The 144,179-nt window shown below is 41.8% G+C and overlaps 1 protein-coding gene across 1 annotated transcript; it reads right to left on the reverse strand.

Moving 5' to 3' along the window:
- Nucleotides 1–33,776: 33,776 nt before the first annotated feature.
- DMRT3 (doublesex and mab-3 related transcription factor 3) lies at nucleotides 33,777–96,941 on the reverse strand. Its single transcript, XM_086963065.1, has 2 exons — nucleotides 96,414–96,941; nucleotides 33,777–35,416 (listed from the first exon to the last, which is right to left on the reverse strand). Exons 1-2 carry the CDS (start codon nucleotides 96,754–96,756, stop codon nucleotides 34,455–34,457), a joined length of 1,305 nt encoding a protein of 434 aa, XP_086819191.1. The 5' UTR covers nucleotides 96,757–96,941; the 3' UTR covers nucleotides 33,777–34,454.
- Between the last annotated feature and the right edge of the window lie 47,238 nt (nucleotides 96,942–144,179).

Genomic DNA, 144,179 nt, shown 5'->3' on the forward strand with positions numbered 1-144,179 from the left:
CTCATTTGAACGCCATACTCAGAGAATACATCAGGTTTGGGGGGCATTCGGGTCTAGCCATAAATTGGTCCAAATCATCTATAATTCCCCTCACGGACACCACTTCTGAGTTTGTGGTGGACTTTCCACTGGGTTGGCAACAGGACCCGATACGGTACCTAGGGGTCATGTACCACAGGGACCCGGATGAGGTGCTCAGAGCAAATTACGGAGTGGTACTGGCGAAACTGGAGGACAGTGTAAAACGTTGGATACACCTGCCCCTTTCATTAGCGGACAGGATAGCGATTGTCAAAATGAACATACTGCCAAAGCTGCTATACCTGTTTAACAACATACCGATCACTCCACCACAGGCTATCTTCCGACATATAAACTCATTGGTGCGGACCCTGATTTGGGCGGGTAAGCAGGCACGTGTGGATCTACAGACTCTGCACCTCCCGCTTGCAAGGGGTGGCTTTGGGGTACCGGACTTTCTCCTGTATTACTTATGCGCACAGGCACAATATGCGGCGTATTGGTATCACGCAGTTCCATACCTCACCCACACCGCTATAGAGGAGAGCGACGCACACCCTATTCCACTCACGGCTATCATCTCACACACCCGCCCCCCATTACATGCTAGGGATATCAACACGGTAGATGCCACGGTCAAAGCCTGGCATAAATTAGGGCAACTGGCACACAAGACCCCGCTATATGCACCAGCCATGATGCTACACCACCACCAGGAGCTCTCGGTAACTGGGGAGAGCGTCGGAATGTCTCTACTGGCCAAAGCCGGTATCGATAGGATGGGAGACGTGTTCCAAGATGGGGAATTCGTGGGCTTAGACAATCTAAGTCATGTTAGTAACCAAACATCTATGTTCCGTTTTACATATTACAGACTCACTAGAGCCCTGAGAGAGCACTACCCCACGTTCCCTTCAGAGCCGCAATGCCTTGCGCCACTGCAGCTGTTAATCACGACTAATGATTTATCACACCTGGTGTCCAGGCTGTATTCGGCCGCACAATTGGAACTGGACGGACAAGTGCTGAAAGCGAAAGAGCGGTGGGATGCACTACTGGACACACCATTATCTGCTGAGGAGTGGGCTAGCACATGCGCTCTGACACAAATACTCACACCGAATGGCAATCTGAGGCTGATTCACTTTAAATTCCTCCATCAAGTATATTACACACCAGAGAAACTGTTTAAATTTGGGCTTCAAGAGGAGGACAGATGTAAAAGGTGTAACAAGGAGGGTGCGGGTTTTGCACATTTGGCATGGGACTGCGCCAAGGTGGAAGAATACTGGGGACAGGTGACTAATGCTTTATCTATCATGTTGGAGGGAGAGGTACACTGCACACCCAAAGTCTGTTTACTGGGGATAGTGCCGCAGTTTAGAGCCTTGAAGAAGAAGTTCTGTGCGATAGCACTCTTGTTGGCTAAGAGACAGGTGGCGCAATGCTGGCATAGTCGCAAAGTGCCGAAATTAAAAACGTGGTTGCACGACATGTCCACTTGTCGTGACAAGTTACAAACTTACGAAGAATTGCTGCCAGCTAAGTCACGTCCAAAAAACATGTGGATTTATCTGGAGGATTATCTGACATCACTGCAGGATGCTGAGGAACTTCCACACATGGACTGAATGGGTTGCATGGCTGCATGAGTACTGATGGGACAGGTGTGAGGTGACGGCGGGAGGAGAGGGACTTTAGGTGTATCTACACGACTGCTGGGTAGTACATTAGGATTACACGATACGGCCGAATTGGGGTATGTTGTTTAATGTTCTTGTTATAAAATGTGAAAAAAGTGAGACTCAGTTCGAATGTCAGCTATTAACCATAAGTGAGATACCCTGCAATATTCTGGAACTTGTGTAACATTGGATCACAATGATGGTTAATGGAATAAACGTAGCGGGCCGGCCTCCGGGTTGTAGGCTCATGCTGTGTCAAATGCTTGATTTTCAATAAAGGTCTTGCGCAAAAAAAAAAAAAAAAAAAAAAAAAAATGAGTGGAGAGAGCAAGTAAAGACACGCATGTTGACGTTTGAATATTTTGAAATCTTAAGCACTATGCACAAAATGAGAGGCGCCCTAAGTGAGTAACACAGACGCCAATCAAGGCATGCAGAGGCATGTATCATGCGTAGATATGAGAATGCGCCAGGATAAGTGCAACACGGAGCGAATTGAACACATCACCCATACGTGAATATGTGAGGCACGAGCTTGAACGAAAAGGCACCCTATATACAGGCACAAGGAAGTTGGTGGCAGTTTTTGGCTTATTTGGTGGAGAACCTCCTAAACAAAGGAATTTGGGCCAGATGTAGGAGGCCAAATACCGGTCTGTAACGGACGATTGCGGCCGTTACCGACCGGTATTTGGTTCTTGAGATGTAGGGGGCCCTAATTTTAACGATTCTGTAAATTTACCGATTCTGTAAATTTACTGATTCAGTAAAATACAGAATCGGTAAATTTACCGAATCAGTAAATCTGGATGTAGGTGGCACTGAAAACAGTGCCACAGGCCCTTTAGAATTTGTTATTTACCATCAAATATTATTTGATGGTAAATAACGAATTCCTGTGTACATGCGCATCTGTGCATGTACACCTGTGCCATGTGGCACACATACATGCCCTAAGGGCATGTATGTGTGTCACATGCCACACAAGCCTGAATCAGGGGTGCAACAGGGTATCAAAGTGACACCCTGTCCTTCTTGTCAATTCAGTAATTTTACCGAATCGGTATTTACCGATTCGGTAATTGCCATTGGTTCCTATGGGCCTTAAGGCCCATAGGAATCAATGGCAATTACCGAATCGGTAAATACCGATTCGGTAATTACCGAATATTACCGATTCATTAAATTATTCGGTAAAAATACCTACATAGCATTTACCGATTTGTAAATACCGAATCGGTCAAATTCGGTATTTACGAATCGGTAAATGCCATTTACCTACATCTGGCCCTTAATTTTTAGCTTTTGTATAATATCCCTGATAAAGGCAACAATGCTGAAATGCATTGGGAGGGCATAAAGTGTACCAAGGAATGCAGAAGTGATGCATGTTGGGAAATGAAGTTCCATTGGAAACATTGGTGAAATAAAAGTATAAATTCAAGAAACAAAAAGGAGTAACAGAAGAATTTATTTTCAAAAAAACTTTAGCTGCAAACACAGCATTTAACCTGTGCCCTAGGAGACACCCCATGAAGGTGGGGTAGCAACCACAGAGACACAATAAAATGTGTTAACTTCTCACTTTGTCTCCTAGTCTCCATGAAGAGCTGTGCCAGTAATAAATCCATTCCCTTCAGTCAGTGTTGTCGGTAGGCAGGCCACTGATTGGGCTGGATTTGGTCATGTGGGGCTGCCTCGTGCGTAACCTTTTTAAATTTTTGCCGCCATCCGCCGTATGATCAGGACACACACATGCCATGACGCAGAGGCAGTTCAGCATTTTTATTTGAAGCTGCGTGTCATGCAGCAGCTGGTAACCAGTAAGTTGATTTTCTTGAGCGTGGTGGTTTGCATGAACATTACAGTTGCAGGATGCGAAATTAGGGCTGAAACAGTTAGTTACGCGCCCATTAGCCATAGCCTCCTCTTCGCATCTCGGAGGCAGTGACTTGATCTTTCTGACATTGTCCCACACAGGCGCGGTTTCTCCTTGAGGGCGTCGGTGCTCCGCCCCCGTTACTTTAGCTGGCACTGGTCAAAAAAAGTGTTGTGTTTCACTGTTTTGTGTTACAGACACAGTGAACACAAACAACCTAAACATGCATCATTCGTTTCTTCTTTTTTTTTTTCATGGTCGGGGGTACGCACACACTGCCTGCGATGATTCATTCTGCAGCAAGGCTGGCGCTGAGTGACAAAGTCTACAGCTTTTGCCGGCCTGACGATTTCACTGCCCTGGGGCTTGTGATGTCATCAGCTCGACAAAAGCATGGACTTGCGGACCAGTCTCCACCCCCTGATGCCGTGGGAATGAAATCAGCCCTGGGCGTTTTGCAGTGAAACCCTGTATCGCCAGGGCTTCACGTCAATCAGGGAGTTGAAAATTGGTCACCCCGCCCTTTCCCAACTCGTCACTGTGACGAGTTGGGAAAGGGTGGGGTTGAGGCTGTAAACAGAATGGAAGCTGAGAAATCGAGTCTGCGCAGACTCGAGATGGCTGCTTCCAGTGTGTCACACGTGGGTTGGTTTCAGAGCAGCCAGAAACCAACTCGTGGTCGGACCAAAGCCTCGTCTCATAGGCTGTAATGAGCAGGTGATTTTTGTTCTTTCAGGTATTTGTTTTATTATTGTTTAAAAAAAAAAGTTTCGTTCATTGTGGCCTCACATGACATCTCTTTTCACACTCTCTTCTTCCTCCCACATTCCTGAGACTGTTCAAAAATTACGAGTCCCCTCCCTCCCACCCCCCTCCCCTTGTTGTTCACTCGCACCTTTCTGCTCACACTGGCCAACCTGCACACATTGCCTGCCAGCTCCGTGATAATGTGCGGTATTTTCTGTAATGGCCCGGTTTTAGCACTCAGTAATTACATATTGCTGTGGGTGCCAGAGGGTGTCCTAGTTAACACACCTATATCATGGGCCATGGAACACTCGTTTAAAATCACAGCAGCTCACTGATGGACTACTGACTGTTCGTGAACTCCCTGACATAGTTTCTTAATCTTTGACAAGCAGTAGGTGTAACAATTCAATCCCTTTGTTGTTTGGTTGTTTCTACATTCAATTGGATGCAATATTAATACTTCCCCAGTGATTTCCTTGGTTTTCTCGCCAATGATGAAATTAGCATTTGAATTTTCTAATTTCTATTCCCCTTATTTATTTAATTTAGTTCATTAACATGGTTTCCACTGTGCACCACAGCGTGCAAACAACACTTCATCCTCTGTGTTTATGTATGCATGTACTTTGCATTTCAATAGGCAAAAGCCAATACCCTGACTGTTTTCATTACTATTAGAGCTTTCTTTCAATTTAAATGTGAACTTAAACGAATACTAAACACACAGTACTCAACTCCCAAGGAGGGAGAGAGGGGGGGTCCTAGGGAGAATGTTTAAAGACCCAACAGTTTCTAAGCCATACTGAACTCGATTCCATAACTCCGGTCAATTTCATCATGACCTTAGCTTACATTGCCATGAAAGAAAACTTTTTTCAATTTGAGGAGACCTATTATCTACAGGTGTCAGGTACAAGCATGGGCAGTGTTTACGCGCCGAGCCTGGCAAATTTGTATGTGCACAGGTTTGAAGAAATGCATGTCCTGACCACCACCAATCCCTTTCATGAGTCGATCCGACTCTGGAAGAGATACATTGATGATATTTTACTGATCTGGCGAGGTGACGAAGAGTCAGTTCGAACCTTTCATACTTGGCTCAATACACAAAACAGCTACCTAAGATTCACTTTAGAACTGAGCAAACATAGAATTTCATTTTTAGACCTCTCCATTTATGTCACTCCGACTGGTCTATCAAGTGAACTCTATCGGAAACCAATGGCTTGTAATTCTCTACTGAGATTTGACAGCCAGCACCCCAAATCACTAAGGGAGAATCTCCCTTTTGGCCAGTTCTTACGTCTGAAGCTGAACTGTTCCACATCGGAATCTTACAAACATCATGCTAACAATTTATCCAAACAACTACAGGATAAGATGTATCCCAGACGCTTGGTAAAAATGGCCTGTAAGAGAGCCTCTAATAACCATAGAGAAGCCCTTTTGGAGCCTAAAGCTGTGAAACCCCCATTGGAACGCATGACTTTTGTTAATACCTTCAGCACTCTGAGTAATTCTTTACAAAAATGTATTCGAAAGAACTGGCGTTTTTTGAACACACGCAATGAACGGATTCCCATGCCCCTCTTTGCGTTTAAAAGAGGGCGCAATTTACGAGATGCTTTGGTACACACAAGGCCATTGATGAAACCTAGCACGAGTAACACCTTATGGGACCTACCTCCGGTCAAAGGTCATTTCCCTTGTGGCAATTGCTCCATGTGCCCTCAGACAAAACAGACCAAAACCGTTGACATTGGAACACAAAGACCTTGGATCCAGACACAGTTCTCAAACTGTAACAGTGACCATCTAATTTATTTAATTGAATGTCCTTGTAAGATACGCTATGTGGGTATGACCACAAAGAAAGTAAGACAACGGATGCTTGAGCATAAGAGTACTTTTCGTTGTGGCAAATCGAATACCAAACTCACGAGACACTTTTTAGAGCTTAAACACAAACCAGAAGATTTCTTCTGGACAGTCCTGGAGAAACCAACTATACCCCCCCATGTAAGTGATAAGACTAGATATCTATTTCAGAAGGAACAGAGATGGGTGTTCAGGCTTAACAGTGACAAACAAGGTCTTAATGACGATATTCCGTGGACACTTCTATGAACATCTTTTAACAGATGAGATCTGAAAACATGTGGGTCATGTGTCATACATCTAGTTATAGGACACGAACACTTACATATATGAGGGCACAATTTATTTCAAAAATGTTTTACCACCTCATGCTATATATAAAACTCTGACTATTAGAGCAGATTAACAAGATATACCCATTTTTGGCGTTTTTTGATTACCAAAACCTTTCCTAATATTGCAAGGGACACTACGATCTTAATATCCGTTGGGAGAATGTATCTTTTGTCTCCAAAATACTATTCACTCCGAACCTTCCATTCGCTTTGTGAATGCTTCGTTCTTTTTGGGAATTACTATATTCTGAAATTAGCTCTTTTTCAATCCTAGATTGCTTGGACATAGCAGGTCTTCATTGATCTCTATTGTCTAATTTTTAATGCATTTTGGTAGAACTGCAGAGCGGACTACTTTTAACATCCCGCTGACGTCACTTTGTAGTACTAGTTCCCCATTGGCTGAAGGCGCATTGACGTCATGTATCATGTGTTTCTTCACGAATCTCATTTAATGGCGTCCGCTCGGAGTAACGCTACCTCCCCCTGCCTCAGGACATACCCGGGGTACCGACGGTGAGGTAAGCGTGATAACATACAACAGAATTGTAGCCCTTTTATAAATGCAATGTCTCGTGGCGCTCCGCTTTTCTAACTTTACTCGAGTGTTTCTAACCTTACTCGGTGCGGTCCGTTTGAATAATGGCACCTTGGTTTATACAGCACGCTGGGGCACTAACATGATTCGCGCTGCTGCCGATCTAGTCTGTGTCCCTTTTGTATGTATATATGTGCTCTTACTAATGCGATCTCTGGATAGAGACAAGTGCTTTTGGGACCCTGAATAATGTCTTGACTATCCCGAACATTAGAGGGTCTGACATAGCAGCCTTACGTAGTACTTCATTTTGGGGTAGATGGAACCTGATATGTGTATTTTATACTTAATACACTTCTGACTCTGAGGACATATGGAATTCTTTTCTTTTCTTTTGTATTTTATTTTTAGAAACTAGCCTTATTAGTATAGTTTGTCCTTACATATAATTGATGGTATGTGAGGCTTATTGCTATGTCCTGCATTTGTTATTTCCATTTTTGCAGGGCGGTGCCTCCTTCTCGACCTGAGTCAGAGCCAGGTGAGGTGAGGCTTTCTATCTCATACAGGATAGGTGAGTGTATTATTGTATTTTTTGTAACGTTATGTGACAACCTAGAACAGTCCAGTAGGCAACAAATGAGACAGCACTCACATTGTGATTTTGCTTTTGATGCTTGCTTTATTCTTACAGGTATGAAGTTTCAACCATCCTGTATGGAGGTATTGTGATTGGTCACATACATTTAACACTGTGATATTTGTTCGTTTTTTTATTATCACCATACTTAATGCAGTAGCAAAATTGATTAGGTCCTGAAGAAAGCCGGGGTTCTTAGATCCATAGCGGCTGAAACTAGTAGACCACTTTCGGTAGATTTGTTCAAAACCGACACTGTATTTTTTAATAAGTCCACCAGTGGTCATCAATAAAGGGTTTTGGGCCACTGTTGCGACTTTTTTAATTCACTCACATTTATATTCTTTGCACTGCACTTGTCTCCTTGGTTACTATACGCCTAGTCTACCAACATTTGGCTCATTGCCAGAAGAGCTGAGGTGACATAGGGCGCCTTTGGTTTTCCAAATGATGACACTGGCCACCAAGGGCAGTTGATGGAAATCCTTTTTCTTCTGCCCTCCTAAGGGTTTCTCCTGACATGAAGTCGTAAAGACTCTATTAACCTTTCATTTTCACTCACAGCTAGTTTGATGAAACATTCAATGTGGGTTGTTTGGCTTACTTCTGTTCTGTGTCTATGGTTACATATACCTTCTGTTGTTTTGCACTTAGACCATCAGTTTTCTTGTGTTTTGTAACTTAAACGAATAACCAGTGATATGGCTGCTGTGGAAGGCCTTCAGTGGTGTAGTTGTCGGCGAGGACTTTTTGGAGAACTCTTGGAAGCCCTTGTGTCACGTGTGATATTTTAAGGAGGAGGGGACCAAGCTTTACTTGCAAGGTAAAGTTTCAGAGGAATAACGTAACCACTAGAGTACAATTTTGTCTGTGGCAAAAGTGGTCACTGGCACATTAGAATATTTGTTTTAATCTACTGTATCGAATACATTAAGCATGTCTACGAGGATCCTTACTTTGGTCTTAGTGGAAAGCAGTTGTTATTTGATGCTTAGTAATGTATTTTCGGTACTGCTACACAGTCTGAACCTTGACTGAAAGTCACTGCAGAGGTTATTTCTTTCCAAATAATTTGATTATTGTGAGATAACAGCAGTTCTGAGGATTTTAGTGCTAGGTGGTAAAGGGACATCGGTCTGTGGTTGGGTAAAGTTTGATTCATGGTTAGTCAGTTTCTGAAGAAGTTGAGTAAATATGACATCAAAGCGTTTGAGGGACAATCCCCAGTAACGTGTGTAGATCAGTTTGATAACAGACTAGAACAGTTTGAGGTTTTTTCGGCACAGGGATCTGTAGTTGAGGCAACAGTTTGAGATTATTCAAGGTCTTGTTGAGTGCATCTCCAGAAACAGCTGCAGACATATTCATGGTTGGTTACTGATTATCTAAGACCTTCCAGGGATTTGTGAGTTAGACCTAGATTAACCTAAGAATTGGTGTCTTGCTGCTGAAGATCGGCATCTGGCAGCATACTCTTTGGTGGGAGTTGCACATGTGTATAAGTGTGGGTCTTAAACTTTTTTTTTATAAATTTGAAATAGCTGTATAAAAAAAACATTAACTTTTCACTTCAAATTTGGGAGTATGCCCTTTTAGCTGTATATAACTGATTTGTAGGCTTGCTCATTGATCTAACATGCAGTTTCACAGGCAGGGCGGTACAATATTTCCCCGCAACTTCCTCTTTGTTTCAAGACTCAAAAGACTTCTGGGAATCATTTGTTGTGCCGTGCTTGGGATGCTTTAGGATTCTAAAACTGTGTGCACAAGCTGGCTGCAAGCACCATGATAACGCTGCAAAGAGAGAGGCTGTTGCATATACTATAAAGTGGTCATGCCGGTTACATTTTGGCATGAACTAAAAGTCTGGCGCTTTAATCTCCCTGTGTATGTCTGCATCACCTCTTCTTTCTTGTTTACATGTAAGTAGGTGAAACGGAAAAGGTATACTGTGATTTAATACTAGGTTACTTCAAAGAACACCATTGATTAATTCCCCAGCACTGTTTTGCTTGGCTTCACTTTTAAAATTCGGATTGTGCTAGTGGCAAAAAAAGGTTTGGGAAAGCCAAAAGGTCTGCCTTTAATCTGATAAATCATGCAGCCAGTTCTTCATAGCAGTTTGTATGTATTACCACGTTAATTGTAGAGATGGTGGCATTGCTTTTCATGTTTGCATGTATGCTTATGTAGGTACACAAATCATTCCTTTCTGTACTCAGACGTGGGGCTTGTTGTTCTGGTTTACTATTTATTTCGCTCGTATTTTACAGAATGATTTATTTCCATAACTAAACATGTATTCAGAAGTGGCTGCTCATCTCATGGCTCCGGGTTCTGTCATGACTAGAGTTTTTCTTTCTCTATGCACGGACTATCCTCTTTCCAAACAGAGCCCCAAAGTGAATGGCACTGATAGTTGGACTTCTCTGGACTAGTGCGGCTTGAAGTCAAAATGTTATCCATTGCGGTATTTTTACTGTGTTTTAACAGAAAGATTTTTTTTAGTAATGAAACTATTCTGTGTCCCTGTTGGCCTGCATGTTTTACAGAAAATGTGTGCCACTAGTAATTCCGAACATCTAGTGAAGAGTGGGCACACGAGGTGCATACCCAGTATTGTACCTGCCATTGTCATTTGACAGGTAAAAAAAAGCTTGGTGCCCGGGGCTGTCTTGTCTGTTTTCTTTCATAGAACTGCTTAACAGAAGAATAAAGCCATTCATTTCAACAGCAGGCCTTCTGGCACATCACAGCACAAGTATGTGTCTGCTGTCTCTAGTCCACAACCCTCAGGGTGAGGTAATTTTACCAAACTCAGCACGGGCCACGCACACCTTCACGTATCAATTACGGTTAAGTTGGACTCATCACCCCACCTTGGACATAACTGTTCAGTATGGGCTCGGAACCAAATGAATTGCAAAGGTTTTTCTGTTCCTTTAAACGAAAATTGGTTTTTACCTTTTTTTTTTTTAAATGACTTGTGCAAAGCAGATTTAATAGAGAGAAATTTCCCAGACAGAGCTGTGTGTTTTTTTCATGATGCTTGTAACGCTGTGTCTGCTCGCTGTTTTGATAATGTATTGCAGTGGTTGCTCGGTTCAGTCCTGCACAGTGCTCTTCCTGCCCCCATGGGACAGATCTCTTTGCAGCCTTCTCCAAGGACTGCGATAATGTGCTTGGACATCCCAGGCTCCCTACGCTAATCAGGTTACAAATAGTGCACTGTTAGCTCTGAACCTTGCTTACCCCAATCAATCACATGATACATATAGCTTAAAAGGCAATCATTTTCAGTCTGTGTGGCTGACTTCCTAATGTATTTATATCTGTATTGCTGCACTAAGCACATTACACATATAGTACAGGGTGCAACTGACTGCATGTGAGGCTGCACGTCACGCACATATTTTACAGCATTTTAGTTTTAGAAAAAAGGGGATGTATTGTTGGAGCAGTGGGCGGCATGACCTTGGCTATACTGAATAAGCAGCTACCTATGTGGTTAATGTAATAACTGCACTTTCACAATTGCTTTATTAAATTTCCTGCTTTCTCAAATTTGCCTGAAAATGTACCATTTGTCCACTCTTTTTTTCAAAATTTTCTCGGGGGGGAAGCCCCCCGAACCCTCCGTAGGTTGGTCCAGCTCGCTCGCTACGCTCGCTCGCCACAGTGCAATACAACAGTCATTTTACGCCGCACCGCTTTCAAATGTCACCAGCCGCCACTGGTCCCACAGCAGGAAAAAAGCCCACTCAAATATGATTTTGTTTCTTTGCTCTCTTATTAACGCCTTGAGCACTGAAGGATCGCTTACTGCCTGCACTCCCATCCTCGGTTTTGGCCCTACTGTGGATTGGCACTGGAGTTTAAAGTATGGCAGGCACTTGCCCCTTCAGTGAACGTAGCCAGCCTGTGGAATGCTGCAGAATTGTAATACAAAACTGTCCCTGGTGCTATTAAAAAAAACAAAAGTTTTGTCAGAAAGAAAACTGCATTCGTTTTACAGATTATATTTAAAATATGAACCCATGAGCAATAGCAAAGTTAAATTATTAAAGCACGGACATGCTGTTTTGTTAACAGTATGCTTTTAAGTGAACATTGCGCTTTTGAGCAAAAAATGCGGCAGGCTGAAAATCACCCGATGCAGAAATATTTCAGGCTTCCTGGCCTCGCCTCGGGGTCAATGTCAAACTGTGGTTAGTTTCAACTGTAGCCGGGACTGTTGAATAATAATGGTGGCTCGCAGTGAGACCGGTGTCCCGGCGCAGTGGTGAGTGTCATGCCAGGCAGGGTCCAGATGGATGTCAGGCTTTGTTTTGGGCACATAGAGGCTGCAGCAACATATCTGGCATTGCAATTCACCTAAAATAGGCAGAGGTGGAGCGAGGAAACCGAAAAGATCCAAGTCCGCATTCCCAGGTGAACGCCGTGCAGCCAGCTAAGTGCAAACTCCACGTCCGTTTCATTAATCACACCATCTAGTTAGTCTCATTGGAATCTGGCAGCCTATTTTTTGTTATTGTTTTTGTAGTATTTCATAGCGTGAACTCAACCCATTGGCACTGGGGCAGTGTACATGAGCACCTGTAACATTACACAAGATCCGCTTTATTTTTCTTTTAGGTGAGACAATCTTATTTTAAGGGACATTACATGATTTGCCCAGAATCACAGGAAGTTGAGCTGACGCCAGGACTTTGCACATCGCTCTGTCAGCAGCTCTGACTATGACCAACTTCCAATTTGTTTTTTTTCCCCTGGGAAAGGTGGTCTCGCAGCGAGGGTTCTGCAAGAGCTCCCTATTCCACCCATCCCTCCCAAAAAAGGCCCAAAAGAGGGGACAACACCCGGCTTAAAACAGGAGCCTCATGCCGAAGGTGTTCACTGACGGAGAACTCAGCTGTGCTGCAAGAATGTGCACCATGCAGATCACATCAATGTATTTTATGTGCATAGCTTTGTGGGTGACTACTTTTGTCTCAAAAGATCCTTTTGTTTCTGTACAGTTCATATGTTACAATAATAATCTAGCTCAGTGAGCTATGCACTGTCATCAAAGAGCTGCATGCAAACTACATGGTACAGGTTACAAAGTTATGTTTTTTCAGTCTTTCATTATCCCAATGTTGCTAAAAAGGGCTTCTTTGGGTAGAAGTAAATTCTTATTAGTAAATAAATGTAACCCTAACCACTGTGTTACTTTTTGAATCCCAGATGTGTGCTTCTCCAGCCCAAGAACTCTTAAAAAATGCCTACACCTGGTAGTGCCCTTGGCCTTATGTAACATTTTCTATACACTGACTTACACATATATTATTCATTGTCTTTATGTGTGTTTGATGTAAAGTGCTCAGACACCATAATCTGGTATGAGAAGTGCTTAAAACAAATGAAATACATGAGAAAGGGGCTATGGAGAGATGAAGGGCGGGGGACTTGCTATCAAAACTTTACTTGAGGAAGGCTACTATGCTGAAATTCAGATCATGTATTACAGCTAGCTTTCAGCAGTGCCACTTGAGGATGTGATTGGAGTCAATAGAGTGAGTGGTTGGAGCCGGGGAAGGTGGGTTTTGGCCTCCGACAAGCATTTGAGCACCTGGACTTCATATTCTACAAATTATGCCCTGCCTGAAAAACTTCTTCAAGTGTTTCAACAGTATAGTGGCATTGACAATATCACTTGCAAAGATATGGGTCATTTTGTATATATGGTTTTGTTTGGTTTGAGACCAGAGATTAGCATGATGATTAAACAGCATTTAATTTGTTGGGAGAGTAAGACAGTTGATGAAATACTGCATTATGCGAAGTGTTGCAGTGATCCTATTGAAACGAGAAATAAAAAGTTGAAAGAGAAATTAATGTGGGCTCAGAAAAAAGCGGCTCAGAAAGGTGGTTTTGTAGATTGCCCTCCGACTCAGACAGGTTTTCAGGGAAAAGGTCAGAATGTTCAGGATGCTCAGAATACCGCTACTACTGTTACAAAAGGTGGTGGAAGAGGTAGAGCAAACAAAGGGTATTTGAAAAAGAAATATGCATGTCATGCTTGCGGTAATTTAGGACATTGAAGATGCGAGTGTAGGAGTTTGTTAGCAAACACAGGTGATACAAGTGTAAATAAGATGAATCAGATGCAAAATCAGAATTCTCAAGTACAGGATGGTAGAGGACAAGGTACATAAATACCTCAAGCTCTTATGACAAATCAGAATGTGAATGGTCAAATACAGGGATACAGTGCGAATATGGGTTTTCATACAGATGAATCAGTAAATCCAAATGTACAAGTGGCTTCACAATATTGGTTGCTGTGCCAAGGGAGTGATTCAGATACAACTCAATGATGGTGCCTAAGGGGGAGAAGGAATGTGTGCTTGGCGCATCCCTAGAGGTAGATCAGTGTGGTCCTTTTGTGGATGGTGAAGTAGAAGGTAATGTGGTTACATTCCTTAGACACTGATGCTACCCGTTCCACTGTGAGAACTGTGGAAATTCCTAACCTACCCCTGTTGAAGGCATTTCAAATCAATTGATCAAAACTCCAGTAATAAAACCAATGTAAATGCCGATTGGAGACTTTCGAGATTTGCATTGTGTTGTGGTGTGTGACACAAGTCCAGTTAACCATTTGGGTAGAGACTTAGGGCCGGATGTAGGTAAATATAATTTACTGATTCTAAAATACCGAATTTTACTGATTCGGTATTTTAGAATCGGTAAATGATATGTAGCTAATGATTCGGTAAATTTTACCGATTCGGTAAATACCGATTCAGTATTTACCGATTTGGTATTCCCCTTTCATTCCTATGGGCCATGAAGGCCCATAGGAATGAATGAGAATTACCGATTTGGTAAATACTGAATCTGTAATAGGGGGTAGAATTACAAGGGTGGCAGGGTGTCACATTGACACCCTGTCGCACCCCTGTATAGTGCATGGGTGCACATGTGGCACACATACATGGCATAGTTGAAAAAAGCACAAAATTGCTTTTTATGAGGTTTTCGATACCAACCACCAAATATTAGTTGGTGGTAAATACCGAATCCTTAATACACATGAGCACTCTTAGATGTGCTTGCTAAATATCATCTACCAATACGGTAAATACCGAATTGGTAAATACCGGTTCGGTAACATCCGATTCGGTATTTACTGATTCGCATTTACCGAATCGGTATTTTTTGGGCTCCTACATTACAAATTCCCAATACCGGTCGGTAACGACTGAAATTTCCGTGATTTCGGTCGTTACAGTCCGGTATTGGGCAACCTACATCTGGCCCCTGGTGTGTAAAATGAATTTCCCCATCTATTGTACACCAGATGGAATAGCATTTCATACAAAAGATGAAGATGTTGTCTTTAAGATTGCAAGGCACAGAAGTTAATTATTTGTATCCTTTATTTACAGCGAAAGATTTGCCCGTTGAATTGAGAGACACTGTGCTGGCTGCTGGCGGGGATTTTTCAGGGAAAGATACCGGATTAACCTTTTTGGTGCTCATGATAGCTCCCGGCCGTTATGAGTCACGTTAGGCGTGTGCTCATGATGTCCGGGAGCCATCCGAACATTGCTGCTCCACCCACGCGCTGTTAATTTCCCACCTGTGTGGGAGAAATAAACAGTGGGGGTAGTTCTGACGGCTCCCGGCCGTTATGAGCACACATCCACCGTGAATATGACGTCCATGAGCCGTCATGAGTACTGCAGCGCCACGCCCTCCCCCCCCCCCCCCCCGCACCGTGGCAGAATTCATGCCACGCGAAGGGGTTAATGAAAGGAGTTGACCCTATTCAAATTTCAGTCAAACAAGGTGCAGAATTTCCAAAGACTGCTCCTTACAAAATGAGCCCTGTGACAATTGCAGGAGTAATACCTGTGATTAAACAAGGTATTCTAAAAGAAATACTTAGCAGTGAGGTTCCGTGAATTCTGAACCCTTGGGTTCCATTTTGTGCATGGCAGCCATTTTGTGGTTGCCCTCATGTAGGCCGATGACTTTAGCTGACTTCTGGATGACCTGAGTGAACTGACCCTGTTACCTGAAGCTGACCTTGTTATACCAGTTCCTTGCCCAGTAGCTGATCAAGATTAAGGATCAGAGCACAGGAGATTGTAAAGTTTGGTATGCACATACACACCCCTTATCCTACTTCTCATCTGTTTCTGTTCCCTCTTTTACGGCTTGTTTACGATATGGGTTGTGGTCTTTTATTATGGGTTTGTCCGGCTTGTGTAAGAAGGAATGTTGGGCTTTTTGCATGCTTGCAAAAGCTAGGACTGCCCCTTACTTTTGTGCTGAGTTTTGTAACCCTAAGCATATAAAAGGCCTCTGTTCTCTGTATTCCTCAGACTACCTCATTCAGTTGATGCGGCTTCTGTGTGACCTGGCCTCACTTATTAAATTTAATAAAGATGTGTTTTCATATTTCAGCTTCTGTGCCAAGTTCTTCTTTCTATTAGTAAGTATTCCCTGAGAATGAAGATTTTGGTTTCTTCAAATGGCGCGGCCAACGGGGGCTTCATCAGAGAAGTGACTTTCTGTGGGAGTGATCTTGTCAGGAGACTGAGATCTACTGAGGAGGATAGAACAGGATTCTACTAAGAAGGTACTCTGTGCACAGGGATTTTGGAGATTCTTTGTTTCTGCAGCCCAGTATATTTCTGATCTTCCTGATTTTGATCCTCCACATGATGTCACTCCTGACTGAGAACCTTTTTGGCGTGAGTATTCTAAAAAAAATGACCGTTAGGTCATGTAGAACTTGACAGTTAGAATTTGAATAACCTTTTGATTAGTAAAAGTTAAGTATAAGTGGGTTGCTCCCTGTCCTTTGTTCTATGGTTATTTGTCTTAGTTTGTTTGGTTCCTAGTTTTTATTTGAAGATTGCAATTTTCAAAAACCGATGGTCTTGTATATTTACGAGTGTATCGATAGAGATAGCCCCTTGAAGTTTGAAGCTAGATTAGTGAGCTATAAGATGCCTGATCTTAGCAAATTTGAAGCTTTGTATTGTCCAACTTTGTATACGTTTGGATTAGCCGGCTTCCCCTAAAGGGAATATCTAAATAGGTTTAGATTTAAAAACATATTTCTTCCTTGGTGATTTTGTATCCCCAGGGAATTAAAATATGACATAATACAAAACAAGGATCCTTTGTTCTGCGCAGTTTTATGAATGAAGATATGCAGAACAATTTTGTTTGGTGTTCTGCTAGCCAAAGCTAGTGAATAGAGTATATTTTCACTTCTTGGACATACATCAGTCTGTTGGGCTGTTTTTGCAGTCTTTTGGAACCCTATTGAGAAGCGTTTCTTGTAAATATGACTTACAACTAGTATTTACAAATGGTTATTGATTTGTGGGTCAAATGTGTGTTTAAATGTCTATGTGGTTTTCCCATTAGTGCAACTTCTGTAAGTGAATAGTGATGGCGCTATTCACGAAATACATGGCGCGCGTATTGTGTGTCCTGAGTGTTTGACCCTTTTCTGTTTATGTCTGAAATGAGCTCAAATGTGTGTCTGTGTTTTTTTATGTTTTCAGTCTATTAAGCAAAATGTCTAAATGCTTAAAAAAAATAATAATAAAGTTAAACATTCACATTCACTAGGAATAAAAAGGCCTCAAAAACGAAATGCTGAGAGACAAACTAAATAAACAGGAGTATTTACTTAGCCAGGATTTTGCCCTTAGTTAAACACGGGTGAATACTTGCATTTCAAAATGTTGTTTTCAAAAAGGTTCCAAATTAATGTTCATTATTTTTGTAATACAGGAAGGCATTTCAATTAAGGTTTTTCACTCTTTAAGCATTTTTGTAAGCATATTCGTGGGTCTGTTGCTAAATAAAATTGTCCTTTTAAAAAAAAAAAGATAAAAAGTGGCGCAAACATTTTGTCATGTTATAAGTTAGGCTTCTGTGCTTAGGCTTATAAATGAATCCGTCTAAAATGATAGGCAAGAGATGCAGCTCGTTTTTATATGTGGAATTATAAAAAATGATTGGGTTTATTAAAAATAATTAATACATTTTGAAAAATAATTATTAAAAATAAGTGCTACAAAATTCGTTTTTTACTATTCATGAAGCGTAATGCTCATTCTGTGACCTCCTAGCATTATAATTTAATTTAAGTTGTGTTACACTGCATAATGAGAACATTAGCATATGGAATTTCACTTAGCACAGGCGTATAAAACTCATTTTTCTAAGGATTTACATGAGATATGTCAAATGTCCAATCTCTGCAATTTGTAAAGAACATTCTGAGGATGATTAATATGTAACACAATTATAGGATATTTATTTTTAAGTGCCCCTAATATCAACATTCTTGCCGTTTTTAATAGCTTTAAAGTGCTTTAGGCTTCAGTAAATGCATACATTTAGGTATAATACAAATTTGAAGGTTGTCCCCATTTGGGTTTGCTTTTAAATAGCCCAGTGAGATCCATTTAATGAGTACCATTGCAACAAGCATTTGTTCTAAAAACTGGTATGTGTGTTATTAGGTTTTGTGAATTATTCACAGTAAATGTAGTTTAATAATCTGGGAATAGAGATAAAAAATTTTAGCGCCTAAAAAGGAGAAATTATTTTTCAAAATAGAGTAAATTATTGCAGGTTAGGAGGAATCAAGAAAGCCTTCTGTCTTTGTCAGCCTCACAGTGAGCAGAAGCTGGGGCTAGGAAAGCTGCAGAGGCTCAAGTTGCTATCTTTAGTTTCCCTGTAAACAATGGAAGAGGCTGTCATGTTGACATTTGTGACCTTTTAAATTAGGGCCTTGTCTCTGTGGAATGCAGAATGACCTTGCTAAACAGGCCTCTGAAAGGTGGGATTTCTGGTTCTCCACAAGAACATCAATACAATTAAAGAACTTAATTCCAAAGGGAAAATATAAAAAGGGTTTCTTTGAAAGTCCCAACATCATGTTAAATGCTCTGCAGAACTGATACATTTGTGTCTCTGCTCTGAAAAAAAAATGTCTGCTAGTTGCTTTTATTTGACAGAAAACGAAGTGTTGCATTAAGTCTTAGACAGAAAATAAGATGCAGTCCCTCTTCTAAATTTTTGAAGGCTACATGCCTAAGTGAGAACAATAGGTGCCAAATTAAGTGTCAGTGTAACAATTTTACTTTTAGAAAGGCAAAACTAAGGTGGCTTGATGTTGGAAGCTGACTGACAAGATGGTAACAGTTAAGTAATGGAAATCTATTTTTGTGTTTGTTAATATGTATCATGTTTTGTCTTCTGATTAAAAGTTATAATTGATATTTGTTTGTTATGAGAAATGTTTCACTTTTGTGTGTTGTGTATGTTTTTTTTTTTGCTTCTGCCTACAGATCATTCATGGATTGTTCTGGCTGACAAGACACGTGAGTTTGGTTGGTTGAAGGGAGATGTGTTTTTGCGTAACTCCTTTGGAAAGAAATGTTCATGTGTTTTTTTTTTGTGTATTTGGTCCTATCATGAATTGTTCTTGCTGGTCCTGTATGTTAGAAAGTTGTATTTGACAGCAGATATCCACTAACTGGTGATCTACTGTCAAAAGGAGGGTAAGGATTTTAAACCTGACAAATTAAGCAGGCCCGAATTTCACAGTAACATAAATTACATGACATGGTGTTGTGTGTCACCGCTCATTCACATATGTTATTGTTTTGTCTATGCTTTTTGTGCTTGATATACAGCAAGTATATCTGATGGCTTGACATGTGCGTTTTGTGCATTTTTTAAAAATATTTTATGCATGTTTTTGTTTTATGTTGCTGCTTTTGATACTATTACAAGTTTACCTGTGTTGTGAAGGGATGTACATGACGATGTGTATCGCTGCACAACAGTTGGGTTGATTTGCTAAATTTCACAGATGATATTTTCATACTGTGCACGACGCAGACAACACTTCACCAATGTATGTCAATTTGGCTATGAATAGTATTCAAGAAAAATAAAAAGATATACAGGATCAAAGTGTGTCACAGTCACTTACTGCCCCTTCCCTTAAAGGAACAGGCAGCCCTACATTTATGTATCCTGATTGGACGTAAGGATAAAATTATAAATCTGTGACTCTTGTACATGGTGACCTAATTTCTATATTACATTACTCAGTTTTGTTCTGCTTCATAAGTAGTGTATGGCTTTGTACCATAAAGGAAACCAGGTTTCATTTTTTTTTCCTGAAGAAGGAGCTGGAACATTAGCTGAGGTTACCGTATATGGTTTAGCGGCCAGCGGTAGAGCTAACCTTTGGGAACTATTTTGATTTTTTGTGTATCACTCATACTCTTGGTATTGTGTCACATGCTTGACTATCACCCAAGTAATTTCTTGTTCTTCCTATAGATTTTTCTTTTGTCGCTTCTCCCCTGACCGATGTCGCATTGTACCTAGTTATTGGGGATTTTAGCTGTGTCCTAGTCCCATTTCTCTTTTCCGTATTCCTTTCACCAGTCAGCTTTTATTATTATTAGTGTATTGTTCAGGTTCACACTTCCAGACTGAAGTAATGTACCAGAAACCCCCATATTATGTATAATTCCCTTTTGTATGACCAGACTGGTTTTTAAGAATTTTCTTTAGACTTAATCATGTCGCTATCTACCCTTAGATGATGGAGGATATGCTCTCACACGGAAACCCAATTGAAAAGCCTAGAGGCACTGTTTTGCCTACTGCCTTTTTATTTGTATTGCTTTTTGAAAATGACAGTGTATTCTAGACCAGAATTGTCCCATGGCGTGTGGCCACTCCTTTGAAGATCGCTGGCCACCTGTTTTCAGTCCCCTTGTTATACAATGAACTGTTTAAAAGCATCGCACTTGCTCCATCAGACGGCATTGGACATCACAGAACCAGAATTTCAGTGCAAAAGAGCGCCTTTCATGTGCTGGTAACCTCTGGCAGTGTGCAGTCCTTTGAGCCCCTTGGCCTGAGTTTTGGCCACACGCACCCCCTTTTTCCTTTGCTCCAACGGAAGTGCAGTGCACCGGAGGATCCAAGATTGGCAAAAGGCACTACATTCTGGTGCCCATGAAAGAGCAGCCTGAGCGTCCTCTGACACTGGATGATGAGTGTTGGAGCCTGAGAATGGTCCCGGGTCCGCACGAGATGATCTGTGCCCATGACCAATGAAGAGCACAATATCTGTAGTGTCTGCCGCAGAGGAGAGATACTGGTACACTGCATTGAGACATTGAGACTTTTAAGTGAGCATTGAGTGTTTGCCCGGAGGGCACTCCAACGGATACTGAGAAGCATTTTTTTTCATGGAAGGCCTGAATCAAGAGGCCCATGCAACAACAGGAGCAGATTTGATGCACAATAGAAGCCTGCGAGAGAGGCTTTTGAACGGACTCTGGGCATAGTTGGTTTCACAAGAGGTTTCCATGTGATTGTATAGACTAGGTGTTAGGAGACTGATTCTTATTGTTTTGCTGGCATTATTTTAAAGTACTATTCTGTTTAGTAAAAGCAGAATAAAGTCCATTTTCTGTGGAAGAATATCCCCTTTTTCACCTCGGAGCATTGATGAGGATCACCACTGTTTCACCTGAACATGTGATGGGTTACTGAAATGCATAGGAGCCATAAAAATGTTGCTAGATAGTTTTAGGATTTGCTTTCTGCTTAGGGTTGTGAAAAATTATAATTTTGTTTGTAATAGAGGTTATTAGTTTCTCCTTTTGTCTATATGTTCTTAATAACATGTTTTCTAGTTTTTTTTTTCTTTTTTAAAACATGACGTTGTCTTTTATGCGTGGGATTGTTTTTTTTCTACCCAATTGACATCTGTACCCACATCCCAACATATGTCTCTTCCTACTAATACTTCTTTGCATTCTTTCCATACTTTACATGAACTGCTTAGGAGGTCAGAGTTCACTAATAATTCCTTTGTACAGCTTGTGCACCAACACCAGTTAGTAGTGAACATCACTAATTGTTGGGTGTGTGGTCTTATGCCACATACTACAGATAGAGGTATTCCCTATTTGGTCCTGCCATATGTGGCCTTTGTGCTACTACGTATGTAAGGAGACCTGTCCTGAGAGAGTTACTAATTAATAGGATTATGCTCCAGCAACATCTTGATGATCTGATGAATATAGACTTGGATTCAGATTGACGTGAGTTTAGGTTATTGCCTATGTAAGGGCAAAAGGAGGGAATGTTGGGCTTTTTGCATGCTTGCAAAAGCTAGGACTGCCCCTTACTTTTGTGCTGAGTTTTGTAACCCTAAGCATATAAAAGGCCTCTCTTCTCTGTATTCCTCAGACTACCTCATTCAGTTGCTACGGCTTCTGTGTGACGGGCCTCACTTATTAAATTTAATAAAGATGTCTTTTCATATTTCAGCTTCTGTGCCAAGTTCTTCTTTCTATTAGTAAGTATTCCCTGAGAATGAATATTTTGGTTTCTTCAGCAGTACATATAATTTGCCTATAATGGGAATTAAGAAACCAAGTGGTAAATATAGGATTGTTCAGGATTTAACTCCTTGGACGCTCATGACGAGCTCAGCTCGTCATGGTGTACACCTCCATACACTCATGACGAGCTGAGCTCGTCATGAAACAATGTAAAACTCAATAAGTCAGCACAGGAGGAAAATAACATTAGCATCGATGTGGTTAACAAAAATAAATCAGATACTAATACCTTGTTGCCCAATAGTGCCAGATCCAGCAGGGATCCTTTACCAAATTCCATGTGATGCGGAGTGGTTCACAGTGATTAATTTGTGTTAAACGTTTTTTTTTTATACCTTTGCTTCTGGATAGTCAATATTTGTTGACATTCTGGTTCGGAAACCGTGTTTTGGCATGGTGCTGAGTTCCTCCAGGGTATAGCGAGAGCCCCCGAAATTATTATGAGGTAAAGAAAAATATAGATGGGGCATGGTTGAAACGTGCAGGAAAATGACAAATGGTTTCTGTAGGCCGCAAATAATTTATGCATTAAGAGAGCAGAGAAATAATGTTAAAGAGGTTTTGTTTTTCATGTGCAACATGAATGAAACGCGTTGGCAAAAAGTGTTTAAAACGAGTAACATTAATTACATAGAAGAATCATTGAAAATGTTTGTGTTAATATCAGAATAATATGAAGACTAACATGAATTTATGAAATGGAGCTTTACATGTTAACAAATAACTGAATCTATTTATTTCTCCCGGAGAAACTGCACACTTTACAGTGAAGTCCTCAAACCACTGTTGGGATTTAATTTGCTTTTTAACGTAGGCTGCTGCAGAGAAATGTATTTGTCCTTCATTATGATTATTGTGTTATTTTCTAGTCGACGGCTACTTGGTTGAGGTATTGTAAGGAAACTTCCTGCTGTCCGGGAAAGTGTTGCAACTTGTCTAAAAATGTGTCAAGGACGAGGAATATTGTGGTTTCCTCTGCTGAAGGACGAAGATGACCGCATGGCTCAAAACCAAGAACTTTTGAAAGTGAGGTGCGACGGAGGTGGTGTGACTGAACACCCCATGCTACTGACCAATGAGAACTGTGAATTGCTTGGACATCGCTACTAATTATGGGATGGACTTTAACATTTAGGGTATAATCATTTGTGTTAGAATTCTCTCTGGGACGTGCGGTGTGGCTTAGGCAGACGTGTGAGCGTGAGCTGTTTCCTTAAGCTCTATTGGCTGAAGCTTACTGAAACTGACTCTTAAACTTTGCTCCTCACACCTTTGTGAGGCTGCCACAGCTTTCCCTCCGGCCGGAGGGTTAGCTCTTCAGAATATTTGCACGCTGTGCTATAGTGTTTCCTTAGGTTCGCATGATAATCTGTTTGCATTGATTTGCCACAATCTCTTTTTTCACTCTTCCTATCCACTCACTCATGCTTGTCTAAATGATATGTTATTTTGAATTACTTTCTTGTATGATTTTGTAACCGTGACTTTATATGACCATTTCATTTGCTTACAAAAGAATTAGATAAAACTAGGCGAATAGTAAAACTGAGTCTGTCATTTATTAATCATCAAGATTAATGTGATTTGTACATATAATGTATAGTTTGTTTTAGAATATTCCCTTTGTTGTAGGTCCTCATAAGGGGGGTATAAAGCATCTTAACAGTTGTCACTCCCTGTCAACTCTCAAAAGTTTCATCGGAGGACCAGTTATTGGTATGGGCAAAATCTTAGTTAGATGGGTGAAATGCCTAGCAGTTATTAATTTAGTTACGTGGGGTTAATATATGATTTCCCTGCGTTTTCGCTGCATCACAACCAAAGTTGCTGCATTATGTTGTGTGAAAGAGAGAGCAGAACAGCACAAAATGTACTAAGATAAAAGGTGCGGTTCTCTTCCCAAGCCCTGGCACACTCTCAGGTCGTCTAGGTCTACACGCACAGCCTTGCAGTACAGAGCAAGGGTGTGTGCATAATGACTAGCATAGGTTTTGTACTGGCGACTACCCTTCCTGTACAACCTACTGGAGCAAATTTACAAAAACTTGATGCAACTGTGGAGGGTGAAAGGAAGAGAGCAGAAAAGCACAATATCTACTAAGGTGGAGCAGTTTAGGCTGCCTTGTGTATACAATACAGTCATTCCAAGAGTCCTGACCCAATTTGAGAAGTCTGACTGCCTTCTCACCCGCTCCAATATACCTTGTCTGAGTCAATCTTCCAAGTTTGCGCTTCTCCAGCCCTGTGTGAGTGTACACGCTCAGTATTTTTAGGAATCTTATTGGGGTGGACCAGGGAGGAGCTAAGCAAGGAGGACATGGGTTTTATAATGTGAGAGTGTGTTCGCAGCACAATAATGTGGGTGAATTCTGATGTCATTGTCAATACTACATGCTCCTACTAACATGTGAAGATTCTCTCAGTCAATCCAGACCGGTCCCTTGAACAGATAGCTGACGGAAAATGTACCTGGGGTGATCTAGAGACTGGTACAAGCCTGAAAATGCTAGTTTTGGAATGGGATTCAACACCGTGCTCCTAGAGGAGATAACAGATGTCTGCAGCTTCGGTAAAGTCCGTCAACAGACATGATGTGGAGCTTACAGTGGGAAACCCTGGACAGTGACTGTTTAAAGCATGGGAAGCCAGAAAAGTGCACTGCATTGTGATTCCTTTGTGTTTCTTATTTAAGAGGTACTATGTGTGGGGGGCGTGGCTTCGGCGCCGGACGAGATGGCTGCCTAGTGCGGGACCTCTCTGATACCGGTACAAACTTTCTTGAATTCTCCTGTGAAATTCACTTCCTCGTCGATGCAGGACGTCGGAATGTGAAACCGAAGTTCCTGCTGCTTCATTTAAGATCTTTCTTCTCTGCCGGTGAGCGAGTTCCGCGATTATTTATGCGCGACCCGTTTTTCCTCAGAAGCGGAGCTCCGCCATCTTAAGTGCTCTCTCTGAAGCGCCGCCTGTTAGTATATCGGTGTTTAGGATGCTCCGCAAGACTGACACGCCTCTCTAGGCTACTCCCACCGCTTTGAAGGCTTTTGCGGCTTCCTTTATCAACCTGCCCCATGCATGAATTTTAAAACCAATTACAAGAGATGCTATATAACGTCTCCTGCCCTGGTTCTCATGTGACGGCTTGAGATTCCATGTGTACAGCAGAGACTTTTTCTCATTTACCCTCTGGCCTCTCAGTATGCTGTCTCGCTTGTGCAACTCTCTAACCATACTGCATCTCTCCATGCTGAGTGGATCGTCGTCATTCACGTCCTTCTTTCTACATGGCTTCATGTGACCAATGCCTGCTGCCTTTACCTGACGTCTCAAGCTGACTTGTTTTGAGGAGCTCTGATCGCTACCTTGTATATCTCAACTGAGGTTATGGTTGGTCAAGTCATTTGCTGCTTATTCTGACGTCATTTGAATTTTTTTAACTTTTGAAGCTATTTCTTGCTCCTTGCGCCTGGTTTTTTCCTCAGGTGTGTTGCGCTTCCTGAGGTATCCTATCTGTTTTCTCACCTCTCTGGGACTTAAGTGCTATACTCGCTTCTGATAACTGCATTTGCATTATTTTCTTTACCAAACCTTCAGGAGCCTCACTCCCCTGTGCTCATACGGAACCTTCTAAATCTTCTTTCCTGTCATCTTCAGATTCACTGTGTGTTCCGGATTCAACACCAAAAATGGCTGGCTCGGCACCCCATCGATCTTCAGTCACACAGTCTGTCTCCACTAAAACTTCACCTCCTGCGTCTTCTTCCAAACGCCTTAAGCAGGATCCTCCCTCTCCTGAAAAACCTTTATCATCATCTTCTACAGACCAGATTCTGGAAGAGATACGTGCATTGCGCTCATTTATCGAAGAAACAAGCAAGGACATGCAACTCTTGAAAGAGAAGTGGTCAGTCATGGATGCCCGAATTACCTTAGTTGAACAACAAACTCCTGAGATCCAATCTAATTCGCAACGTATCTCCTCCTTGGAGAAAATGGTTCTCGCCCTCCAGCAACACACGGAGGATTTGGAAAATCGAATTAGGAGGAACAACCTTCGTATTTATGGCTTCCCAGAATCTTTGGAAGGTGATGATCCGGTGACTTTCTTTACATCCTTCCTCCCAAAGCTTTTAGACATGTTGCCGTCTACTGCCCTCAGTATTCAAAGAGCCCACAGACTTGGCCCTCGCTCAACTACATCTACAAAACCACGCGGAGTCATTATTCTTTTCCTGAAATTCACAGATTTATTTGCTGTCCTTTCGGCTGCCAGAGCTAAGTGTCAAGTCTCGTGGTTGAGTCAGCGTGTATTCCTGACTCATGATGTTTCCAATGCCACTGCAAGACGGAAGGAATTCCTTTCTCTTCGTCCATCTTTACGCTCCCTTGGAGCAAGATATGGCCTGTTCCACCCCTGCATCTTTAAAGTCACACATCAGAATAAGACTTGGACCTTTCAGGATCCCGGAGAACTGAGGAACTTTATCCTTCTGCAAAATGGTGGCAGCATGGACACTTCTGCTTCTCCATCGAGTGGCTGACCTGTTTCCAGTGTTTCTGATGTCATATAATTGTCTTCATGTTTACTGTTTTTCTGTTCTGGTGTTTTTTTCTTCTCTCTTTTATACCTTTCTTGCGATTGTTGTACTTCATTTGTTAGCAGTTGTTTATACTCTCTCTTGTATTTCTCTTATGTAATGCTGATTTTGGTGCTTTTCCGATTGTACTTTGCTGTCCTGATGTCGTTTCTAATCATTTTTCTGACCTTCCACAGATCTTTAGTTCACCATCCCAATCGTCCTGTGATTCCCTCTTTCTGTGGCTCTAGGATGTCCCGGTGCGGCCGGGTCCCTGTTCCTTGGCTGGTTCATCTTGTTGAGTGTCGCCACCCCCTCCTCTCCCTTTCGTATTTCTCCTTCAGGTATGTTGTTTACAGTAATCCTTCTGGACTTGTGCTGTCTCCTACGTCTATCTGTCTTCCCTTGTCTCTCTACTTCTCCTTTCCCTTCTCTACTTCTTTTTCTTTTTCTCTTTCCCACTTACCTCTTTTCCTCTTCTTTTTTTCATCCTCTAGTTTATTCATAAATGCTATTTTTCTTTCATTTTTTTGTATTCGACATGTTTGCCCAGTTTACTATTTAGAGTTGTTTCATGGAATGTGAAAGGTTTTAATAATCCCATTAAACGTCAGAGAGTGCTCTCTCATTTATCTTCTTATAATCCCGACATTGTCCTTCTCCAGGAAACCCATCTTAATGATTTAGAATCTTTAAAATTGAAAAGAAGTAAAGGTGGGTAATGTTTTATATTCTCCATCACTTCATTGCTATCTTAATTCATAAGAAACTCAAATGTAAGATAGTGTCAGAAGAGAAAGATGCAGATGGTCGTTGGGTTTTAGCTAAGCTGCTTATCAATGCAATACCCCTTACAGTATTTAATGTCTAGGGTCCCACTGCCTTTGACCCTTCCTTTTGGCCGATGATCACTAGCAAATGCATTCAACATCAAGCTGATTCTTTCCTTCTAGGAGGTGACTGCAACCAAATAGTTGATCCCTTTTTGGATCGCAAATCCTCGGTCCGTTTTGTCCCACATAAACCCCACAAACAATTTCTAGACACAATTACACAAGCTCAACTTTCTGACTCTTGGAGACTCACTCACCCAGACACGCTAGATTTTTCTTTCTTTTCTCCCCCCATGCTTCCTTTTCTCGTCTAGACTATATTTTTCTCTCCTCTTCCTTCACTCAAAACCTTTTATCCTCCTCCATTGAACCTATTGTAATTTCAGACCATGCCCCCATTGTCACTACTTTTGACTTGCTTCCTTCTCCTCCTAAATCCTCTCGCTGGCACTTTAATTCCTCTTTGTTAACCGACCCTGTTTTTCCTCCTCTTTCCGTTCCTTCATTGGTGAATTTTTCCAACTCAATTCTGACCCTCACATCGCCCATCATGTCCTTTGGGATTCGTTCAAAGCTACAGCACTGGGTTTCATTATTGACTTTGTTTCTAGGAAAAAGAAGAAATTTCTCCAAAAGCGGAAGGTTGCTTTAGTTCATATTAAGGTTCTGGAACATCAGTTTTATACCTCTTCTCCTAATCACATGTCCTCTGACCTCCTTCAAGCTAAGATTGCATTTAATAAACTTACCACTGTATCGGCTTCTTCCATCCTTCTTCGTAGTAGTGCACATTATTATGGCGGGCGTAATAAATCTGGCAAACTCCTTGCTAACTACCTTAAATCTCGTGAAGAGCGTACTTTTATTGAGTCTATTTACTCCCCTACTAACACTCTCCTTCATACAGACAAAGACATTCTTGCCCAATTCCAATCTTTTTATAAATCTTTGTATACCCCTGAAGCCCCCCCCCCCTACGCCGGCCCTTCTTCAGTCTTATTTTGATAATCTACCCAGACCCGACACTTCCCAGCTCCAATTCTCCAATATTGAAACAGACTTCTCCCTACATGAACTTTCCACTGCCTTGTCTTCTCTTACTAAAGGCAAAACACCGGGTCCGGACGGTTTCCCCGTTGAATTCTATTTGCACTTTTCTGACCTCCTATTACCCAAGCTCCTTGTCCTCTTCCAATCGTTTTGTTCGTCTGGTATTGCCCAAGGCTCCTTTCAAGATGCTACTATGTGCCTTATTCCCAAAGATGGCCGCGATCCCAAATTTTGTAAAAATTACCGCCCAATTTCACTAGTTAATGTGGACTATAAACTGTTTGCCAAATTGCTTGTTCTTCGTCCTGATCCCTTCATGCCACACCTCATTGGAAAAGAACAGTGTGGCTTTGTCAAGGGTCGTCTTACCTCGGATAACTCTAGGCTTCTCCTTAATGTTTTAAATAAAGCTTCTTCTCTCTCTATCCCCCTGGCAGCTATTTCAGTGGACGCGGAAAAAGCCTTTGACCGGGTGGACTGGTCTTTTTTACTTGCTTCCTTGAAATGGCACGGTTTTGGCCCTAAATTTATTTCCTTTATTTCTTTGATATACTCTATGCCCAAAGCTTCAGTTCTTGTTAATGGCCAACTCACCTCCCCTTTTACACTCCAACCAGGAGTTTGACAGGGTTGCCCTCTCTCCCCCCTTCTCTTTGTGTTAGCTCTAGAACCTTTTCTCTCTTCTATTCGCAACAATCCCTCTATTTCTGGTTTCCCATACGGTGATCAGCAACTAAAACTCTCGGCATATGCTGACGATATTCGTCTATTTATTTCAGACCCCGAAGTTTCTGTCCCTTCTTTATTGGCCGAATTTGAAAATATTTCTTGTTTCGGGCTATAAAATGAACTCTGATAAGACGGAAATTCTCCCATTAACTAAATGTTGTCTTCCACATTTTTTCTCTTCCACTGGTTTTGTGTGGAATAGTACTAAAATAAAATATCTCTGGGTTCTTTTTTTTCCAACTCTATTGCATCCTCTGTTAAATTGAACATGTACGCGGTTATTTCTAGGATAGAACATCTTTTTACCTCTTGGAACCCCTTATTCCTTTCTTGGTGGGGTCGTCTTGATTCTGTTAAAATGATGATCGCCCCAATTCTGATCTATTTTCTTTCTATGCTTCCTGTCCATATTCCGGCTCTCTATTTCAATCGTATCGACTCTCTTAAATCCAAATTTCTTTGGAGGCAAAAAAAGGCTCGGATATCCTTGTCAGCTCTTCGCAAAGGCAAATCAAACGGAGGAGTCAACTTTCCCGATTTCCGTCTTTACCATAAATCCTTTTCCCTACGTCAAGCCTCCACATGGTCGTCGACAGAGCTCTCCTCTTTTTCACCCCTCTGGCTTCATATTGAGCGCTCATTATTATCGCCCTTTGCTTTTCAAGATGTAATTAGGTTTACCTCTAAATCTCCTCTTACTGCCCTTCTATTGTTTAAACACACTTCCTCTCTATTGAAGCCTTTGCTGTCCCCGTTGAGTGCGTCCCGTGAATCCTTTCTACTTTCACCCATTTGGTATAATTTGCTTATATTACTAAAGAACAGACCCCTTGCTTGGACTTCTTGGAGGTCGAAGGGTATTATTTGGGTTCATCAAATTTTCGATGGCTCGTCACCTTGCTCCTTCCCCAATTTCAAGAGCAGTTTCGTTGTCCCCGATCGTTTTCCCAGAAATACTATATTCTGATGGAACTCATCTTAGACCTTTACTATTGTATATCGTCTGCTGATTCGCCTCTTTCTCCTTCCCCTCTTCTTGCTATTCTTGCCACTTTTCCTAAGGCTTCTCTTATATATAGTTTCTTTTCTGCTCCCAACCCTACACATCCCAAGACTATATTGGAACTCTCATGGGAAAGGGATCTTGGTTGCTCGTGGCCTGTTTCTACCTGGGATAAACTATGGTCTAGAACTCTGAAGGCTTCTCGCTCTGCCTCCCTCACTCAATCTATCTTTTTTCTTTATCATAGACTTTATCTCTCCCCCTTATCTCTCTCTCGCTTTCTCTCTTCCTCTACTTCTAAATTGCTGGACATGTAATCTACCTGATGCCGATCTTCTTCATCTTCTCTTTTTCTGTCCTTCCGTAGCAACTTTCTGGAAGCAGGTCTGGTCATTCATTGCACGCATTTTTACACTCTCTGTCCCTTATTCCAATACCCTTATGGTTTTGGGGAGTCTTTCGGAATCTTTACACCTTCCGCCACACTCCCGGAGTCTTTTTGACCTCATGATAGCTCTTGCATTCCAACACATTGCCTCTAACTGGAAATCCCTCACCAAAATTTCCATACGTTGTTGGTGGAATTCATTATGTAATTTCCATAGGCTGGATGTTGCCTTTGCCTCCTCTTGTAAACCTCCTCGCAATGTCGAATTATATTGGTTGCCCTTTACCTTATATCTAGATCAATCGGCCAAAGGGACCTACACTCCCCTCTCCTCCGAGAATTTTAAACCTCCTTGAAGATTCGTACTCTCGCCTGTAGTGTTATTTCTTGAAATTCACAGTTTAGATTGTATTCTACTGAATTTCTCGATCTTGTGTATTCCTTTATGTTGATGTACACCTGATTTATATGCCGTTATAGTTTATATAAACATGATTTATACTAGCTTAATTGCTATCTTCCCTCCCTCCTGTTTCTACTTCCCTCCTGCATCCCCCCTTAAAATTTAGAAAATGCTTTTAGTTCTTATGTTGTCATCAGTAGTCTGTAGCTCTTTCCATATATTTCTCCCTCACATTTGAATCTGAGTTGCTATTGATGTCACATTTTGTTATATACCCTATACTCTTAATAAAGCTTTCAACATAAAAAAGAGGTACTATGTGTCCCACATTACTGTTCCAGTCAAGCATCCTACTGTCACCCATTACTCCTGGTGCCGTGCGATGCTTTAAAGAAGTAGTCATATTGCATTCCCTGGCAACTTATGAGACTTATGCAGACCTAACTAGCTCCCACTAGATTCATCTCTAGTAGTGGTGGAAGGGTGAAAGGGACAGGCAGGGATAGATAGATGCAAAAAAGACAATCAGCAGTTTTGTGGTGTCGATGCTCCTTTCGCCAGGACTGGCGCTCCTTCAGGCTACTTAGAGAAACTCCTGCACCACAGTACAAAGGTGAATGTGTGATGTCCAGAGTAGGTTTTGTACTATAAGGCTATCATTTCAGTACACAATACTATGTATCGACATACTTAAAACGTTTCCCTCATTGGAGGTGTGCGGTAAATGCAGCACACATGTAATGTGGGAAAGGTTTGGAGAAATTAAAAGATTTTGCAAATGCCTTCCTCAAGGATGTATTCTTTTTTGGCACAAAGCCATATCTATCATTGTTCCTAGATAGGGCTTTGTGTCAAAAACCATGGGTGGAAGTGTGGGAACGCCCATTTACCCTCCACGGGGTGCCACCTCGACTCAAAGTAGAATGAAGTAGCAAAAAGCACTGTTTGTGTTATTTCAAGGCAACTTTTTAAAAAATGTTTTGCTGTGGAAAGTAAATACTTTATCAACCCTTTCCGCCCGCTTGCGTCACCTTTTGTGACTTAGCACTATCGAACAATGCTTGGTGTACACTTTCACATGCTTTCCCATGAATCCGCCATCTTGTACCACAGCAGCAGCGTGCATTCTGTGATGGGGCCACTATCCCATTCTAACAATGCTAAGTATTTACAAATGCAGGATTACGGCAATATAAATACAATTTTATGTTATCTATGTGTTTATTAGTGACTTCCCTTCTAGATTTTTTCATGCTGGATGTGACTAAGGATTATGCAAGCAGGAATGTTGAATTGTGTCAAGTATGCATTGTGTGTTATTCTAACGTACCTCCTGCACCTTACTTAACCCCTTCGAGGCTATTGACGAGCTGGGCTCGTCATCGCGCTTACCTGTCGTGCGCGGATGACAAGGCCAGCTCGTCACGTAACGCGGTAATTTCGAATCTGCCGCGCACAGCGGGAAAAGCCGCCGCAGCGATGCAGTTAAAAATGTTTTTTTAACAATTTAATTATATGTTGGTTTAACAGACTTGCCATCCAAGACTGATATAATGATTAGCCTAACTAGTAGAAGCAGTGGTTAAAGGCCGCAGGTTTACCACTAGAGGCCTGGGAGCACAGAAATATACCGGAGCCGCCATCAAAATTTCAACCAAGGATGTTGTTATCAACAGTGCAGCAGGTGCAGTGACACTGGGGCCCAGGGGCATTAGGGGCCGATTGCAACCCAATTATGGCTGTATTTAACTACGCAGCCTTTGGAGCGGGAGCCCAATTTACCTTACTTGCACCAGGGTCCAGAGTACCGTTGCTATGCCACTATTTGCACCCAGTATTCCTGCACCTGCAGCATGCAATTGTTGTCGTTTTTTGGAACCAGAATGGGGAATGTTATGTGGGTCCTAGAATAGCAATTCTGGGTCAGTACCTGTCCAGAAATTCTCCCTGCTTTCAGCAGAGGGAATCCTAGGGCCTCATTTATGAAAGCCTTGCGCCGCCGGTGCGTCACTTTTTCCCATGTTAAAAGTGACGCACCGGCGGCGCAAGGCCTTCATAAATAAGGCCCCCCCTAGTGTGGCAAAAGAGTTGGAGTAACCAGGTATGAGTCCACACTTAATCAACTCGAAATAAGTCGGAGGGGTAACCCCTGCAGAGATACCACTCTGCCTGACTTATAATCGGCCCCTATATATATAACTGTGTGGAAGAACCATCAGGAATGACTGCATATGCCCCATACAGTCATCACGTGTTCCTGCTCTGCATGTTCTTGTTCTAATGTATGGTCTGGTTATTGTGTCTTGAGTTACTATAATACTTACCTGCTTCTCAGAGCTATTGGCACCCACTGTTGACATGGCCGCCCAGAGGTCAGCCAATGAAACATGAATGAAACTCAGATGGGTGTACTGGATCTCTTATTGCACATATCCCAGATATCGCTCTGGTTTATGGGCATCTCCCTTTCAGTGAAGCCCACAGCCCTACAAGAGAGCCCAGCACTACACAGCGGCCCTGCGTCCATGGCACAGAGCACGAGGTACCGCTCAGATATGTAAATACACAAAGATGTTTTCTACGGATATCATCGGCATGATTCGAGCACATCCTTGTTTATTTCTTCTACAGTCCTTGGCATGCTACATTAACCCGGCAATGTTTAATCGTGTGTTCATTTCACAATACATTACATGCAATTCACAAGTGCCATTCATTTTACACTGACAATATTTATAAGTATGTCCCAGCTACTTGACAAGAAGCGCCCTATGAAGTAGTTATCTTTAAAAGGCCAGGCTTCAGTAACACAAGCGCAGTCCTTGCACCATGTCCTGTTAGAGTCAAGTTCAGGAAGACTTTAAATCAGTGTGTTTTTTTTATGGGCAGATACATATCTCTTGACCCTTCCGTCTAGGATAGTCCTGAGATGTCTGCAACGCTGAACCTACATTCAAGTTTTTACTCTACTGGAACGTTCCAGCTAATACTACTTCAGGAGACAATCCAGACTTTTAACACTTGATCCCAATGCCTGTATTGATTTTTGATTGTTTCACATTTCATTTTTCTTCTGGCACATTCACGTTGGCATACATTTACTGCAAACAGGAATTTCCCATTAAAGTGTAAGAAAAAAATAAGTTAAGTAGTATTGCTACAGTATAGTTTCAAGCTGAATGATACCATGTTTGCTTAAATAGTTTTGTGTGAATTTGGTTCTAGTTCTCAAAGATAAAGTCAAGTGTCAGCTGTTCTCAAGAATGGGTCGGTGGCCATTCTACGAGGACGTATTGAGTATTCTGGAGTCTGAAGAATCCGAGCGGTCATCATAGTCGTCTTCTGTGTAAATGGGCTGCTTGGACCCAATGGGGCATCCATCATCTGGAACGGAGATCCTTGGATCTTCAGAAGGGCGCGTAGAAAGGACGGGGGAACTTCTGAATACGCTTGCTGTGTTGCCTGAGAAAGGGCTGACATACTGGGATCTCAGTTGGTACTGCTGCTGCAAAGTCATTGTGTTCCACAAGGTCACGTCATTGGGAAGAAATGGACTTGCCTGATTTCTTGCTAAAGTATTCCTTAACATCAGAGGATACCGTGGTGGTTGTGGAAAGGGATGCTGCAGAGGAACTGCCAAAGGATTCGGAACAACACTACTGGAATCCGCAGAGAACCTCAACGTGTCCGGCACTCTGAAGGCTGATCCTACAGACCATTTAGAGGAAGAAATTGGGTAGGAGCCAAGAGCATGTTCAAATATATGGCTGTTGGTAGGTAGTACCAGGCCATCCTGTTCTGCAGAAGTTCTGTCACCAGTGATTGAAGATCGGCTGGAGAGAAGGATCTCCACAGCGCTCACCAGGTCCCCCCCACAGCCTTTCAGGATCAACTCCAGAACTGTTGGCTTTTGGTTTGGGAATATTTTTTTTAACACTTCAAGTGGTGGTCTATTGGCTTTCAAGTTGAAGGGTAGGGACACTGTTCCTGATGGGCCTTCAATCAGGAGGTGGTTTGGCTCAGGTTGGTACTTGGGGCTCTCTGCGCTGCTTTCTGCACTCCCGCCATTCTTCGGCACCGAGTAACCACTTTCATCCACTGAAACTTCGTCCGGACTGTCGGGGCTGAAGCACGTCTTAGCTTTGGGCACGTCAGGCGAGCTCCTTTGGTCTGCCTCTTTGTCACTGTAGGCATCAACGTTCTCGGTTCCGCTGCTGTCAGCCATTCGCTCTTCAGATAAATCTGCAAAGAAAGAAGCACTGGTTTAATTTCCTGGTTATACCAAGAGTGGAAGGTTTAATATGAATTATTTAATTCTTTCTATTGGTTTAGAAATACTTTGCAGGAAGGATTGTGAGGCGTTACATCAGCAACCTGATTAGTTTTACAAGTTGCCTCTTCTCTAATTCGAAGCAAAATTAGCTGTCCAGATTTTAACATTTAAAACATTGACATTTGAGTAAATCTTTTATTGATTCAATAGCAAGAATAGCTGTGCGTATCTTTGTTTGAATACTCATTGTCAGAATAGTAACATCCTTGTTCAAAACAATATTTGCATTTGCCAGAGTTTCATTCCTTTGCTTAGGGCATGTTGTTCCTCCTATCAAAATAATGGTGTGGTGCAAGTATAGCTTTACCGGAGAAACGATTTACATATCCTTCTGAACTCGTTTTAATAAAGCGTAAAAAATACAGCAGGTCATGGTCTCCATCAGTTTGGGACACTTTCCACAGGTGCATTGATGATGCCAAATTTGGAGAAAGGTTAGAAAGAACCCAACATAATTTAGTGCTCCTTTATTTAAAATGTTTACAAATTTCACCCACTAAAAGCAGAACAGTATGATCATTCTTAACACTACTGATCGAGAGAAATTGGCATTCAAACTTTTAAACCGAATTACGACATCTTTTGAGAGAAAAATAATAAACGTGCACCAACCTCAAGTTTGGGAAAAATTTGCAAAATGAGAGAATTTTAGTTACTGCATTGTAAAAGCATGCATTCAAATAATTTGACTAGATGATATAATTTGTACAAGTAACCTAGACTGTAATTTATTAATTTAGAATGTACTATTTTTATTAACGTGTATTAGAAACGTGTAAATGATGATAAATTATAGTAAATATCTCCATATTGTCTCAGCTAACTTAATTATTTTTGTCCAAATAAATGTGAATTCCTAATCCTGTTAATCAATGATCAGAAAGGATCTTATTAGAGAGATTACTGAGCATTAAATTCTAATGGTTTTATTCTCCATTGCTGCAACTGAGCTTTTAGTGTGTAGGATTTTGGCTCGCCTACATTTATTCAGGAGAATTGGGTTTGCTATAGTAATTCTTTATCTTATGAAGCCAAGGAATATACATCCAAGCAGGATATCCTAAACATATTTCAAAAATACTATAAGAAATTGTATCATAGCGATCTGACAAATTCGGACTCGGACATCATGTCTTTTTTGAGCAACTGGCTCCCAGACCAAGACATAAACATTAGGTTAGATGACAGGATTAAAATAATACTCGAGAGAGAAATTACTTATTCTGAGGTAGAGATTGCCCTATCCGAACTTTCCAATGGTAAGGCGGCAGGCCCCGACAAAATCCCCCTAGAACTGTATAAAATCCTAGGTAAACAAATTATTCCGTTATTGTTAGATCTCTTTCTCGGAGTGCAGTATAACTCCGCCCCACCAGACTCCTGGAAACTAACGAATATTATAATTTTTCACAAAAAAGGTAAACCATCTCAGCTTCCATCATCTTACAGACCGATATCCCTGATAAATTCTGACTCAAAGCTTTACTCAAAAATACTAGCCAACCGACTGAACGGGGTTATCAAACATCTCGTATCCCCCTGGCAGCACGGATTTATACCCGGAAAGGGCACTACAGATCATACCCGGAGAGCCACCACCCTTTTTGATATCATGGGAACCACGGGGGGCGAGATGGCGATGATTCTCCTCGATGCCGAAAAGGCTTTTGATCGAGTAGCATGGCAGTTTCTCTGGAACATATTAGAACGAAAGAATTTTGGATACAAATTCATCAGAGCCATCAAAGCTTTATATACCGATCCTAGTGCAAAAATCTCTATATGTGGCAATGAGTCAGAGCTTATCAAGGTACATAGAGGTACAAGACAGGGTTGCCCATGCTCCCCGATCCTGTTCGCACTATACATAGACCCCCTTATACAGAAACTACTTTCGACCCCTTTAATACAGCCTATTAAAATAGGGCCATATTCCACCAAAGTCATGGCATATGCGGATGACATTGCCGTTGTAACTAACAACCCCACAGTGGCAATCCTGGAAATCGAATCAATTACCCAGGCATTTGGCACATATTCAGGATATTCGTTAAATAGGGACAAAACCATGGTGTTAGCTACTGATAATATCCATTATGAAAGTGCTCTCAAAGTTGAAGAAGCTACATACTTAGGCATACGCCTTACTACTAAAGTGGAGAGAATTATCCATTTGAACTACACTCCCCTCATTGATAAAATTAAAATAGACCTCAAAAGAATAGACAACTTACATCTATCTATAATTGGGAGGGCTAACTATATTAAAATGAATATCTTCCCGAGGGTCCTCTACCTTTTTAGAGCGATCCCGTTGCTAGCTGGAGATAATTTCATTAAAACCATTGAGTCTGCTATATCTAAATTTATATGGAGTTACGGAAAGATAAGAAGATCCCTCCGCTTAATGTCGCTTCCACAGGATAGAGGGGGACTAGCTATCCCCAATCTAAAATTATATCTCTGGGCAACACTGATGCAATCTATGGATCCCCTGCTTACGGATAAAAAAACTAATACCTATACGCCCCCATACCTATATATTCCATCGATCTATGAACTTAGTCTCGGTGATAAGTGTAAAGGGCTCTTTTTAAGACAGGTAGAGCCTTCATACTATAAAAAAATCAAATTGAAGACAGTCTTAGACGCATGGGTGGGTTGGAAAGCAATCTCTAAATACCTATCAATTCCCAATTTTACAAGATATACTCCTCTTTGGCATAGTAAAATCATCCCCCCATCCCTTAATGATGCTACTTCGCAGAGGTGGGAACATCTAGGTATCAATACAGTTGGTGACATATTAGGACATAATATCCCTATTTCTTTTGAATATTTTCAAGAAAAATATCGTGTCCCTACGCAAGATTTTCTGAAATATTTTCAAATACTGTCATGTATCCGCAATGTTTTTCCAGTAATAATACGAGACAGACTTCCACTTCTTGAAGCTATTGGTAAGAAAACGACAAGAATAGGGACTCTGTATCAGATTCTTATGGGTAATCTCCCTGATGATATTGAAAAAACAGAACAATCTTGGGCTGTAAAACTGGCAAATCCTAATGTTGATATCGATCTTTCACTAGCGTTATCTACAAAATACTTTATAGCCTCAAATTTAAGAGCACAATATTATAAAACAGTATACAACCTATACTATACACCTGCAAAATTATTTGGTTGGGGTCTTCGGGCCGACAACAACTGCCCAAGATGCAAACAACCACTCGCCAATCTACTTCACATGTTCTCAGAATGTTCGGAGTTGAGGCGGTTAAAGACCATGATGTTGGAGTTCTGGGCTCAGGTCTTTGGACGTCAGATAAGGGACTCACTAACTCTCTGTATACTAGGCCACGATGATTCACTGGGTCATAATAAAAAGGAGCAAGCGGTAGTTTTTCTGGGGTATGCTGTACTTCGTATCATTTTGGCAGCTCGTTGGAAAGACGTAGACCCCCCTACTTTTCATATGTGGCTTAGTCGCTTTCTTGCAATCTATAAACAAGAAATTGCAATATATGCTACTAGGGGGAGAAAAATGAAAGCAATAGGAGCACAGATTTGGGACCCGATTACAAGATGGTACACAAATGAGGTTCGCCAATTAGGTTCTGCCGATGATTAATGGACATCTCTTTTGTTTCTCAGATTCCTGATCGTTTAATCTGCTTATATTTTTTTCTGTTGTCACTTTTTTATTTTTATTTTTCATTTTTTCTTTCTCTCTCCTCTCTGGCGTTGTTATCCCACTTGATATTTTATAAATTGTTTTGTTAATTAAGTTATTTGATTATCTGCTGTATCTACTTTTGTTTCTTTTTGAATCTTATGTATTAATTATGAATTTGTCAATAAAAAAAAAAAAAAAAAAAAAAAAGTAATTCTTTATCTTTATAGCATTGTATAAGAGCAATTTACATGAGCTTAATTTCTAGTTTGTAGTTCAGTTATCCAATTCCTGGTCTTCATTGGATGACTGCTGGCTCCCTTATATCCAACCGCTCTCGGCACAAAACAAGGTCCATCGAAGGAGCAAGGGAGAGTCGTATGCTCATTTGATAATCGGAAAACCATAGTTCATTGATGTTGGGCCCAGTAAACACTACAGCACTGCTAAACCTTTGTTCCTCCTCAATGGAGCAAAAGCTGACAACGTAGAACTTTTCCCCATGTATAATTCCATTAGTAGCTAATGCAGTACACTCACTCATTCTTGTTGGGTCATTTATACCGTGGAAGGCCTCCCGGGTATAAATAGTCTCTGCTCTATGGGATCCCGGCAGAGATCTCTATACTTTCAGCACAATTTCTGGCGCTGTAGTTGTTCTAAAGGCAGAGCACTTTCCAGAACAAGCATCATGTCGTTTTTGTGGGAGTTTGTTTTTAAGGGAAAAAAACTATGGCCAAAACTCTCTTGTGAGTTTTTTCCCTGCCCATCGAGGTTATAGTTTGATTTCGCTGCCTCGGATATGCATTACTTGCATGGCAGACCAGGACAGAAACATTCAGTTTTGGTCAGCCCACCCTATATAGGGTGGATCAACTGCCAATATGGCCTGTTGTCTTCTGAAAGACTTTTAAATGGGGTGAGGGAACTGTGAATTTCAAGGGCGTGAGAACCACAAATTTACAGCGGTTCACCCACTCTGCAAAAGTCTTAATGACCCTATTAGTTAGTTTAAAAAGTTCATTAAGGGTCTTCAGTTATAGCTATCTACAAAGTGGACATTTTAACAAAATAATTTTTTGCTAACTCAATTTTTCCCTGCTTGAAACACGATAATTCTTTGCACGTTCGATTGTCTGGAAACAAATTTCCATGTTCCAGAAAATTCAAAATTTTACAGTGCTTAATTTTTGCCGGTGTTTGCTGAAGCTCCGGAACATATTTTTAAACACCTGCACTTATAAATCAGGGTCTACCACGTTGTGGCACTTTCTACCCTATTTTTGAGCAGAAAACATTAGCAGCACATTAATACATCAATATACTTTTAAAAAATATGAGCGAACCAGCATATCCAGGCCATCCATACCCACTGAGCTGACCTGATTTTGACCTAGAATAGTCTAAAATGTTACACTTCCAAGAGTGTGGTGGATAAAAAGCTAATGCTGGCACTGGCATTCAGCAATCAAAGCAGTGGCAAGAGCAGTGGGTTGATGCAGTTGACTCCTGAGAAATACCCGGGGTACTGTCACTTACATTTTTGCAAATTAAGCCCTGGAAAACTAATCTGCACTCATCATTGTAGTTGTCAACACTCGAACAACACGATCTTCAATTTTAAAACAACCTCGCTGGCGCATTGTACCAAGTAGACACAATTAATTCAAAAAATGAAATGATACAAATCTTCTGAAAAAGAAAAATATTTTTATTTTGACCTTTTGGTAAGCTTGCGCCTCTGCTCTCATGCAGTTGCACACTTGTGCTAACACTCACAACTTGCTCAAACATGGAATGTCTGTTTTTATATGAGAATACCACAAAGTCTACCTCTGTATCATAACTAACGAAGTAAGATATCTTACAGATAGCTGTAGATAGTTAAGATTCCAGAAGGAGCTATTGCATAAGGTTTTCACACATTTTCTGATTTTGGACATGTTTATGATGTCGAGCGGATCGCCACCAACAGGCCATCAGTGGCAGTTTGTCCGACACCGGAGGCTGCGGCCAGACGGCCACATAATGATGTGGTTAGGTTTTATCCCCCAAAACATCGATGCACTGTGTGCCAGGCACCACAGGTGTCTGGTACACAGTGCATAAATGTTTCAAAACATACCTTTTTTTTATTGTGGCTTGTGCTGCGACCCTTTCTTAGCCCGCAGCATAAGTCGCAATTGTAAAAGGCATGTTTTCGACCGTCTTCGCCCTGGCTGGATCGTAATAAGGCAGGTGGCACCACCGACTACATGTCGGGCGGTCTCCATCCCGATACGATGAGAGTCAGACGCTTGTCCGACCATCATTGTAATGAGGTCAGATGTGTCATGTGCAATGTTAATGTATAAATGAAGAAAATCGTTCCCTAACTGGGGTCCCCTTCAGCACTGCAAATTGTCCCTTGTTTCTGAGGGATCCTTATTCACAATAAATCAAAAAGTCAACCAATTTTTGAGCTTTAAACTTTTTAATTCATCAAATAGGTGGTACTCTTATTTGTCATGACACTTTTTCCAGAAAAATGATTCATTCTTTTCTTTCCTTTCTATTTTTCACTAATAACATTAAATCTCATTTCATCCCAACCCAATGCATTTCGGGCTGGGGATAAAAGTTCTGAAAATCAATTATATATATGTGAGGAAATACTAATATTTAAGCCAATCAGCAATTTCTTAGACAAAGTACCAGAAGCTCAATATATGCCTCCTTACGGGACAGTACAAGAACATGCACATTCTAGACACCTTCAAGAAGCATCATACATCTTATCGTCATGTTAGCGATCAATGCAAAGTGTAAAGGAAAAACGTGTCAGCATGGAAAGAGGTCGTTCCAACAGCCATGTCTCCCAAGTGATCCGAGATATCTATTTGTCCATTCGACTAAAGTTCACGATGATCAAACTGAATATAAGTAAATGTCGGGTGCTCTAAGTGTCAACTGTACACACACAGTGAGAAAAACGCAAGACAGATCCATGCAAAGTGTTCCGTGTGATCAAAATTATTTCATGAAAGATAGTCTGTTTAAGCGCAGGGTGAATTTAGAACAAAAATAACCAAGGTGATAAACAATAACTCAATGAAAAACCTCAAAAGGTTAAGTACCAGTACCTACTTTCGGGCCGCTCTTGTACACACAGACGTGCTTTACAAAAGTGAACAAGAAAGTATGAAATGTGGGTTTAGATAATGCTCAGAGTGCTTCCAGTTCTCGAACGTAGACTGATGGGAAAACAAGGTCCGGCGGTGGCCATCTTAAAGTATTCACTATAAGGATATGTGCAAGTTAAAAGTGTAAAGAACACACAAAAATGGGTGTAAAGGGTAAATATGTGGACAGCAACCAAGCATGCTGTCAAGTATAGGGCAGTCAAATATAGAACCAGCTTTTGAGAAGAAAAGATAAAAACGGATGGAAACGGCTTAAATAAAACAAGAGTTCAAACGGAAGTGAGAACCACCAAATAAAAGGGATAGCAAAGAACACTGAAAAAATAGATTTAGAGACTAGAGAAATTACCCATGAACCATATCATCATAGAGTGCTCAATCTGTATAAAACTGTTGAACAGGAAGCAAGACATATCAACTTAAGATGTATTCTCATACAATCGCTTCGGAGGTCCACGACACATATTTCATAGATAACAACTGAACTCCATTATGTCATTCAACCCATTGGGATTGAGTGGGTCAAGTCTTTTTATTCAAAAATTCTCTCTTTGAAGTAAGAATGTTTGTATGTCTCTCCCTTTTCTTTTCTCAACCTTTTCCATAATCCTAAATTTCAGTTGACAGAGATTATGACCATTTTCCCAAAAATGTGTGGTGATAACAGATTTCATAATTTTTGTCTGTAAGTTACTCTTATGTTTGTTAAATCTGTTTTTAATTTTTCTCTCAGTCTTACCAATGTAAATCTTCCCACATGGGCATTTCAACAAGTATACCACATTCATGGTGTCACAATCCGCAGTAATGTTAAGATTGATTTTATTGCCTTTCATCGGGTGTGTGATTGATGGACCTTTGATAATGCTGTTACAGCTGTTACAATTGTATCACAGCACTGTCATTTTGAAAGTCCGGTTTTCAATTTGGGTCATTTTCGGACTGAGCAATTTCTTCACATTCTTCCCTCTTTCATAAGCAAAAAGGGGCTGTTCAGCAAAACTTGATTTAAAATCAGGTTCCATAACAAGCATAGGCCAATGTTTTATGACAGATTTCTTAAACTGAGAACTTACGGTAGAAAATTTGGAATGTAGAACCATTCTTTTGTTCAGCTTTTTCTCTCTGATAAGACGTAGTGGTTCCTGGCTGGTCTTTGTAGCACATTGTGTTATAGCTTTATTAAGAACCTCCCTCAGAGAGCCTCTATCTTGAAAATTGGCAACCATCTTTACCACTTGTTAGTTGAGAGAATCAGGGTTAGATACAATTCTCTTAACCCTTAGTAGTTGGGAATATGGTAAATGTTTTTGAGAGAATTTTGAAGAAAGGTCCCGAAGTTTAACAAGTTGTTATGATCAGTTATTTTTCTGAAAATACTGGTATCCAAGTTATTCTGATTTATAGACATGAAAACTTCTAAGGAGGCTATTCCAGTGTCACTGATCTCATGAGTGAATTGAATCCTCTCATTCACTTAGTTGAGTTCAATCAGTGCATTGCTAAATTCATTTTTTGGTGCCCTTTCTGGAGGGTAAAATTGTTGTCAATATATCTGATAAAAAAGATGGCATTGGTTTTCCATGCTTCATTATTGAGAATGTGGTCCATCTCAAATTTGTTCATGAACAGATTTGCATATGCAGGTGCTGCACAATTGCCCATTGAGGTAGCAGTGACTGTAGATAGTACTGTTTTTCCCCACTGAAGTAACTCTGGTAAAGAGTAAAGTGTAAAAGTTCCGTCAAGAATATTTTGAAATCATCATCCAATGTTGAGTTCATCAAATGGTATTCAATTGCTTCCATATCAAGGTCATGGGGAATCAAAGTATAAAGCGATTTAACCTCAATGGTGCATAATAAAATCTGCTCTTCCGGCTTAAAGGTAACTTGATTGACCTTGATCAAAAATTCTGTAGTATCTTTGATGTAAGTGTTCATTTTCTGAACAAATGGTTGCAAATGTCTGTCCTAAAATGTACCCACTGGTTCATGTAAACTTCAACTGACAAAGGGTCTAAATGGAGGATTGTGCAGGTTTTTATGTACTTTTGGTAGCATGAACATATGCAGACTTTTAGGATTAGCTTGAATCAAAAAAAACGCTTCACTTCTTCAGTGATAATGCCATTATCCATGGCTCTATCCAAGATGATATTGAAAATGTTTGCAAATGTTGCTGTGGGATTATGATTCTAAAAAGAGTAGGTCTGAAGATCAGAAACGTGTTCCTCTACATTTCTTCTGTAAAATGAAGTATCCACAATGACAATTGCTCCGCCTGTTATCAGCTGTTTGACACATTATATCAGGGTTGTGCGCTATTTTATTCAAAATACCAACTTCTTTCTTAGTTAAATTGTCATGTTTACATTGCTGTCAGTAATTCAGATGCTGAATGTCTTGTTTGACCAATGTTTCAAAGGAATCCAAAATCTTATGACTCACAGGTGCTACAAATGTGCTGTTAGGTCTTAAATCCTTCAAAAGGTTATCTTTGTTTCTACCTTAGTTACCTACCACGTTCTCGAAAAAATTCCTTAAACGTAAATTGCGCATGAATTTGAATAAACTGATTTCAAGTTCAAGACAGTTGGTGTAACAAGTAGGGACAAATGACGTACCATTTTGTAAGGTTTTGATCTCAATAGGGTTAAATTGATGTCTGGAGATGTTAATCACTAAGTTGTTCCATTATGAAATAATGGGGTGACCCACACTAGTCCATGGACCTGGGCAATGTTCGGTATATAAAACAATGGTCCTAGACTACTTCTAGTTGATTTTTAGTTCTGAAAGGTATTCATTAATTCAAGATCTATATATATGGTACACATAGAAATCTAATTGCATCATATATGTACCCCAATTCTATCTCAATTCAATTAAATATATCCTCAAAATGACACTGCTTCGGCTGAGCGCTCTCCTCCCTTCTCCACTTCTCTCTCCCCTCTTACACCTTTCGCTCCTCTTCCCTGGCTTTGAGTGGCAACCAACTTTAAAGAGTGTTTGTTATACTTTCAAGTTGGCCACCACGCTGAGTAATGCAACTAGCTGTGATGCAACATGGCGGCCAACTTAAAGGTGTAGGAATGTTTTTTCAATACCTTTAACCTGTTTGTCATGCCCCATTACAAAACATAGTGTTACACTAAGTGGCAGCCATCTTGAAAGTATAAAAACATTATTTTCTGTACTTTTAATATGGCTGCCAAAGTGTGTCACACAACATAACAGCCATTGTGAACGTATAGGAAATATACTTTCAAGATAGCCAGTCATTACAATTGACTTACCAAAGCTGGCGCAATATTAAAAGCACTTCGAAAGACAATAGGAGCAAACATTAATCAGTGGCAAGGCCAAACCAGCTAGCTTTACCAATGCTTGTTTTTATTTGCAACAATGTGTCTGTGTTTGTGTGCATATTTGTGTGTAACTGTATGTTTTTGCGCATCCAACCATTATATTAGAATGTAAATATAAATGAATGGATGAATGAGTGAAGCAGAGCCCGAATGAGATAATGAAGACACTAATGAGAATATAATAATGAACAAATGTGAGAGAGTGTGATGGTAAATGATGGGATGGATAAATGTATGAAAATGAAGATGGGTGAGGAAATGGATGAGACTGTGATTTTGGATACATGAAGGATGAATGAATGAATGATATAATGGGAATTAACAAATTAATAAGAGTGAGAAAATGAATGTCATACATCTAGAGAATCATGAGTTAGCCTTATGTAAGCCTGCAGAAAGACACAGCTATCTTCCTAAAATGTTTTGCCAATCATGCCTTATGTGTCTTCATGGTTATGTTGGTGTCAAAAACTTCAACACAGTATGCATTACTTCTGGTCAAAGTTGGGGAGAATTCATCACAGGCAATCAAGGTCGATGAATATAGATTTATGATAAATATAGATACTAGGGGCCTCATTTATGAGGTTTTGCTGTAGGAAAGCGCAGCAGGCCTTCCTGCTGTGCTTCCCTTCGGGAAAAGAAAAGGGCAGGAATGCACCGTATCCGTATCTATAAGATACGGTGCATTCCTGTCCTTTTCCCCAGCGCCGGCGCACAATGGGCTGCCTGCGCCAGCGCAGGCACCTTTGCACAATGGTGCAAGGGTGCCGGCCTTGCGGGATGATTATCTTTGTACAGGAAGGGGAACCTTTCTGTACAAAATAATCACAAGAGGCGTTTTTTCTCGTTCTATGTGTGCTGCAGAATGCAGCACACATAGAAAAAGGAAAAACAAGAGAAATAAAGATATTTCTCCCCGTTGCGCATCCCTTACGCCTCCCCTGGGGAGGCGAAAGCTTTTGGCATTACCTCAGATTTACGATTTCTCGTAAGACTGGGGCAATGTATAAAGGCCATGGATGTTGCTTGGAACGCCTGCCGCAACACCCATTGCATGCCTCTTTAATGCAGAACACTGCGTTAAAGGGACTGATATTTATCAGGCAACATTAAGCCAAAAAAAGTTGCTTAGTGCTGCCTGATAAATATCACGCAGGCTTCTGTGCCACGGAACATCACAAAAAGTGGCGTTTCGATGGCGCAAGGGGCCTCATAAATGAGGCCCATGGTACATTTATGGTTCCTTTTATTTAGTCATTCGGAACAATTTTATCTTGAATATTGATTTCACATATTTTATATTGAATGCAGATTTAAGTAACATTCTATTTTTCTAAGATGGAAGCCGAATGTGACAGCTGTCTTTGAACTCTAGTATACCAAGGCACTTACCATGGAGTACCAAGCTTCCCAATGGCCATTTTTGTCTACTGTACTCGCATCTTTCTCTTGAAGACTAAATTATTCTATGAATATCTCTGGCAAATCCTATCAGTTGAACGTTATCACTGCAACTGATGGTTATTGGAGTGCCACTACCTGTATTTGTATGGACTTGGTTTTGAAAAGGGAGCTACCCCTTTACATCAAAGGGGGAAGCATATAACAGCCACCAAACAAATTGTACTCCAATTTGACATAATACTGAACAGAAAAAAAATCTTCAGATTTCTAACGAGCTGTATATTGCAAAATAGTCATGTACGATTTATATATCAAGAATATACAATGTATTATTGTGTCAATAAAACATCCACATTTGTAAAGCCCCCATCTTCTTCAAAACCTTCAAGATTACCAACAAAGAAGCAAGAATCTTTGCACCAGCAACCCTGGTTAAAAGACAAACACTTCTGTCAGCCAACACAACTCTAAGGAACAAGTCATTGCTTATCTTGAAAGCAAGAAGTTAAAAAGAGTCAAGAGTTCACTATCAATGCACTGAGGTTCTACAGAATTGACCACGCATAGGCTTTCACACTAACTCCTGCAACTTTAAAAGGAGCTAAAAACCACTTCGTCAAAGTACACCTATCACCAAACAATAAAGAAACTCTGCATTAATGTAACAGTTAGTACAATTGTATGTCCACTAAAGTAAATATCCTGATATCATGATGTTTTGTGTTCATTAAAGTTCTTCACAGGGACTTCACCTTTTTAGGAAGGGCTGGCTTTGAATTCTGTAGCACATTTCAAATGTTAAAATAACAAAAGTACCTGTTTCTAGTGAGTGAGATATTTAGTGAAAGTAAATTACTTCATTGAGAATTGATCAGTATTCACTGATAAAATGAAGATTGAGAAAAAGAATGAAAAATGGTAGAACTGCATCCATTATAGCACTCTGGGGCCTTACTGAAGGCATATATGTCAAAAATTAAAACGTGTATCTCAAATACCCCAATAAAAGGTATAACATTGTACTGAACTGAAATGTTGAAAAACACGGCTACCATAACTCTTTAAGCTATGCCATGAAATATAATTGGGAGATAATCGTTTGCTTCGAGTGTACACTTAATATACTCAAAGGCAAAGGTCTTTGGGCCATTTGTAAAAAAAAACCTTTCTGCAAACATTTGTTGCAAATTGTACACACATGTATTGATAATATTCTTTACTTTTGCAATGCAACCTATGTACTGTTAAGTCACATCGCAAGATGTCGAGTGGCATTGGGTTGCCTACTGAATATTAATTAGGCAAGTGATTTTTGTGACCACCCATGATGAGCTACAACCACTGAGATGGTAGCCTGAAAAGAACAGCAGACAGCCATTTCTGTGTCTGCATTCCCAAACGGGATCATAATAATTCATAATAGACCATGCTCCTTAAAGGAACCTATGCTGCTGTTAAGATAAGTCTTGTTTGGGAACACATCTGGGGGGTAGATAGTGCCAATGTGACTTTTCCTGCTGAGGTCACCCAATATAATTTCCAAGGAGAAGCTATCCAACGGGGACAGCTTTCCCTTTTTAAATCTCTTATCGCTTCCTTTGAGGAGTCAGTAACGTATTCAATAGTGCAATAATGGTGACAATCTATTGATGCATACCATTCCATATCACAGTTAGATATGGGCACTCCTTTCGTGCACCTTGCTGACTTCGATTCGGAATTGGCCGATAAACCCATTTTGGGAATGAGAAATGCTTTTCCAACTTGCTAAATACATAGCAAAAAGCCATTTTATGGCCACAAACGATGTGATTGTGATTTTGTGGATCAGAGAGTTTGCGACTCCAAACAGCTTTGCACATCTGGGGCCACATGCATGAACACATTTTCCCATAGACACAGAATGGGCAAAACCCTTTGATGAATCTGGCCCTAATCCTTTGTTCCCAAACACTCTGTATATTCACTGTGGTCAGGTCTGAGTAACTTCAAACATTGCACTGACAATCTGAGTGCCTCTATTAGGGGCCAGCCTGTTTGAAGAAGTAATTTGAAGACCTGCAGGGTTCTGACAAAAAAACCATTGACCTCAAAATTCTAGCCAACTCTGAGTCACTGATGGAGTATCCTACATGTATGTCAGCTGGATCCTTGCATTGAGTTAAGAAAACAGTTATTAACACTCAAATCACATGTAGTGCTTTGGAGGGCAGTGCTAGTGCCTCTATGTTCCTGATTCTGGAGAATACCGTAATCCTGTTAGCACCAAAATGTCAGGACTTTTGGAATATTCTTAAAAATATACGGGATGACCTCATACACCCGCCTGGGTGTCATGCTTCATCATCGGTCCTCCCGCACTCGCTAAAGAATCCTCCAATGGTGGTTGGGCCCTCAGTTGTGTTGAGGGTACTTGCAAGGATAAGGGGTAAAGGATCCAGACAAAGAAGAAACATAAATATCTCGCTCACCTACCCGATGAAACTAACCTCTGTAATAACGGGTGGTGATGACGTGCCTAAAACGTAAATGTAGGTGCAATTGGAGAGTATTATTGCTCCTGCATGACAGGTCAACCTAGTCCAGCCCTATCTGAGGCCTGTGAAGGTCTGTGGCTTTCTTCAGGAGCGGGATCCGTATATGCCCCTATGTTGAGTCCCTGACTTCATGTACACATCCAGCAATCACACATTCAATACTAATGTGATGTTTATACTGATGAGCGAAGTTTTCGCCTGTCAAGTGGTTTTTGTGAGGTCCTGTACATATACAAAAAGGAAAATAAATTGTAAATGAAACTTGGTGATGTATGGACATAAAATCAGTACGGCCATAAACAAAGACAAAAGGAACATACACACATATACGAAGAGAAGAAAGCCTCCTAAAAGTAACATGCTGGCCTGTTGCGGAAGAGCCCACAATGTAGCCCTTAGCTAAGCTACATGAGGAGTGTAGTCCTGCTCAGATACGCACAAGACCAGCATCAGCCAGTCAGAGAGTGCCTCAAATGCGCTATAATACACCCGTTTTTAGGCCTCCTACATTTTAGCAAAACGTGTTTAATTTTTTATTTCATTCAAAGTACAAAGGCTGGTGAATTTCCAAGACTGGCATAGACTGGTACGGGCTCCCTTAAATGCGCTGCAATACACCAGTTTTTCGAGGACTCCTACATTTTGCTCAAAATACAGAGGTTGGTGTATTTCCACATGGCCTGGGGAATAAAAAAGTACCCAAAAGTATTGCATTAATACTGCAGTTACCAGATATATGACATTATATTTCTCTGGCTAATTATAAATACTGCCTAAAGTTATTTAAAGAAAGAAGAACAATGCTGTAACAATTAACCTGTTTCTGCCTTCTTCCTTCCCTCCTGATAGCCAGACGTTGCCAGTGAAGCCAACAGCAGAATACAAAATCAAGCCAGCATGCTGGCCTTCCTTGTTCACCTTTCAAACCTCAGTGAATGGATTATCCACTTTCATTAGGTGACAGGACTCTTACAAAGGTACAGAGTGATCATTCCCTAAACCAAAGTGACAAAGCGAGGATGTTAACGTCTTCCCAAACCCACGACTCCGTAATGTATCTTGACTTGACACTGACATGTAACCAAAGGCGTTAGGCAGCCCCAAAGGCTGTAGTCTTCAACATTGAGTAAGTAATATTGTGATACCAGAATATGGCAACCAAAATATTGAATAAGGACCAAATTATTAAAGAGGCAAATATATATAGGTAAGCATAGATTTACTATACTGAACTCCACATCTATGCACCTATGAATATCGATATAAATATACTTCTCTGCCGATATTTCGGTGCTCTGTGTTTTTTCTACAATATTCTGGAATCTCGATATTTCCTACTTGATATTCCATACCTCCACTGCCTCGAAGTAGTCACAATGTCATCACAGAGGACCTGAGGGCATCCTCAGGTAACTTCCTGATTTGTTCTATTTGATTGCCCACTGACCTCTCTATAGACCTCTCAGGTCAGTTTGAAGATCTTGGCATATTTGGTAGACCTTTGGGGACACATTACGAGGGCTCCTGTAATTTTAATGGTGCTGGTAACAGAAAATATCGTCTCAATTTGGATTTTCAAGATGCTGCAGATCTGCTGCATTTCACCCTGAGATTTCAGGTGAATTACAGTAGAGAAATGTGTAGTAACTAGGAGCATTGGTTGTGGTAATCCTGATTCCCCTTGAAATTCCTTATTTCGAAGCGAATGCTCAGGGTCCCACTCATAATCTGAGTAATTCAAACTCCACACTTCTCCCAGTTACTAGTGCCCCCATTTTTAGTAGCACTAGAGGTACAGGGCTGAATATCGAGCCATTTTGCATTTTAAAGACTCCTTTTGTATTTTGTTATTCAATCAATTTAATTTAAACTGCCTAGCACATGGTTATATGATTTTTTTATTCCAGGGGCAGTCTTTTGTGGTTGTTTTGGAAAATTCTGACTTTTCCCACTAGTTGATAAGTTGTTTAAGAGTGTAATATCCACTTATACGTGTTTTTAATTTCCATATATTTTTAGCCCTTTTAAGGGTTTGCCTGAAATGACTAGTGTTTTACTTACGAGCATGTGTAGTCAGTAATTAAAAGAGAAATATTTTTATCTTCTGGACATTCTTAAGTGCTGGGTTATTGTGTCACAATGTGTTCTTCAACCTTAACACCATTTGGCATAGCTGGCTCCAAGTTCCACCTCATTACTAAAAGTTAACCCCTTGAAGTATTTGAGACCCTCTCAACCCACCAAAACTCCCACTTATACTTGTGTCCAACCACTTCCTAGCATCAAGCAACAAGCAAAAGAGCAATAAAGGCGACCAAGCAAAACACAATTCCACATTCTTTCCACTACGACCACTGAGATATCTGGGGCATATAGCTCGCGGGGCTCATTTATAGCAATCTCCCAACAGCACACCTCTCCCAAGACGAGAGACCAGCAGCATACCAGATTCAAATGACATGAAAATTATGAAAAGCTGGAAAGCATGCACACAAGTAACAGATGCATGGAATCTAGAGGAATTCAACGAAAGCAACCCAACATAATCAGTGCAAAAGTAAGTTATCGGCGTAGAATGATGAGATCCTATCAATACAGGAAACAACAATGAAACAAAACAGGATATTATTTTGGGAAATTGTGCAAAAGTCAACAAAAATGCGGAAGTCAAGCAACAAGAGCAAACTATTCACGGCTCAGTATGAGCGACCCTAAGAGTAAATGCACACTGCTCAAAGAATTAAAATATCCACATTATGCTACCCACTATAACATAATTTGTCTCCCAAATCATTTAAAGTCAGAAAATCTATGTATCCCAATGGTATCACAAAAAGGAATGCTAAAGAGTGGCAACTCAGGTGGCACCGTAGCTCACTGTCAATGCAGTAATCAGAATAATGCTGGTGAGTGGATGTGCACCGCCTAGGTGAAGCAACATTACAGTTCTATCTAAAATATGGGGCATAAAGGGGCACAGTTCCCACTGACCTAGGAACCGGTAGATGCCAGGCCGACATTATATGTAAAACATACACAGCTACCTGGACTGGACAGAAGGGCAGAGGCTAGTATCAAAATCTCATTCACGGTTCGGCAAATAATATTTCGGCCTATCCCACTGCCTTGTCCTAAAACAAATGTCTATGGTGAAATAGACCCCCATTGAACACTTTTCAAATGTACTGATTTTATCAAGATGGTCGCTTCCCCGCCTTTCTCTGTTTTTCCCACATCTCCCCTACTGCTGACCCACTCTATTGTCAATTTTTTTGTCAAATTAAACAAGGGAGGAAAGAAATGTATCCGATAACTGTTATGCCCACAAAGTTTGCTTGCTAAACTTGGGACAGTAACCATTGTATGTTTGATTCAAACATCTGAATACCTGCAAATCAATAAATAATCATTATAAAAATAGAATATTCAATTATGCCCACTTGATATGGACATCTTTGTCCAATCCAGCTACAGTGTCACTCAGATGTTTTCAGAGTAGGAAACAACAGTGACCAATTACAGGACTCAAACTATGGGGCATATTAGCAACAACTTGCGAAAATTATCGCAAACCGCGCTTAGCGCGATTTTTTTATCGCCTCCTATTGCTGGATTTTATCGCGCAGATAACGCAGTATTACCAACGTTTATCTCCACAGCAATAAAAATCCAGCTATAGCTGTGAATCCCATCTTTAATGTGAGATTTCCAGCGATATAAATCCTATCGCTAAGTAAAATCTTTCTAATAGGCAGGTGGGGACTTGGCCATAGAATCCATCTCCCATTGACTATTATGGCTAAGTCAGGTTTTTACCAGGTGTAAAATTCTGGTGCTAATCGTGGTTAGCGCGTTTTTTTTATCGCGTCGCGGGTATTGCTAATAGGCGATAGCTGTGCTAGCGACTGCTTTCAGTCGCTACCAGTTTGGGTTCACCCACTTTGCATGTCATTAGCGATAAATATTGCTGACATGCAAAGCGGGCCCCAAACTGGTCGCTATCGCCAGGAAGCTGTTGCTAACTGCTGTTAGCGGCAGATTGGTAATTGGGTGATAAAAAAATTGCCGCTTTATCGGCAAATAGTCCGCTAAATTGGCGATAACGCCCTTGCTAATATGCCCCACGTTCCATGTTAGTTTGCATAGTGTTCAACCTATGCAAGCAGACATAGACAGGGCAGTCCCATCAAGAGCCATGGGCAACCCACAGCGAAATCTGATCTATGCAGTTCTCCTAGTGGTCATGGGAAATCTAAAGAGAGGACTATAGAACAAACTAGATGATCCGACATGCTAGTAACAAAAAGATGTACAGGTCAGCATAATAAATCAATAGGCACCGTCAATAGGTCTCATACTTAAAAGGTGTTATCCGACTGTTCGGCTTTGCCAAGGTTTGTTGCACCAAAAAGAAAATGCTAAGTTTCTTGCAAATGTTGAACAGCATTGGCAGAAACAGAAAGAAAGAAAAATACCCAACCCCAATATGTGGATGAATGTGTGCTCATGTTTTAAGACGGTGTGGTAGTGTTTACTTTTAATTTACTGTTCCAAAATGATACCATCTTAGAGTAGCAAATTAAAAAAATAAAAAGTGTGTGAAAGCAAATGACAGAGAAAGGAGCAGACTAACAGCAAAAAAGATATAAAATAAAACAAAAGTGAAACAATTAGACAGGGAAGGGTGGTGAGCAATGGAGGAGTTGGGTTAGCAACTCAATGCTGCCAAGCAATGAGGAGCAACAGTTGAGCACAGAGGGTGCAGAGAAACACAGCGCTGAGTTGAGCGGGGCGGTGGAGCACCAAATATGCTGTGAGGTGGAAAGTTTTAAAATACAGTAGAAAAAAAGCTGAGCAGGACGTGGAGGAGTGGCAGAAGCAATGGATGAGCTGGAGAGAAGAGCAACATGCAAAGCACAAGCGCATTGATGTCAGTAGGTAGCAACACAGGGAGAGAGAGCATACAAACACATGCACTCCGATGGAGAGATGAAAAAAAAAGTACAAAAATTGTTCCATTCGTGTTAGGAGTGGAAGGATACAACTTCTCTAGTCAGAAACACTGTGAAACAGCTATGGTCGGGGAAGGGTGGCAAACATAAGAACATGAAAGAACGCCATTGATTAAGGAGCAAGCTAACGAAACAGACAGGGAAGCCAACCAATCATTTGGCTTTGTCCCGGCCTCCTTCAAGACTGCTATAATTCTCCCTATACTGAACAAACCGGGGGCTGACCCCTCCTCCCCGGCAAACTACCGCCCTATATCCCTCCTCCCTTATTTGGGAAAGGTAGCAGAGTCCCATGTCACCCAGGTGCTCACCTCCTTCATCGAGAACAGTAACTACCTCACACCCTGCCAGGCGGGCTTCCGCCCCCGCCACTCTACTGAGAAGGTGGTTATCTCAGTCATGGACCAGCTCAGGGAGGGACTGGATACCAACACCCCTCAGGCCCTGGTCCTCCTGGACCTGTCCGCCGCTTTTGACACGGTGGACCACTCCATTCTTCTGTCCCGTGTCAAGGCGGCGGGCATGGGGGATCAGGTTCTGGCCTGGATAGGCTCCTTCCTGGATGACTGCACTCAGGCGGTCCACCTTGCCGAATTCGCGGGCCCACCCCGCAGGGTAAAATGTGGTGTCCCTCAGGGCTCCTCTCTCTCTCCCCTTTTATTTAACCTTTTCATCTTTCCTCTTATTTTTACACTCCAACAGATGGAGGTCACAGTTTACAACTATGCTGATGACCTCCAACTTATTTTTAATTTTTCCCGCCCCTCACTAGGTGTCACTAGCTTCCAGTCCGTCATGCTGTTTATCCGGGATTGGATGAACTCAAACCACCTTAAACTCAACCCGGATAAAACAGAGCTGATTTTGACTGGAGGCAGTGGCAACCCCTGGTCGCCATCATTCTGGCCCCCCTCTCTTGGTCCTCGTCCCATCCCCTCTCACTCAGTTAAGACCCTTGGCATCACACTCAATCATCATTTGACACTTCACACCCATATCAGTTCTGTTGTTTCTTCTTGTTTCTTTACCTTGCGCATTATTAGGAAAGTATCCCGGTTCTTCTCTCCCTCCGCACTTAAACTGCTTGTAATGGCCCTGGTCTTATCCAAGATTGATTATGGGAACATAATTTATAATGGTGCCCCCGCCTACGCACTCCAACGCCTTCAGCTGGTGCAGAACCAGGCAGTCCGCCTGGTGCATGGCCTATCTAGATATCATCACTCTTCACCTCTTCTCATGGCTCTTCACTGGCTCCCCATTAAACAAAGAGCCCTCTTCAAACTCGGCTGTCTCACTTTTCAAGCCCGGGCGGGTACTTCCCCCGCCTTCATTAACTCTGCCATCCACAACTACAGCCCTTCCAGAGACCTACGCTCCTCCACTAAATTTTTATTAGTCATCCCCCGCTTCAAGAAAAAAAAACGATCTGGTGGCCAGAAATGTTCGGTCCTTGCGCCCACCTTCTGGAACACCCTTCCACCCCCGTCAGATCCTCCCCCTCCTACACTGAGTTTCGCAAAGCCCTTAAGACTTTTCTGTTTCAGCAAGCTTTTAGCCCATAGTCCCCGGTACCCTCCCCAGCTCAGGAATCCTTTAGCGCCAAGAAACTGCTCAGTGAATGTGCGCTTTATAAATTGCTAAAAATTCAAATTCAAATTCAATCATGAGCAATGGGACGGCCCAAAGACAACTCGAAATATTTGAATTATACACAATAAATTTTTGAACAACTTACAGCTAAAGTTATATGTAGGTGAGACCTAAACCAGACCTACTAATGGTAACAAAAGAAAACCAATATCAATAAAAGGTCAAACACACAACTCTGGAAAGAAAAGAATAATTCAGATTCCAGTCTGTCACATTTGACATAAAAGAAACCCGACCAGCCCAGAAAGCAGCGCTTGGCAAATAAAATTCAGTTTACAGCAACTGTAGCCGATAGACTACAAAGCAGGAGACATGGCCTCATAAACCATTCTCTGGGTCTTTGACGCAAAAAGTTTTAAAATGGCTGCCAGTCCGAAGTACACAAAAGCCATATTTCCCCTTGGAACAGAACGCCTGTTCATAAGAAAAGCGCTCAAGGTACATCATGGCACACAAAGAGTAACATTATAAACAGGATTCGGCTACAAAACAGGGTCAAAGCGGTCCCATGAAAACATCTATTCAAAATAGGAAAACACTTGCGATTGAGGCTATCACAATATTACCGTTACATCTTGCTTTCAGAAATGAGACAATCAGTACAAGACAGAGGAGGAAGGACTGAGGCCTAATATAACAGTGCAATTCCATCCAGCACTTGAGCAACTCATAATACACCTGGAATGATCCAACACAAGGGGTGTATTGTTTCAGTTAGGAACTGGGATCATCCAAGCATAATCACATGCAAATTAAAGGTGCAAAGCTTGCAGTGGAGCAGATTTCAGTGCAATCACTACAGTACTTCCTGCCAATGTTTTTTCTTCACCCATCGGGGCTCCCTTGCTCTCAGCGCATGCAGAGGAGAATCTCCCACAGTGTGATGTCTGGTGTTGAAGCAAATGTGAATACTGAACAGTGAGTCCAGAACAGACAATTCAAGCCACCCTCAAACGACTAAATGTTAACATCTGCAGTTGTTACCAAATACAAGGAAGCGCAACCGAGGAGGGTGGTGAATATGTGATATTGGAATAGGGCCGTCCCTTCACTGATTGAACTCCAATGTCCACCTCTTCAAAACATACAAAGCGCTGAAGTGAGGTAAGCGGATGTGCAGTGCGCTATACAATTTTTTAATTAATAAATAAATAGGAACCAGGTGCAAATTGTATTCATAGGACTCATACAATATTGGCACAGCATTGTGCTGTTACATCTTAGCTAAATGAATTTCACTGCAGCAAAGCTATTCTTCAGAGTCTATGCAGTGATGCTACATTAACTTTGGGTTTAAACAGGACTTTTATATCAATACATCAAAATGTGTCTCCTTCGTATTTTAAATCTGCCAGCCCAAAAGTATTTTATTCAAGAGTTTACTGTTATATTTTACTGTTATGTCTTGTGAATCTATCTGTAGATGACGCAAACAGTGATGTTCCTATTTGAAAGACTGGGGTAGGCTATAACTCCGTTCAATAAGAACTCTCTGTCTCTGATCAATATTGCATATGTTAGAGGTTAGAATGTAATTGTGGATTATTTATAAAAGTTTGTTCACCGATTTATTTATACTGTCCTAAGGAAATGGAATGTTCTAACCACAAAAGACACACTGTCTGTTTTCTGGAAGGCCCATATCTGTTAGAAACGAAGCTATACTCCAAATGACTAGAAAATAAAAGAGTAGTTTTTTTGTAACAACTTTTTTAATACAAATCCCAAAATAGATTCAGAGTTCTGAATGGAGTTTTCTGACGATCATTGTACATACATTTTTCTACTTGTGACATTTATGTATAGAACTAATTGTCAACTGTAGTGTTGATACAATAGTGTCAATTACAGAAACGAGAAATTGTAACCTCACTGTATGCAGGCTCCCTACTACCAACAGGGTCTTCAAGAGTGGCTATAATGCTTGCAACTGTGTTTTGTTTGTTTCACCGTTTTACACCTTTTGTTAAGAAAATGAATTGTAAGAACTCTAACTTTTACATATTACCAACATTCAAATTGTATTAAGTTGTCTTTGCGTGATGAAAGCCCTTAACCTTATTTTAAATAAACTTTGACTTTGAATTGAGTCCAATTGATAATGGAATGAAATTGATGTACTTGCAATGATATGGAAACACTTCTTGTAGCGTGCACTCGATATGGTGCGTGAAGCAGTGCTCATTATAAACTGTGGTCATTTAATTTCAATTGTATCATTACCATTCCACTATCGAAGTATACAAAATCCTTTACCATTATAGCCTTTACATGACATGCCTTGGCACACCCTCACATTAACAACACATTATCATCATTATATTGTTGCTTCCTATCACCTCAAAGAAAGAAGATGAAGGCTAGATGCCCTGGTTACGCATTTATACATTTCAGCGTCTGCTGTTAACAAAGCCTCTTTGTCCAGGCCCCTTTCACATTGGAAAGGAGCTTGAAAGACAGTAAACGAATGACTAAAGGCAAAGAGCCTGAATTCTTTCCTTAGTTCAGCCTATCTGACAACGCTGGGGTGGGGCCTGAAAAGCATGTGCCATGTCTTCAGAGATGGACGGCCAACCGAGCATCGTGGCACTTATCTAGGTGGAAGGCACCGAGCATCGTGGCACTTATCTAGGTGGAAGGCGTAGAACTAAATGGGGCGGGAAGGCGTTTTCAACAATAGCCCCCAAGTTGTGGAACAGCCTTCCCCTTGAAATCAAATCCCAACCGTCGGTCCAGAACTTTCGGAAAGCTCTAAAAACGTGGTTATTTTCAAAGGCGTACCCGTAGTGTTGGTTATCTGTTCATTCTGATTTCTTTTGATTAGGCGCCTTGATGCCTCCGGGCTTAGTAGCGCAATATAAGACTCATTCCATTTCCATTCCATTTCCAGGTGGCTTTAGGCTGGGAGGTTCTCCCACAGCGGGAAGGGTTGTCTATCCAGCCTGGAAAGCGCCCAGTTTTCCTACAGCCCGTACCTATTCGAGCCAGCGAGTAACCCTCCAGCTTGGACACTAAAATAGCAATACGGTTTGTTGTTCTGCACAGCAATAGCAATTACCAAGTTGTGTAACAAACTGGCACAGTGATGATATTGCAATGGACATCTATACCCGCTTTCTACCTTACCTGCAATGGAAGGTGCAACCTGTAGGTTACACACAAGTCTTGTGCAATAGGTGCATTTAACTATCAAGCTGTCTTACCAGGATTAGAAGCTGTAACCTTTAGGGGACATAAACATGTAACAAGAGCATGATGGAAATCAGGATAGATAGAAGCATGTAGAGGCCTCAGTACTTGTCTGCTAATTTACGAAGAAGGTCAGGATTGGGGTGAATTGTCAGAGCTCCTTGGTTGGATAGCTGTGGGTGTTGAAGGTCAGAAGAAGTGAGCATTAGGAGAGCTTTGCACATGTCTATGCTGGTATATCAGTGCATGCTGCAAGACCTAATGGTGGTTGTAGGACTGATATAGATTTCTCAGTTGTGAGAATGTGGTGCATTATGCAGGACGGCATAGAGGTTCACCAGGAGAGCCTCGTTAAAGTCTTGGTATTGGCACCTATGCATGTTGCAGGTCAGGATAAATGTATATTATGAGAGCTCTGTGAATGCCCTCAATACTTGGGTATCCTTGTGAAGAAAGCTATTGTAAATCTATCAAATGATTTCAAGTTCTGAACAGAAAATGGATAAGTTAACCTATCTTAAATTCCAATGCTCTTCTTTTAAAGTGCACAAAAATACAACGATTAAACTGCACTTTGTAAATGTATAACAGGCAATCTGAATACCGAAATGTATATATGTTGTGACTTATGTTCCTATATGTTGCAGCTACCAAGAAAGTTATTTTTCGGAATATCATCCCTACTCCCCCTGTTGCCTTGCTCACACCCCACCTTCTCTGCTGCCTTTGCGCTGTAATATTCATTTTAGATGGGTGTTGCATTTTTTAAAATTCAAATAACAAGAATCATCCACTGCCTCAGTAAATTCATTAATCAACATGCACTGCCATTCTCCTCTGCCGATATGATTCCACGAACTTGCAATTGTCCAGGCTTCGCACACTCATGGAGGTTGACATACGCTGTCGAGAAGATCCCATGACCAGGGTAGATCCAGTGAAGCCATTAGGTAGGTACTGAAATGGCTCATGGATTACACTGGCGTAATTAGCAGGTATAACTACAAGCCAGTGTGAAGATTGTCATTAGGACAAGAGGTGCACAAATCCACATTCAGATGGTATACCATTCTCATACAATTATTTTCAATGTAATATCACCTGGGGATGCTAAGGAAAAACGTTGTAAATACGAATGTGGACATTTACTATTGAGAAATGGTGCATTTCAGAATATTGTAGGAATTACTATTGTCGTAGAATATTGTAGCCAAAATATTGACTACCAAAATATCCTTAAGGCAAGCATTATAAGTAAGCATTGATTTTATTCTTTTTAACTCTGCATCTATTTACTAACGTAAATACTTTCCTAGATGTTGTTTTGGCAGTTCGTGTTTTGGCTGCAATAGGTTTGGGATCATATTAAATCCAAAATAATCTGATAGCATATCTCGAAAAATGTGCCTTTTTTAGACCAATGTGGAACATTGACAACTCTAAAATGGCAGAGTTATATAGAGCTTGAATATAAGAAGGGAGGCACATACAAAGTAAGATAGTAGATTCACCCTTTTGCATATTTGCAGTAATCACTCTTTGAATCGTTTTGGGAATTTCCTACAGGCTCAAGCTTGGTATTGAAGTTTACAGTTCCTTGACCGGTATCAATGATTCCTATGGAGAGGAGAAGTGGTCAAGCAGATAATTTGTAGATTATGAAACTAGTATACCTGGTTTAGAAATTTAGGGTCAGATGTAGGTGGCCTATTACCGGTCGGTAGCGGCCAAAATCGGCCGTTACCGACCGGTAATAGACTTTTCCTATGTAGGGGGCATATTTACCGATTCGATAAATAACGAATCGGTATTTCCCGATTCGGTATTTACCGGATCATCATTCACCGATTCGGTATTTACCGAATCGGTAAATGAAATGTAGGAAGCACTTCAAACAGTGCTTCTGGGCTTAAATTGTTCGTTATTTACCACCAACTATTAGTTGGTGGTAAATAACGAATTCCTATGTAAATGCAAATATGTGCATTTACACCTGTGCCATGTGACAGATATACATGCCCTTAGGGCATGTATGTGTGCCACATGTGCACACAAGCACTAATCAGGGGTGCAACAGAGTGTCAAAGTGACACCCTGCCACCCTTGACTTTTTCACAATTTTACTGAATCGGTAATTACCGATTCGGTAATTGACATTCATTCCTATGGGCCTCCAGGCCCATAGGAATGAATGGCAAATACCTAATCGGTAAATACCGATTCGGTAAATATCGAATATTACCGATTCGGTGTTTTTTACCGAATTATTATCTACATTGCAATTACCGATTCGAAAATACCGAATCTGTAAAATTCAGTATTTTCAAATCGGTAATTTACAATTACCTACATCTTGCCCTTAGAGTTGTATTCTTTCAACTGAGGCACTTCTTTTCCCACGCGCACAGCTTCTTCTGTAAGACAAATAAATGTGCCTGATTCATGCCCAGCATTCTCTTGTGATGGGCATTATTTTCTCTTAGTTACATGTGTGATTCTCTGCTCTTGAAAAGTAGTTTTATGGGTACTGCTGTAAACTTTTGTAGATTCAACGTTCCCTTCAGAGATGCCTTTAAACCCTGTCTTTTTTACCGATATAGTTGAAGAACTGTGCTGCAAAATTTACCATTTAGTCTCGATTTTTGTGAACATTTATTGAGAGAGGCTCCATCATTGCTGCCCCAAAAAGTATCAGGGGTATTCGCTATACTCGCTTGTTCAGTGCAGTGTTGGTCTAACTGCAGTCTTAGGGTCTCCAGACTAGCTGTATGTTTTACTGAAAAATCCATAATCATAAAAGTTGATGCAAAGTTTTATTTCTCAAGCACAGCTTATTGATTCCCTCATGTATGCAGGTTGTTGAATCCAGTTGTTTTGGGTTATTACCGACCTGCCTTCATAAGATACTTTTTAATTTATTTTTTTCCAATTTTATATAGTGCTCACTGTACCTGAGCGTTACCAAAAAAGGGTATACCCAATGAGTCACTGGGACCTGGGTGGAAAGTAGTACAAATAGGGAGTCCCAGTACAGAACCGTTAGAAGGAAAGTTAGATTTTCAAGGAAACAAAATATTTGTAAAGAAATACATACAATTTACATAAAATTTAGATTCGCTGTTATTTAATCACAATGAATCAAAACATGAAATTAATGCACAAACACTTGATCATAGAAATTTTTGACAAAATGACACAAATAAGTGCCCCAGGGAAGTGGCGAAGCGAGGGAAGGGTCAGTGCAAGGAAAGTGAGTGGGTTTTTGTAGAATTGGTGGAAGGGTGCTGGTCAGAGGGACCTAATTCCTTAGATATTTACAACTGTGTTGGCTTTAAAAGTATATCGCCACACTCGAAACATGAATGCACTGACCCTTCCCTCCCCTCGCCACTCGACAATCAAGTGATTGTGTATTAATTTCATGTTTTGATTCATTGTGATTAAATAATAGCGAATCTAAATCTTATGTAAATCTTATGTACACTGTACCTGAGCAGCTGATAGCATTACACATGGTCAGATTTTTATTCATGTTTTTTTGGCATGAAGAAATAAAATAATTTGCAGAGAATGACTGGATGTTCAGCCGACGTTAGGATTGGAACCTAGCTCCACAATTCTAAAGTCGTTCAACAAGAGAGGGTTTTGGCCCTTAATCAGTAAGGCTAGGCCAATATTAATATAAAAAGGCAGAAAAGATGCCACTACTGATATTCTGTCAAAAAATCACTTTATTGGATAACATGTGAAACTCATTGTGATCTGATCATCAATTTTCTTTTATTCAAGTTTTTGGAACCTGAGCTTGTTTATTTGTCTAAACGTGTATTAATTGTTGTCTAAATGTTGTCCTTTGTTGTAGAGTAAGTGTGTTGTCTAAATATGTTTAAATTATTTGATTAGATGTGGTGTAGTGTGGTTCATGTAAATATTTGAAGAATCATGTTTTGTGATGACCATTGATAAATTGTGAAAAATAACGAATTGACAGTTTTTCCAATGAAATGAGAAAATAAAAGAAAATTGATGATCAGATAACGGGTTTCACATGTTATCTAACAAAGTGATTTTTTGACAACATCAGCATTGGCATCTTTTCTGCTTTGTTACAATTCTGAAGTCGGCAACTCCGACATTAGGGCACATCTCCTTGCAAGGTACGAGTCGGCCATCTTGTTGTTGCTGGTCTAATGTGCCTGCGCCAGCCCCTTGAGTAAATGAATAAACAGCAACATTCTGTGAGCTGCCGGTGACTGATGAAGATTTAAACATCCATTTGCTTGCCCCATATCTGGCTGTCGCTGAAAGTGCTGACTAGCTGGCAGTGAGAGATACCTTGTCGATGTGAGATGATTGTGTTTCTTCGAGAGTGATGCCTCCTTTGGCCACGGAATGGTAACATTTCACTAGGGTCAGACCTTGTGCACAAATTATTGCCATCTGAATTCATTACACCATCCCTTCTGATTGCTGCAGTCTGTTTCCGCCAGAGTAGCCCGTCTATCAGAGGAAACTTTGCTGACACAGACTTACAAGTGGCTGAACCATCCAGGAACCTGCACACTTGCAGAAAGTATTCTAACAGTTGTGATGATTAGCCATTATATGTCAAGTGCATGTCATAAAGAAGTATATTATCAGTGATAACTAAATATCTATAACTTGCTCTGGAAGCTGATGATAAAAAAGAATATAGAAGGCGGTATGTTGTGTAATGTAATGTAATGCAATGTAATGTAAAGGACACTTTTATAGCGCACCTATCACTCCAAGGAGTATCTTGGCGCTCAAACAACCAGATGACAAGGTTGAGGGAAAGAGATCAACAATGCTGTTTTAGGCTTCTGGGCCAGTATCATGATGGAATCAATTAACCCTTTCGTTGATAATATGTTATGTATTGGTGAACCGTTCCAAAGTTCTTATAACTACATGTTTTTTTTTAGTTTTTAACTCTCAGGATTGTTTCAATGTTGAACAGTATGTTGTGTTATTAGCCCAAGGCCCTGGGTTTACCACTGCATTGTGCTGACTTACCGTTTTCATGGAGGACTGTGTATTACATATTTAATTTTATTTGATTCCCATTTCGTTTCTAAATATATATGCATTTTTCATGTTAGGGTGCTTTTAATGCAAAAAATGCAATGGTTTCAAAACACATAGCTCATAAACAATGAATATGATTTGGCGGATATTACATAATTTCTGTGGAATACTGGTTTTATCCAATGGGAGGTCTAGTCTCTGTCTCATTTCCTTCCGTCCACCTAATTAGTCTCCAAGCATCAAAGAGAATTTAGATAATATCAAACTACTCTACAGATATTTCTCAATCCCCATTGTTTAATCAAAATTGCGTTTGTGACAGCTAAGAAAAGCTTGATCATTCTAATTGCAATAATTGGAATCAGAACCCATTGTTAGGTTAGTTCAACATTCCAGAAACATCTTCAATCATCTCAGACTTCTATAGACAGAATATGATTATCACAAAGTAGTTTTTTGTAAAACCTTTCGTTCTTAAGTACATAATTATTCAGTATGCTCTTCTGTTTACTACAACAACCTAACTGTATACTCCAGTAATTAACTTACAGTTTTCAATAAACATTGCCCTCCATGAAACATCACATTTTCATGTTAGTTACATAAAAATAAATATGAAAAATAAGACTATAAAACTAGTAACATGTAACATGATCCTTTTTGCCATATCCGGGTTCTGGCGTAATTAACTAACCACTCAGTCTTCGACATCATACTTTATGTCACCAAAACCCCTCAACATCTATATAGGGCCATATTGCGTGGGTATGATTTATGTAACCTGTATATATATTGTGAGTCATTTATGTGCTCACAGCTATGACTGAACATTCTCATCTATATTACACCAGCGATTATTGTTTAGTATGGTACCTAGAATGAGTTCACTTCACCACTCAAACTTGGCGATAACTGCTCGCCCATGTCCATCTAGAACAGGGGTCTCCAAACTTTTCTGTAGTGAGAGCTACTTCTGATCAGTGAAAATCGTTATGAGCTACTGAAGGCCAAGTAACTTGTTACCAGACATCACTGCAGCTAGCTTCATTGACTTTAAATTCAATGTCCAGGGAGCCAGATACTCTGATTTTTTTTTTTAAAAACTGGGACTAGGCGTACTATGATATGGCTGCCATGTGTGTCAGTGAGTATATAGTCTGTGGGGATGTATGAACATGTGTGTAAATAAATGGGATATATGTGTATTGTTGACTGAGTACATATGTCGTATGTACTTGCTGCACAGGACATACCTTTCATCATGTGTGGCACAACTGCATGTACAACACAAACATACAACCATTTCTTTTTTAACTAGGAGAAATTTAAAGTGCAGAAAAATGTTCAGAAAAAATGTTTATAAAGAACCTTCATCTGCACTTGATGGAACATTTTTCTGCACTTTACATTACTCCAATTTAAAAACAAAATGGCAATTTTTCAGTTATAAATATGGTAGCGTGTCTATCAGCTACTGGGAGCAAGATGCCTGCTGTTTGTAAATGCCTTGAAAATGGGAGTAAATTAAAATGAAGAGTTAACTTACTCATTAATTTACCTCTTTAATTTTTTCTCAGTTAAAATCATTCAGAAACATTTTATTCTCATTAGCCAATATTGAGTTGAGAACAACTTTTATTTAAGAGTTAAATACCTCAATGCTTCAGTTCTGAACTTCTGTGACCCACCTCGGTCATAAATCTGAGTGAAGCACTGCTCATTATCAGGCTCTGCTATCTGCAGCCATATAATAATGTAAAATAAACATAGTCTTTCCTTAACTTTAAAAGGAAAACGAAACCACATTTCTTGGTTAAAAACTGACTCATGGCTGGGAGCTTCTCTGAAGGTGTCTGCGAGCTACTGGTAGCTCGCAATCCACTAGTAGGAGACACCTTATCTAGAAAATGAAGGTGGCTGAGGAGGCCTATTTTCTCTCACAGTACGTAGATCCCTAGTTAGTGGGAAGCAACAGTACTATCACCTTTAATACTGTTCGTTGTCCCAACAACAGTACATGTCAGAAACAAATCCAGAAATTCAATTTCACAGAAATCCATCAGTCTAAGCCAAACTAACCCCACTGATGCAAACAGCTCACACTTGGTGAGAATGATCTTTACACTCTAAGCCACTACTTTCAAGGCTCCAGGGAAGATTCTCCAATGCAGGACAGGCTCTCCACAGAGACTTCAGAGTACTGCTCTTGTGTACAGTGCAAGGAAGCAGGTATCCACAATACACAGCAACTGCAAAGCAACTCAGCCCAGCGGGCAGACTTTGTTCCTCATCAAATTTCTAAAGGTTCTCTCTAGACAGTCTATTCTTACTTAATCCGCTAAACCAGCACAAGTAGTCTAGATGTTCTACTCTGTGTTCTTCAAAAGTGATGGATGGTATTCATCCATGTTTATCATTTCTAGGCAAGTGGTAGCAGTTCTCCAATCACACAGCCTTACTCTGTTGAGTTCCGTATGAATTGAGATTAGACATATGTTTAAGAGGAAGTCATCTGCATAAATTAGTTAAGTTCTGCTCTCCAGTGTAAAGGTGAAAAACTCAAGACATCCTTGTAAGTGTAGTTAAAGATGTTTCTTCTCTTCTCCTATTGACTATTTTGATCAATGTTATTTCAATTTTTAGATTTGGGTATTTTGTCACATGATCTGAGAAATCATTTGAAAAGATTACATCCAACATTGTCACCACTATTCCAATTAAAATATATGAGTAATGCGTTTCATAGTGCAGCAGCGCCCAAGTAGTAACAGAGGTCCTTCCTAACCTGTTAGGCAGAGAAGAAAGGGGTCATTATCTTCTTCAGTGCCTCCTACTACAGCACACACAGGGACAAACCTCAGTATACCAGAACACCTACAGCAAACACATTGGGATCTATTAGTATAATGGGCGGATCGCCACCGCCCGTATGGCAATCCACCCGCCATGTCACACCGCCTGCCTACCATTTCCCCCCGCCATATTACGAAGGAGGGGGGGACCCCGGCGGACGGAAAGACCGTCTGCCGTTTTTCCGCCAGTCCAACATTGGACTGGGCGGAAAAGGGCTCCAATATGGTGGCGGTGTCTGCAAGACACCGCCATCCATATTAGGATGAATGCGGAGACGTGCCTTTCCATGGCGGGTTAGGCATGCAGTTTCGGCCTTAGGGGGCCCATTGCGGGTCTCCAGGGTGTTAAGGGGTGGGGGTTGCACTTGGGGGGTTCCCATGGTACCCTCCTACATTGGCCTGAACAAGGTGGCAGGCACCAAGCGGTGCCTGTCACCATGTGCATGCCAATGCACAACGTGCATTCACAGCATTGTGGCAGGCGATGCTGTGAGCACCGCCCACCACAATGTGGTGAATGGGGGATGCCACGGTGGCATCCTAATGGCCACAGCGGGACCGCCGCATCTCTGGCGGGCGGTCCCGTTCACCATTACGGTGGCAGGCTGACTTTGTCCACCCGCCATTATAATAGGGCCCATAGTATTATCTTTACAATAAAAATACACTCTACATCATCAGCATCAGTCACCTGAAGTTGTACCGTTCTAGACAACAGGGATGCAGTCTTTACCGGGACACATAAAGGTGAGGGTTCGGCATTAGGTCTTAACTTCTGCACAATCCAACACCACCAGACATTAACTCCTTGGACGCTCATGACGAGCTCAGCTCGTCATGAACAATGGGAAACTCAATAAATCAGCACAGGGGGGGAAATGCACAGCAGCGATGGTGTTAAATAGCATCAATTTTGAGACATTCCCACAGGCAGTTGCAGTTCGCACTCCTAACCATAACACACAAAGCTGCTTGGGGAAAATATATCTTCTTATCGCACTGCTTAGTCACATGCTGTTGCAATACCTATGTTCAGTCACTAAGCTATCAAAGAATGCAGGTTCAGTCATGTTAATCCAGCGAGAAAAAGCCTGAGTAGCCTGGCCCCATGTTTCATGAATGATCTTTTTCCTCCTACAATATGGTAAAAGAGCTACCTAAAATTCAGGAAGCTCCTAATGATGTGGGGGTGTGATCTTGGAGCAATTTCTTGCAACAAACAATCATATGATACCAACAGATGATAGATTTATCAGCCTTACACTCACGACTAGCCATAGAGACTAATGTAGAGCAGATTTTATAAAACTTACTTGACATAAGTGTTCGCTAATTCTGGCTATGTCTTTGAGAAGGGTATGGGTCATTGCGAAAATGCAGGATATTAGTCTGGAAATCACGCCTGGCATTGCATGAGTGCTGATTAATGCATGGATCCATGGGTTACATTTATTGGTAACGCAGAGTACCAAAAAAGTTATCTCATGACGCTGTATTACAGAGTTGCCTGGACCAAGGATGGATATGGTAAACAGTTTGATAAGTAACTTAAAGGGGTAATGTATTTCATTACCAGTGTCACAAAAAGGAGAAACTTCTTTCCCCATCTACTGTCTTAGGTATGTTATAGTGATCTACAGATTTTTCCAGAATTCATAAAAAAACAGGTCTTTTCTAGGGGTTGAATTTAAGAAATATATATCAAATAATCAAATATCTAGGCCCTTTACGATGTATAGATTGAAATACTGAACATAGGATTTTAATCTGATGCAGCCTTTTATTTTATGCTCTACCTCAAACCTTGTGTAATATGGTCATATTTACAAAGACCAATCGCCAACCTAACTGCATTTTTTGCCAGTTGAGGTTAATTATATTAAAAAGCATGCATAACACCATTAAAAACATCACAAGAGTAACTGACACAGTCCAATCTACAGGTAACTATTACTACCACTACAGTGTGGCACTGAGGCTAAGGAATAAGGTAACTGGTCTTCTGTATCATCACGGTTTGGAAGATGATATTTCGTAACAACTTGACCTATTGACAGTTGATAATCCAGCCATGATGATCTCAGCTCTGGACACATTGATCTGGGGCTAACTAGGACTCATCAACCGCTGCAAGAAGTGAAAAGTAATATCATAGACTGCCACACTGAGATAGGTCAGTTGGTTTGAAGTGTCACGCTGAGATTGGCTGTTGAGTCATCAAGAAGAAAGTTGTGATAGGTCTGTGTAAGAAAGTTAGCGCCAGGATTGGAGGAAAGAATTGACATATACGGAATGAAATACAGAACAAAAAACAATGCAATTCTGAATTAGATCACTGTACATTTATTTTTGAATTATTGCAAAGATAAAATGTTTTAAAGGTCTTAGAGATTTGAAGAGGGGGCACCACCAGAAGGCACACCAGTTCATTATATGGCAACAAATGTAGGGCCCTGTACATGTTTGTGGCTCTGTCAACTGTGTAAGATCACTGAAAATGAAAGACCATTTAAATTTCCACCATATAGTACCTTTGATTTAAAAAATATTTAAAACTTACAAAAAAAGTTTTATGAAATGAAATGAAGCCCTCTCATACACCTTCACAATATGAAGCAATAAATGCTTGGAAGAGAGCGACTCATGCTAAACAGAAAGGAAGGTGTCAGAATAAAGCAAGGAGAGCAATGCTAAATTACGCAGATTCTCAGTGGTCCAAAGATCAGCAAAGGTGGAGGAAGTGTGTAGAGCAGGGAGCTAGAATGTATCCAGCTATAAACGCAGAAAAGACTAAAAAGAATCGGAGACAGGGAAATGATGATGAGGAAGCTGCAAATAAAACAGACACTGATAATAATTCAGGGGATGACATTTTAGTAACTTTGTTATTGTCATGTCCACCTCCTTATGTGGTTCCCATATTAAATACAGATGGTGTTACAACCACTAGTGCTACTGTGGCTACAGCCCATGTTGATCCAAGCATGATTCAGATTGAGAGACCACTTACAGCACTTCCAATTGTTCCTACACCTATTGAAGCATCCCTACTGTAACTGCTCTGTGTGCTACTGCCGAAAATTGTGATTTTTTTCTGCCGCAGTATCACAAGTTGTGCCAGAACTGACATTGGAAGTGCCAGTTACTACTGCACCAATAAATATGGTTTTAAACGCTGTCATTCAAGGTGCTGTAGAAGTAGTAGCTGCATCTGGATTTATCCCAACATCACAGAATTCACAGATTGTGGCCAGGACACCACCACAGAATGTTCAATCACGAATGTTCAATCCTTGAGAGGAGGGAAGAGAATTGTTTTTATGACACCAATTGTACAGGGAGAAATAGAATCATTTGATGGTGGGATTTTTCGCATATTGTTTGAAGAGACTTTAGAGAACAAGAGGGTGGAAGAATCAGAGAGACCATCTTCTAGCCAGGAAAAGGTAAGACCATGAGATGTGCCGCAATTAAAGGTTGAATTAGAGGAAATTATCAGAGGATACTTAGACATTTCACATCTGAATCAATATCAGAAATATGAAGTGAAATATTTAAGTAAAGAAATTACAAGACGTGAGGCTTCCACCCGAGATAAATTAACTGAATTGGCGAGAAAATATGAGGTGGATCTATCTGAGAGTCTTCTTTTACAGAAAAGCTTTAGGGCACAATGAGGTCATCAGGAACGAGATTACAGATTACAGAATTAGTCACATGCGTCCGCAAATGGAGTGATTTTGGCAGATTAGAGAGTAAATGGGTGAAGAAACAGGGAAAGAAAAAGAAATAACCAGATATTAGCAAAATTAATTGTAAACCACCACCAGCACCTCCAGATGAAGAGGATGGTTTAGCTTTCCCTATGAGGGAAGTACCAGGAGGAGGGCATGTTCATGCACCATGAAGTAGAGATGCTCTCACAACATTTCCTAACAATTTTCCAAAATTGAGAGAAAATCCTGCAAATTGGTATACACAAGTTGACAGATTTCTGAAAATCGAAGGTTTTGTGGACAGATTTGAATACTTTCTTTGATATTGTGATGCCAAATGAACTGTGGGCTGAATGCAATATTAGCCGTGCAATGGTCACATAATGAACCTCCAAGGGATACGCATACCACGCACCTTCCCCTGTGGTAATGACTAAATACAATGAGGAGATTACCTTATTTGAAAAAAAAGGTTCCAGCATGAGACATTCTTTGGTTAATGATTAAGAGAACTATGCAAAAAGCCAAAGAATCAGTGCATGCTTGTTATGCACAATTGTTGCAGGTGTTTAAACAACACAACGGACAAGAAAATCCTGAAAAGGGAGATATGAGGAGGCTTGTCTCACAGTTTGTTCTTGGGTTGCGACCAGAGAACAGAATGCACATACAAAAGAATGTGATGTGTTAGCAGACAAGAACTGTAGATTAGATCCTGAAGTATGCAAAATACTGTAGGTATGAGCAGTAAATGGAACAGAAGGGAGTTTATGCTTGCACAGAAAAAACTGGCTCTAAAGGAGAGAACAAATTGCCTGGCAGATATGTTGAAGAAACACAAGGTGTTGGTTTTCAGGGTGGAGGTCAAATAGTACAAGTTAGAGTTGGTGTTTCACAGGGTAGAGTTCAAAGTGTTTCGGTTGACCCAAATTTGGGAACATACACTGCAACACTGAAGAAAACAACTCGTCATTATTGTAACAGGCTCTGGGACTGGAAGAGAGAGTGTAGACAGAATCCAAACCAAGTGAGTGGTGAAGGTCAAATACGGGGTGTAAATCCAGTACAGATGCAAAATGTTCCAGTCCAAATACTTGCCCAAAGAATGCAGATGCCAGTGCAATCACAAGGTCCCATGATGCAAGTCACACAAGCTGCAACGCCCCCACAGAATATGGGCAGTTTTGAAGTTGCAATGAGCTTCAATAGAGAGCCATGTTATATATTTGAGAGAGAAGGAGATGTGATTGTATCTTTTGATTCCAATGACCATCCTAGCTGCTGCATTTAGGATGGCTCTCAGGGGGGGCTACGTGAGATTTAGCAGTGCCTGTGAGGGTGGCATTCCCGTAATCCAGTCTGGACAGACCCAGAGCTTGCGTGGCAGATTTAAGATCATTCGGAGGGAAGAAAAGCTTGCTTTTGTTCAGGAGTTTTATGTTGCAGAATGCACTCTTCACTGTGCTGTTTGTGTGTGAGCTCATGTTCAGGCTTCGGTCCAGTGTGATCCTCAGAGATTTGGCAGAGTCAGCTATAACCAGATTGCAGGTTACAGCGTCATTGGAATGTATCCACTGTTGCATCTGGGTGCTATGTCCATTGATGGATAGGAGAAGAATTTCCGTCTTGTCTTGTTTGAGTTTCAGGTGGTTGTGTGATAACTATTTGTGGACTTCTATGAGAATGGCATTTAACTAGCATATGTCATCTAGTGGGGATATTTTCAAGTATAGTTGGGTATCATCTGATGTGCATAGAGGTGGTAGGGGATATTTGCTTGTTTGGGTATGAGTATTTTTTAAGTATTCCTATGAGAACAGTGGTGGATTTACCTGTCGATTTGAGAGATACAGTAAAAACAGAGGAATGGGATTTTTCAGGAAAAGACATCAGACTAATCAAGTGTGTAGAACCAGTTTGAATCACAATAAAGCCAAATGTAGTGTTCTAGAGGCAGGACAGCCCCATATAATCTAACACCAGAGAGGGTGGCTAGAATAACGCCAGTGATTGAAGATATGTTAAAACAAAGGATTTTAAAGGAAATTGTCAGAAGTCCTTGCAGTTCTCCCATTATGGGTTTACAGAACCCCAATGAGATATTCAGGACTGTAGAGGACCTTCGAAAGATTAACATATTTGTTCCATGTTGTCCCTTGGTACCGAATCCAGCAACAATATTATTTTAGATTCCTTGCACTGCTGACTGGTTTACCATTGTGGATCTCTATCAGGCCTTCTTTTCTATTCCATTGCGTGAGGACAGTCAATTTCTGGCCTCATTTATGTTCAGAGATTGTGTTTTGGCATGGTGCTGAGTTCCACAAGGGTATCCAGAAAGTCCATCAATCTTCAATCAGATCTTCAAAACAAACCTTAAGACTCTAAAGATGCTTTGCAATTCAGTTCCATGTTAAATACATTGATGACCTACTTGTGGCATCAAGTAAGCAAGAAGCTTGTAAATAGGACACAATTGATTTTTAAACCATTTACCAGAGAATGGCCACAAGTTGCCCCCATGCAAATTGCAATAATATCACAAATAAGTCCTTTATTTGGGACATATCATTAAGAAACAATTGCAAAAGGTGTTGCAGGAAAGAATTGAGATGACTGTAAAGATGAATCCAACAAGAACTCAGAAAGAGATCAAAATGTTCCTGGGAATGGTTGACTACTGCAGACAGTCGATACCCAACTTTACCCTAGGGGCCAAGCCTTTGCTGAGGCTGAAACACAAGGATGAACGATTGTTTGAAAGTTTTCCTAGAGCCGAGAGAACATTTCTGTCCTACTCTGGTGCTAGGAATGCCTGATTATAGTATAATGTTCACAATGTTTTGCAATGAGAGGAAGGGAAGTGCTCTCTCAGTGCTTAAACAGATGCGTAGAGACCAGTGACATATTTTTCAACAAAACTGGCTGACTGCCTTAAAACGGTTGCAGCAGTTGATGTCAGTACTGAGAGATGTAACAGCATAGGGTTGGGGCATTGCCTTACAGTCATGGTCTCGCACCCACCATCTGCCCTTTATTCAATATTTCAATGAGCTCAGGTTACCTTCCACTAGACTGGAAGGCCGCACTGGTTATTCCCATTCGCGAGAAGGTCACTCTCCCTGCCTCAGACCTGTCAAATTACTGTCCCATTTCGCTTCTCCCCCTGATGAGCAAACTTTTGGAAGGGCACATCAATAAACAACTCATGGAGCACTTAGAAATCCAATAGGTTCCTGAATCCTTCCCAATTTGACATTACACCCTTGTATAGCACTGAAACTGCTCTCCTAGTGGTACCTGATTATATTTGAGGCTCTCATGATGCAAATCATCCTGCTCTGCTTGTGCTGGTTGATTTATCTGCAGCTTTTGGCACAGTGCCCTATGGTAGACTGCTCCTGAGATTAGAAGAGACAGGTATTCAGGGAGTAGCTCTACAATGGTTCTTGAGTTTTCAAACTCATTGAACGCAGACCATCAATCTAGACCCTTTCAGATCCCGCACTATAGAGCTCAACAAGGGGGTGCCCCAGGGCTCTTGTCTGAGCCCCACAGTGTTTAACATCTATGTGGCCCTCCTTGCCAGAACCATCAGAGCGTATGGATTCACCCCTCTTTTTTATATGCGACACCCAACTCCTCATCTCCTTTCATGATGATCTACATACTACTAAAGCACGCTTCTCTGAGGGTATGAAAGCCATTTCAGCATGGATGACTGAGAACTTTCTCCAGCTAAACACTAACAAGACGGAGATTATGCTATTTGGTAAAGCTCAACTGCTTTGGTCACTGGATTGGTGGTCAGTTGACGTGGGTACTGCACCTTCCCCCAAGTCGTCAGTTAAAAATGTGGGTGGTCGCCTGGGCCGGACTCTCATTGTCAATGATCAGGTAGTGGCTACCACTGGCACCTGCTTCTAGATGATGAGTCTTTCCTTTACTCCCACTTTCAGTGTGGATACCCTAGTATAAGCACTAGTGATCAGCCACCAAGACTATTTTAATGCTCTTTTAGCCGCCTAGTGAGTCCTTACTCAACAAACTCCAAGTTGTCCAAAACACAGTGGCCTGCCTTATTCAGAATAGGGCGGCCAGAACAACTGCCCTCCCTCTCTTACGCTCACTCCACTGGCTTCCTATATGCAAAATAATTACATTTAAAATCTGTCGCTTAGTTCACAAATCAATGAACTGCAGGGGGCCCAGATAACTGACAGAGAAGCATATTCCACACCACCCGAACAGAACTTTGCGGTCCAGGGTGAAATCTCGTCTCACTTTGCTTCATATTGGAAAAACACGCTATGGGGGAAAGCCTTCTCTTATCTGGTCCCCTTATATTGAAATCAGATACCCTCCCATCTACAGAAGTGTACGTACCACCTTCATTGTAGAAAGGTTCTCAAAACAGAGATTTTCAGATAATAACGCTGCTAGCCTAAGGTTCATGGCCAGGGTGATTTATATGCATTATAAATTATATTAACAATACCAAATTATATTAACAAATCTAAAAACTAATGCTGAGGAATAAATAGATAAAAAGCTAAGAAATTTGAAAATAAAACCCTTTAACTCCAATGAACTCTCTTTATTGACTGAATTTAAAGTATTTTAATGAAGTATTGTTTATGTAGATGTTTGCTCCTTATTTCTCTTAATTGGCCAGCAAAGGTCCATATGACCAGTGGCAAGGTTATTTAGCGATTACATCCAAAGGTTGAGATACAGAAAACCCTGCTCCATCAAGGATTTCCAGTGGAGCATTTAATGTTGTATAGAAATTACAAGCATAAAAAGTGCTTTTTTCTGTGAAATCAGGTGCAAGCATTCCTGCATTGGCAATACAGAACCATGGCAATAATAATGTGGAGATGGGCATTTTTAAGCAGATGGTGTCTGTAAGGATATATTTGAAAGTATGCCTCCTCAAAAGTCTTGACAAAGAGCCTCCAACTATCAGGGCTGATCTGTGGTGACAGCCGTTTTACCCCTACCATCTCATCTAGACCGTAATACATGCTGCCAAGATGATGGATAAGTGCAAACAAACAAAATTGGACCTCAACATTGCAGTCTGTAACACTGAGCTAAATGGTCCTTTTTATCATGTGCTTTGCCCCAGAGTGTCAAGCACCAACAGATTAGTGGTGCCGTACTTTTCAGAGTTACCAGTTGACCTCTATTTTTTAACCCATATGTTCTCCACACTGTGATTTTGCTCCCACTTGTGTTTTGCGCTGTAGTGTGATGGTGCTCCATGCTATGATTTTACGCCCACAAGTGTTTTTGAATGTTTATGTGGTGGTGCTTCACACAATACTTCTGCGCCACACTTGCACGTTTAGTCCTACATGTGTTTTCACATGTTAATGTCACTGTAATTTTTTTCCCACATTTTAGCATTTTAATGTGATTGTGCTGCGTATTTTGATGTTGCCCCGGACAGTGATTTTACTTCTACGTGTGTTGTGCACCTTGTTGTGATTCTACTCAGCATTCTTGTTTCTGCCTTTATAATGGTATGGCCACCAGACCTAAAACAAAGGGGCATATTATCAAGGGATTTATCTCTGCTTTTTTGGCTTTAAAAGCCAAGAAAGCGGAGATAAAATTATCTCCCTATCAGCAACAGGGTGCTAACACGCAAATTCGCATGTTAGCACCCTTTTTTTCTACGCTTCCCCTTGCATCTCTAATGAGATGCAAACGGGGCGTTCCAGAGAAAAATAATAGGAGAAATGTTGTTAAGCGACATTTCTCCTATTATCAAGGATATCCCTAACCCTGTTAGTGATGAAAAAAAGCAGCGCTAACCGCGGTTAGCGCTGCTTTTTTTACACCTGGTATTTTCCTGACTTAGCCATGATATCCTATGGAAGGTGGATATCATGGCTAAGTTTGTGAGCCCCTATCATCCAGCTAACGCCAAACTTCAAGAGATTATCGTTGAGTTTCCAGAGATAATCTCGCATTTGGCAGTTAGCGCGAGGATTTTTATCACTTCTGAGATAAGCGTTGCTAATAGCACGCTATCTCAGTGAAAAAAATCCACGCTACCCGGCAATAATTATCCTAGCGCTAAGTGCGCTTAGCGATAATTATCCCTGGGGCTTGATAATATGGCCGAAAGTGCTGTGAATACCAGATCAGATTTCAGGTTGCAGGTAATCCAATTTCAGAGATCCACTTTCCACCAGCCATCTCCAAAAACTCTAATGTCACAAACATTGAGCTTGACTGCAAAACCAAAAACTCTTATCGGTGACAAACACCAGAGTCTCATATTAAGAACATAAAACAGAGCTACTCAGTTTCAACGACGACAGACCTGCCAGGCCTAATACAGGCTGCTCTTTCTTCATAGTCGCAAAAAAAACACTAAAATCCCATACTGAAATAAACCATCACTGGCTAGAAATGTGATCTTCGCAAAAACGATGTGAACACGAGAAGCCCATTATCTAGCCCTCTGACATTATTCTACACACCTACAACACAGTGGCTGATGCTTTCAAGACCTGGAAAGCCTCTACTATGGCAACAGAAAGAAACAACAAAACAATGTCGACCAACAAAACCAATGACAACACCAACAGCTCATCGTCCTCCAAAACCCCTAACTCTCCCCTATCACTAACTCACGAGGGTGGGTCTGAAACTAGTCAGGATGCTACAAGTATGAATAACTTTCGCCAGGTTCATAACCTACTTCAGCGTTACTCTCGCTCTGACACAGACAGCACTACTGCCAGATGCAAGCTTCCACACTCCAACCAGTCATGAGAGATCTGGCTGATGTCTCAAATGACTGTCCTTAACCAGCAGCACAGATACTGACATATCTGGTACACACCCTCTCACTAGGACTGATGGTCATCATGAGAGGTGCAACTCCATGACAGCTTCTCCATCAGCGTATCGCAAACAAAATGCATTACATGAATCTGAAATTGGATCACTTTCATGGAATAATACAAAACCTTCACAACAAACTCTTGGGGGCATATTTACAATAACTGGCGAATCCCTGCAAATCAGCAGGGATGCGCCAGTTATTGTGCGCCACAGCTCCGCCATCATGGATGCGCCGCATTTACAATGCGCCCCACCAGGATGCAAAAACGGTACAGATGCGTGAAGCATCTGTGCAGTAAAAGTGATGCATTGCTGGAGTTGCGTCGCAAGCGCGACGCAGCTCCAGCAATGCTCTGGGGGCCCTATCTAATTAATGCTGCGTCAATCCTTACGCCTGCTTCAGGCAGGCGCATGGTTTTGACGCAGCATGGGCCTAAAAGTGACTGAGTGAAATCTTGTAGATTTCACTCAGCCACTTTTAGGAGGCGTTCCTGCGCCGGAACGCCCCCCCCTGCACAGGAACGCCTACATGTGGCGCAGGGCTTTACAACATCACGCATCTCCCAGATGCGTCACGTTGTAAGTACCTCGCACCATGGAGCAGGATTTGCGCCGCCGCTGCGTCACAAAAGTGACGCAACGGCCGCGTAAATGAGGCGCTAGGGGCTTATAAATCTACCCCTTGAAGTCTCTTCCCCACACGTACTCCCATCTCAGAGATTGCCCTGCTGACCCCCACCTCCATTGGACACTCGACAAACCCGCTCACAGAGCTTAACCACACCACCTTTGACAACTCAGATGAGCCTCCACGCAAGCCTCCATCCCACTTCTAACTCACTAAAGAGTGCAATAGAATCTGGAAAGTCACCGGAATCACGCTACATCAACAATTGGAAGCCCCAAATAGAATAGGAGACCAATTTGTCCAAGTAATCTCAGAATTATCACTTCCTCACATATTACGGACCTAGTGCATTAATCCTCAAATCAAAGTTGTCCTCCTAAACAGTAGGTCGCAGTTTCCAATGCTACATCCATAGCTGCTCTCACTCATACTTACGACCTTAATACAATCGCGCTGACAGAAACCAAGTTCACACATCCCTCAAACCACTATTTGATGTCACTCTATTACCAGATCCATCATTTTCTACCTTGATAGAACTGAGAAACTGCGTGGAGGGATTGCTGTTATACACAAGGATTCAGAAAAGGGGGTGGTGAGGAACAGAGTGTCTGAATTAAGCAGACCACTCCTACCCAGTCCAAAGATCAGGGCTTGATCCATCACCGTTTTTCAGCTCACTGCACCATCCCAGCTCAGAACCTGGCTACATGCAAATTAGTCTGTCCCTGGCCCAGTGCATCATGGGAACAGGGCAGACCAAACTACCAAGCCAATTCTTATACTGGGAAGGAAACAAGCTACCGGGGACCGGTTTCTGGCATTTCAGCCGTCTTCGGCCCCTTTTCTGAATCGTTTTTGGCCACTATAGGTGTGGCAGGGTATACTCAGACATGAGTCCCTTTCTCACTGCTCCATCAAGATTCAAGCAAGCCGGGCCGAAGACGGCTGAAATGCCAGAAACCGGTCCCCGGTAGCTTGTCTCCTTTCTGGTGAAGAATTGGCTTTGTAGTTTAGTCTGCCCTGTTCCCATGATGCACTGGGCCAGGGACAGACTGATTTGCATATAGCCAGGTTCTGAGCTGGGATGGGGCAGTGAGATAAATAACGGTGATGGATCAAGCCCTGATCTTTGGACTGGGTAAGAGTGGTCTGCTTAATTCAGACACTCTGTTCATCACCATCCCCTTTTCTGAATCGTTATACACAAGGAGTCGCAGAACCGAGAAAATGGGTGGAGGTACTGCCCTTACACACAAGCAGTCCCCTAAATGCAAAGTGATCACCTCGTGAAACTCCTCTATCTTTCAATGTCTCACAGTAGCAATTAGCAACCCAGCACCTATACTGTTGAGAATAAACATCCCAGTAGGCCTTAGACTCTTTGATACAAGTATTTATTACCAATAGAGTGATCATCCCTCAACTTAGTAGAGGCTTATAAAGACAATATTTCCACCATCAAAAACAAAGCAGCTTCCACCATCCATAAACTGAAAAGACCTACAAAAATCTCTAACACAGTGTTTCCCAAACTGTGGGTCATCGCGCCAATTGTTCCTGGGTCGCGAAAGTCCAGGCAATCAATAAAGATGCCTTTAAATTCTTTATATAGCTTGTCACATTTACTGAGCTTCAAAGACATTGGCCAAATGTCAGCCTATGTATTCTGACAAATTGCTGATAGCTTTTTAACATGGGGATTGCTGTTTACAAACTCTTCTCACTTTGCAGACACAGAAAGAATAGTAGGAAAATCAAGTGACAATCTTGCTGAGGTAGAAGGAGTGTGAAAGGAAAGTCTGTAACGTCATTTTTGTAACACTCAATCGAACGTAAATATCTGTAAATAAACTGCACACATTTACCAGTTAGAAAACCAAAATTGAAGCATATTCTTTTTGTAATTCTGAAGTGTGATGGAAACAAAGATTGTAATAGGATCAAAACAAATCAGAACACTTTACTTGGTGACGCACAAATTATAAATATTCACTGAAACCTGATTTCCACACATTATCATATATGTGCAATATAGTTTTATCGGTAAAACTGTAAGTCTGTGTTGATGTAGAGGTCATTTCAATTGAAAATGTGCTTTCTGCAAATTACATTACGCTACCAAACAAAGCTTTGATAACATTAAAAAATCGCCCTCCTCATGTCCATTAAAGTAAGGTGGGTTGTGAAAGTCTGTTATAAAAATGAGGTTGTGGTTCTAAAAAGTTTGGAAAGCACTGCTCTAATGGGTACAATGATGACACTTACACGATGTGTAAAAAGCTAGGAGAATGAAAAGAAGGAGAAAATCGCCTACATCCACCCACCTCCTGAAACTCAATCCTGTCAGAAAAAAACTTGAAATTGAGACATATACATGTGCACTTCATTTCAGATAACTCTTTCAGATCTAACAGAATTAATCTACTTATCCAGCCCCATGTTCCCTCACAGAATCTAAAGGTAATAACCAAGCACCCCACTTTTCCAACAAAAATCATGAAAATCAGGGAAGACATTACCAAACGCACACCTTTTTCTGCCATAGAAGATATGTACTTTGTATAGAAAATTCTTATCTAGGGCGTCTTCATCCCTTTTTACTAGTGAAATGTAAACGGACGTAAAAAAAAACACTAGCCCATCAGGTTTCTTTCCAAACTTAATCCCACCCACTGTGGCTAGGAAACATTCAAGTGCATGCTCCCCTCGGTGGCTACAAACCATTATCTCCTCCCTGAAGAAGGGATTGATCCAAGATTCCCACAAGGTGAACCATGTTCACCCTCTTCTTCAGAAAAATAATATTGACAATGATCTGCTTAACAATCAGAGGCCCAGCACCATATCTATCCTCTCCAAGGTCCTAGAAAGAAGTCTACCCAACTAGTAAAGGCCACGAGTAGGGAGCATCTTTAGGAGATTTCTAGTCTGTTTGGCACACTTTGTACGTGAAACCTGCAGATCGAGGTGAAACTGTCTCCTTGATTTTGAAGATTGGTTTCATTACCTTCCCTGCACAATGTCTACATTTCATCCAATAAGAAGGATAAGAACGTGGGTTTTTACGCTGAATCCGGCTTTCAAATCTACAGCCAGTATGGGATTGCACAGCTTGCAGTGCTGTGATAAAGTACCTTCTTATATTCTCATTGTTTCTTCTTCCACTAAAGTGGGCTTTTGCCAGTTCAGCAGCATGACAGTATCCCTACCCAATGGCGTAACATAAGCGCTGCAGACCAAGCAGGCAGAAGGGCTCGAGCTCCATGGGGACTTCGCTGGCACTGTGCACAGTAGGCGGGCCCCAGGCCTGAAAGCTCTTGACTAGGTCCGAGAGGGTCTCCCTGTACTTTGCAGGGGGGGGGGGCTCAAGTTTCATTATGCCACTGTCCCTACCCAACTCTTTACTAATCTATTTATGTCAACCTCCTTCACTCTCTTCTAGTATTGAGGTAAGCATACCAGGCTCAGCTCACAGGCCAAAGCCCCAATGTATACTGTTGCTTATAAAACTTTTATTTGTTACCTCTGTTTCCTCTTGTAAGATATTTCAGCATTAGTTGAAGGGGATGAGGAACCACCTAAAACAATAATCACAATGCTTGTCAGGACGCCTTACATAGGTCACTAATTAAACCTGTGCTCCCCCCCACCCCCCCACAGCTTTGGCACAGAGTAACCTGGCTTAACTTAGAGGCAATGTGTTAAATATTTATCCAGTACTCGAACAGTAATACATGGAAAATACCACAGAAGAAGAATCTCAAAGCAATTTAGAAAATAGAGAATATTTTAATAAAATGACACCACAAAGACAAAAATCCAATTAGTAAAGCCAGAGCTATGAATTTTAAAGTTTGTATTTTAAGATAGCGCAAAAAACTTCAATCACCAACCGCGAAGTAGAAAGACTTTAGAGGGACCAGTAAGCTGAATGGATAAGAGGAAGGGCTTGACAATGACATGGCGCTGCTGTGCGATGTCTCTGAGTCAATCGGAGGCTGACAGACATCAAGACTGGTGGAGCCGTCATTGAAGGCTGTCAGTGTTGCTCAGATGCTGCTCTGCATCGAGTTCGGGCAAGTCATCAGTCGGTGCTGCTCTGGGTTGCATTTGGTGAAGCTGTCAATGAAGCTTGTCGGTATTGATGCTCGGTTTCAAGTCTAGTTAAGCTTTCAGTTAGGCAAGGAGGAGTACTTTATGACCACAGCCAATGGTCCAGGGCACAGTAGTTGGGGGTTCAGGAGGCCAGCAGAGGGGACCAGGTCAGGTCTGGTTGGGAATTGTTAGATGAAAAGCAGGGTACGGCCTCTGGAAACTTGTTGAAGCATTGTAGCTCAAACAGGAGGTGATCCAAATGACCCTTGGAATCACTTCTGCGATCCTGGGTTGAAGGCAAGCAGGTCCAGTATTCCTTCAGACAGCAGTGCAGTCCTTCTTTTGATTCTTCTTAGGTCCAGGAGCATTCTGAGGAGTGTACTGGGGAAACCACATTAATGCCCAGTGCCAGCGTGTGGGTGGGGGCAACCGCTGGTCACACCCTAGGCAGTGAGGTGGGTGTTCCCAGAGGTAACCTACCCACTTGTATAGCACTTCCTGTGTGTTTTGCTATAAACTATGCCCCAGTGCCCCCTCGACCTAACTCCTCCATATCAGGACCGTTCCTACCTTAGCCAGAGCTTCCGAGGCACACCCCGATGTGAGATTAAGATATTAGGCAAAGCCTTCCTTGTGGTCACTCCAAATATGTTCTGGGCCAGCTCTCACTCCCACTGGGTGTGGAGACAAGCTGACTAGGGAGGGACGAAGGAAGGGGGTAGGGCTCGTGTTGGGTTCATCAGCTTGCGGCAGAGTAGGCATCTTTGAAATGTAACTAGTCCTTAGGCACAGGTCCCTAGCCATGCGTTCAAGGGAATGCCAATTTCTCCCCACACCCAAGCCCTTTGACCTCTGTCTAGGAGCAAATCAAATATCACAGTAGGGGAGCCACCATCAGCCAGGAGACAGTTGTATACTGGCAGAAATGCCTCCAGAGGTTTAAGCAGAAAGAAGTAACTTTTCTAAGAGCACCTTCTCGAACATAGTCAAAATGTAACTTTAGTATTAAATTGGATTTTAATAACTATTAAAATGAATCTATGAATTAGATTACTAGCTGTTACCAATCCGAAACGATCATTATACAGTATTATAATACAATCCAGTGTTTTCCTGTGGGCAGTGCTCAATTTGTTGAAGAATAAGTGCTAGTACCCAAAGCTCTGTTCAGCAGCCTGCTGACAACACCTGGCACACAGAATACCAAGGATGCATAGTCTGTACACTCCCTGTCTCTTTATCCATCTCTTGCAAGTTCCGTCTTTCTCCATTTGTGACATTTTTTTCTATCTTTCTCTCTCTTTCTCTGTTGTGTGTTTTTTCCTCTCAGGAAATGTTGGATGAGAAAAAATAAATTCCAGTCCCAAGCAATGAGTGCCGGTGGGCCCCACTGGCCTAAAAGTGAGTACAGGTGGCCCCACCAGCAACCACCGGCTCAAATTAAGCACTGCCTATGGGGCAGCTAACTTTTCTGCAGCAAAAAAGTATTTTGCAGCCTTTTCACTGTCAGGAAGTGTCACATTAATGTCATGTCTACGTGTCCTATTTTTAAATACTATGCAACCTGGCTTATTGGGCACTAAGCCCTTCTTAGGGGTACTCAAAATTATTTAAAAGCAAGGTTCGGGCCTGTCAAAAGATTGATTTTGAAATGTTGAACTGGTAGCTTAAAAACTGGACGGCCAGACTGATGTGGCAGCCCTGGAACATGAATTACAGTGCTACTGTAGTGGGTGGCATGAGTGCTGCAGCTAATTACTAACAATTAATTTCCAGTATGTGGGTACATGTAGTACCATATGCTAGGGAGTTATAAGTAAATTAAATGTGTCAATCAGTGTATGTCAATTTCAGCATGTTTCAAAGGAAAGCACATAATGTTACTTCTGGTTAACAGGAGTAACGTGTGCAAAGTCCTAATGCCAACAAAAACTGTTCCTGCTAAAAATCTGAGGGAATACCACACAAGAGATGGTCATTTCCAGCACATGTGCATTGTAAGGTCAGGTGTTCCCACATCAGATGATCATAAATGGTATAATCAGTCATAGGATGAAAGGCTGGCACTTGTTTTCAGAAAACAACTAATCATATTGTTGGACTCAATGTGGGACTGTCATCTTGTGGAACGCTAATGTACTTTTGTCCAAATGTTAATACACCTGCTGTATCGTGCTAAAAAAACAGCGCATTTGTACAAGACATATATATAACTTGCTCTTGTTTACCTAGCTCGTCCACTCTTTCCCTGTTTACTAAATTGTTATTATTTGTTACATCTCTTAGCGGAACGATCCCAGTGGGTGGATAAATATATTAAGTGATTATTTAATTAATATGGACTAGTGTTGCGCAGAGGGTTTCTGTGACCCCAGGGAACGGGGGAGCTCGTGAAAAAGGCGTTTAAGTCAGGCCGCCGTGGGATCCTTCGTGTTAGTCTCGGAAGCTATGTTTTTTTTATGTTGTGAATATCTCACCTGCTGTTAGTCCAGACGTTCAAATAAGTAAACAAATACGTGGATTTAAGATTGGCTTTCAGCATACACCGTGATACGTGTATACTGGTTGTGAGTTATTCGGTGTTACACACCAAAATTACTTCTCGCTTACCAGGTCCCACCCTCCTTGTGCCCCGTCTGCTTGTATCTCACCCTCCCACTTCCGGGTCCCTGGCTGTCGCCTGCTCGTCCCAATGCGAACCTGAAGCATAAAGTTGTATGGAATGTTCGAATTGAATTCTTGTCGTGCAATGACAACTTTTGAGTATCAAAGCATCTGGTACCCGCTGTAGACGCTCGGTGTGATGAATATCATTTTAAGAGAACTTTCTATTCGTGACTGATCACGACCAGGGCTCGAGTCGGGGTACCATGCGGGTGGACCGCGTCCCCCCACTTATTTACCGAGGGGATGCCGTCCCCCCTGCCAAACAGCTGTACTTCACTCTTTGGCCTCTGTGGGATGAGGAGCTCGGCACCTTTCGTGACGTAACTTTCTGTTGTGACGTCTCTTCCGGTGACAGCGTCCCCCACTTCTTTTTTTACGACTTGTGCCCTGACCACGACAAATCCTATATTAACAATACAAACAATATACACCTTTGTGTGTGTGTATATATATATGCGCTAAAGAAAGAGAGTTTTCAAGTATGAGCACTTCGGCGAATGAGATGTTAGGTGTGCTTTTGTCTCAGTGAAAAAATAGGTTTTACTGTATTGATGTGCCGCTTCCTTACCCCTTTACTCAAAGCGCTTATCATCGTGTCACCAAACGCGGACTACATGTACTTCACGGCTTCTCACAGGCCGGGCAATACTAAAGAACGAATGTGTACGTTTCAGGCGCGAGCCGTGCATTACATGGATGCAGTCCGAGATTTACCCAAATTAGGAGATCTTCGTGGAGCCTTAGCACAAACGTTCTTTTACAAGCATGGAAACTTCCTCTTTAAGTTTATGAGCACGCTTCAATCCAAAAAAGAAAATCATATCTCAGAACTTATTTAGGCTTATATACTCATCCAGTTCAATACCGTTTTAGTCCAATGAATACTCCAATATCCCGATTGAGAATCGGTCTTTAGTTCCCTCTTAAACGTGAGCTGTCTCGAAAAAAGATGCGTCACTACTCGCCAGTGATGGAGATTTCTATGATGCTCTTATGAGTTTTAGGGAGAAAAACACTATAGGAGCAGATTTACAATCCCCTTGCGCCACTTTTGCGTCACTTTTAACATGGGGATAGTGACGCAAAAGTGACGCAAGGAGCTTGTAAATATGCCCCTATACCCCTCAAGAGTAGCGACTCCGCCCCTAGCAGACCTTCTTCCAACTTTATTTCGCTCTTCTTCTGCAAAAGACGCCAAGGTACCAGAGGTGACTTGTAGCGCTGCATAAAACACTTAAATAAAAATATATGAAAAATGTAAACTTTGTGGGTTAGTTAAGAGCGTGGATATAGGCGTGTATTTTTGTAAAACGCAGTTAAAGTTCTTCTGCACCAGGGGCCTTATTTATGAAGGCCTTGCGCCGCCGGTGCGTCACTTTTAACATGGGAAAAGTGACGCACAGGTGGCGCAAGGCCTTCATAAATAAGGCCCCTGGTCACTTTGACGTGATGCGCATGCTTAGCCCGCGCGACGGCGGTCGGTTCGCTGGGGACTGGGCTCGAGCCGCGGTGCGTGACCCAGCGCGGCGGCCATCTTACTCACCTATGGCCCTCACGCATGATGTTCACTCATAAGTCTAGCATCTAGTAAAGTTTCAACTAGTCACAACCATGGTACAGTGCTTTGTGTGCATAACCGGTTTGTTGTGCACTCAATAAAATCAAGCTTAACATATTACCCTGAGACCTAAAATTGGAAATGAATGTACTTGCCCAAATCCAAAACAGACACCCAAAGTGCGAAATATAAAATAGTTATAAATTCGGGTGGCGCCGGGCTAGATGATACTATTACACAAGCAGAGATAGGGGGATGGCACCGCGTCAGAGAGACCCCCATCACTTTCAATATCCAGAAGAATGATAAAAGCAACAAATTAAACGACGTAGTAATAGTATTATTAATATAAATATTAGAAGTAGTATTATCATTGTTAATACTAATATCGTTGTTGATTTGTTGTTGTAAATATTTTGGTTGTTATTATATCGTTAATTGTGCTGATACTACATTAATAATCATTATAGTCAAAATAATAAAACAGTGGGAATAAGTTATAGCCATAATAATGTTCGTAATAAACACAACAATGACCCTACATATAACACTCACACCAATTAATTTGTCTCTTGTTGCTAATTCGACGGCGTTTCCTGATATCAAAATAGCCCCGGCCCGCCTCTATATAAAATTGACAATAAACAGCTCTTTCGTTACTTCTAAGTTAAATGTCTTTACTTGAATTAATAAATAATTTCAAACCCAATATTTGTGTTTTTATTGCGTTGATTCAAATTATTCCAAACTTCTTTAAATGCTATTTTTGATTGGGTTCGTGTATTTTTTCTCTTCGTAGACAGAAGACTTACAAAAGGATTAAATAACATTTTTGAAACAAGTGTATATTGCATGAACACTCGTGAATTTCAGTTTGCGCATGCTGAACTCACAAAGCGCGTTAAAATAAATGAAAGTGATACCTGGAACTTAGAGGTTGATTTGCATGGAGGGATATAAAATCTAAACAAGACTCATTTGTATAAACATAGCGATAATTAATAAAGACTTACTTCAAAGTGTCGTATGCTGGTTTTATTGCAGATGCGCCTGGGACCGTAATGCGGTGTTTCCACACACTATTAAAAGGCATTTAAAGCGGATGCAGCGAGCAGCGCTTGGACGCTGGCTGACAACTTACGCTCCACCTTTCATCATGCTGGCTCGCGGTTCCTCGGACTGCGCGGTAGTCGCAAGTGCATGCGAGTGAAGAGCCTCCTGGTGCCCTGGAGGGCACTCACACTCCTCAGGTAATAGTTACTAAACTTTTGCGTGGGCGCAGGCATGGCGCAACTTGTCGCAAACGTGACAGTGAATTAGGATAACTTATTTAAGCCCGTGAGAGCACAGCAATAGTGTGTGCAGACATTGTGGAAATGATGCGCACTGGGGTGTTTGAACTCCTCATCCTGCAGGCCAGGGTGGGGAGCGCGGGAAACATAAGGGCTACAGGCACGGGGTGTGCCCCCCGGACTGAGGTCTGGTGCACGCGAGACCCCTCGCCCTGTTCGGTTCCACGAAATACTTCCACATGAGCTTATGTACAGTTTACAATTGAAGACCACGCGCCTTCATGCGGCTGGCCCAGATGTGAGTGTACAATAAAAGGAGGCGCACTGTACAGTGCGCTGCGCCGAGAAGCCGGTTTTAGACGGGACCTGCGCTCTTAAAACTGTAGCTGTAAATCTCGGCGCCACTGCACCTTCCGCTGTGATCTGCGCACCATAGACTAAAACTGGGGGTTTGTGAGTTTTTAAAAAAGAAGGATGAAATGGACGGAAGCGGGGAGCGTTAGAGACCCTGCCTGAGGGTTAATGGGTTCAGAGCAGACTCTGGGTGCGGGGGCCGCAGCTGACCCTGGAGGGGCAGAACACCGCCACCGAGCGCTCCGAGCCCTCTGGAAGAAGCCTGCCGCCCTCTGGGGGCACCTCGGGGACTGGGCTGTGCCTCTGTGAAGGAACACACCAGCCCGGGGGTCATGTGTGGAGAGTAAAGGGTGCCACCGCACTTACTTGAGGGCGCCCCTGGCCCCCTCTGCCAGGTGAATACAGGCAGGTGCACGTGCCCTTCCTTTAAAGAGCATGTATTCTTAAACGAATTTGTAGGGTGGTTGAAACTACACAAGAATCCTCAGGCACACCCTGATAAAACTCTCTCCGGGCTCCCTTCCCATGTAGGGCATCTTAGTTTGGCGCCAAGAACAAGCGCTAGGATGGCCGCTGAGCGCGCCGAAAGGTAGGGAAACTGTTTTTTTCAATGTTCACCGTTTAAAAAAAATAAATTATAACAACATAAGAGTGTAAAGGGCAAACTACCCACCGTGGGCCGTCCAATCACTCAGGTCCTACTCCAAAAACATCTGGATTGGGGAAGCGGGGGAGCGGTTTGAGATCACGCCGCTGCCTGCTCGCTTCCGGTGGTGGGTCTAGTCAGTACCCCAGCTGCGAGGCCTCCTGGCACCCCTAACAGGGGGGCGAGCTTCTGCGCCGGTTCTGAAGGGACGGGGCACCCCTGGTGGGGGCTGCAGCGCGCACCCCCTCTCTGGGGTGGCTCCCTCTCCTGCCGCTGGGCCTCAAGTACCTCAGCAGACGAGGGAGAGGAGGGTCACGGGAGGCTGAGGCGGACCCGGTCGTGAGAAGAGCCACTTCTGAGGAAGTCGGAGTAATGCAGACATGATGAGCACCCCTCACACACTGCACGACAAGCTGGCGAACATTGCAGCAGATCATGATTGTGGTGACTCTGTCAACAGAGACCCTCACGTCCTGGGGTCAGCAGCGCAGTCAATATCCAGGGCCCCGACTTTGAAAACTCATTCAACTCCTCAAGCAACGGATTTAAAATATCTAATGGTGATCCGGCCATAACGTGTGTTAGCGGCGTGCCTGGCGAGAAAGGAAGAAATGCAACAGATCGCAAAGACCTGGAGTCTGCGAGTCCTCTGATGACGTGTGTGTCGCTTTCGACGGACTTTCATTACTGTAACACAAAGGCTGTCACCCCACTGTTGGTAATTGTGATACTCTGGGGGTTTCATTCACTATGTGGAATATGATTGGACAACAGAAGAGGAAGAAACCTGAAAAATGTATGACATCGTGGTCAATATAGCTGAACGCAGAGAGGACCTCGCAGCGCTTTACAGAATAGACGTAAAATGCAGGCGTCGTAATCCGAAGAGCAGCACGCTCATAGTAAATCAGCTGATTCTGGGGAGAAAGGATACTCCTGTATTTTGTAAAATACTCAAAAGCACTACCATGCGTGATCTTTATTTTCAGAACTCCTTTAAATCCGAAGGCACGTTGCTCAACATAGCGAGATATTTGTGCTTAAAAATAATCCGAATGGTTAAAATATGCAATATGTTAGGGGGAGTTCCACCCAGCCAAAGCAGGAGATAGTAAGGCTATTGGCGCACAGGAGGCGCTATTATAATATGTTGCAGACCAGCTTTCCTTTTCCAGTCCGGTATAAACACCCCTTCCATGGCCTTTAAATGTTTTACATTCCCCGTTTGTCAGACTTGGACCTTGCCAGTCCCGCAAAATCGTATCTATATAAGGGGCTTTGTTAAAAAGTGATTACACGAGTGTCTAGAAGTGATTAACTTGTGCATTGTGTAACATACAAACGAGGTTGTGGCCTAACGGCTACAGCCGAGACTCGAAGCTAGGCAACGGGGTTCGAGTCCCCGCAGAGACGCTCAACATCTTGTGATTCTGGGCAAATTACTTAATCTCCCCGTGCCTAACAAAATGAATGTGTCCGTCCCGTCTGTGAGGGAACTGGTGTTCATGTAAAGCGCCTTGATACTTTCAGGTCGAGTACGCGCTATATAAAACTCTCCAAAATATAATAAACATTGACCTTATTGGGGACCGAAGGAGACTTGTACACTTGTCATCGTATGAAGCAGCCCACCAACCAATGGCCGCAAGTCCAAAAGTCACACCACCACCGCCAACAACACGGCTTCATGGATATGTATAGAATATTAAGATACAGGCTACAAATGAATAGGTAGAGAGTGCAGGCAAAGGCAAATCTAAATCAACATAGTTGCACCACGCATTCCTGCAACAAAGTACCGAAAGTCATATTACAGCAACAACTAGTAATGCATCACCTTGCCTCTCGAGTTGTCAGCCCTGCATAAAGCGCGAAATAAATGAACAGCGGAATGGCCGTGCATTTACTAAGTTTTCGTGAAATAACTCGCAGGTACAAGGCTGCAAGGGGTGCTATAAGGTCGGCAAAGTGGAGACACGGATTAAAATCAAACGCATTTATAAGATTCCTTCGTTGGTAATCAGTTGCTGATTTTTTTTCGATTATGAGGGACCTCTTTGAATTTATCTCTTGATGGTGTGGAGAGGGGGCGGGGGGGGGGGGGCACTCATTTTTGTGGCCCACCGGTTTTCAGTATGAAACAGCAACAACATTATTTTTTTGTGTATATAATCTTACAATCCATTGGGATACATGCCCGCCCAAAAAAAAAAAAAAATATATATATATATATATATATATATATATATATATATATATATATATATATATATATATATATATATATATATATATATTTCTAATTACCAACAACAAACCGCTGTTTTGCACCATGTGGCACTTTGTACATTATGTGACATTTTACGCTGTCGCGTCATGAAGCCGCCAGTGATGTTACGTGACTGCACATGTGGAATAAAAAAGTTTGACACTATTTTTCTGCTGCCTCCGCTGCAAGAAGACAACTCGTTGGTACAAACCCGCTATCCTCGATCCAGGCGGATCTACACGACATATTTCCGGGCCAAATGAAGACGCGTTGAATGCCTGTCTCTCGTCCTTCACCTGCATACCTCCCGTTTCTCAAGGGGGCCATCCCATAGTGAAGTCACGGGCCATCTTTTCCTAGTGAGGGTTCCTGTGACAGGCAGGAGGGAGGCCTCGCGGTTACCTAATGTAAAACACTCAGGAACACGCAGATATCCAGGTGGTTGTTGCTGTCCTGCACCCCGCACTTCAAGGGCTCTGGTAAGAGACCGGAGTGAGGCCCCTGTGGTCACTTAATGTAAAACACGCGCACAGATGGCCAGGTGGCAGCTGTGTCTTGCACCCCAGCCTGAATGAGCTCTCGTAACAGGTAAGGATGCGGCCTCCGCGGTCATTTAATCTAGACATTCTCGAATACACAGTTCACCAGGTGCTGCTGCCGCCCTGCACCCCGCGCTCCAAGGGGTGGAAAAGTCCTCGGCCGGCCCCTATGCGGTGGTAAGTGTTGTGATCTTTGCCCCTTGTTCCTGCAGCTCGGGCCCTGCCCAAAGTGGGCACCCCTCTCCCGGTGGCCGGCAAGCGATACAGTCCAGGACAGTGCTCCTAGCAAAAGTTGCGGCCTACAAGGTGTACTGACGTCACTGCCGGTTCGAGTCATTGCTCCAGGTTTTACGTTTTAAGCCGACCCCGCTTGTAACACCCCCCCCCCCCCCCCCCCAACCTTCTGAAGCGAGGCGCGCAGCGGTAAGTCCTTTCAGGCCTTCCATCCTACACTCACGCGGCACCCGCAAACTCTCCCCTCTTTTTCAAAGAAATAAAAACGCCAATTTCCGAAAGGGGAGAAACTTGTCTGTATAGTTCTGCTGAGCATGAATACATTATAATGCAGCAAACTCGATTATTTACTAATTGATATGATTATTACTGTTGCATGATTTACTAAAGCACTTTCGACTTTAATGCGATTAAAGTCTGAGTTGGTCCTGCAAGGATTCTACGCCGTGACTGGCAGGCGGCTGATAGGTCTGAGCAGGTCACAGCTTCGAACTCTGACAGGGCCATCCAAGCCTTTTATGTCTCGTGTTGAATAGCTGTGTCGCCTGTGATACTAGACGGATTTTAAAAATAAAAAATATAATAATTATATTTTTTTTCACCACTCTATCATCATTATTATTGCATTAAATGCTACATTTCGCATGGTGCACCTTGATTGGTCGGGACGTCGTCACATCTGCTGTGGGCGCCAGGGTGGCATCTGTATTTTCCTGCCTACGGTGTGCTCCTCTGCATTCGATTAGCGCCCATTATTAGCTCCACCCCATCACGGAATAAGAAATAAAGAGTCTTCCAGCCGAGGACACCCTGCTAGGCCGGGAGGGGGGGGGGGGGGGGTACGTCTGCAGACCCCTGCAGTTCCCCTGCGGACCGGGAGGCCCCACCAGGTGGTCCCCGCCACATAAACACGCGCCTTTCAAGACACCAAGCACAGGGCAGTCTGAGCTTCACAACTGCCCACTTTCGGTTTCAAAATGTGCCCCCCTGAGGCAAACCGGTCTGTGAAAAGCACCCAGTGCGCGTCCTGTGCCAGCCGTCGCTGCTAGTGCCAGGGAGGGGCCCCATGGGAAGTGGAGTACATATTTGGCACTTGCCTCACTTGCACTTCACTTCCTTATCTGTGTAAAGCTTGGAGCTCTTAGAAACAGGAAATGCGTGTTTTCGCGCTTCACAGAGCACCACTCGGCCATCCTGTTCAGTGTGGAAGCGTTCAGGGGCTTAAGTTCAGGGAAGTGAGAGTACTCAACGTTTAGGGTATCTTTTTGCCTCTGAGAAGTGCGGTTACTCTCCCAATAAATGCATTGCAGGAATGCTGAGAAGAGCAGGTTCTGTCTCTTTCAAATTAAAGAAGTGCAGGTACCGGACCAGTACCGGACAGCACCTGCCCATTTAAAGCATCGGATAATGGTTAGTTGCTAACTGGGGTATTAACAGCCAGTGCAGGAAATTAACGCCTGACGCTAACCGCCAACAGGGGTCTTCAAAAATACACATCAGACACGGATAATCATCAGTACAGGGTTCAGGTGAAAGAAATGTCACGCCGCTCACTAGGAGTCTCTGCTAGGCTGTGGGTACCACCGCGCCCCACAGCTCCATCTCTTCCTCCTACGGGATGTCCAAGTCTGGGATCACCACAGCGCCCCCACCCAGTTTTACAACCTTCTTTTGTTTTTACCGGATGTTCACAAACTCGCATGTTGGCCCTTCATTAAGTGCAGACGAAGCCATTCTGTACCTGTGAGCACCGGAGGGAAGAGCAGAGCGCCTCACTGACGCAAACACCGCCCCCAGGGTCCTTGCACTGGGCACATCCGGTATAACCCACGTGTCACCCAACTGCAGTCACCTGCACAACCCACTCAGCTAACTCGCCCCCCCCCCCCACCCCCACACACACATAATTTCTAACTATCCCGGGGGCAACACGCTTTCCGCACAGCCTCTCCCAGGCAGCGTCTCCCGGGCTCTCATTAAGACATCAAATTGAATGCACCGCCTGGGATATGCTGCTCCGTTGTCACGGACTCTGCTTTTTATCAAACACCCCTTGTCTTATGTTACATACTATGGTAAATTGTTAGGTGGTCTGAAGTGGGCGCCATGCCTCTATAAATGCATGCATGTGTTCTTTTCATAACTGACAGTGGGGTACAGAGAACAATACTTAACTCCGGAAACGTTATAGCACACACGACATGTTGTCAGTAAAATGCTAGAATAATTAATATCCGTTCTTTCCCGTGCCCATCAATGCAGATGTTGTTCGTGTTCACCAACATGCAATTGGCAATATGTTAAAGAAAAGAGGAGCAGGCCTCCGCACACTGAGGCATGTTGGGGCGCCCCAACCATATGGATCAGGGGCCCATGGAGGTAAACTAAACGTGTTCAAATGATTCGTCGCCTTGAGAGGCACCGGAAGTGTGGCGGGGGGGGAGGGGGGGGTGTTACAGAAACATGGAGTGCGCCAATTATGGGGAACATTGAAGGCCCCGACAGACACGCTGGAAGCATGTAAATAAACAAGCATTGGAGAAGCTAACCGCCTCTGGAGGAACAATTACAATATAGTGCCACCTCATTCATAGCGCTGCTAACTCTGACTGCATCTTTAGTGCTGTAGCTCAGATGCCCCCCTACACTCTTGCACTTTTCGGTCAGCCGCCCCCATTAAAAACCTATATTATTATAGCTAGTTGGAAATGGTAGGCAGGTGAAAACAAGGCTTTGCTGCAGTTCAGTGGGTTGTGCGGCAGTACACAGCGAAACTTTCAGAGGTGAAAAGCCTCCCTGCCCCCACCTATGTCTTTCTGATATTTCTATTGTGCAGAACGTCTCAAGTGCCTGTGGTTTAATGTGTACATTTCAACAACGCGTTTTTAAGTAAAGTTGCTACAATTGAGGTATTTAAATAATACAACAACCCTCATCGCAAGGTGTACTTAAACAATGCTGACTCCAACCATAGCGCCACTTGTAATTCTATCAGTGCCAAGGGGCAGCGCTATTTGTAGAGCAGCAGGTGCAGACGCACCAGGCCCGGGAGAATGAGGGGCCAATATACCTAAATTATGGCTGTCTTTTATTACTCAACCAAAGGGGGGGGGGCTTTCCTGTGCTTGCATTTAGCCGCATCGGACCCTTGCTGCGTCACTGGAGCCACTTCCGGGCTGTACAACTTGCCTTTCCTCCATATGTGCACGGACTCTACTCCCAGGCTGAGCTTCCTCCCCCGCTGTGCCATCCTGGCAGGGCTCTGCTGGGGGTCTGCCCCCTCTAGTCCTTTCTTGTGCTCAGTGCACTATCCTCAAATCTCTTTCCCTGCCAAGTGCACCCAGGGGCCTATTCCAAGAGCCTCGCCTCTCAGCCAGGACCTGCAGCAATCACAAATAAAAAACAAAAAGTGCATCTTTACAAGTTTAAAGCGCCCCCAAATTGCAAATGCGGAACACTTGTTCTTAGCTATTTCATTCACTCATGGAGGCACTTTTATTTTGGTGCTCCGGACTACTTTCTGTCCTGGTCCGACCCTGTTCTCAGCTACGCCTACTCTGGGTCCTACTTTCATAAAATGCCCTCCCCAGCTTTGCCCTCCCCAGCTTCATCCAGAGCTGTCCCCCCTGGCCTGTGCCCAATGGACCATTCCGAGTCGAGACCCCGGTCTTGTGTAGCGCTCTTCTTCAGAAAACTGTGCCACTCCCATCAGGGTATATGGCCATACCCCCAGAGCTGTACCCTGTGCCCCCCGCCATTTTTACCAGTAGGCAATATCCCAAGACTGCCCCCCCCCCCCCAGCAGTTCTCTGTGCTCTGCTCCAGTAGTTATAGCCCCTCAATTATCTATGTAGCTGTGTGATGTGTACTTACAGGGCTGCGCCTTTACCCCCGCGTGTCGCTCTCTCCTGCCCCAGTGACCAATACCACCCGTGCCCCCTCCAGCAGCGGTGCCCAGTAATGTACCCTTGGGTTGCCCCCTGTTTCTACCCCCTCCAGGTCGCCCCTGCTGTCTCCCCCACGTGCCCTCCTGTGCTCCCTCTCTCTGTACCCCAGGCTTGTTGCCCCCTGCGCCCTCATCACCCCCAGGAGATACTCCAGCGTCGCTTACCTGCTGGCTGAGCCTTAGGCGGCGAGGCCCCGGCGGGTCCCCCCCAGCGCACGGGCCCCAGCTCGGGGTGCGGCCCCCCGGGGGGCAGCAGGCTGTCCAGGCTCTCGGTGGCCTGCTGCCGCCGTAGCGCCACCTGCGCGGCCATGACCCGTTGGCGCTCGATGATGAGGATGCACTTGTCGCAGGTGCAGTCCTTGAAGCGGCAGTAGCGCTTGTGGCCCTTCAGCCACGACAGCACCCCGTGGTTCCGGCAGCGCGCGCACTTGGGGGTCCGCTGCAGGGGGGGCCTCGGCGGCGCCACGGGTCCCCCCATGTACAGGTAGGGGGGTCCATAGCCGTTCATGGCGGCGGCGCCCCGGGGTGAGAGGGCGCCCTGGGCGGCGGCCGGTCCGAGGAGTCCAAGTGTGGAGGAGGGAGTGTGAGGGTCTCAGGTGAGGAGTACTGGAGGGGTCCCCGCCTCTCCTCAGTCCGGTACCCTCTTCAGGCGGACTGCTTCTGCCCGTCTCTCCCGGCGCTGCCTGCCAGTGCGGGGAGGCACTGGTGCCTGCTGCCTCCTCCTCCTGATGCCGCCTGTGCTCTGAGCCCTCCTGGCCAATCCGCTCCTACCTGCCCTCTCCTCTCTCTGCCCCTCCTCTGCCCCCTTGCTTCTCGCTCTGCCAACCTGGCCTGCTATGTCTCCCCCCTCCCTTACTGCTCTCCCCCTCTCCCTCTCTCCTCCCCTTCCAGCCTGCATGCTTTGTGTCTGCTGCCCTCTGACACCCTGCACACCCGGCTTTCGCTGCTCTCCATCCCTTTGTTAACCCTTGTTCGGTTGACCCCTCCCTCAAGAAACAACCTGAGATCGCCCCCCCCCCACACACACACACACCTCCTGTGCTGCCGTACCTCTCGCCAGGGCACGTGCCCTCTCAGCTCATAGGCCATAGTACTTCATGCAATACATAGGCCCAGGCGCTGGACTCTTCAGACGCCCCCATCCCTGACCCCCGGAGCTGTGTATGTCTACATGTCTACATGTCTGTAGAGCCTCGAGGTGCTCCACTTCCCGAAAGGCGCCTCCTCGTTCTACAGCACCCCTTCTCCAGACGCTATAGGAGGTGAACGGAGCGCGGATAGCGCCTCACCTCGATATTAAGGAAACCTCACTGAGGAGAACTCACCCATCCATCCATCTAACCACTTATATCTCCCAATCACCCCTTAAAGTGCATACGTACATCCGTTTACCCACTTATATCTACATACTCATCCTTCACGTACATACGTCTACTCACTTACATCTGCATATTCATCCTTTTACATCCATACATTCGTTTATCCACTTACATATAACATACGCATCCTTTACATACATGCATCACTGCAGCACACCCCTGCAGTGATGCATGTATGTAAAGGATGAGTATGTTAGATGTAAGTGGGTAAACGGGTGTAGGGGTGTATGCCGTCGATTTTCACAGTCAAACATTAATGTAAACGCTCTCTTGCTCTCCCTCGCTGTAGTGCAGGCTGGGCTTTGGATGGGGGCACATTCACGTGAATACACGCGCGCACGAGCACGCGTGACGTGAACCGCACAGTGTAGTTCCAACCATCGTGCCCACGGGAGCCCCCACAGCAGAGCCCACTCCGCCCTTGACCCGCATTCAGCAGCTTCCCTTCCTGCCCCGTGGCACTAATATTTCTGAAGTGTCACTCCACATACACTTAAATACTGCTAAATGCTGTCCGCACTGCGATTTAATTTCTTTGAGTTTCCTCAGATAAAGCGTCCTATAGTTTCCAAGCAAATACGAAATAATTGTCTTTTTTCTTACAACACGATTTTATTCGTTTTAAAATTCCGTTCGTAACGAAGATGTAGTTGAGGTTTTAGAAAATGATTCCTTGAATTTGATCGTCTCATATTCCGTCAGTGGCATATTTTTATCAAGGGCTATAGAAACTGACTCCACGGTCCTCTGAGAGTGTCCACACATGTTTCCTTTCCAAACAGCCCGAGCCCTGCCGGGGACACACCTTTGATTTCTTCCGGTGATGCAACTCCGTGTTTGCAGTTAGATGTTCCCAACAAACAACCTTCGCACATTGGCATTTTTCACCAAACAATGTTTACAGAATCCCTCCCTGACGGAAGTTCAAATCGAACTTGTTTACTTTGAAAGATCTGTCTTCACATTTCACGGTCCGTGAGAGGACACGTCACCCTTGTGGACAAGGAAGTCACGCGTTTCCATTTGGGTAATTAACGTGCGTTATATTTTTTATTAACACAATATACACATTTAATGTTCTTTACAACTTTTTTGTCACTGCTTGCGTATAATAAATATCCGATGTTTCCCAGAGTAATATCCAATTGACCAGTTTCAAGTGGTTTTCTACGATTAATGTTTCGCAATGCAACAATTCTAGTTGCACATTTGGCGCCGCGAGGCAACACAAAATGACAAAGTGCGAATTATACACTTGTAATATCAAATAACAATCGGTTTCAGTTTTCCAAATGTGACTGTGCCTTTTCAACCCACACACAGCTGTCCCAAGGCCGTGCAACCAAGCAGCGTATTACTAACCCATCACTGAACGCCAAAATTAGTACTAAGTGACGTGTTCACCTCTCAGAGAGGAGAGTGGCTCTTCCTAACAGTTACATTTACAGAATTGGTATCTTTTTTATTCTTTTAGTTTTGGCACCGCAGTGCCTTTATAGACTGGCACCACCTCTCCTATCTTCACTTCGGCGCCCTGGTGACGCCTCTGGAAGTTGCGCGGTGCACAGGTGAGGGGTTACCCTGACCCACTCACCGGAGTACAGCGCAACTTCCAGAGGCGCTACAGGGCGCCGAGAAGCCTGTGCTGCGCAGTCAGAGCGTCCTATGTGCAGGGAAGTGCAAAGACACCCGCGTGCAGGCGCCCGTCCAGCACTCCTGACCCTGTGTGACTTGAGGCCGACATTTTAATCTTATAGCACCCTGGCATGACGCCATATTTAAGCGTATCGCTTCTGAACAATATAATAGGCTTTGCCAGCCAGCAGCGGAAGTGGGGCCTGAGAGGACGAGGCAGCCGCAGTGGGCTGACCCGAGACGGCGCCGTGTGCTCAGTCCACGCTGGACCAGGGCGTCGCACGGCCCCTGCTTGCGGCGCGGGAGAGGGGGCAGGGGGTAGAGGGGACCCCCCTAAAAGGGCACATATCCCTGAAGGGGCCCCATTCAACTAAAAGCCAAAGAATGTCAGTGAGATGTTGGAGTCTCGGGGGCCCCTCTCTTCACGTTCTGCAAGGGGGGAGGGGGACATTTTGTATTACGCCACTGACTGCGGCTGCCACCTTTCATCTGATCACTCTTCTATTTTCAACTTGTTTCTATAGTGCTCCGAAGCAAGCACTCTCTGCGCCCCAAGATACTTCAAAGAAGACCAACAACAGACCGACCAGTCCCAACACCGTGCAGACCCCAAAGCCCGGCAGAGATTTGCAACGCATCGCACGTAAAGCCGCAGATTGTTATCCAGTGCCAGAATATACAGTCACGTTAATTATAGGATGTTTTGTGTTGTATGTTGATCGTACATTTCTAATTGTTTCAATTCACACATAGTTTTCAAAGGAGTAATGTTCCGAATTAATGTTTTGTGTGTCTCGTGCTATAGATATTCATCCACCCATACATCCACTCAGTCATTTCCTCCAAACCACCAAATCCGCCCGTCTTTCTATCCAGTCATCACCAGCTGCTTCAAAATGTAATTCAGTCATTCATTCGTCCATTCACGTTCTGTCTGTCAACTGGCTGGCAGAGTGACCTTTCTTCCTGTTTGCCTCTCTGTGGGCCACATTCACAAAAGTATCCAAAGTAGTACCCCGGATGACTCTTTTTACCCTCTCTTGCATGCCTTTGCGAACTGGCCACAGAGAATGTAAAACGGTTTTATTTAAGGAACATTCATGTGCAATAAGTACTTACAGAAAGGGTTGTGTTTGCACTTTTAGTAACTGGGGATGGAAAATGTGTAATGCCAATTTACATAGGCATGCAAGAGTACCTAAAAGAGAACTCCTGTATTACATAGGCATATAAGAGTACGTAAAAGAGTACCTCTGCACCACAAAGGCATGTAAGAGTACGTAAAAGAGTACTCCTGTAACACAAACGACATGTAATAGTATGAAAAAATACTCCTGTAGGCATGTAAGAGTATGTAAGAGTACTCCTGTATCACATAGGCATGCAATATTACTTGAAAGTGTACTCATATATCACAAAGGCATGTAAGAGTACGTAAAGAGTTCTCTTGTTCAAGGGAGCAAGTCGACAATAAAATAAACTCCACTTTGAACTTTATGGCTGTAGTGAGTGAGTGAAGCATGTGATTTGATCCTTTCAAGGAAGGTCCCCAGGATTTTTTTCCCCATGGAAAATTCCTTCCTTCCTTCTCCTTTCTCCTTTCATTTTCTCTTTCCTTCTGTCTAGTTTCATTTCCTAGAACTTGCTTTCTCTGGCTTTATTTTGTCCTTCCATCTTTCTTTTCTCCAGGCTTCTTTCCCTCACTCCTATCTCCCTCTCACTCAATTTTCCCACATTTTCTTTGAGTTTTTCATCATTTCTCTTTCTCCCTGTTTAGTTCTTTTGGCTCCATTTGGCCACCACTCCACAACCATGCCCTGGTATCTTATTTCTGTTATTAGTGTCTGCGATTCTGGAGTCACAGTTCAAAGTTATGAAGAGCTACACCAACAAATGTAATCGAATTGCTTTAAAATAAAAAATACTTTTTACTTTGTCTGAAACTTCAACACATACAACATTTAACTGCTATCTGATATACAAATTAAGCACAATGACATTAAAACAAAAAAGTCTAATGCAAGTGCACACGTACGTTTTGATCACATTGGTGCCTTCCAACAACTAAGCATATTCATATTTAAATAATAAAATCAATATCATGCTACGTCAGTACCAACTAACGTGGTTCCACTAATGTTTTTTTCAAAGAGGAATTGGACATGTTCGCTTGAAGCAAGGGTCATATTATGTCATTTTTTACACCGCAATGCTCACTTTGCGCACCATAGTGAGTATACACAGGCGTCTTCTGCGTCTTCTGGGCTGTGAAAACAGTGCTCTATGCAGGCGAGCCTGATAATGTTTACAATGGCAATCCTGCTCTATCACTATTGTAGGAGACATTCATGGTTTAAACGGGGTTTTATATACACGCGTGCATACTGGGCTTTTTGAAGTAACTGTCTGGCGCGCGTTGGGGTTCCCTACTGTGGACGAAACCTTCTGCGCGGGGGTGGGAACTACGCAGCGGCTCTGTCTCTTGGGGCTTGTCAGACTATTGCTCAAGTCGGTGTTTATTTTATTAATGTAAATGTTACTGATGGCAAGGGAGGGTACTGTATGCAGCCGATAGTTAGTGAATGGGGTCTCTCCCTCGTGAACCTAAACGGGACCCCCCCATTACTCCTCCCTGCTGGTCATTTCTATCTTCATCTCCAGCTGTCTCTCTCATAGCTCCCTCGCCGTGAGCCTCTCCTCCACCCCGCCACTCGCTCTACACTCCCCTCTCAATATCTCTTTCTCGGATGGAGGCCTCCTCCTCACAGCTTCCCCCACTCCCCCTCGGTCGGTTGCACAGTCTCCCCAGGCCTCACTCCTTTCCTACCCATCTCCCTTCCTACCCTTCTCTCCCAGTCACTCCCGATGCCACAGTCTCCGGAACTGCACCTCACAGCTCTGCCCCCCCCCCCCCCCCCCCCACCAGCCACAGCCCAACCACCCTACCCAGGCATCTACACCTTCCATTCTGTCTCCCTCTCCGTTTCCCCGGGCTCTACGCCACTGCCTCGCGGCTCACCCCTCAGTTAATGGCTAAAGCACAACCACGGGTCCGCCTGCAGAATATGGCGAGGGGCCTTTGAGACTACGATAGTTTACAGACTTATTAGGCTTTAGGAGGAAGGCCTCCTGAGGGTCGGGGGACATACGGCAGGAATAGTCGTTACGCCACTGTCAGCGCCGGGGCTGGCGTTACGCCCCTGCGGTACACCCCCACCCTCCACCCAGTGGCGTAACGAAAGTTGAGGGGGCCCCTGCAAGGTACCTGGTGGGGCCCCACTCCGGATTTAAACCGGAGCTCTCAGGCCAGAGTACCTTGCTGAGTGGAGCCCCCTGTACCTCAACCCCACCCCCACCTCGGGGGCCTGTGTTACGCGCCTGCCTCCACCCCGTCCCGGCAGCACCGCCCTCCACAGGCCTCTCCCCTTCCCTTCTATCTCTCTGTCTCCGTCTCGCGGGCTCTCCCCGTGCCTCGGGCTCCAGGCCCGCGCTGCCACCCCCACCCCGCCTGCCCGGGCTCTCTTTTTCCCACACATTAGGTCGGTGGAGGGGCCCGGGCCCCTCTCGCTCGAGTGCACATCGGAGTGCAGCGCCGAGAGCTCGTTTGATGGAGAGCACTAATCCCTTTCTCAGATAAGTGATGGGAACGTTTTACACGTCCCACTATTTGACAACATGGCCCTGTTGGGCCCGCTCTGTATTTATGTTGGTGAAATGTCCCCCGCCTGGGAGCCCATTGTAACCCAGCACCTGACGAGCTCCGGCCCGGTTTCTGCGCCCAGAAAGGGTTTATTCAAGCACGTAATGGGATCGCAGCAGAAAGCCTTTCAGGAGCAGGGGCTGCGGTAAACTTCACCACACGGACTCCGTTTCCAGGGCTATTAAGCTTTTAATTGGAAAATAGCAGAGGAAATTTCAAGGTGACTACAGCGTGTTAGCAGTTAGTGCCTAGAAGAATGGCCTGAAAGGGACTGAATGTCGAAAGCACAAGGGGTCAAACAAACTTCAGGCGAGTGTCTGGTTCCAAGGAGCCGGCGCTCTGGGAACACACGGCCCGCGGAGGGGGTTGGGGGGAGGGTCTGTGGTGGATCTGAGGCAGATCGTTCAATTAATTAGACCCCGCTCCTCATTCGTTTTTCGCGGCAGTCTTACCCCCTGAAGATTGCATTGCGACCTTTATACACATATGCTTATATTTACACCTGCTTAAGTAGATGGCACACAAAGAAAGACTTGTTTATACAAAACTCTTCTGTTGTAAATCTAAAACATTGGTTATATATATTGTGTTTGGATGTCTGTGTACTCCTCTGTCCGCCTGCCCACCTAGGCCCCTCTGGCACTCTGTCCACCTGCCCACTTGTCTGTCTGTCCGCCTACCCACTAGTCTCAGTCTGTCAACGCACATCTGTTTGTCTGTCTGCCTGCCCATGCATGCCTGTCTGTCCACTTGCGCATGTGTCTGTCCTCCTGCCCACGTCTGTCTGTCCATGTGTCCTGCTGCTCAAGTATGTCTGTCTGTCTGTCCATGTCCCTGTGTGGGTGTCTATCTGCTTGCCCATGTGTCTTACCTGTCCGCATGCCACTTGACCATTATAAACATCTCCCCCCACACCCTAACTGAGGCTGAAAAATCGGTTTTGGAGTTGGGCTTGACTTTTTGCCCCACAGCCAACTTCGATTACAGCCAAACAAGGATTGATATGTTCCTCTTTGTCCGTAAATTGAAACTTATGAAAATGTTTGAAATGAAAAAAAAAAGGTACATTAGAACAGAGAAGTAATGGTAACATTTGTAGCACACAATTGTCTAAAACATTACAAATACGAGATGTTGACAGCTTAGCGAGTGCATTTGAACTATGTGGGGAAGATGTGAGTGGCTTGGATGATGAAGAAATTCTTAACAGGATGGGACTAACATTGAGTGGCAGGAATACTACTAAGCACAGGCCCAAATCCACCTTTAACCCCATCACACCCCATGACAACCTGGAAACCTTTCATGATGTTGTGAACAGGGATTTACTTTTCCTATGGGAGAAAACCAAGAATAGACATGCCCACAACCTTAGCCCACAGCAGAGGGAGGCTCTAAAAACACTAAACAGCGATAAGAGCTATATAATCAAACCCTCAGACAAGGGCGGCAACGTTGTTTTGTGGGACATTAACCTATACAAACAGGAAGCCCGCAAACAACTGGAGCTGTCAGGCAACTACAGGAAGGCGAATAGGGAGGAATACACCCTCAGTATTTCAACATATCATGATAAGCTGAGGGCTTGGAGAGACAGAGACCTGTTATCCGAATCCGAGTTTAGATTCCTGCATGTACTACATCCCATTGCACCCTGTTTTTACATGTTACCCAAGGTCCACAAGGACAGAAGTGAACCCCCGGGAAGGCCAATAGTATCTGCAAATGGGAGCCTTCTTGAAAACACTTCTATTTTTCTTGACACGTTTCTTTCTCCTTATGTCTTAAATCTCCCCTCCTACTGCAGAGATAGTACTGATTTCATTTCCAAGATTGAGGGTATCAGATGGGAGGACAGTTACTGCATGGTCACCATCGACGTGGTCTCTCTGTACACGTGTATTAAACACAGTGATGGTCTCAATGCTTGCAGACACTACATGAGGGACCGGTCGATTTTCTATTTGAACCAAACTGAAATGCTTTTAGATATGTTGGAATTTTGCTTAACTAACAATTTCTTTTTGTTCGACAACATCTGGTACAAACAACAAGTTGGGACTGCTATGGGGAGTTGTTTTGCTCCTAGCTTTGCCTGTATGCTAATGGGATGGTGGGAGGAACAGATCCTGTGGTCTGAACACAATGTTGATACAACCCGTCACATTGTGTTCTACACCAGATATATAGATGATATCTTTATGATCTGGGATGGGTCGAGAACAGACCTGAACAGATTTCTCCTAGATAACAACAAGAATGACGTGAATCTTAGATTTACGAGCAAGATAGATCCTGTGGAGATGGACTTCTTAGATGTCACAGTCAGGGTGATAGAAGGGGAAATGGTTACAGACCTATACAGGAAACCCACCGCAGGAAATAGCATCTTGCATGCTAAGAGCCACCACCCTAACAGTTTAAAGGATAGCATCCCATATGGCGAGATCCTAAGGGCCAGGAGAAATTGTAGCAACGATGAAAACTTTGAAAAAGCACAAGGGAGCATGATCCAGAGGTTCAGAGCCAGGGGCTATTCAGAACAGACACTTATGAAAGCTAAGGATAAGGTGAAAACGAGAAACAGGGCATCACTTTTAACCAAAAAGGTTAGCAAACCACTTGAGACTTCTGGCTCCAGCAATGTCAGGATGATAACATCTTTCAATGTTGAGGTAGCTAGCGTACGAGGTATCCTAAAGAAACATTGGCACATAGTACAAAGTGATCCAGTGATTGGGAAATTGACTAACAGTTCACCGCAGGTTACTTACAGAAAGGCACGTTCCCTGCAAAATATGCTGGTTAGAAGTAACTTTGAGAGCCCAGGGAAGAGCAAACAGTGGCTTAAAGAGCAAAAAGGCTTCTATAAATGTGGTAAATGCAAAGCCTGTGCAACCAGTCGTAATGTGAAAACCTATGTACTACCCACGGGTAGAACGGAGAGTATCACTAAATTTATGAACTGTAACACTGATCACTGTGTGTATGTAATTATGTGTCCATGCTCGAAATTCTATGTAGGCAGTACCATCTTTCCTATAAAAAAGAGGATCCTTGAGCACATGCGTGCTATCAGAAATGTAGATCTGTCCTATGCAACTGCTAGACACTGGCTTCGAGTTCATAACAGTGATGTTAACCAGTTTTCCTTTTTTGGCATTGACAGGATCCCAGCAAACCCCAGAGGGGGAAACCGTCTTAAACAGCTACGTATCCTGGAATCCCGATATATTATTCACCTGGACTCTATGAACCCCTTTGGTCTGAACGAAGACGAAGAACTGCATGTGCATATTGGCTAAGACCATATGTTGAGCCGGTATACCTATTCCTACTATGCACAAGTTCTTAAATGATCCTGTCCCCCCCTGTTACCCTGTCTTTCCTCCTTTTCTGGTACATGTGTTTGTCTTCCCCTCCCTCACTAAACCTGTTCAGAGAGGGCTCTCTCTGATACAGGTTGGTAAACAACATCTGTACCCCTAAAATTCATGGGTGCAGAGCCTCTTTACCAATCCCAATCTGTCTGAAATGTCTGGTTCTGCTGTATTGTGTTACGAACCCATCATATATACTGATCTGTCCCTTGTCCAAATGTGGGTACTGGTGCTAATACCAATGATTTAAAAAAAATTTTTTACACTCACACCATTGTGCTTGTTCATGTCGTACCTGGCTAGGTAGATTTTAGACAACACAGGGTTCACTTTCACTATCACCACAGGGCTGAAAGAGGTATTTCAGTCCCTCACCCTTTATTTTGGTTTACTGTTAAGTTGAGTTGGCATTCTTCGTATATAGTGTCGGGTACTCCGTTTATATTATTGAGACATTGCCTGTTCTTACCTTAGCTGGAGAGTAGGTTGTGGTGCCTAATCTGTTAAGAACTACCGAGACAGTCAAATCGGAGGAATATTGACATTTTGATTTGGCCACTTGGCCGTGACGTTTAATTCATGAAATTTTTCTAACTCCTTTTTGTTGTGAAAATGTGGCCACTTGGCCGTGATAACGTGACAAGGTATTATGCAATATCTTTAAGACCCTGTTTGCTAATTTTGTAAATAGGAATTCCACTTTACACTGCATAGTGCATAACTATAATTTACAATACAATAACTGAATTTAATTTAATTTAAATTTCATGAATTTGCATACTTATACAGCAAATATGTCAAAAACAGAACTTAACCTATGCATTGAAAAACGTTTATGGTAAAGTCTGTCGTCTACCTTCATGGTAGTTCTTACCAATTGTAGTTCTTGTTAATGGAGCAGTCCTACCTTTATTTTGTGAAAAGTATGTGAAACACTTTGTGCATAAAATGGTGAACACATTTGATTTTGGTTGGCTTTGGAAGAAGACCGTTTGGTCGAAACGCGTCGCCATTAAACATCTTTGAACACAGACCCTGGAGTGCGAGTCTCTTTGTGTGACTGCAGCGCGGATGCAAGCTGTCAGCCCTTTCGAAAATATATATATATATATATATATATATATATATATATATATATATATATATATATATATATATATATATATATATATATATATCCTACTGGCAGTCGCCAGTAGGTAGTTATAGTTAGGATTATTTTGAATAGGGAAATCGCAACATTCTATTGTGAATAACTTTGGCGCCGGTTGAGGCATCTGCCTGAAAATTTCCTCAAATTTGCCTGGCGGCGCTCCGGTCCTTCCCTGAAAGTTTGGGGGGGATTCGTCAAGCTGGGCCGAGAAAAAAGGGGGGTCCCAAAACGTGTTTTCCCCATGTTAATTTCCATAGGGCGGTCGACCTCACTTTTAGCCCGAACGGCTGAATGGATTTCCACCAAACTTGGCTAAATTGTAGGGACTGGTAGCCCGATGTGCCTTTGCTTTGTCTCAAGATATGTGCTCCAGTGGATTTTGAGTAACTTAGGTTCGAAAAAATATATATATCTATAAGCGCGCCCCGGTACGCGCACCGGGGCGCGAACCAGCGCGCTACGCAAGCTCACGTGCCGAAACCCGATTGGCTCTCGGGTGTCTGTCAACATTCCAAACAGTCCGGAGCGGCCGCCATCTTGTGTCTCGGTAGGATCGAGACACAAGAGGTGGCAAAAACAAAGGGGGAAATGACCAAAAGGGGGCAGAGTAGACCCCCCCCATGACCCCCTAGGTTTGATGTGGGGGCCATAAAAGGGCCCCGCGGGGCAAAAAAACCAATGTTTTTTTTTCCGATTTGCGCGGGGGGAGCACCCGGTACGCGCACCGGGGAGCGTACCATGGGGGAAAAAGAATGACAGAGTTTTAAAAAAATGTAGCCTTTTTTTATAAATTGGAGGTAGTTCTAAAAAGAACTGTTTTTTTTCTTCTTTTTGTTGTTTAATATTTTTTTAAAAATTTTTTGAACATTTTGTACTTTTTTTGGCTTTTATGAACAATTTTATATTTTTTTTGTTATTTTTATGGGGAGAAACAAAAAACAGGGAATTGTAAACGGCTCAACTGGAGCAAAAAAAAAATCAGGAAAAAATTATTGTTTTTTGGGACAATTGTGGCTGTCACCAGCACGGTTGATGAGCTTTATGCTTTGCTCACCATAGGTGATGGTCTTACCACAAAATATACAAGTGATCTTGTATTGCCCAAACTGGGGTTGTACGTTTGGGACCATCTCCAGGGGCGCGTCGCGTAAGCGCGTCGGATGCTTTTGTTGTGCGATCGTATGCGCTCGAGTGCTTCCGGGTGCGTTTACGCCGTGCGTATCACACAGACGCGGCTACGCGATACGTCACAATGATGTTTTCGTTCGCGGCAAAAGCGCTAACGGGACGCTCACCGGTACGCGCCCTGGGGCGCACAGCAAGACTGCGCTTTCCGGGGCGCTCACCGGGACGCGCACCGGGAGCGCTCCAGGGCAAAAAAAAAAAAATGAATATACATTAAAAAAATAGTATTACATAAATATACATTTTAGGATTCATTATAAAAAATATTACATTTCATAGCTATAGAAATTTGCTATTAAAAAACCTTTGAAATTCACTGAAAAAAACCAAAGGTTTCACACCAGTTATAGTTAGGAATTAGCATTTAAAAAACCTTTGAAATTCACTGAAAAAAACATAGGTTTCACACCAGTTATAGTTAGGAATTAGCATTTAAAAAACCTATTAAATTCACTGAAAAAACCATAGGTTTCACACCAGTTATAGTTAGCTGGATATTTTACTGACATAAAACCATTGAAATTCCCACGTTATAGTTAGTTGGACTCACTATAACTTGCGCGCCTGCAATGCACTGCTGATGACGTCACATATTACATCACTCATGACATGGTCATATATGTGTCATGACATTTGTATTTATGTCAGGGTTTTTCTCACAGTTTTTTCCTCGTTCACAATTAAGCACATGTAGATAAATAGCACTGTTACTTCAAAAGAGGAAAACATATTATTTTTCTCTTTTTTTGAGTATGTACAGTGTATATAGTATCAATATTTATGATGTATATAAATTTAAAGACTTTGAATTTTTAATAAATATTCATTACATGAGCTGGGGGTTTCATGGTTTCGTTCTGATTCACTTAGATTTTAAGGTCACATGATTGTTTCAATTGTAGGCTGAATCAATATTCACGAATCCAATGGTTTTTTAAACAATATCGTTACTGGCTACTTTGCATTCATGCAGTAAGGATAAAGCACCAGTCACTTTACTAGCCGCGAGGCTCTTCTGCATTCATGCAGTTGTGATAAACGGATATAGCACCAGTCACTTTATTAGCCGTGAGGCACTTCTGCATTCATGCAGTGATGATAAACGATTGTTTACAGACATGGCATATGTGCAATAACTATTAATGGAAGTAACAAATGTTTTTATATGCGATATTTTAGCATTATAAAATCATGAAAAATTAGTTAACATGTATAAACGAAATTAATTAGTTATACAGTATTGTTTCAGGCAAAATGTAACTTTTTTTACTAACAGGAAAAGTTTACAACAGTCTGTTTTTTATTCCATTATGACATATGTACCCTTTCTATGCCTATGTTTAAACAAATCATGTGATGCACTTTAGGAGGTGTGGCCCATAGGAGGGGTCAGGGAAAACTAGCATTTAAAAATGACAGGCTGACTCATTCAATGGTGTGTGATCAAGAGTACCAGCTACTCGAAATGCGTCGCCAGGAAGGTTTTAAATAAAAGCAACATCTTGCCTGAAGCCGTGGGGTCTGTCTCCTTCTTTCGCTGCGCCGTTGGTGTGGAAGTTAGAGGATTTTCCTTCATATATGTATATATATATATATATTACCTACTGGCGGTCGCCAGTAGGTAGTTATAGTTGGGATTTTTTTCAATGCAAAATCTCAAAATTCTATTGTGAATAACTTTGGCGCCGGGTGACGAATCTGCCTGAAAATTTCCTCAAATTTGCCTCGCGGAGCTCTTGTCCTTCCTAGAAAGTTTGGGGAGGATTCGTCAAGCAGGGGCCGAGATAAAAGGGCGGTCCCAAAATGTGTTTTCCCCATGTTAATTTCCATAGGGCGGTCAAACTCACTTTTAGCCCGAATGGCTGAATGGATTTCCACCAAACTTGGCAAAATTGTAGGGACTGGTAGCCCTATGTGCCTTTGCTAGGTCTCAAGATATTTGCTCCAGTGGTTTTTGAGTAATTTAGGTTCAAAAAAATATATATATCTATGGCCGCGCCCCGGTACGCTCACCGGGGAGCGCACCGGGCGCGCTACGCGACTTGCGCACAGAAATCTGATTGGCTGTCGGGTGTCTGTAAACATTCTAAACAGTCCGGAGCGGCCGCCATCTTGTGTCTCGGTAGGATCGAGACACAAGAGGTGGCAAAACAAAGGGGGAATTGACCATAAGGGGGGAGAGTAGACCCCAATTGACCCTCTAGGTTTGATGTGGGGGCTATAAAAGGGCCCCGCGGGGCAAAAAAAATGTTACTTTTTTTTCCGATTTTTGCGGGGGGTTGCCCGGTACGCGCACCGGGGAGCGCACCAGGGAGCGTACCATGGGGAAAAAAGAATGACAGACTTTTCAAAAAATGTAGGTTTATTAATAAAATTGTTCTTTTTTTTATTTTTTTTATTTAAGTACCAACATGTAGGTACCAATGCAGAGTCTAAAATTTAATATACGCCGTCTCCTATGTAGATATCTTGCATGTTGTTACAGAAGTTATTGTGGTATATGGAATTCATACCATAGTCTGTCAGGAAAGCAGAAACAACATCGAGGCAGGAGATGATAAAGAGATGTTAAATACACATTGCAGATAATATAGTGGGAGAAAGGAAGTAACTATGAGCAAAATTACTATGTAACATAAAAAAAGTTGCACAGTATATTTTAAGTCTCACTTTATATTATATCTATTTTGGTACTATTTCATAATTTACAAATAAAAAAGAATAATGTCTCCTTAATTTTTAAATAAAAATGTATTGCTGTGATTTTTCAAAATCTAAAAGAATTTCCAACATTATTTCGTCAGATATGTCCTCATTTGGATTCCATGATTCAATTTCTTCCACACAATTAAGTAAGTCTTGGTCCAGAGACTGATCCAAAAAGTCTAATTCATCAATCTCTTCCTTAGGATTGTTCTCCATATCAATTTCAAATGAAATATTCATTTTATTTTGTTCTCCTTCCATTTTCATGCTGTAAATTGCATAAAAAATAAGCATATCAGTAGAGATAGGGCACTGTTGGGTTTACGTTCAGACAGGTACTTGTGAGTTTTTAACAGTGAAGTTATCTTTGGGCAGTGTATGGTATGAGGTAGGAAGTAGAAATATAAAAAAGTGTATGTGAAGAAGCCTAATATAATCCATAATTATACCAGAGAAGCCTAATTCAATCTATATATATATATATATATATATATATATATATATATATATATATATATATATATATATATATATATATATATATATATATATCAGAGAAGCCTATCTCAATCTGTAATTATAACAGAGGGACAGTAAATAACTGTCAGAAAACGTTTTTACAAATGAACTTAAAGTGCCCCTTCACAAATGTATAACTTACCTTATAGAAAGGTGATGAAGATAAATGAGTAAATCTTTTAAAGATGTATCTCAGGTGGTTGTAGTCAAAATGGCCGTGTTTCCCTTTCATTTTTCATTTATATACATGTACATAACCAATAAAATGTCAGGAAAAAAAAGTAGGAAATGAAAGTAACATTTTAATTGGTTGTAAATTCCAACACTTTCATATGTGTTTTTGTCATGTAATTTACCTCAGGATATTTAGACAGGGCTACAGCCAAAATGGCTGAATGGAATTCTATCAAATGTGGGATAATGGTAGGGAGTGGTATATAGTACGGTCTATTCTTTGTTTGGTGAAAGTCTGTCCAGTAGTTTTTATGTAATTTCGTTTCCCACATTTTTTTGGGGAGCGCTCACCGGTGCGCGCTCCGGTACTCGCACCGGGAGCGCTACGGGAGTCCGCCATTTTGTGTTTCGGTCGAATTGAGACGCAAAATGGAGGACAAACAACGTTGGGAATGGGTAAAAAGGGGCACAGTAGACACCCCCTGACCCTCTAGGTTTTCTGAGGGGAGTTTAGGAGGGGCATATATGCCAAAAAAAACAAACAAACATTTTTAAATTTCGCGGGGGAGCGCCCGGTACACGCACTGGGGAGCGTACCGGGGAGCGTACTCTGGTGAAAAATAGTGAAAAAAGTTAGAGAAAGATAATCATTTTGAGTGATCACAGGTAGGGTAGCTCTGAAAAGAGCTTTTGGGTTCTGTGGCTGATTTAGGTACCTACAAGTAGGTTCCCATGCACAGTCTTAAATTCAGGAGGAATATTCTATTCCCCTCATCTGAGAAGTGCACACCATCTCCTCTGTAGATATCTTGCATGTTGAAACGCAAGTTATTGTTGTATATTGAACCCATTCCATAGTCTCTCATGTAAGCAGAAACAGATTTATTCACATGTTTCCGTGCTTTCTCAAATTGTGGACAAAATTGGTTGGACCAGTTCCATTTCTGTCTTTGACATATATTGGAATATTAGAAACTACAATGGGTGTGGGAGGGTCAAGGGGAATATTTAATGACCTGTCTGCTCATACCCCTATTCACAAGATACAATACACAATAAAGCAGACCAGGTCTGGAAATAGTGTGTGCCTAAACCGGACTGTGATACAGTTGGATGACTGTGCAGGAAAAGTACTGTTGAAAAGAAATGCGGTAAAACACATAATGTTATTGAAAGCACAGAGGCTAGAATGATTCCCATCAGACCACCGTTATGGTGGAAATTGCGTCATGTGGGAATTACTGAACAATCCATCACGCAACCGACCATATAGTGCCGGTGCGGGAGTGGATGTCAGTGGTCTAGCTCTAGTGTTGATCCTAGACTAGTGTGAAGAAAGTGCAGTGCTCAAATGCTAGTGAAAATAAAATAGACTACATAGATCCTTATAACATTGAAGAGGGAATCTAGGTGTCTAAAGTTAAAAACACGCTGGGTAGTAAGACTACCCTGTAGCGCAATGCAGAACGGTCGACATGTTTCAGCCATAAGGGCATTGCCCCGGCTTTCTTCAGGACCTTAAAACGTAAACTGGCTACTGCAAATACATATAATGAGTTCAGTGAAAAAACAATTGATTTGAGTGAAAAGATTAATCAATAAATGTACTTAAAAAGTTACATATCTGCCAGGAGCCTTGAGCATTTAGTCTTGCTCACTGGAGGAAGAAAGATCTGGCTTCTTCCTAATGAAAAGACAAAGAGTCTTATTGATTACAACAATACTTACATACACAGAGCAAGCCGCGTGAGTACACAGTGGCCCGTCAAGACAAACACACATGCATGAATAATTGGCATTCTGCATAATCAAGAAAAGCATATTAGCTCAATCACATGGAGGCATTTCCTCAATGTGATACTCACCCAGCTTTGTGTGGGTGAAGGCCTCACCTCACCCGGCGACCGCTCGGGAGTAGGAGGCCCTGCTCTGTAGTGTAGAAAAGGGACACACTTAGCACATGACTATAAAGTGTCCAGCCTAATTGCTCTACACCTAAAACCCAACGAAGGTGTGTTAGAAACCCACTCAATACCCCAGAACCACTTCTCACAAAGACTTGCACAAGTTGTTACCGGGGTATTCCAAATTGCGACAATGGAACACAGTCTAGACACATAGAAGTGCCTCTATCCATCTAATAATGGAGATGTTACTGAAGAAAAACTTTTACAGAACCACAGCATAAAGGTGGGAATGGGCATCAAAGAATAGCCCACTCTGCCACCTGGAGGTAGATATTACTCAAGTGCCTGGGGACTTGAGACATCAAAGTCCCACTGTAAAGATAGCAATTCTAAGCGCTTAAAGAGCCCTCTAAGTTAGTAACCGTCCTCTTTCCCCTTAAGGGTGGGCAATTTAAATCCCATGCACAGAAACTGATTCGTATATAAATTGTGCAAAAGCGTGTGGACAAAGCCATCGGAAGCTCACCTGTCCGTCGGTGCCCCTGATGTAAGTGGAGGTCACGGTGAATCTGCCTCTGCCCCCTATATAGACCCCGGTAATTGGGTCGTTGCTCCTTAATGCTATCTCGGAGGAGAGAACGCGGAAGTAAACATGAGAGCAAACGCTTCTCCCTCACGCATGCGCCATGGATACAGTTCGGCGAATTACTAGCGCATGTCATCTTTTTAAAAAAAGGAGGAATATGTCATGGCAGATCACATTGTCAATGGCTCTATCGGTCGCCAAAAAAATACCAAAAAGTATTAGAAATTATTCAAACCCCATATTAAGACATGCTGTATTACGCTGTTGTTAACGATCCGCCCTCAACTGACACGCATGCGCCCACTGGGAACACTAGTCCCACAGGCATGTGCGCAGGGACGTCCCTAGAACCGAGCCCAAATCAGCTGTGTGAAGTAGGGTCATCATGAATATAGATAAGATCTAATAGATAGAAAAACCACAAGATACAGGGAAGAGTATCTTCGCTGTACTCTGAATAGTTAGGACCTGTCCCACATTATTCCAAATACAGAGGTACACCGATCAGGACGACAGTAGTAATGCCCCAAGTTCAGGACTGTTAGCTGTGATAAACAGGAAGGACACTATAGCTCAAATACTAGAAACTACAATGGGTGTGGGAGGGTCAAGGGGAATATTTAATGACCTGTCTGCTCATACCCCTATTCATTCTAGCCTCTGTGCTTTCAATAACATTATGTGTTTTACCGCATTTCTTTTCAACAGTACTTTTCCTGCACAGTCATCCAACTGTATCACAGTCCGGTTTAGGCACACACTATTTCCAGACCTGGTCTGCTTTATTGTGTATTGTATCTTGTGAATAGGGGTATGAGCAGACAGGTCATTAAATATTCCCCTTGACCCTCCCACACCCATTGTAGTTTCTAGTATTTGAGCAACTGTCCAGTTGCGGGTCTGTGTTAGGATGCGAACGAATCTCCGTTTGCACCAGTAGCTCACCCAACCTAAGTGTGTATGTTCCCCACCTCTCCCAACCCACTTCTTCTTGGACACATAGTGATGACATCTTCACGCGCACTCTCCATTAACATGTGGGGCATTCTTAGACTTAATGCAGTATAAAGATACTTTGTTCTCTCAAGGGGTAGAATCAGTCTCTACCATATAGAGACCCACTCTAGGCCGCTTTTATGTCTATTATGTCTATAGTGTCCTTCCTGTTTATCACAGCTAACAGTCCTGAACTTGGGGCATTACTACTGTCGTCCTGATCGGTGTACCTCTGTATTTGGAATAATGTGGGACAGGTCCTAACTATTCAGAGTACAGCGAAGATACTCTTCCCTGTATCTTGTGGTTTTTCTATCTATTAGATCTTATCTATATTCATGATGACCCTACTTCACACAGCTGATTTGGGCTCGGTTCTAGGGACGTCCCTGCGCACATGCCTGTGGGACTAGTGTTCCCAGTGGGCGCATGCGTGTCAGTTGAGGGCGGATCGTTAACAACAGCGTAATACAGCATGTCTTAATATGGGGTTTGAATAATTTCTAATACTTTTTGGTATTTTTTTGGCGACCGATAGAGCCATTGACAATGTGATCTGCCATGACATATTCCTCCTTTTTTTAAAAAGATGACATGCGCTAGTAATTCGCCGAACTGTATCCATGGCGCATGCGTGAGGGAGAAGCGTTTGCTCTCACGTTTACTTCCGCGTTCTCTCCTCCGAGATAGCATTAAGGAGCAACGACCCAATTACCGGGGTCTATATAGGGGGCAGAGGCAGATTCACTGTGACCTCCACTTCCGCTTGGTCTTACATCAGGGGCACCGACGGACAGGTGAGCTTCCGATGGCTTTGTCCACACGCTTTTGCACAATTTATATACGAATCAGTTTCTGTGCATGGGATTTAAATTGCCCACCCTTAAGGGGAAAGAGGAAGGTTACTAACTTAGAGGGCTCTTTAAGCGCTTAGAATTGCTATCTTTACAGTGGGACTTTGATGTCTCAAGTCCCCAGGCACTTGAGTAATATCTACCTCCAGGTGGCAGAGTGGGCTATTCTTTGATGCCCATTCCCACCTTTATGCTGTGGTTCTGTAAAAGTTTTTCTTCAGTAACATCTCCATTATTAGATGGATAGAGGCACTTCTATGTGTCTAGACTGTGTTCCATTGTCGCAATTTGGAATACCCCGGTAACAACTTGTGCAAGTCTTTGTGAGAAGTGGTTCTGGGGTATTGAGTGGGTTTCTAACACACCTTCGTTGGGTTTTAGGTGTAGAGCAATTAGGCTGGACACTTTATAGTCATGTGCTAAGTGTGTCCCTTTTCTACACTACAGAGCGGGGCCTCCTACTCCCGAGCGGTCGCCGGGTGAGGTGAGGCCTTCACCCACACAAAGCTGGGTGAGTATCACATTGAGGAAATGCCTCCATGTGATTGAGCTAATATGCTTTTCTTGATTATGCAGAATGCCAATTATTCATGCATGTGTGTTTGTCTTGACGGGCCACTGTGTACTCACGCGGCTTGCTCTGTGTATGTAAGTATTGTTGTAATCAATAAGACTCTTTGTCTTTTCATTAGGAAGAAGCCAGATCTTTCTTCCTCCAGTGGGCAAGACTAAATGCTCAAGGCTCCTGGCAGATATGTAACTTTTTAAGTACATTTATTGATTAATCTTTTCACTCAAATCAATTGTTTTTTCACTGAACTCATTATATGTATTTGCAGTAGCCAGTTTACGTTTTAAGGTCCTGAAGAAAGCCGGGGCAATGCCCTTATGGCTGAAACATGTCGACCGTTCTGCATTGCGCTACAGGGTAGTCTTACTACCCAGCGTGTTTTTAACTTTAGACACCTAGATTCCCTCTTCAATGTTATAAGGATCTATGTAGTCTATTTTATTTTCACTAGCATTTGAGCACTGCACTTTCTTCACACTAGTCTAGGATCAACACTAGAGCTAGACCACTGACATCCACTCCCGCACCGGCACTATATGGTCGGTTGCGTGATGGATTGTTCAGTAATTCCCACATGACGCAATTTCCACCATAACGGTGGTCTGATGGGAATCATTCTAGCCTCTGTGCTTTCAATAACATTATGTGTTTTACCGCATTTCTTTTCAACAGTACTTTTCCTGCACAGTCATCCAACTGTATCACAGTCCGGTTTAGGCACACACTATTTCCAGACCTGGTCTGCTTTATTGTGTATTATATATTGGAATATACCAAGGCAGTTTGTGGAAAAAGTGCCATCAATTGATCAAAGGTGTCCTTTAAAAGCATTTCCAGACCTACCCCAGTCAAAGTGCCCAAGTCATTTCCTCCACAGTGCACTATTAAGAGGTCAGGGTTTGGCAGATGCAAAAAGGTTTTCACCAATGGAATCAATTGGTGACATCTCAATCCTCTCTGGCCAATCCACTTGATTTCCACATTTGTTAAATCAAGGTTGTGAAAATTTCTGCTAGCTGCATACCTTTGAGCCCAGTGGATGTAGCTATGTCCAATAATCCACACAGAATACATGATGAGAGAAGGTTCTGGTGCAGTCAGATGAAGTGTGGGAATGAAATGGCAGTTGGAATAGTAGGAGTTTACAAAAAAATAATTGTGGAGTTTCACTGCTCTTGAATCACAAGCAATGATTGGTGGATTCAGATAGTTGAAAACTAAAAGTTAGGGTGCATGGTTGTGTTTTGTGAAAGAAGCAATTTGAATGGTTAAGAAAAAGTCAATTAAAGAAACATTTCATTGGATAAGCTGGTGTATTGAGAGGTCAAACATCCATTCTAAGTTCATTTGCAACATTGTAGAATAAACTTTTGAACCTGAGAGTTCAGTAAGGAGGGAGTTGCTATGGTAACAGATAGAAAGGGCTGAGGGGGGAAGGGTGTTGGTTTGAAAATAGTGAGGGAAGAGCTTTGATTGGTTGAAATGAGGCATATCTGTGTAGAATTAGAGGTTTTCGGTGCCAGTCATGGTTGCAGTGTGTGGAATGCATACCTTTTGCTCTGCTAAAGAAAAATTGGTGTGTGTGTCTGACTTTGTTCTCTATCTCCCAAAGCATTTGTAAAGGTAAGAAATGATTCATTTAATTTAGATAGAGACTTGTCTGCTCTATGGAGAAGATTTGGAAGTAGATTGTTTTTTTAATGTTGTTTTGAAATAGTGAATTTTCACTAGTGAAATTGAATGCTTGTATATAGGACCTGTGCTGTGTTTCTAAAATGTTATTTAAAAAACGATTTTGGGGTAAATGAATGCTTTTTATATTTTTGAGAATGAATTATTAGTGCTTGCCTTAATAAATAAATATATTTGAACCTTTTACAATGATGTCACCTGCATACCTCAGATTAGGATGCAGATTGAGCTTCTTTCTGGTTGGTTTGTGTCATGTTTTTGGATAATGCTTGGTAAATAGGTTTTGCAGCATAGGAGAATTGCATTATGTAAAATGGAGAAGTTTGTCTAGTGACATGGAATGCTTGTACATAGGACCTGTGCTGTGTTTCTAAAATGTTATTTTAAAAACGATTTTGGTGTAAATGAATGCCTTTTATATTTTTGAGAAGGAATTATTAGTGTTTGCCTCATTAAATAAATATATTTGAACTTTTTACAATGATATCACCTGCACTACCTCAGATTAGAATGCAGATTGAGTTTCTTTCTGGTTGGTTTGTGTCATGTTTTTGGATAATGCTTGGTAAATTGGTTTTGCAGCATAGGGTAATTCATTATGTAAAATTGAGAAGTTTCTCTAGTGACATGGAATGCTTGTACATAGGACCTGTGCTGTGTTTCTAAAATGTTATTTAAAAAACGATTTTGGGGTAAATGAATGCTTTTTATATTTTTGAGAATGAATTATTAGTGTTTGCCTCATTAAATAATTTTTTTGAACCTTTTACAATGATGTCACCTGCATTACCTCAGATTAGGATGCAGATTGAGCTTCTTTCTGGTTGGTTTGTGTCATGTTTTTGGATAATGCTTGGTAAATTGGTTTTGCAGCATAGGGGAATTGCATTATGTTAAATTGGGAAGTTTCTCTAGTGACATGGAATGCTTGTACATAGGACCTGTGGTGTGTTTCTAAAATGTTATTTAAAAAACGATTTTGGTGTAAATGAATGCCTTTTGGTATTTTTGAGAAGGACTTATTAGTGTTTGCCTCATTAAATACATATATTTGAACCTTTTACAATTATGTCACCTGCATTACCTCAGATTAGGATGTAGATTGAGTTTCTTTCTGGTTGGTTTGTGTCATGTTTTTGGATAATGCTTGGTAAATAGGTTTTGCAGCATAGGGGAATTGCATTATGTAAAATTGAGAAGTTTCTTTAGTGACATGGAATGCTTGTACATAGGACCTTTTGCTGTGTTTCTAAAATGTTATTTAAAAAACGATTTAGATGTAAATGAATGCCTTTTATATTTTTGAGAAGGAATAAATAGTGTAGATGAAGTGAGGCCTGTCCAGGGGTATAGATGAGGTGAGGCCTGTCTAGGGTTGCAGATGAGGTGAAGCCGGTTTAGGGTTGTGGATGAGGTGAGGCTTGCACAGGGGTGCAGAGGAGGTGAGGCCTGTGTTCAAGAGTGTAGTGGGAGAGAAGTCCGTTCAGGGGTGCAAAGGAGGTGAAGTCTATGTTTTAGTATGCAGTGGGGGCGAGGCTTTTTGAAGTCTTGTCCATTGTACTCTTCGACACAGGCCTCACCTCCTCTGTTCTCCTGGATAGCCATCACCTCATCTGCACTACTGTTCAGGCCTCACTTCATGTGCATCCTATCACTTTTAATTATACCCAATACATTGAGGTCTGTCAAGGGGGCACAGAGGAGGTGAGGCTTGCCCAAGAGTCAGATAAGGTAAGTCCAGTCCATTGCACTATTAGACACAGTGCTGAACTCTTTTGCACCCCTGGATAGGCCTCACCTCATCTGCTTAATCTGTTTACTAGTCTGAGGAAACACAGGTGACATGATTGTGAAATGTGTTAATATATTTATTTAATGAGACAAACACTATTAATTCTTTCTCAAAAATATAAAAGCCATGCATTTACCCCAAAATCGTTTTTTAAATAACATTTTAGAAACACAGCACAGGTCCTATGTACAAGCATTCCAGGTCACTAGTGAAACTTCTCAATTTTACATAATACAATTCCTCTATGCAGCAAAATCTTTTTACCAAGCATTATCAAAAAATCTGACACACACCAACAAGAAAGAAGCTCAATCTGTTTCCTAATCTGAGGTAATGCAGATGACATCATTGTAAAAGGTTCAAATATATTTATTTAATGAGGAAGACACTATTAATTCCTTATCAAAAATATAAAAGCCATTCAATTACCCCAAAATCGTTTTTAAAATTACATTTTAGAAACACAGCACAGCTCCCATGTACAAGCATTCAATTTCACTACTGAAACTTCACTATTTCACAAAAGACAATTTCTCTATGCAGCAAAATGTTTTAACCAAGCATTATCAAAAAATATGACTAATCTGAGGAAACATAGATGACATGATTGTGAAATGTGCTAATATATTTTTTGAATCATGCAGATACTATCTAATCAACCTTTTTCTTTGTAATATTCTAGTCTTGAGTTACTCCCTATTACACCTTTTGTCTGTTTTATACCGTCTCTCTTTCTCTTTCTGACTTTTTTTCTCTCTTCCTGTTACACCCTCTTTCTGACCTACTTCTTGTAACATCCTGTCTCTGATTTACTTCATCTTACACCCTCTCTCAAACATACTCTCTGTCTCTTCCTTTACAGGCTCTCTCTGTTTTAGTCTCTTTTACAACCTTTTCTCTTCTAACACCCTCTCTCTGTGTTACTTCCTGTTACACCCTCTCTCTGTTTTACACCCTGTTACATCCTTATTCTGACTTACTACCTTTTTTTGACTTACTCCCTCTCCCTATTACATCCTTTTTCTGTCTTTCAACATATTATACACTCTCTCTGTCTTAGTCCTTTTGTAGGTTTTACTCCCTCTACCTGTTTCTTTGTCTGAGTCTCTCTGTGTTTTTGTGTTACTCCCTCTAGCTGTTTTTCTTTGTTTTACTCCTAGTTATATAGTTGCTGTGGTATAAACTTAGATATGTTGCAAATTAGTGTTTATATCGTTTGCTTATTGTCATTGCTTTGTTGTTTGCTAATAGTGGTCTATAATGTGTTATTTTTTTCTTTACCACAGATTGAAATCAACATTTCAAAAGTAAGCAAAAATGCCGTCAAGGCAAAGGAGAAGAAAAAATACCATACGGAAAAGAACAAAATCAGCAACGGAATTAAAGGAATCCTCTAAAAGTACTTCAAAAAACACCAAAAAAGCTCCTGGTAAGACAACTAAGTCTTTTTTTCGCAACATATGTAGAACAAAAACAAATGTTAACGGGAATGTGAAGATCCAGAAGGAGAGAGCAAATTTGAAAAGGAAGGAGAGGCCCTCAAAAAATGTCTCTACTGGAGCAGGAGAGAAGAGTAATGATAGCAATAGAAGGCAAAATCAATTTAGGGACATTCGTAGACGAATGTTTCGCAATAGGGTAGTTTTAAATTTGCTAAAAAATGAAAAGAAAGGTAAACAGAGAGCTGCTTTTTACAAGAAAAAGAAAAGTGTAGAGAAGATTGTTGATCAGGCTTTTGAAGTTAAGAAAAAATTATTTATTTTAGTAATCAATAGAATTAGGATACTTAACAAGGCAATTGATGTTTTCAAATCGAACAGTAGATGGAAAAGAATAATTAATCGGACTAATTTTTGTGAAGTATTTTCTGGAGAATGGATGCATAGTTCAAGTTCTGAGCCATTTTTTTATGAGGAGAGTTACTTTCAGGAAAATGATTTGGTGCATGCAGTTGACACCAGTGGTCGAGCATATGAGGTGAAAGATGGTTGTCCGATGGAAGAAGAGAAACTTGTGACTAGAGATGCAGAAGATGTGTTAGCTGATGAAGTTTATGGGAGACCTACTAAGGGTCCAGTGTACACATGGAAGTGCAGTAGTATTTGTAGTGTGCGACAGGATTCAATCGATTTGCTTCCTAATTTCTTACGTACATATAGTAAGAAAAGTGTAAAACAGAAAATGAAGATCTTGCAAGAGTTAGATCCTTGCAGAGTGAGAGAAAACACAGGTTTGCGTGGACATTCACTGGCTTTTCTTTCTAGAAAAGTATGTCAGAGTGTTTTTCATCATTTTAGGATGTTAGCAGTGCATCATAATAAGGTGAGGAAATTAGTGAGAAGGTTGTATTGTGCAAAAAGTCCAGCACTTAAGCTTAAACAGTTAAACAGTGCTCTTTTGCATGGATCTGAAGTAGATGTGAAGACTATTTGTGAAGAAATTGAGTTCTGTTATTTTGGGAACAAAGAGGACAGTGTAGGAATGGATATAGTAATGGATGGTAATGTGGAAGTCAATGTACAGATTTCAAGTATAGAAAATTTTGACGAGGAAATTACCAAGTTTAAGGTGAAATCAAGTGAAAGGCCTAATTTAACTTGTGTGTGTTGTCGACGGGCTCATTATAAGATTCAGACTAGGTTAGTTGATTTATATGCAAAATGTGAATTGGAAAATAATAGTAAATGGAAGGATTTCGTAAGGTATTTGTTGGTGTAGAATTCTTTTGATTTGAGTTTTGATCAGCGTATTTGTAATTATTGTTTGAAAAAATTAAATGAAAATAGAATGCCTGCTAGAGCTGTTCATAATAATCTTCAGTTGATAGATATTCCTTCTGAATTGATGGATTTAAATACTTATGAATCTATTTTGATTCAATGTGTCCATCCTTTTCAGGCTATTGTTCGCATGGAGCCTAAGATAGGGAAATTACCTCCTACAGATTTACAAAGAGGATTAAAGGGAAGAGTTGTTTATTTGCCTCTAGATGTCAAGAAAAATATTGATACAATTGGTGTAGAAAGAGCAGAAGAGGATCCTCTGGTTATTCTAGTTAATGGGGTTCCGACAAAGAGTAAGAAAATCTGGCAAGATTTAGTGGATGTTAGGAAAGTCAAAAAGGCAACATTGTATTTGGTCAAAAACAATGAGTTCTACAAAGATGTAAGTGTTGGAGCAGAGGAAACAGCTACAGAAGAAGACAGTGATTGTTAAGTTGGCCAAATTGAAAACGTTGATGTGTCTAGAAGTGAAGAAATATATGAACATTATACTGTTCATCCTTTGCATTCCAAAGAAGTAATGGGGAATGCAATTGACTTGTTTCAAATGAAAGCAGCATAAGGAAGTCCTATTAGTGTATGGGAAGAAAGTTTGGAAGCTCGTTGTTTTCCACAGTTATTTCCAACAGGTCGAGGTGGACGATATGACGATCGACCAGTTCAAATTCCGGCAGCTGAATACCGGACTTTAAGATTATATGCTGAAGATCCAAGGTTTCGTCAATGCATTCCGTATTTGTTTCATCTACTGTATGAAAGTGATTTGTCTGGGCTTTCTTATGCAGTTAATCATATACTGAAAAGTGGAGCTCATCTGCAAAATGTTTCGGCGAGGGACTTTATGGAGAAAGTCAATCTGCAGGACAGTATTTTGGAATCTCAGCTAATCAATCTCTTGGCATGTCACTGTGGAACAAACGAGTATTGGTTCTGTCGTCATGGGGAATTGAAATGTATGCTAAGAAACTTAGGAACTCCTACATGGTTCCTCACTCTTAGCTGTGCTGAGTATGTATGGGACGACTTACTTCAATTTCTACGAGAGGCAAATGGAAACATACAAAATATAGAATTGAAAACACCTGGAGAACTGTGTTCTTTGGATCCAGTGAATGTTTGCAGATATTTTAATCATAGATTTGAAGCTATGATGTCTTTTATTACCAACAAAACAAATCCTCCCCTCGGAGAGGTTTTGGATTTCTTTTGGAGGAAGGAGTATCAAGCGAGAGGTGCTCCTCACATACATATGTTGTTATGGATTAAAGATGCACCCAAATTTGGAACTGATTCGGATGACAGTGATGAGTTTCATTGAAGAATATTCAACATGTGCTGTTCCGAAAACTACTGAAGAAAACAGTTTAAGGCAACAAGTTTTATGTTTTCAATCCCATCGTTGTGGAAAGTACTGTCGTCGAAAATTTAAAAAAAAGGACAAATTCTACACGAAATGTCGTTTCGCGTTTCCACGACCAGTGATTTCTAAAGGAAGAGTAAATAATTTGATGTCTTCTCTGCGACATACTGTGACAAGGAAATCACCAAAAAATACATACAATTTAAAAAGAAACGAAGAGTCCAAGTATATCAACGACTACAACCCAGTGATTTTATCCATGTGGAATGCTAACATGGATATTCAGTTCGTTGCTGACAACTCTATTGCTGTGGCTCGATATGTGACGTCTTACATCACAAAAAAAGAAAAGACTGAACTGAAGGAAATGTGGGAAGACATTTCACATGAAAAGAGTATAAGTAAAAAATTATACAGTTTCAGTCTGAAGATGTTGTCGCATCGAGAAATTGGAGCATATGAATGTTCTGATCGGTTATCATCAGCAAGTCTCTATGCCAAATCAAGAACAATCATTTGGGTGAGTCTAGGTCTTGCTGCAACACGAAACCGAGTTTTGAAATATGTACAAGAAATTGAATATTTGGCGGAGAAAGAACCAAACCGGACAGATATTTTGAAGACAAACATGTTGGATACATACTATCCAAAAAGAAGTACTCACCTTGAGAACACTTGTTTGTATGAAGTTCTGCAAAACTACAATTATAAGAGGAACATCACAGAAGATGTCAATAATGGAAAATATGCTGTCATTGGGTATGAAGGATGTCTAGTGAAGCAGAGAAAAGGCCATTTGATTAATCATCGAAAATTGAGTTGCGAATCTCCAGACAAAAGAGAATTTTACTATTTAGCTCTTTTGCAACTCTTTAAGCCAGGGCGTACAGAAGAGGAACTACTTGGAGATTTTCTCTGTTATGAAGACTCTTTTAATGCAACCAAGGATACCATAGAATGTCCTGTTTTTCCAAATTATCTGCAAATGTTGAACGAAGAAATAGAGCAAGAAGCCACAATTGCTGAAGAGATTGCTAGAGACAGTTCTCAAGACAGTCAGAGTTCTACTTCATTGAGTCAGGATCCACTAGGAGGACCAATTATCCAAAATGAAGCTGCAACTGCCATGGATGAGGTGGAAAGAGCTATGGAACAAGCTCAAGAGGATGTAGTTAACTTAAAAGATTTGGTAAAGCAACTAAACGTTGAGCAGAAAAAGATATATGACGAAGTCATAGAACAGATTGAACATGGATTCAGACATGAGAAAAAAGAGTGCTCATGTACATCATTTAAGCCTGTCCGACTGTACGTAAGTGGAGAAGTGTGAACAGGAAAAAGTTTTCAGATTAAAGCCATTGCAACTTATTTGCAGAAAAGGACTGAATCACCGCTGTCTTGTGTTGTAACCTCTCCAACTGGACTGGCAGCACATAACATTAAAGGGATTACTCTACATCGTTTACTGATGCTGCCAGTGGAGCATGATAATAAATTGCATTACAACAAGCTATCTGGAGATGCGTGTTCTGAAGTTTCCAGAGTCCTGAAGAAAATGAAACTTCTTATCATTGATGAAGTAAGCATGGTCTCAAATCTATTGCTTGCTTTTGTGCATTTGAGAATGCAAGAAATTCTTAGAACAGAGTATGATGTGTTATTTGGAGGAAAACATATTATTGTTTTTGGAGATCTACTGCAGTTAACTCCAGTAAAAGGACAACCAGTGTTTAAAATGCTCACGCATGAAGATACCAGGAAGTCCCTTGGAAGCATTGGAAAGGTTAATATATGGTTAAATTTTAAATATGCAGAACTGCTTCAAAATATGCGACAGGCAAAGGATGAAGATTATAAAAATATTCTACAAAATGTAAGAATCGGAAAAGTAAGTGAGCTTGGGAAAGAAGCTTTACATGCTCGATTAATTTCAAATTTGTATCCAAATGAAAACATTCTTCCAGAGAATATTTTTAAGAAAATTACTGAGAAGAAATCTGGGATATGTTTGATGCCAACTCTGCAAGAATGTTCCATCTTCAACAACAAAATGTTAAAGTTAGAAAATGAAGAGATTGTGAAACTGGAAGCAATAGATAAAATAGCGCATATGGGTGCAACAATTGTTTTGTCAGAAAATTTGAAAACAAAATTGGATTCATTAGAGAAAAGTATATCTAAAACAGCTGGTTTTGAAAAGACTCTGAATGTGTGTAAATTGTCGTATTATTTTGAGAAGGAATTTACATGTTGAAAGAGGTCTGGTAAATGGAGCAATGGGTCATGTTGATTTTGTGAATTATAGAAATAGAGATGGAATTGAATTTTTAAAAATAAAATTTGATAGCATTGAGCAAGTACAACAAATTAGTCGTTGTTCTGCTAGATTTTTGCTTGTAAAAAACGTATATGTTCGCCGAAAACAGTTTCCTGTTTGTTTGGCATATTCGGTGACAATTCATAAATCTCAAGGTTTAAGTGTAGATAGTGCTTTGGTGAACATTGGAAGTTCTGTGTTTAAAGAGGGTATGGCATATGTGGCATTATCACGAGTCAGAACTTTATCAGGATTGTACTTGATTGAGTGTGATGAGACAAAGATTTGTGCAGATCTAGATTGTGTTAAAGAATACAATAGGTTAAGAAGAGAGTATGCTCCACATTTGCCTCAATATCCTCTGTTTGAAAAACGTGTGGTAGGCCGAAAAAGAAGAAATGAGAATATTTGCAGTGAGGTAGTAGCAAAAAGACAAAAAGTAGATGAAACTGTAATTGTAAGCAGAAAGAAAAAGGATTCTGTTCAAGATGTTGTTGGATTTCAATTTGAAAACAGTTCTGGTGTCAACTGCTATGCTAATGTAGTGGTTAATGTTGTTTTTTTTCTTAAAACTTTACAAGAACAGATTGTTGAAAATCGGGATCAAAGATTCTGCGATTTATTGAATTCTGTGTTTCAGAAATGTAGCAGTGATAGAGCAAACATAGAAAGTGTTTCCGAAATTCGAAATCTTTTAGATATATGTTCAGGTCAAAAAAAAAATTCACAAAATATTCAGCAGGATTGTCAGGAATTTTTAATGTATATGTTTGGTGTATTGGAAGATGAAGGTGTAGATGTAGAAAATCTTTTTAGACTTTATCAATGGCAGCATGACTGCGACAATTGTAGTTTATCAAGTAGTACTAGAATAGACACTGAAAGATTTATATATTTGAGTTTACCAGACTGCAAATCAGTGTCTTTTAATAATCTACTTAAAGAAGCTGATCATAATATGGTGTGTACCCAATGTAAGTGTCTAATGCTATCCAAATTATTTATACAAACTTATGGACAGTATGCCATTTTAATGTTTCAATGATGTAGATCTGATGGAACTAAATTGACAACTTCTATTAAAAATTTCGTGGCTTCTCAGTTATTAATTTCAGGAAGAACCTTTGTAACTGTAGCTATTATTTATCATGACGGTCCTTCAACAACATCAGGGCATTATACAGCTTATTTAAAATGTCGAAAAGGTTGGTCTTTCTGTAATGATACTCATTTGACTTTCAAACAATGTTTGCCTTTTGACTTAAAAAATTCTTACCTAGTGTTTTTAGAACCGAAATTTAACTAAAGGTAATTAGCCTATAAAGACAGGAGCAGTTAATAAAAGGTAGTCTGCTATTTAAAATTATATTGTGAGCAAAAGTGATGAACATATTATAAAAAATCCAGTTCTTATATAGGTACTGTAAGTGGATCTCATAGTAAGTGATATCAGTATTATAGGAAATGTTGAACATGAGTGATCCAGAGATGGGAATATGAATAGTTTGGATAAACGGTAATTTCTGAGTTTGTAAATAGGCTGATAAATCTGACACTATTTGGCCGTAAGGAATAGTGTTGCAATTAGGAAAGAGTCATAATTAACACAACGAGAAATAGAAAAAATTTAGACATATTTCAGATGTTTTTTTATAGAAAGTCGATGAAATGGAAGTTTTAGAGAACAGCAGAGTTTTTCCAATGAAAAGGACCTTCACAATCTACTATTTGGCCTCAAGGAAAAGTAAGTGAATCAAAGATTAGTGTAAATACGTGATTTGTAAGTTTATATGTTTTTTTTTAAACACAATCTTTTAGATTGTGTTTTTTTCCCCGCTGTTATATGATGAATAGTTTGAACTCACTGTTTTTAGTGAAATTCAATAAATTCTGAGAACATCAAAAATAAACTATGTAACATGTTGTAGAAGTTATTGTATAGTTTATTTTGTGTAATTTATATTGTATTCCCATTGTCTCACACTCACTTTCTTTTTTCCACCCTTTTTCAGCTCTCTTTACTCACTCACACTGCCTTTCTCTCACTCTGTTTCATCCCCGTTCTTTTACTGCACTTTTTTCAGAACCCCTCATTCCCATTTCAACTGTCTGCATCCCCTCTGGCACTTGCACCGCTTTTCAGCTTTCAGTTTCTCTGCTTTATTTGCCTTTTCCGTCTTTTCCTCCTTTGCTCTTTTACTAATTTCTCTTTACCCACTCCTCTCTTTTTTCGTACTCTGTCACTATAACTTACCCATTCTCTCTCACTTATCTTTCTTTGCTTCTTACTTTTATCCTCTTTTTTCGTTTACTACCTCTATGTCCTCAGTCTCACACTCTCCTTGTGTTATGGTCATTTGTGTTTATCTACCTTCTATCTTTTCTCTTACAACAACTTCACTGTTCATCTCTCATCATTCTTCACCCCAGTTCTTTTACTCCGGTTCCGTTACTACCCCGCATTTCCTATCTTTCAGTATCCTTCTCTTTAGTTTCATTACCGAATCACATTCTCTCAGTACCATTGCTTTAGTCCTCTTCCCCTCTCTTTCTTTGTTTTGCTCCCTTACACATTTTCCATTCCTTACTCATTATACTCCACTTTACTCACTCCTTCCCTTAGTCCCTCTGTGTACTTACTTCCTCACTCCTTTTCTCTCAATCCTTCTATATTATCGTCACTCCCTTCATCCCTTCATTCTGTGACTCCCCTTCACTCACTCTCAGTCGTCTTCCATTCCTCTTTCTTGTAAATGAATTCTCAATCAGACTCCTTTCCCTCTCACTCATTCCCCTTTTACTTACTCTTCTTTCTTGATTTAGTTTTGCTAACTCACATTCTTTTAGTCTCTTACTTACCTTCACTTCATTTCTCTCATCTTGTCTTCCTCTCTGTCACTGAATTTTTCTGATTTACTCTTAGTAATTTGCTCTTCTTCTATTTCTTTTTCCCTCTTTTTGTCCTTCTACATTACTTTATTTCCCTTTCTGTATCCTTCACTCTTGCTTTATTTCTTAGTAGACTGTTATGATTTTTAACCTCTTCAACTGTCTCTTTTATTTATTTTATTTATATTCTACTAATTATAACTTATTTTTTCTTCTCTCTTTCACAGATACAAAGTGTAGAAAAAAAGTAATTAAGTTTACATTAATTATATGGTAAGTATGACTAACAATTGTAGTTTGTCATCATCCTTTGCTTTAACCTCACTACTTTTCTCTCACCCTACCTCACCCCTATTTTCTTACTCTGCATCCCTCACTTATTCTTATCCTCCATGTTTACTTCTTTTTTCCTTACTTTCCTACCACATTCAACTTCTTTTAGTCCTCCTGCTCAACCACACTCCCTCACTTTCCTTTCTTTTCTGGTTCACTCAGTCCCTTTCTGTCACTCCTTCCTTTTCTCTCTCTGTCCTTTGTCTCTGTCACTCCCCATGTCTTTCCTTTTCTCAGTTACTTCCTCTAACACCTTTTCTCTGTCTTACTATCTATTACACAGTCCCTTTGTGTTCCTCTCTCTAGCTCTCTTTCTCTTTACTGCAGTCTTTCTGTCAACTTTCTTTATGCTCAGTTCTTCATTATTTTTTTTTGCGTGCGCTAACGGTACGCGCACCGGTACGTGCACCGGGACGCGCCGGAATACTGCGCTCTCTGGTGCGCTCACCGGTACGCGCACCGGGAGCGCTGCAGGGCAAAAAAATAAATAAAAGAATATACATTAAAAAAATAGTATTACATAAATATATAATATAGGACTAATTTTAAAACATATTACATTACATAGGTATAGACATTTGCTAAGAAAAAACCTTTGAAATTCACTGAAAAAACCATAGGTTTCACACCAGGTATAGTTAGGAATTAGCATTTAAAAAACCTATGAAATTCACTGAAAAAACCATAGGTTTCACACCAGTTATAGTTAGGAATTAGCATTTAAAAAACCTATTAAATTCACTGAAAACACCATAGGTTTTACACCAGTTATAGTTAGGAATTAGCATTTAAAAAACCTATTAAATTCACTGAAAAAAACATAGGTTTCACAGCAGTTATAGTTAGCAGGAAGTTTTACTCGCATAAAACCATTGAAATTCCCACGTTATAGTTATTTGGACTCACTATAACTTGCACGTGCAATGCACTGCTGATGACGTCACAAATTACATCACTCATGACATGGTCAGTGACATCACTCATGACATCACTGATGACACCATCCGTGTGACAGAGTGACAGACCTCCTTTCAGTGTAATGTAACCCTGGAAACACATATTCAAAAATAGAAAGTAACATTTTCAAAAAAATAGAGATACCCATACCAGTTACAACAACCAATTCAGTAATACCACCATCTATATACACATCCACTCATTCACCAACAGTTCTATATAGTCACTCATACATATATTCACTCATCATATCTAGTGAAACACCTATACATCCTGTTACACACCGACAGTCATCCAAAAGTTACTCACACACATAATCACACATGCAAATAAACTATTGATCATCCATTTATTTGCATATACAGCTATACACACACTATAACCTTACTTCTAAGGAAACTTACACATACTTACTCTCTTAAACAATCACTTATAGAAACACATACTTATTTGAACAAGAACTCTTTCAATCTATCACTCTCACATATACTCACTTATATACATCAATACTCACATATACTAGATTAAAACATATGTAGTTACTGATAAAGACACTAGTGAGACAGTCATTCACTCACTAACACACACAAATACACACTCATCCACCCATACAGTCCTGCACATATGCTGTCTTCAAAACACATACAAACAGTGAGTCAGTCATTGATGCATCTATGTGCTAAGTAACACCCCCACCAAACCATACAGACACTCATACTGATACTAAAAAAAATCTAATAACCGATATACATACACATGTAGCTACTCATCAACCCATGCAGCCACTTATACACAAAGTGAAACACTGATACAAACTTTTAAATATTTAAACAATACTCGCTAATATATGGGTTCACTAAGATACACTTAATAAGCCAGTTAACCATTCAATAAAAAAAAAACATCCATTAAGATACTTATTTAAACATTTATTCTTCCATCGATATTTACATATACATATATAAAACATATTTATTTTTCAGAAATACAGACATTCACTGGATGGTGTCATCAGTGATGTCATGAGTGATGTCACTGACCATGTCATGAGTGATGTAATATGTGACGTCATCAGCAGTGCATTGCACGCGCAAGTTATAGTGAGTCCAACTAACTATAACGTGGGAATTTCAATGGTTTTATGCGAGTAAAACTTCCTGCTAACTATAACTGGTGTGAAACCTATGGGTTTTTCAGTGAATTTAATAGGTTTTTTAAATGCTAATTCCTAACTATAACTGGTGTAAAACCTATGGTTTTTTCAGTGAATTTAATAGGTTTTTTACATGCTAATTCCTAACTATAACTGGTGTGAAACCTATGGTTTTTCAGTGAATATATATATATATATAGATAGATATATATATGGTTGCTCCAAACTTGCCTCAATACGAAGAAAGAGAAAGCACTCTCAGGGGCGAGTTCAAATTATTTATTTAAGAACTCAGAGTCCAGACACGTTTCGGCAGTCACCTTTATCGATGGTAAATTGGCGCGCCCGAAACGGCCATTTTTATGTCATTTCATTTCCAACAAACCACTTGTATAGAAAGAAGACTGCACGTATAAATACATTTGCGCCATATTTAAACATGTTATGATGTAAAACATATTATGTACTTATTCAAAATACATTAAACCCATAGATGGGTATTTCCAATATTTGATTCGCAATTACAATACCATCAGTTCTGCAAATTACATAGTTCATGGCGTATTCTTCCTTAAAGCCCTGGATGGGCATTCCTTCTAAAACTATACATGTGTTTTCCAAAAAAACACACAGATGCATGTACAATACATTGTTGATCATGCTAGTATAAATTTTCCTCTCAGTTCCCCAAATGTACTGCTAATTCCTCATGAGTGTTAAGACCTTCGGGATTTTTTGTTTGCAGGTCAATAGTGTATCTAGACTCTAGTCTTCTTAGTGTCATCACCCTATCTCTTCCTCTAGGGTGTGATGGAACATGGTCTAGGGCAAAAAAAGACAAAAGATTCCTGTCACTGTTGTGTTCTTTCAGGAAGTGGCGGGCTACCGGATAATTCACATCACGGTTCTTTATAGCCCTAGTATGTTCTAGAACCCTCTTCTTCGTTTCATGGATGGTACTTCCAATATATTGGAGTCCGCAGGGGCAGACTAGACAGTAAACTGTATATGGTGTGCTACATGTTAGAAATTTCTTTATTTTCTTAGGTTTATCTGTGCCTGGAATCTTATATGATAGAACCTTTTTGCTTCCAGAGCAGGCCTTGCATTTTCCGCAGGGATAAAATGATAAAATCCCTGCATCCTGTTAGCCAACAGGTTCGGCACTTCTTTGCTCTGGTAGCTGCTGGTAAGAGAGTCTCCCAATGACCTAGCTTTTCTAAAAGTGAGTTGCGACACCCGTTCTCGAGTGCGTGAAGCTGGTGTAACCAAGGGAGCTTTCATATATATATATATATATATATATATATATATATATATATATATATATATATTACCTACTGGCGATAGCCAGTAGGTATATATAGTTAGGATTTTTTTCCTATGGGACTTTTGAAAATTCTATGTCTAATAACTTTGGCGTTTGTGGACGGAATCGGCTGAAATTTTCAGGAAAATGGCACATTTTGTTTCTGAGCAGCTCCTGAAAATTTGGGGGGGGTTCGTCAAGGGGGGGCCGAGAAAAAAGGGGGGTCCCAAAACGCGTTTTTCCCATGTTAATTTCCATAGGGCGGTTGGACTCACTTTTAGCCCGAACGGCTGAATGGATTTCCACGAAACTTGGCAAAATTGTAGGGACTGGTACCCCGATGTGCCTTTGCTAGGTCTCAATATATGTGCTTCAGTGGATTTTGAGAAATTAACGTTTAAATCAAGATATATATCTGTAACAGCGCTCCGGGCAGCTAACCGGTTCGCGAACTTTTCGCGTATCGGAACTTTGCAAAGCGAAGCTGATTGGCTCTCCGGTGTCTGTCAACATTCTAAACAGTCCGGTGCGGCCGCCATCTTGTCTCTCGGTAGGATCGAGAGACAAGAGGAGGCCAAAACAAAGGGGGAAATGAAGGAAAGGGGGCAAGGTAGACCCCTCCTGACCCCCTAGGATTGATGAGGGGGATATTATAGAGCCACGCCGGGCCCAAAAAAAAAAAAAAAAAAATCCGATTTTTTCGCCGTAGAGACGCGTCTTGGTTCGCGAACCGGGCAGCTAACCGGGCAGCTAACCGGGAAGCTAACCGGCAGTGTAACCAAAAAAAAAAAAAAATCAGATTTTTTCGCCGTAGAGACGCGTCTTGGTACGCGAACCGGGCAGCTAACCGGGCAGCTAACCGGGAAGCTAACCGGCAGTGTAACAGGAGTCTGAGGAGTAGCTGATTGGCTGTCAATATTGTAAACAGTCCGGAGCGGCCGCCATCTTGTCTCTCGGTAGGATCGAGAGACAAGAGGAGGCCAAAACAAAGGGGGAAATGAAGGAAACAGGGCAAGGTAGACCCCTTCTGACCCCCTAGGATTTATGAGGGGGATATTATAAAGCCACGTGGGGCCAAAAAAAAACAAACGCCGTAGAGACGTGTCTTGGTACGCGAACTGGGCAGCTAACCGGGCAGCTACCGGGAAGCTAATCGGCAGTGTAACGGGAGTCTGAGGAGAAGCTGATTGGCTGTTATCATTGTAAACAGTCTGGAGCGGCCGCCATCTTGTCTCTCTGTGGGATCGAGAGACAAGAGGTGGAAAAAAAAAAGGTGTAAATGAATGAAAGGGGTAAGGCAGACCCCTCCTGAACCCCTAGGATTGATGAGGGGGCTATTAAAGTTCCCTGGGGGTGAAAAAAAAAAATTTGCGATTTTCGCGGTAAAGGTGCTTCCTGGTACGTTAACCGGGCAGCTAACCGGCAGCGTAACGGTAGTCCGACATATTGTGTTTTTTGAACGTTTGTGATATGTGCACGTGTGGATTTTGTCTAATTAAGGTTAAAAAAATATATATATATCTTTAAGCGTGTTCTGGCGCGCTTACGTTTTGGGTTTGGTTTGCGCTGCAGAGACGATACGTCACGGTTATGCGATGCATCATGAGGCGTCTCACGGGCTACGTGATACGTCACTTAATAAAGAATATATTTTACAGCTATAGATATTAGCTTTTAAAAAACCAATGAAATTCACAGAAAAAACCATAGGTTATAGACCATATATAGTTAGGAATTTGCATTTACAAAACCTTGAAAATTCACTGAAAAAACCATAGGTTATAGACCATATATAGTTAGGGATTAGCATTTAAAAAACCTTATTTTATTTGCACAAAACCATTGAAATTCCATATATAGTTAGTTGCACTAACTATATATCGCGGACCCGCAATCCACTGCTAATGATGTCACATATTACATCATTCATGACATGGTCAGTGACATCACTGATGACATCACTGATGACATCTCAAATGACATCACTGATGACATCACTGATGACAACACCCAGTGACTGTACGTTTCTGTAAAGTTAAAATATGTCTTACATATTGAAGAATGAGTGGATGTATAAGTGTCTGGATGAAGGATTTAGTAGGTGCATGAATGACTGTATGAGAGAATGATTAAATGTGTCTCACTGAGTGCATGGGTTAGTGATTAAAGTGTCTTAATTTGGCAATCAATATTTATGTTCTTCTGTAAACTGCTGCATGTTTAAATCAGTAGCTATATCAGTAACTATATGGGTTATTGAATGGTTGCCCAAGTATTTGTATGGGAGACTGAGTGTGTGTGTGGGTGGCTGGGAGGTGTATAACTCTGTGCATAGATGTGTGAGCGGTTGATTCCCTAGGTGTATGGGTTCAAAAGTGCATGTAGAAACAGCTGTATGGACAGTTGACTGTGTGCATGAGTATATTGGTGAGTGAATGGATATCTCAGTTCTACATGTCAAAGTAAGTACATATGTAAAACACACTCCATGTGAGAGTTGACATATATAAATAACTGAACATAAGAGTCAGTGAATGTGAGAGTGGCTGTATGAATCATTGTGAAGTTGTATCAAGGATTGTATAAGAGAGTAAATATGTGTTAGTATATGTTTGAATAAGTAAGGTGTGTATAACTGTATAGTTAAGGAAATGGAGATGTGATTGACTCTTTGCATGACTGAATAGGTGTGTGAGTAACTCCATGGATGTGTGACAGTCTGTGAGTGCCTGTTTACACTGAGTGTATCAAAGGTTATATTAGAGTCTGAAGATGTATTATCACATAAATGATATCATCAGTGATGTAATCAGTAATGTCAAATGAGATGTCAGTGATGTCATCAGTGATGTCATTTGAGATGTCATCAGTGATGTCATCAGTGATGTCATTTGAGATGTCATCAGTGATGTCATCAGTGATGTCACTGACCATGTCATGAATGATGTAATATGTGACATCATTAGCAGTGGATTGCGGGTCCGCGATATATAGTTAGTGCAACTAACTATATATGGAATTTCAATGGTTTTGTGCAAATAAAATAAGGTTTTTTAAATGCTAATCCCTAACTATATATGGTCTATAACCTATGGTTTTTTCAGTGAATTTTCAAGGTTTTGTAAATGCAAATTCCTAACTATATATGGTCTATAACCTATGGTTTTTTCTGTGAATATATATATATATATATGTATGTATGTATGTATGTATGTATATATTTATATATATATATATATATATATATATATATATATATATATATATATATATATATATATATGCAACTCGTAACTCCGACCACTTCCAACCCACGCTGGCGAAGAAGGAGACTCAGACCACCACAGCTCTTCAGGCGAAGTTTCTTTATTTAAAACACAGCCTGCAACAACGCGTTTCGGGCTACCAAAGCCCTTGATCACATTTACCTTGTTACTGCGCCATTATGCTTTTTATATATGCGTGTTTTGTGTACACCCCTTCACATTCGTTCCAATCACATGACCGTAGGCTTAGAAAAAAGATATCTTTCCTGTTTTGTCTAGCAGGTGTTATTTGCCATATACAATGCATGTATTATTGATTGTTAAAAACCTCAATACATTTTTAACAAAACTAAACCAACACAGGTATTAATGTATAAATACAAAAACAAATACGCAATTTTTCAATGCTTTTTTGTTATAACTGGATAAATCCATTCATAAAGCCTTTTTGTAATAATTATGCCTACTGATGTTTTTAGGTCTCGCCTATCCCATTCCGGAAGGAATGGATAGGGGAGAATTATAGGAGGCAAAATAAGTTCTCAAACCAACGGCGGATTTCAAACAGTGCATTTGCTCGTGAACGCGCTTCTCCCCGAGCCGCCTGCCTCCTAGAGCTTCACTTCAAAGGGCTTCACTTCAAAGGCTCCACCCACAGCGTGCGCTGCTTCACTTCAAAGGGCTTCACTTCAAAGGCCTTTCTCCTCCCACGGCCGGCCAGCCGTACTTTCACTTTCACGGCTGCCAGGCCGTATCCCGCATGTCTCCTCCCCCGCTCCCCACAGCAATGCCAAGAGCTTGTTATAGAAGAACCATTTCCTTATTTCTGTCCTGCGCTCGAAACCGAAAGGGCTTCCCGCTCCTTCTCTATGCAACTTCACCAGGAGCCTAGTTTAACTTTAATACTCAGTGCAGCGCCCGCTTCAAGGACACCGCGCTCAGTGTTAAAGTTAAAAAAATAAACCAAGCGCGGTGTCCTTGAAGCAGCGCTGTGCTCAGTTCTAAAGTTGCTGTTCAGCTATTGCCTGAATAGGAGCTACTGTTGCGTGGCTTTATCATTCTTGGAGCTGCACATACGACCCTGCAGTGGACCAGGGAGTCCACTTTCTAACTCAAGGAGCTCAAGGGTGCGGGTCTGAGGCAGGCCAGAACTACATGCCCAGAAATCATCTTTTTGATGTCCTGAAGTGCGGAATTAATTTGTAGCCTGCCGGCGCATTATCATCGCCAAGCAGCGACTTCCAGCTGCTCAGCAAAGCACTTTTCTGCCCTGTGCCATTTCTTGTCGCTCCGCTGGTGCAGAGACGACTTTGGTTTCCACTGCCAGCTCTCGCGGTTTGGGCGTGCGTCCCAGCAACACTGCAAGTGCTTCGAGACATAGCACAGCTGGTGGGCTTCCCGCGAGCCGCCATTGAGTCTCTCTGCTTCCTTACATTGCTGCACTGGTGACTCTTGACGGTACTTGAAGATTGTTGTGGATGTGGACGTCCACTGTTCTGCTTGCTGGGAGCCGCTTGTTCTATAGATGTTATGTTGCTTTCCCATGACTTGTTATAGACTTCCTAGCTATCCATGCACAACATACCAGCAAGCCACTCACTCCGCCTCAGCCCGTTTGTTTCCTCTCAATAGTCATTAGGGCGGATTTAAAAATGTGTGTAAACCGGTTTAGCATCATTGCAGGCTGCAAGAGCCACTGGGGGGCCCCAATACATAGATGACGACACGGGAAAGGCACAGCAGAGAGCTAGCAACACAGAGGCTGTCTTGCAGCTACCAATTAAAGCCATCTGCAGCGAAACAGTTTATTATCATAGGAGGACCTTCAAATACGAGCATTCTGGATATTCGCTGAATCAAAACCTCTCTCATACTTGATTTTATAACACGTTGCTCCAACTATAATACTAATAATGTGATGGACTAAGGTGAAACACGTGCGTGTGTTACAGAAATAAACACATACTTAAATTTTCAAAAACACATTTGCTGCAATGATTTAAAGCCCAGCTGTTTTCATGGGTCCGCACGTGGACGGACTCTAAACACCCGCGCCTCAACTTTTCCACTTAATTTGATGACTCTCCCTCCAGACAGGGATGATATGTCTAGCCCAGGGCTTTCCTTTTAAAACGCTCGGCTGTCGGGTGTTAGTGCAATTGAAATAAACCAAGACTATACTTCCCAGAATGAATTGCGTCATAAAATCAAAGTCAAGGGATTTGATATGGATAGCCAAACAGTCTGGTTCCCAAGACTAAAGGGGTGAATCTAAGTATGGTGGCTTGTACGAGGCTTGAAACAATTATTGCAAAGAAAAGCTCAGTTCTTAGAGCGCGCTCCAAAGTGTGCTGAATAAGGTGCAGCATGTGTTTAATTTTATTTATTAGCCCACAGCACCACTTAGCACCACCACAGCACCACTCAGCACCACCACAGCACCACAACAGCACCACTCAGCATCACCACAGCATCACTCAGCACCACCACAGCACCACTCAGCACCACCACAGCATCACTCAGCACCACCACAGCGTCACTCAGCACCACCACAGAGTCACTCAGCACCACCACAGCATCACTCAGCACCACCGCAGAACCACTCAGCACCACCACAGCATCACTCAGCACCACCACAGCAACACTCAGCACCACCACAGCACCACTTAGTACCACCACAGCACCACTCGGCATCACCACAGCACCACTCGGCACCACCACAGCACCACTCAGCACCACCACAGCACCACTCAGCACCACCACAGCACCACCACACCACCACTCAGCACCACCACAGCACCACCACAGCGCCACTCAGCACCACCACAGCACCAATCAGCACCACCACAGCACCACTCAGCACTACCAGAGCATCACTCAGCACCACCACAGCAGCACTCAGCACCACCACTGCATCAGTCAGCACTACCACAGCATCAGTCCGCACCACCATAGCACCACCCAGCACCACCACAGCATTACTCAGCACCACCACAGCACCACTCTGCACCACCACAGCATCACTCAGCGCAACCCCAGCATCACTCAGCACCACCACAGCATCACTCAGCGCCACCACAACATCACTCCGCACCATCACAGCATCAATCGGTGCAACCATTCAACAACAACTGGTTAAAATATGTTCTCTCAATGTTTCAAGCTTTATTACAAATGTCACAAAAAGATGTTAATATTTCACTTCTGTTCTTGGATTTTCATCACAATAAAATACACTGAACATAATCTTCGCAAAAGTTATTTACAAAAGGTTAAACTATTGCCATTATAAATTACGATCACTTTTATTTAAGTATTAATTATTTTAAAAAAATAAAAGCCATTGTTATTTGTAATATCAATACATCTAAGTCAGGTAAATACAAAATATGTTGCATTACAAATGCTATAGGCGTCACATTTGCGAAAGTTATAACTATTGGCATTGTAAATGACAAAGCTATTAATTTATCTATTTTCAAAACCAACACATAAATAAAATAATTGTCATTTACAAGACCAATAGCTCAAACTTTCATAAGGCGAGACCTATTGCATTGCAAATGCTTGTTTCATGATGTATGCTACGAATAGCACATTTCTTTTAGGATAAATCCAGAATGCTTTTCAGAATAAAGTGCCTAAGTGCTAACAATCTAATAGTGCAAATACTATTCTAAAGTGCAATTCAATTTGTGCAAAAACCAACAAAATCTTTCTTAAAAGAATAAAGTGCAGTAATAAATATAATAAGACCAGAGTTAATACAATTATATCAAATAGCAAACATGCATTCCATCTTATCAATAGTAAAATTCTCCAGCCAGGAAAAATACCATTAAAAAAGTATGTTAAAAAATGGTTAAAAAAGTTTGCTAAAAACATCAATAATATCAACAACCGGTCATAGAAAAAATTCTTTAAGAAAAGGAAATCTTCATTATTCACAAGTACATCTTCAAGCAACAAATTATTTACAAATGCATCTATGACCATCCTACCATTGTCGTACTCACAGAAAATTGTACATATCTTCAGTGTTGTTAAGCCCCTGTGGCCACTTGCTATCCAGTTCAAGGATAAACTTAGTTTCCAGTTGTCTCAACTGCCGTTGCCTATTGCCACCCCTTTTGGATTTGGGTACGGCACTGATAACATAATAAGAAAGGCAGTTGATGTCCTTATCATGACATCTATAAAAATGGCGTGCCACAGGGTACGCCGGGTCATTGTGCAGGATGGCTCTTATATGCTGCAATATTCTGACGTGCACCTGCAGCTTAGTACTCCCAACGTAGTTAAAGCCACAGGTGCACGTCAGAACATAAACAGCATATTCCGTTTTGCAGTTGCAGCTGCCTTTGATAGGGACAGGGGATGCATCAAAAGGGGGACAATAAGATGTTTTCTTGCAGCCAAATTTACAGGCACGGCATGTTGTACAACTTCTAAAACCTTTGATAGGTTGCAGCCATGTTGCTGCTTTTCTGGTTTCTGGAGAATTTTTATCAAGATCTATACCCATTGATTTACCTTTCCTGAAGGTTATGATGGGCGAGGAAGCCAGCCGATCATGTAAGGTACTATCTGTCAAAACTATGGGCCAGTATTTTTGGACAATGGATCTAATCTTTCTTTCTTGTCGGGAGAAAGTAGTGATAAGTCTGGGGTTAGTATTCAGATTACTATCTTTCACTCTTTCAATATTATCATTCTGAAAGAGGGTATTTCTAGGACGTTCATTGGTTTTCTTAATAGCCTCTCCAATGATTTTTTCACTATACCCTCTCATACTCAACCTTCCCCGCATATCTTCTCGGCACTTTAGAAAATCATCATTGTTGCTACAGATACGCTTTAATCTCAGAATTTCACCATATGGTATGCTTGCTATAAGATGCTTGGGGTGGGAACTATTAGCGTGTAACGTGATGTTCTCAGCCGTAGGCTTTCTAAAAAGTGTGCTTTCAAGCTTGCCATCTTTGACGTGAAGCCTCACGTCTAGAAATTTGATATGTGTTTTATGAATGTGTGAGGTAAAGGTCAAATTCCTAGAATTGTTGTTGATCTCTGTTATGAATGTTTCTGCCTGCCTCTGATTGATTTCCTAGCCACAATATAAACACATCATTAATGTATCTAAAATATGTAGCAACGTGTCTATCAAAAGCTGCCTTGTGCGTGCGCCTGAGGACCTGTTCCTCCCACCAACCTACATGTAAACATGCGTAGCTAGTTGAGAAACAGGCCCCCATAGCTACTCCTCTAAGTTGTTTATAGAGCACATTATTAAAAAGAAAGACATTATTGTTGAGACACCAATTAATGAGCTCAACGATCACTTTACTGTGTCCATAGTATTCAATGGGTCTACTGGCCATAAAAAATGTTTAACGGCCTCAAGTCCCTGTGTATGATCAATGCTTGTTTACAAAGCTTCTATATCAAGCGTTATTAAATACAGATCGTCTGTCCAAACTACCTCATTCATTTTCATCAGGAAATCGCCTGTATCTTTGATATATATATATTCTTCCAAAAGTGCACTGCATTTAAGAAACGCACTCCTTCAGCTGAAGGTAAGCAAACCCCTTTTTTCCAAGAAACAGGAATGCAACTTCGATAGTTTTCTGTTCATTTGCCTGATGCATTTTGGAGCAATCGTGCTCCTTCGTCAGAGGCAGATTGTCAGTACACCATTTCCAGGTTCCCACAGTTCCTTGCGTTACTGTATGATTTTATAGGCCTCCGGTGTGCCGAGTTCATTAGGATGCATGCTGGGACTCGTGGTTTCATCCAACCCGCTTTTTAGGTCGAGCTATTTATAGCTCAGAACCTATATCAGGGGAAACAACACTTCTTGAACAAGCGGATTCCTCCCCGGATTCCATGCAGTTGATGTGATAAATGCGCGTGCACAGAAATTCGCTCCCCCACCAAGCAAGACAAGCCAAGAACATCAAAGCGACCGGGAGCTTTGAGTCCATTTGCCACCAGCCACTTCCAGCGCTCTGCAGGTCATAAACAGGACCATCTGCTCGTGAATGCTGGCATGCTTGCCCAGCCACCTCCCAGCGCTCGTGGCACATGCATTCTTTTGGTCGAAACAATTAATTAAATTGCTTTTTAATTAGCTGTACACAATCCCGCTTATGTCCAAACCCTACAATTCCAGCATACCACTCCTCCGAACTAAAACATCGGGTTTCAACCAACATTAGTACTTTCCACTTCTCTTTGTTGTTGCGTGTGTTTTATTCATGGCCTTGCGGCTAGAGCTGTCGACTTTAGAGCTGGGGTTCCAATTTCGAGCATTGGCTAAGCTTACTGTGATTGTGGGCAAACCACTAAATCTCCCCGTGCCTTCCTGAAACTAACGTGTCCTTGTGAAACGTAACTGCTGCTCGTGTATAAAGCACTCTAATACCTTCGGGTCTAGTTCGCCCTATAATAAATCTGCAAAAAATAAGGTATTTGTTCCCGCCTTTTCTCAATTAATAATCGAAGGGAAGTTAAATGAATCAATCCCTGTTCCTTTTTCACATAACCGCTCACTGAATATTTTGCACGTCAACAAAAATCCCTGGAGAATCTCGGGGAGCAAATTTCTTCTTAGTGCTACAAGTCATTCCCGTGCCACTGAGGCTGCATGCTGTGAGGGTCAATGTACGAAAATAAGGAGAGATTCACAACGGATTACCTAGACAGCAAAATTGGCCAGATCGAACCTCGAGGTGTCATGAGAATATGGGGGTGTCACTGTCTGCCCTTATGCCAGTGGTAGTGCCTGATTAATACGTGTGCGCTGTTTTGCCCGTCTGCCCATGGGGAAGCCATTCACAGGAATGTGCCCGAAACTCAGCTCCTAAGAGCGGGCATGCCAGCTTCTGTCAAGCTACATCAATAGTGGCCTGTTCCTGGGGAAGTTCAGACGCACGGGCTCTCGTCACTTCTGACATCAGACCGGGCTTCCCCACCTCCTTTGTGAACCCACCTCACAGCGGGGGCCATCCACCCCCTTCTCTACCGACTCAGCCCTCCCCAGAGGGGATTCAAGTAGATATTATGACAGCAGGCCTGATGGCAGGTCCAGATTCCTTCAAAGACCATTTAAGATAACACCCATTTCTGTTTGTGCCTCGAGCACAAAGGTGGGATTCGGTAGCTAAGGGAGGGGGTTACTGCGACAGAGTTACCATCCAGCATCAGTCAGCACTACCACAGCATCAGTCAGCACCACCATAGCACCACTCAGCACCACCACAGCACCACTCAGCACCACCACAGCATCACTCAGCGCAAACCCAGCATCACTCAGCACCACCACAGCATCAC

This window comes from Lissotriton vulgaris, chromosome 3_1, assembly GCF_964263255.1.
Source record: "Lissotriton vulgaris chromosome 3_1, aLisVul1.2, whole genome shotgun sequence".
Lineage (NCBI taxonomy): Eukaryota > Metazoa > Chordata > Amphibia > Caudata > Salamandridae > Lissotriton > Lissotriton vulgaris.

Coding starts and splice junctions, on each gene's coding strand:
- DMRT3 (XM_086963065.1), bottom strand. CDS start 96,756: ATGAACGGCTATGGACCCCCCTACCTGTACATGGGGGGACCCGTGGCG. Junction 35,417..96,413: donor GCCTAAGGCTCAGCCAGCAG/GTAAGCGACGCT, acceptor CTTTCTTTGCAG/ATTTATCTGAAGAGCGAATG.